Source organism: Trichosurus vulpecula, chromosome 6, assembly GCF_011100635.1.
Source record: "Trichosurus vulpecula isolate mTriVul1 chromosome 6, mTriVul1.pri, whole genome shotgun sequence".
Taxonomy (NCBI): Eukaryota; Metazoa; Chordata; class Mammalia; order Diprotodontia; family Phalangeridae; genus Trichosurus; species Trichosurus vulpecula.
In genome coordinates, this window is record NC_050578.1 from 231489743 (window position 1) to 231604867 (window position 115125).

General features: G+C 38.8%; 2 protein-coding genes across 2 annotated transcripts; one reads left to right on the forward strand and one right to left on the reverse strand.

Annotated features, from left to right (window-relative positions):
• The first annotated feature begins 11268 nt into the window (after positions 1 to 11268).
• ZDHHC13 (zinc finger DHHC-type palmitoyltransferase 13) lies at positions 11269 to 73253 on the forward strand. The gene is made up of 17 exons (XM_036762244.1): positions 11269 to 11351; positions 28953 to 29101; positions 31305 to 31427; positions 33893 to 33970; positions 37981 to 38125; positions 44204 to 44268; positions 47318 to 47480; positions 47689 to 47814; positions 51024 to 51157; positions 53004 to 53104; positions 58481 to 58605; positions 59541 to 59603; positions 60598 to 60691; positions 62166 to 62249; positions 67597 to 67754; positions 69802 to 69899; positions 72641 to 73253. Exons 1-17 carry the CDS (start codon positions 11325 to 11327, stop codon positions 72777 to 72779), a joined length of 1872 nt encoding a protein of 623 aa, XP_036618139.1. The 5' UTR covers positions 11269 to 11324; the 3' UTR covers positions 72780 to 73253.
• Positions 73254 to 81473: 8220 nt separating this feature from the next.
• Positions 81474 to 104553, reverse strand: CSRP3 (cysteine and glycine rich protein 3). Its single transcript, XM_036764911.1, has 6 exons — positions 104388 to 104553; positions 95662 to 95805; positions 89485 to 89653; positions 86605 to 86737; positions 84157 to 84250; positions 81474 to 82292 (listed from the first exon to the last, which is right to left on the reverse strand). Exons 2-6 carry the CDS (start codon positions 95771 to 95773, stop codon positions 82216 to 82218), a joined length of 585 nt encoding a protein of 194 aa, XP_036620806.1. The 5' UTR covers positions 95774 to 95805; positions 104388 to 104553; the 3' UTR covers positions 81474 to 82215.
• Positions 104554 to 115125: the final 10572 nt, after the last annotated feature.

Consider the following 115125-nt stretch of genomic DNA (forward strand, 5'->3'; position numbering starts at 1 on the left):
CTGTGGGACCATAAGCAAGTTACTTCCTTTCTCTGGGACACTTTCCATATCTATAAAAATAGAGAGTTTATATGAGGTGATTTTCAAGATCCCTTAAAGCTCTAACAGACTATTATTCCGCTTAAACAATTACGCTAATTTCTCCAACAGGCAGGGATTATGGAATTATGAAACAAAAGTTACAAAACTGTTCATACCCAGCTGTCTCACTACTAAGACTGTAGGACAAGGAGGTTATTGACAAGGGGGAAAGACCTATCTATAAAAAAACAAACAAATATTTGGATAAAAAGAGATTCTAATTGGGAGAGTTTGCAAAAGCAAAGAAAGCTAAAGATGAGCTAAGTCTCCAATGATTGAAGAATGTCTAAAAGAATATGGATACATGAATATTTTCTTCATTCTTTTATTTGTTCATGTAAGTTTTCTGTTTTGTCTTTGAATTCTTCATATTCATCTTTTTTATGCCACAATAACATTCATACTTGACCTCAATATTAACTAAGAGAATAGAATCATAGGGTAATAGCTTTAGAACTAGAAGGGACCTCAAAAGTCCTCTAGTCCAAACTTCTCATTTACAGATAAGGAAACTGAGGCCCAGGGAGCTTAAGTAAAATGCTATGGGTAATATCATCGTGCCATAAGAAATTAGAAATCTGGAGAATGCAAAGCAAAATGGGAAGACCTACATGAAGTGATGAAAGTGATGAAGAGTTAAGGAAAGAAAGCAGAAAGGGATAGCTGGTGGCACAATGTGTGGAGTGCTACACCTGGAGAGAGGAAGTCCTGACTTCAAATCCAGCCTCAGACACTTGCTAGTTGTGTGATGACCCTGAGCATGTTGCTTATCCTCTGCCTGCCTCAGTTTCCTCATCTGTAAAACAGGAATACTGATAGCCCCTACCTCCCAAAGGTGTTATGAGAATAAAATAATATTCATAAAGTGTTCTGTAAATCTCAAAGTACTATATAAATGTTAGATTAAAAATACATATGCACTGACTACCACTATATAGTTAAAGACAGCAATTGAGGGAACAAAGTCACATTCATGCATGGTAAAAAATATCAAAAGGTATCACAAAATCCGGGAGGCTTTGGAGACAACTATTTGTAAGTCAATATGCACATATTTTTAAGTCAATATGCACATGTATAGTTATTTATAATTTCTTAGTTTTCAATCTTTTTTGTTCTTTTTCTGATCTTTTTCCTATATTCTTATTTTCATAGTCCAGTAGTTGAACTTGTTAGTGAAAGTTAAAATAAAATTTAGAGGAGAGGGGGAGAAAAAGGAGGAGGAGGGGGAGGAGGAGGAAGAAGAAGAAGAAGAAGAGGAAGAGGAAGAAGAAGAAGAAGAAGAAGAAGAAGAAGAAGAAGAAGAAGAAGAAGAAGAAGAAGAAGAAGAAGAAGAAGAAGAAGAAGAAGAAGAAGAAGAAAAAGAAGAAGGAGGAGGAGGAGGAGAAGAAGAAGGAGAAGAAGGAGAGGAAGGAGAAGAAGAAGGAGAAGAAGGAGAGGAAGGAGAAGAAGAGAAGAGAAGGAAGGAAGGAATGAAAGAAGGAAGGAAAAAGGAAGATATGGAGATAGACGTTGGGCCAAAAATATTTTTTAAAATGACCCAGTTCCTATAATCAAGGAACATATAGTTTAGCCGAAGAAATATAGAGCAAAATATGATCCACTCATAGGATCCACTCATAAGTCTAAAAGAGGCTTCAGGTAGGGAAGGATCTCTTCTACTTGTACAACTGGAGAAAACTTTAGAGGGGAGAGCTCACGATAGAGCTCAGCCATGAAGAGAAAGATTTCAGCAGATAGAGGTATCCATAAAAAGAACCCTTGGTAGAACGGATGTATACCCATGGTATAGTGGAAAAGAATATGAGCTCTGTATTCAGAGCACCTGGCTTCAAATCCTACCTCTGATGCTTACTAGCTGGGTGACTGTGGACAAGTCACTTAGCTTCAGTTTCCTCTTCTGTAAAAATGAAAGAGTTGGATTAGATAACCTCTGAAATCTTTTCTAGCTCTAGAGTTATGGTCCTACTATCCTAAGACAGAAAGTGACCCAGTCATTGTAGAATGAAAGCAAGGGGCAATTGTTTGTTTAAAAAGAGCCTGGAAAAATAGGTTGTATTTAACTTGTGGTGGGCCTAGAATGCCAGAATTAGGAACTTATATTTTATTGCTCAGGCACTGGTGATCCACTAATGTTTTTTGAGTGACCCAATCAGTTCTGGGTATTAGGAAGATAACTTTGGCAGCTGTGTCAAGGATAAACTGAGGAGGCTGATGGCTGTTCCAATAGCCCAGGAAAGGAATAGATGATCTGGGCCTGAACAAAAGTGACAAGATGGATATTGCAGAGGGAAGGTGGGGTGTGAGATTGGCAGGAAACTGGACATAGCAGATGAGAGAGGGAAAAGTCAAAGATGGCAGATTTAGGTACTGGATGAATAAAAAATGATGGTGCCATCAAAAGAACAGGAGATAGGAGAAGAGACAGGTTTTAGTGGGGAAGGTAACAATTGAGTTAGTGGCAAAGGCAGCCTTTGAGCCCAGGCCATTCTGCTGAGTCCAGAGCTCTTTCCAGGATACCTCCCTCATCAGTTACCCTTTTACTTCCTATTGTCTACTTCCACACACATTCATATAGGCAAAAAAAAACCAAATAAAACCATTCATTCCACAAGGTTTAATGGGAAGAACTTTGGATTTGGAGCCAAAGGACCTGAATTTGAATCCTGAATCTACTCCTTACCTGTATAAGGTAGGAAAATTATTACCTATCTGTTGAAGTCTTTCCCTTCCAGTCTGAGTTCTATTGTGACCTCTTCCTGCCCCTATATTTCCTGATTGCCCAGTTAGAAGAGATCTCTCCTTGCTCAAATTCTTTAGGTAATGTGTGATGTGACTTAACCGCTTTAGGTTGATGAATTCTCACTCCTAAAATAAAAATGTTTGGCTGAATAATCCTTAAGGCTCCTTTCAGCTTTAAATTCTCTGATCCCATGATCATAACAGAAAAAAAAATCTTAGAAAAAAATAACAAAACAGCGCTTTTACTTAAGGCTTGGGAGTAGGAAAAGGCTAGTGCCTAAATCTTGCTTATTGGAATACTGTGATTGGAACAAGCATTTATTTTAACTTTCTTAACTGTAAAGAGTTCTAATATCTGAGAAATCCTAGTTGGAAGGGACACAAGATAGAGATACGTGGTGAATACAACTACTCTGTAGTCTATGGTATGTATTCAATAAAGACAAACATCCAAGAAGTAGCCGAAAGAGTCTTATTGAGGAGATCCATGATCCAATAAGGAGATGGGGTGGTGAGAGCACAGGACAGCCCAGTGTTCCACTCTTACCCACAAAAGGGTAAATACACCTAGCTAAAGGCCTCTATAACTTTGGATGGATTGTCTTTGGAGGATCTAAAGAAGCACAGAAATTATACAAGGTAAGGAGGCATGAACTGGTTACAAACTACGTCAAAGAAAGGGATATCATCCATCCATGATGGATAGCATTTATACGGCACTTTTAAAATTTGCAGAGCAGTTTACAAATGTCATCTCACTTCATCCTCACAAGACCCCTAGGAGGTAAATGCTATTGTTATTCCCATTTTACAGATGGGGAAATTGAGGCATAAAGGAGTTAAGTGACTTGCCCATGGTCACATAGCTGGTATGTATTTGAGGCAAGATTTGAATTTTGGTCTTCCTGACTTCAAGTCTAACACTCTATCCACTGTGCCATTAACTAAGATAGCATAGCCATTGAAATATTAACATATTACAGTGAAACAGTAGGTTGGACCATGCTTTGATTTGCTCAAAGTATTATCTTTCCCATTAGAATGTAAGCTCCTTGAAAGGAGGGACTTACTTTTCTCATTGTATTCCCTAGAATGAATAAATTCTTTTTAATTGATTCATTAATTCATCTCAGATTGACTTGAACTCTTCAGTCAAATCAAGCCAACAAGCATTTATTAAGTGCTTCTTGAATGCAGTTCTGATGCAAAGGCAAAAGACAGTTTTCAATCTCAAGGATGCAAACAACTCTGTATGAACAAGTTAATTCAGGATAAATTGGAGCTATTTTGAGAGGAAGTCACTAAGATTAAGGAAGGATGAGGAAAGGCTTCCTGCAGAAGGTAGGACATTAGCTGAGACTTGGAGAAAACCAGAGAAGCCATGAGATTGAGTTAAGAGAGAGTATTCTAGGCATGGGGGACAGCCAATGCAAAGTCCTGAAGGTGGGAGATGGAATTCAAATCTGCCTTGTTTGAGGAACATCAGACCCAGAGGTATCAAACACTCAGCCTGCAGGCCCCCTGCTGCCATAGAAACTCTTCAATGCAGAACCAGATTAAAATATAATTGGGGAATATTTAAGAAAATAAATAAAAATACAGTAAAACAAATAACATTACATTTTAGAAAAGTCATTATGCTGCCCCCAAGGATCCTTATATGCAGATTAGTGACCCCCATTTCTATTTGAGTTTGACGCCAGTGATTAAGGCCATTTTTGTTTGGGTTCAGAAATGTGGCTTATTAGAAAGAACACTCCAGTCAGGAGTCATGCTATCTAAATCCTAGCTCTGAATCTCATTAGTTTTATCACTCTGTGAAAGATATATAACCTGTCAAAATCTCAGTTTCTTCATCAGTAAAATGGATGTAAGCATTCTTGAACCTCATAGGGTTGTCAGGAGAAAAGAACTTTCTAAACCTTATTGGACTACATAAATATAAGCCATTTGTATGATGATTGTTCTGACAGGTCCTAGATTTTCTTTTTTTTTTAATTTATTTATTTATTTATTTTTAGTTTACCACACAAGGTTCTACATAGTTTTGAGTTCCAGATTTTCTCCCCTCCCTCCCCCCTCCATCCCCAAGACGGCATGGAATCTCATATAACTGTCATGTATAACTTCACATTGAATTAATTTATGCACTAGTCAAGTTGTGGAGAAGAATTTTGACCAATGGAATGAATCATGAGAAGGAAGAAACAGTACCAAAAAAAAAAAACCAACCCAAAAACAAAAACAAAAGAGAAGCAAAAAAGGTAAGCATGTAGTGCGCCTCAATCTGTATTCAAACCTCACAGTTCTTTCTCTGGATGAAGATAGCATTCTCCATCGTGAGTCCCCTGGAGTTGTCCTTGTCCCTTAGGTTGCTGAGAAGAGCGCAGTATGTCAGGGTTGGTCCTCACGGAATCCATATATCTGTGGCTGTGCACAACGTTCTCCTGGCTCTGCTCCGCTCACTCAGCATTATGTCGTGTAGGTTTTTCCAGGTTGTTATGAAGTCTGCATCATCCCCATTTCTTATGGCACAATAGTATTCCATCACCTTCATATACCACAGCTTGTTCAGCCATTCCCCAATTGATGGGCATCCCTTTGATTTCCATTTCTTGGCTACCACAAAAAGAGCTGCTATAAATATCCTTGTACATATGGGTCCTTTTCCCGCTTGTGTGATTTCTTTGGGATACAATCCTAGAAGTGGTATTGCAGGGTCAAAGGGTATGAACATATCTATAGCCCTTTGGGCATAGTTCCAAACTGCTCTCCAAAATGGCTGGATCAGCTTACAATTCCACCAGCAATGCAACAATGTTCCAATTTCCCCACATCCTTTCCAGCATTTATCATTCTCCTGATTTGTTGTTTTAGCCAATCTGACAGGAGAGATGTGGTATCTAAGAGTTGTTTTGATTTGCATTTCTCTAATCAGTAGTGATCCAAAGCATTTTTTCATATGCCTATAGATAGCTTTAATTACTTCCTCTGAAAACTGCCTGTTCATATCCTTTGACCATTTCTCAATTGGGGAATGGCTTGTATTCCCATATATTTGGCTCAGTTCCCTGTATATTTTAGAAATGAGGCCTTTATCAGAGATACTAGTTGCAAAGATTTTCTCCCAATTTTCTGCTTCCCTCCTAATTCTTGTTGCATTGGCTTTTTTTGTACAAAAACATTTCAATTTGACATAATCAAAATTATCCATTTTGCATTTTGTAATGCTCTCTATCTCTTGTTGGGTCATGAATTCTTTACTTTTCCATAAATCTGATAAGTAAACTATTCCTTGCTTTCCCAAATTACTTATAGTATCAGCTTTTACTCCTAAATCATGAACCCATTTTGACTTTATTTTGGTATATGGTGTAAGATATTGGTCTATGCCCAGTTTCTGTCCTACCATTTTCCAATTTTCCCAACAGTTTTTGTGAAATAGTGAATTATTAGCCCAGAAGCTGGCCTCTTTGGGTTTATCAAAGAGTAGATTGCTAAACTTGTTGATTTCTCCTACTTGTGTACCTATCCTATTCCACTGATCCACACCCCTGTTTCTTAACCAGTACCAGGCGGTTTTGATGACTGCTGCTGTGTAGTACAGTTTAATATCTGGTGTGGCTAAGCCACCTTCTCTAGCATGTCTTTTCATTAATACCCTAGATACTCTAGACCTCTTGTTTTTCCAAATGAATTTTGTTATTATTTTGTCTAGCTTAGTAAAATAATTTTTTGGTAGTTCGATTGGTATGGCACTGAATAGATAGATTAATTTAGGTAAAATTGTCATTTTTATTATATTAGCTCGGCCTAACCATGAGCAACTGATATTTTTCCATTTATTTAGATCTGATTTTATTCACATGAAAAGTGTTTCATAGTTATGTTCATATAGGCCCTGGGTTTGTCTTGGCAAATAGACTCCCAAATATTTTATAGTGCCTTCAGTAACTTTGAATGGAATTTCTCTTTCTATCTCTTGCTGTTGGGCTTTGTCAGTAATGTATAGGAATGCTGAGGATTTATGTGGGTTTATTTTATATCCTGCAACTTTGCTAAAGTTGTTTACTATTTCAAGTAGTTTTTTACTTGATTCTCTAGGATTCTCTAGATAAATCATCATATCATCTGCAAAAAGTGATAATTTAGTTTCTTCTTTTCCTATTCTAATTCCTTCGATTTCTTTTTCTTCTCTTATTGCTACAGCTAATGTTTCTAGTACCAAATTGAATAATAGGGGTGATAATGGACATCCTTGTTTCACCCCTGATCTTATTGGGAATGCATCTAGTTTATCCCCATTACAAATAACGCTTGTCGATGGTTTTAGGTAGATGCTATTTATAATTTTGAGGAAGGTTCCACTTATTCCTATGCTTTCTAGTGTTTTTAATAGGAATGGGTGTTGTACTTTGTCAAAGGCTTTTTCTGCGTCTATGGAGATGATCATATGGTTTCTGCTAGTTTTGTTGTTGATATGGTCAATTATGCTAATAGTTTTCCTAATATTGAACCAGCCTTGCATTCCTGGAATAAATCCTACCTGGTCATAGCGTATTATTCTCGTAATGAGTTGCTGCAATCTTTTTGCTAATATTTTATTTAAAATTTTTGCATCAATATTCATTAGAGAAATTGGTCTATAATTTTCTTTCTCTGTTTTGACTCTACCTGGTTTGGGTATTAGTACCATATTTGTGTCGTAAAAAGAATTTGGTAGGACTCCTTCTTCACCTATTTTCCCAAATAGTCTACAAAGTATTGGAATTAGTTGTTCTTTAAATGTTTGATAGAATTCACATGTAAAACCATCTGGCCCTGGAGATTTTTTCCTAGGGAGTTCATTGATGGCATGCTCAATTTCTTTTTCTGATATGGGGTTATTAAGAAATTTCACTTCCTTTTCTGTTAGCCTGGGCAGTTTATGTTTTTGTAGATATTCATCCATATCTCTAAGGTTGTCAAATTTATGGGCATACAGTTGGGCAAAATAATTCCTAATTGTTGTTTTGATTTCCTCTTCATTAGAGGTGACCTCACCCTTTTCATTTTTGATACTGGTAATTTGATTTTCTTCTTTCTTTTTTTTAATCAAATTGGCCAAAGGTTTATCAATTTTATTGGTTTTTTCATAAAACCAGCTCTTTGTTTTATTTATTAATTCAATAGTTTTCTTGGTTTCAATTTTATTAATCTCTCCTTTGATTTTCAGTATTTCTAATTTGGTATTTAATTGGGGGTTTTCAATTTGCTCTTTTTCTAGCTTTTTCAGCTGTATGCCCAGATCATTGATCTCCTCTTTCCCTATTTTACTCATGTAGGCATTTAGGGATATAAAACTTCCCCTAAGAACTGCTTTTGCTGCATCCCATAAGTTTTGGTATGTTGTTTCATTATTGTCATTCTCTTGAATAAAATTATTAATTGTTTCTCTGATTTGTTCTTTGGCCCACTCATTCTTTAGAATTAAATTATTTAGTTTCCAATTAGTTTTTAGCTTATTTTTCCATGGTACTTTATTAAAAATGATTCTTATTGCATCATGATCTGAAAAAGATGCATTGACTACTTCTGCTTTTCTGCACTGGATTGTGAGGTTTTTATGCCCTAGTACATGGTCAATTTTTGAGTATGTGCCATGTATTTTTGAGAAGAATTCCTTTTTATCCCCATTCAGTTTTCTCCAGAGGTCTATCATATGTGCATTTTCTAAAATTCTGTTTACCTCCTTAACTTTTTTCTTATTTATTTTGAGGTTAGATTTATCAAGTTCAGAAAGGGGGAGGTTGAGGTCTCCCAATATTATAGTTTTGCTGTCAATTTCTTCCTGTAACTCCCTTAATCTCTCCTCTAAGAATTTGTATGCCTTACCACTTGGTGCATATATGTTAAGCAATGATATTGCTTCATTGTTTATGGTGCCTTTTAGCAGGATATAATGTCCTTCCTTATCTCTTTTAATTAAATCTATCTTTACTTTTGCTTTGTCTGAGATTAGGATTGCTACACCTGCTTTTTTTACTTTAGCTGAGGCACAATATATTTTACTCCAGCCTTTTACCTTTACCCTATGTGTATCCCCCTGTTTCAAATGCGTTTCTTGTAAACAGCATATTGTAGGATTATGGTTTTTAATCCATTCTGCTATCTGCTTCTGTTTTGTGAGAATGTTCATCCCCTGCACGTTCAGGGTTGGTCCTAGATTTTCTAGCATTCCAGAAGGTAACACAGGTGATGACTGTTCTAATTTCAACAGGAAGTATTTTGGAATCACTCATCCTGTGAATGCAATTCATCAGATCCTGGATCTTCCAGTACATTCAGTTCAGGAAACACTCAATTTTCAGATGTCCCCAAAAATGAGGAAGGAACTAGTTGAAGTCAATTCAACTCAAGTGACATTTCTTATTACTGAAGGTATGACTGACAAGTTTACTAACTGCCTACTCCCACAGCAGGTATTAGTCAAGTGTGAATGAAATTGCTTTCAAAAGCAGGCAAGACCCTGGTGCCTGAGTCATTGTCAGGGAAGGATGTGATGCGATACACTTTAAATCCCCATTCTTCATCGGTCTTCTTAGTGTAATCCTTGAAATTGAAATATTGTTTTTCTCCATGAAGCATTACAGAAACTGTGTAACTCGCAGTTTAGGTGTGTATGTGTGTGATCTTTTTTTTTCCTCCTCTGAGCAGAAGTCACTGTCTTATTTATTTATTCATTGATGTATAAAAAGCAACAAACATTTCCAAAGCCTGGAATTCCCCAGTTCTTCTTATCTGATCCTGGAAGCCCTCAATGAACATTAAGTCACTATCACCAAGAACATTAAATAAATGTCACTGTTCTTCTTAAGTAGCTTACTGAGGGTCACCAAGTGAAAGACTCTAGAGAAAAGCAGCAAGGAATCAGTCACACATCAGTGGGAATTGCAGCTTTTTCATATGGGGATTAGGATATATTGACTTCTGTATTTTGCTTACTCTCTAGGGCATGAGACTTACTGTGAGGGAATTCCTAAAAAGAAAATAAAACTGAAAAGTCTATCATGCTTGGGATATATTGGAAATGCAAGATGTTAACTCTTCAGGAAACCTGGAAGGGGTGGTTTGTTATGGTTTACGGAGCCCTGAAGTGGGACATTTGGGGGGGGGGGCGGGGAGGTAAGAATTGCCTCCAGTTAGTCTATCATCTCTTTCCCCTCCATATCCCCCCCATACTCTTTCCTTTTCTCATGATTCTGAGTCTGAGCCCCAGTCCCTTCAAATAAGCCCCTTTGATATGCCTGCTATATGTCACATGCAGAGCTTGGTGCTGGGAACAGACACAAAGGAAAAAACTATTCCTATCCTCAATCTACCAACAAGGACTTGTATAGAATAGACATAGAAACCAAGCCAGTGACTTCATTGGTATAGGGAACTTCCAGGTGAGGAAATTCCCTTATACCAAAGCAACTGGATAGTCTTTGAGAGTTGTCTAGATCACAGAGAGTTTAAGTGACTTGCTCTGGGTTACACAGCCAATGTGTATTGAATGCAGGATTTGAACTCAGGCTCAAGGTTCTAAGGGCCACTCTCTATCCACTGGACCAACATTTATTAGTTGTGTGACCCGGCAAATCACTTCACTTGTCTGTCTCAGTTTCCTCATATGCAAAATGAGGATAATAATAGCACCTACTTCCCAGGGTTGGTGTGGCAATAAAATGAGATAATATACCTGTAAAGTGCTGTTCAAATCTTAAAGCGTTCGATGTTAGTTGTAGTTACATGCTAGCTATTATATACCATCGAGGTGGTGGTTTAGTCTGTAGATTCTTAAAACCATAGTGGTGTTGGCAAGGGAAGAAACCTCACCCCCTTAGATGAATTTGGGGCTGGGTATTCCCACCCTAGCGAATAGAAGACCCTTAATAAATGCCTGTCTATTGATTGACGCGTCAATGAGTCAATAAACATTTATTAAGCAGCTACTATATGCCAGGTACTGGGCTGGATCCTACAACCTCACTAGAGCAAAGATCCTCCCGGGGGCAGAGATGGAGATTGCAACCCGGCGCAGTGGATTTGGGTTCAATCCAAATTGACTGCTGTGACCTTAGGCAGGCCTCAGTTCACCACCCCCCATCCCCGACACCCCGACAGGTAAAGTAAGGGAGTTGGACTAGACTAACACACTGCTGTCAAATTTCCGAAGCTGCGAGGCTGAAGGAGGCAGGATGACAAGGCACAGGAGACGCCCCGCCCCCCGCCAGCGGGCTACACCAACCAGGGCGGCCCTGGCAGGGCGAGGCCCCGCCCCTAGAAGCGGATTGGCCGGACTGCGCCGTGATTGGCGGGCGGCTCGGGGAGCAGGAAGCGGCCGGGGCGCTGACAAGGGCAGGAAGTGGGCGGTGGCGGCTCGCGGGGTGCAGGAGTAGGCGGAGGCGGCAGGGGGTCCGGGACTGAGCCGGGGCCGGGCTCGGAGTTTCCCGGTCGGGGCCGGCGTAGAGGAGGAGATGGACTGGTCCGGGCTGAGCTCCCAGGTGAGAGCGGCGGCCGCGCCCGGGTCGGGCGGGGAGCCGGGCGGGGGTTCGTGTCCGAGGTGGCTAGGGGAGCCCCGGGGTCGGAGCCGCGATGCCCGGCGGGCGCTGGGGACCTCTCGCCCCCCACCCTTTGCCTCTCTCCCTCCCCCCAAAGGTTGAGGGTCGTGGGGTCGAGGGCAGCGCGAGAGCTCACGCTACGGGACCCGAGTTCGAATCCCACCCCATCTCGCTACCAAGTTCCTTCTCCCAAGGTCTGAGTTTCCTCACCTGTAAAATGAGGCGGGGGAGGGGAGGGGAATGGATTCGATGACCCCCCGAGGCCCCTTCCAGCTCTGGACCTCCGTCCCTGTGATCTTCTGTGTGAAAATTAGGAAAAATCGTTTAACCTTCCTGGGCCTCAGTTTCCCCACCTGTAAAATGCGGTGATCGGACCATATGAACGCCGAGGTCCCTTCCTACTCTAGATCCCTGATCCTCTCTGTGGGTTCTTCGGAAAGCCACTTCTTGGGGCCTCAGTTTTCTCATCTGTAAAATGAGCTGTTTGGAGGCGCCCCTTCAAGATCTAGATCTGGGATTTTTTTTTTTACAAAGAAGAAAAATGGGAGAGGTAGGGGGACTTGTTCTGGGTCACATGGTAACTGTCTCGTCGTGGGGGGAGGGGGAATGAAGAGGTAAGGGTGGAGGTCTGGGAAGGGGATGCTGAAGATACTTGGGGTCAGTAAGTGAGGAAGGGGCTGCAGAGGAAGGGAATGTGGGTCTGTGGAAGGACAGGAGGAAGGGAGTGGGGGCGGGGAGTAAGACTTAAACGAGTTTCAGGGCAATAGGAATGAGGTTTCCAGGGCTGCATTAATAGAGGCATAATGTTCCGACCCAGAGAGGTGGATGATTATAGGGTCATAGACACGTGGATCTCCGACTGTGGTCATTCAATCCACTTTGCCCCATTTTGTATTTGAGGAAGCAGAGAAGTGAAATTAACTTACCCAGAGTCACACAGTAAAAGTGGTGCATCTCGGGAGAAGGGAGTGGGGTGGGGAAGTGGGGGTGTGAGGAAAGGAGAAAGAAAGGGAAGGGGCGTGTAGATGGGAGGGAAAGGTAGAGGAGAAGGGGATATAGGAAAGAATGAAGAAAAAAAAAGGATAAGAGATATGTAGAGTAATAGAGATAGGCTGTATTAATAGGGGGTATCCATAGCCTTGGAGGTGTTGTTAAAATGACTTGGCCCAAGTCACAGAGGTAAAAACCAGCGGAGCTGGACTTTGACCCAAGTTCTCTGACTTCACGTGTAGTATTCTTCCACTGCACTTGTTCTCTGCCTTGGTCAGACCACATCAGAAATATCTGACCAAGGGCTAGTTTTCATCTTTTTGGTGGGGGGGGGGCGGCATTTACCAACTGGAACATTGCAGAGTAATGCCACCACAGGACTGGCCACCATGCCTTACAATGATCTATTCCAAAAACTGAGGATGTTTTAGTCTTCAGAAGACTTGAGGGGATGGAAAAGCCTTTTTCAAGTATTGAAAGAGCTGTCAGATAGAAAAGGCACTAGATTTCTTACCTGGCCCCAGCAAGACCTAGATGAGATTAAAGTTGTAGAAAGGCAGATTTAGGCTCAGTATAAAGAGTTTTTTTTTTCCTTATCACTTTGATGCTGCCCAAAAATGTAATGGGCTGTCTTGGGAAATTAGTGAGTTCCCCATTGCTGAAGATAATCAAGCAGAGGATGGATGACCTTTTTCAAGGTTGCTATAAAAGGAATTTCTCTTCAAGGAGAGGTCTGGCTAACTGGTCTCTGATGTCTCTTCCAACTCTGAGTTTCTGTTGATTATGGTTGACTAAAAGAATGATATTAAATGATATTAAAGAATGACTAAAAGCTTGATATTACTAGATTGAAGGGGCTTAGAAGAGCCTGGAGAGAGGGGGCAGTTAGAGAGCTTAGGTAAGTAATTTAGTTGGGGAGGACAAAAAAAAATTGGGGGAATGAGAGCAGGTGAATGGGGGAATAAGTAAAAGTGATGGGAATGAGGGAGGGTATTGGGGAAAAACTGAAGCGATGGGTAAACTATGGTTGAGAAAATCTGGAGGGCCAGGAAAATCTGAGGGCCAGGGTATCCCTCTCACTTCTGCCCCCATGTACCTAGGTGCCACTAATGGTTATTTTTTTCTTTAGACCAGGTAGAAATGGAAGAAATGGTGGCTTTTCCATGAGGGCTGGGCTGAGTAGGAGGGAAAGATTAAAGGAGAGAAGGCTTCTTCAGAGGAGGTGTTAGGTTACATCCTCTTAGTGGACCATTCACCTTGACCTTGAATCTTTTGAAACAGCTCTAATTGATTCCACTCCCCTGGGAGAGGCTATTTTTTCCCCCTGCTCTGCTTTGGTTTGTTTTTTTCCCAGTGCTGGTTTAGAGGCCTTTTACCTTTGCTTGTTTATTTGTCCCGTGTCTCGTGTTTTATTTTTCCCCTTCTCAGGCCGTTATTTTGTTTTTGTTTTTGTTTAATTTATCCATCTATCTATTTTTAGTTTTCAACATTCGCTTTTGTAAGATTTTGAGTTCTAAATTTTCTCCCCTTCTCTTTCTCCTCTCCAAGATGGCATGCAATCTAATATAGGCTGTATATGTACAATCATGTTAAACATATTTCCATATTAATCATGTTGTAAAGAAGAATTGGAATCAAAGGGGAAAACCACAAGAAAAAAACAAAACAAAAACCAGAGAAAATAGTATGCTTTGATCTGCATTCAGACTCCATAATTATTTCTCATGTAGTTATTTTGAAGGTGGGTTCAGGTGAGGAGAAAACATATGTGGGTAAATGTGAAGGTGTGAATATATCTACTGATTTGGTCAGAGGAAAGCAACCAACCAACCAAGATTTATAGGCAGAGAAAGGGTTCTGCAAAGGAGCTGTTCCACCTTCATTTGGAAATTTGATGCTAATGGTGGTAACCCTCTTCCTTTAGCTCTCTGGAATGCTGAGGGAATGTCGTTCCTAACTCTCATTTATTCAGAAAAGGTGTGAAAGAATTTTTTTCCATTTGTAATTACTTGGGAACTGGGAAGGGAGGCATTGGAAGGGCATGTAACTGTAGTTGTTTTGGCTGAAAGGGTGTGGAATCTTTTAATGGCCACTTGTTAGGGCCTTTGGGAGTCTAGTTTCCTCAATCGAAGCTAGTGGAGAGATGATGGTTCTGTGTTGAATTAATGCCCAGCATAACATTACCATATTTATCTTTCCCTCAGAAGAATTCCTTTAGTGTTTTGACCAGGTCGTATTTACTTAGTGAGAGATAAGTTGGATATCCTTGACAACTCCAAGGATAGCTCCATTTAATTCTAAGTAATTTTGTTCTTGTAGTATGTTGTACTCTCTCCTTTGATAGGCTTATTCACTCATTTCAATTTATTAAGCACCAGGTACACATCCTATTTGCTGGAACTACTATGACAAAAATAAAATAGCTTTTATCCTCAAGCACCTACATTCTTTTGAGAGAAATATGTACATAGACAATTAAATATGAAATACCTACCAAATAATTTCTGGGGGAAATACTTGTGAAGAGCAAGAAAGGTTTCCTGAAGGAGAAGCCACCTGAGCTGAGCTTTGTATGATGTTAAGGATTCTGAGAGGCAGAAGTAAGGAAGAAGTATATTCCAAACAGCAGGCATAGCCTGTCAAAGGCACAAAGATGGAAAAGGGATGGAATGCCATGTGTAGCAAACAAGATGGCTTGGCTGGAATGTAGTGGGCATGAAGGCGGGGATTGGGTCATGAGAAAAGTGGGCTAGAATCAGATGGTGAAGGGCTTTAAGGTTATAACTTATCCTAGAGGCAAGTGGGAGTTACTAGAGCTGCTTGAGCTGGGGAGTGACAGAGCTACACTAAGGGAATACCACTTTGGCAGCTGGGTAGTTTCTTTCCTGAGCTCCAGTACCGAATCACCAGCTACCTACTGGACATTTCAAGCTAGGTGTCTTATGGACATCTCTACAAAATAGTCCAAAACAGAGTGCATAGTCTCTCCCCCAAAACCTAACCCTCTTCCAAACTTCTGTATTTCTGTCAAGGGTATCCCCACCCTGTTCCAGTTACCCAGATTCACAACTTTGGCATTATCTTTGATGTCTCACTCTCACCTCAAATATCCATTCAGTTAAGAAATCTTAACTTTTCTATCTCGACATCTCTTGATCTGACCTCTCCTCTCTAGTCATCCAGTGGCCACCACCCTAGTTCAGGTCCAGATCACCTCTCTTCTGGGCTTCTATAGTAGCCCAGTTGCTTTACTGCCTCAAATATCTCCAACCCTCCTTCTCCAATCATCCTCCACACATTTGCTCTAAACACAGATATGACCATGTCTTTCCCCTGCTCAGTAAATTCCAGGTGCTACCTATCACCTCTAAAATAAAATATAAAAATACAAACTCTTCTGTTTGGCATTTAAAGCCTTTTAAAAACTTGGATCCAAGCTACCTTTCCAGTTTTATCATTTCCTTTCCTGCACTGTAGAAAACAGCCAAACTGCCTTTCTTTCTCTTTATCACATAAAATACTTTATCAGCTATCACTGTCACTTTTTGCTGTCTCTCCCCCATGCTTGGAATGAATCCCTTGTTACCACCACCTCTCGGAAAGTTTGTTTCCTTTGAGAATCAGCTGAAGCACCACCATCGATGTGAAGGCTTTTTGGATTCCTTAGCTCCTGGTGTCAACCTCTGAAAATTACTTTGTATTTGTTTTGTATGCATTCTACATATGCTTATTTATGTACATGCTGTCTGCCATCTCCCCAATAAAAATGTGTAGTCCGTGAGGTCAGGGACTGTTTGATTTTTATTTTTGAATCTGCAGCACCTGGCATTTGGTTGGTGATTGATTGATACACTGAAAAGAAGAGAAATTTGAATCAGAGAGTCCAGTTGAGGTTTTATTTTTATTTTTGAAATCATCTTTATTTATTTAAATATTTCCCAATTTCATATAAAAAATTTTAACAATAATTTTTAAAAATTTCGAGTTCCAAATTCTTTCCTTCTCTCCTGCCCCTCACCCTTTTTGAGAAGACAAGTGATTTGGTATTAATTATATGTGTGAGATCATGCAAAACGTTTCTATATTAGCCATCTTGCAAAAGAAAAGACAAAACAACAAAAATAAAGAACGTTTAAAAGAATTAGGCACCAGTCTGCATTCAGAATTTATCAGCTTTCTCTCTCGAGGTAACATTTTTCATCATGGGTCCTTTGGAATTATCTTGGATCATTGTCTTGATCAGTGTAGCCAAGTCTTTCCCAGTTGATAATTGTTACAGTATTGCTGTTACTGTGTACAATGCTCTCCTGATTCTGCTCACTTCACTTTGTATCAGTTTGTGTAAGTCTTCCCAGGTTTTTTCGAAAATCATTGTGCACATCATTTCTTACAGCACAGTGGCAGTATATCGCAATCATATACTACAACCTGTTCAGCCACTCCCCAATTGATGGGCATCCCCTCAATTTCCAGTTCTTTGCCATCACAAAAGAGCTCCTTTAAAAATTTTTGTACAAATAGGCCCTTTTTACTTTTCTTTGATTTCTCTTTGGATTGCAGACCTAGCTGTGGTATTGTTAGGTTAAAGGGTATGTACTTTATAGCCCTTTGGGTGTAGTTGCATTACAGAATGGTTGGACTAGTTTACAATTCTACCAACAGTGTATTAGCATCCCTATTTTTTCCATAACCCCTCTAGCATCTGTTATTTTCCTTTTTTGTCCTGTTCGCCAAACTGATAGGTGTGAGGTAGTATCTCAGAGTTGTTTTAATTTGCAGTTCTCTAATCAGTAGTGATTTAGAGTATTTTTTCATGTGATTATTGATAGCTTTGAATTCTTCTGAAAACTGCCTGTTCATATCCTGTTGTCATTTACCATTAGGGGAAAGGCTCTTATTTTTATAAAGTTGGTCTAGTTCCCTAAATATTTGAGAAATGAGACCTTTATCAGAAACATTTGCTGCAAAAAAATTTTCCCCTAGTTTCCTGTTTTCCTTATAATTTTGATACATTGGTTTTGTTTGTGCAAAAGCTCTTTAAAGTTATGTAATGAAAATTGTTTATTTTGCTTCCTATAATCCCCTTTATCTCCTGTTTAGACGTAAAGTCTCACCTTATTTGTAAATCTGACAGGTATATTTTTTCCATGTCCCCCTAATTTACTTATGATATCACTCTGTATGTTGAAATCATTTATCCATTTTGACCTTACCTTGGCATACTGTGTAAGATGTTAGTCTATACCTAGTTTCTGCCAAACTGCTTTCCAGTTTTCCCAGAAATTTTTGTCAAATGGTGAGTTCTTATCCCCAAAGCTTGGATATTCAAACACTAGATTACTATGGTCATTTATTACTGCGTAGTACCTTAGCTTAAAAAGGCCAAGGTCTCCCACTGCATCCAGGGTCATCTCCAGTTATCCTGATCTATATCTCACCACTGGACCCAGATAGCTTTGGAGGAAAAAGTGAGGCTGGTGACTTTGTACAGCCCTCCCTCATTCAAATCCAATTCACTTGCATGTCATGGAATCACCTCTCTGATGTCATGGTCCTCTTCAAGAATGAAGGACACACAACACCACAACAATTGTGTACCTAATCTATTCCACTGATCTACTACTCAGTTTCTTAGCCAGTACCAGATTGTTTTGATGTTTACCCCTTTGTAATATAGTTTGAAATATGGAACTGCTAGGCCATGTTCTTTCACATTTTTTCCCATTGATTCTCTTGATTAATTTTGTTACCATTTTTTCTAGCTCTATAAAATTATTATTTGGTAGTTTGATTGGTATGGCACTGAATAAGTCAATTAACTTAGGTAGAATTGTCATTTTTATAATATTGGCCCAGACTATCCATGAACAATTAAAATTTCTCCATTTGTTTTGATCTGCCATTATTTGTGTGAAAAGTGTTTTATGCTTGTGTTCATATAATTCCTGGGTTGGTCTTGGCAAGGTAGACTCTCAAATAGTTTATGTAGTCTGCGTTTATTTTAAGTGGAATTTCTCTCTCTCTTCCTGCTGGGTTTTATTGGTATTATATAGAAATGCTGAAGATTTTTGTGAGGTTATTTTATATCCCACTACTTTGCTGAAGCTCTTAATTGTTTCAACTAGTTTTATAGTTTATTCTCTAGGATTCTCTAAGTATACCATCATATCATCCTCACAGTGATAATTTTGTCTCCTTGTTGCCTATTTTTATTCCTTCTATTTCTTTTTCTTTTCTTATTGCTATAGATAGCATTTTTAGTATAATACTGAATAACAGTGGTGATAATGTACATTCTTGCTTCATTCTTAATCTATTGAGAAGGCTTCAAGTTTGTCATTTTAAGAAAGCCTTCACTGACTCCTATGCTTTATTATGTTTTTAGTAGGAATGGGTGTTGTGTTTTATTAAAGGCTTTTTCTGCATCTATTGATATAATCCTGATTTATGTAGTTTTTGTTATTGATATGGTCAGTTATGCTGAGGATTTTCCTAATATTGAACCAGCCCTGTGTTCCTGATATAAATCACACCTGATCATAGTATGTGATCTTTGCTGTTATCTCCTTTCTAGTATTTTATTTAAAATGTGTGTGTTAATATTCATTAGGGAAGTTGGTTTATAGTTTTCTTTCTCTATATTGCTCTCTCTGGTTTAGATGTCAAAACTGTATTTGTCATAAAAAATTAATAGGTCTCCTTTACCTATTTTTTCAAATAATTTGTACAGTATTGGAATTAATTGTTCCTTAAAGGTTTGGTATAATTCACTTGTGAATTCATTTTCTGGTCCTGGAGATTTTTGCTTAGAGTGTTCATTGATGGCTTATTCAATTTCTTTTTCTAAGATAGGGTTATTTAAGTATTCCATTTCCTCTTCTGCTAATCTGGGCAGTTTATATTTTGGTAAATATTCATCCATTTCACTTAGACTGTTAGTTTTGTTGGCATATAATTGGGCAAAATAACTCCTAATAATTGCTTCATCAGTGGTGCATTCATCCTTTTCATTTTTGATATTAGGAATTTGGTTTTCTTCTTTCATTTTTTAAAATCAAGTTAAGTAATGGTTTATCTTTTAATGTGGGTTTTCCCCCATAAAAACCAGATTCTGGTTTTATTAGTTCACTGGGTTTTTTTACTTTAAATTTTATTAATTTTTCCTTTGATTTTTCAAGTTTTCTATTTTGGTTTTTAATTGGGGATTTAAAATTTGTTCTTTTCTAGTCTTTTTTTAGTTGCATGCCCAATTCGTTGATCTTCTCTTTCTTTCTTCTATTGATATCTGCATTTAGAGATATAAATTTTCCCCTAAGTACTACTTTGGCTGCATTTCACAAATTTTAGAAGGTTGTTTCATTGTTGTCATTCTCTTTAATGAAATTATTGATTGTTTCTATGATTTGTTTCTTTACTCATTCTTTAGGATTACATTATTTAGTTTCCAATTAGCTTTTAATCTATGCTTCCACAGCCTTTTATTAAATGTAATTTTTAATGCATTATAGTCTAAGAAGGATGCATCTAATATTTCTGCTTTTCTGTATTTGGTTGTGAGGTTCTTATGCCCTAAGGACATGGTCAATTTTTGTGACAGTGCCATGTATAGCTAAGAAAAGATATACTCTTTTCTGTTCCCATTCAGTTTTCTCCAGAGGTCTATCGCATCTAACTTTTCTATGTTTCTATTCATCTCCTTGATGTCTTTCTTATTTATTTTATATTTAGATTTATCTAGTTATGAGGGAAAGTTGAGGTTCTCTACGAACATAATTTTGCTATTTCCTCCTATAATTCATTTAACTTTTCCTTTAAGAATTTAGATGCATTGCCATTTGGTACACATGTTTAGTATTGATATTACTTCATTGTCAATGGGTCAACATCCCCTCCCATATTTGTCATTTTCCTTTTTTCTCATATTAGTTAATCTGATAGGGATGAGGTGGTTTCCCAGAGTTGTTTTAATTAATTTGCATTTCTCAGTAGGTGATTTAGAGCATTTTTTTACATGTAACCATAGTTAGCTTTGATTTCTTTTTCTGAAAACTGCCTGTTCGTATATATCCTTTGCCCATTTATGAACTAGGGAATGGTTCTCAGTTTTATAAATTTGGCTTAGTTACCTATGTATTTGAGAAATGAGGCCTTTATCAGAGATACTTGCTGCAAAAAAAAAATTTTTCCCGAGTTTCTTGTTTTCTTTCTAATTTTGGCTACTTTGGTTTTGTTTGTGCAAAAGCTTTTTAAATTCATGTAACCAAAATGTCTATTTTACTTCCTGTAATCTCCTTTATTTTCTGTTTCGACATAAACTCTTTTCTTATCTATAGAATCTGACAGGTACATTTTCTCATCTTTCCCTAATTTACTTGTGATATCACCCCATATGTCTAAATCACTTATCCATTTTCACCTTACCTTGGTATACTGTGTGAGATATTGGTCTAGGCTTAGTTTCTCCCAAACTACTTTCCAGTTTTGCAAGCAATCTTTGTCAGATAGTGGTTTCCTGTCCCAAAATCTTGGATCTTTGTCTTTGGCAAACACTAGATTACTATGATCGTTCACTATTGTGTATTGTGTACCTAATCTATTCCACTGATCCACCACTCTGTTTCTTAGCCAGTACTGGATTGGTTTAATGATTCCCGCTTTGCAATACAGTTTGAGATACGGTACTGCTAATCCACCTTCCTCACATTTTTTTTTTCATTGATCCCCTTGATATTCTTGACCTTTTGTTCTTCCAGATTGCTTATCCTTTTTAATTAGGCCTATTTTTGCTTTTCCACTGTCTGAGATCATGATTGCTACCCCTGCCTTTTTAACTTCAGCTGAAGCATAATAGGTTCTGGTCCAGTTCCCCTCCCCCCCCACCACCCCCGCCACTTTTTTAAACTCTGTGTATGTCTCTGTTTTAAGTTTGTTTCTTGAAAACAACATATTGGATTCTCATTTCTAATTCATTCTGCAATTCACTTCTTTGTATGAATGAGTTCACCACATTCACATTCATAGTTATGATTACTAACTGTGCATTTCCCTCCATTGTATTTCCTTCTGTTTATCCTTTTTTCTTTTTATCCTGCCCTTCCTCTAAAGTTTGCGTTGCTTTTGACCACTGCCTTCTTTTATCTGCCCACCTTCTTATCACCACCTCCACCACCCCTTTCTCTTTACCCCCTTCCCCTTCTACCTTCCTATTGGGTAAAATAGATGTCTATTGCTAATATATACATATTTATACACACACACACACACACACACATATATTCTCTTTTTTGAACCAATTTAGATGTGAGGTTCAAGCATTGCTTCTTCCCCACACCCCATTTTCCATTCCACTATAAAAACTCTTCCTTTTGTACCTCTTTTATGTGAGATAATTTTCCCCATTCTTCCCTTCCTTTCCCCAGGGCATCCCTTTTTCTCATTTCTCCAATTTTTTACATCATCCTAACCTAATTGACTCACTTCTGGACCCACTTTCTATGTGGAATCCTTTTATCTGCCCCAATACTGCTAAAATTCTTAGAAGATACATGTATCATTTTCCCATTTAGGAAGGTAAACAGTTTAATCTTATTGAGTCCCTTTTGATTTCTTTTTCATGCTTACCTTTTAATTAGATTTTTTATTCAGCTCTGGTTTTCTCATCAGGGATGCTTGAAAGTCCTCTATTTCGTTACATGTCCATTTTTTTCCTTGAAGGATTTTACTCAGTTTTGCTGGGTAAGTTATTTTTGGATTGTAATCCCAACTCTTTTGCCTTCTGGAATATCATATTCTAACACATCTGCTCCTTTAATGTGATAACTGCCAAGTCTTGTGTGATCCTGACTGTGGTTCCACTGTATTTGAATAGTTTCTTTCTTGCTGCTTGAAGTATTTTTTCTTTAACCCAGGCGCTCTGGATTTTGGCCATAATATTTCTGGGAGTTTTCATTTTGGGATCTCTTTCAGGTGGTGGTTGGGGGATTCTTTCTGTTTCTATTTTACACTCTGGTTCTAGGATATCAGGGCAGTTTTTCTTGATACTTTCTTGAAATACAATGTCTAAGCTCTTTCTTTGATCATGGCTTTCAGGTAATCCAATAATTCTTCAATTATTTTTCTTCAATATATTTTCCAGGGGGCCAGGAATTTGTTTTCTTTGTTTTTACTATTTTGATAACTGTATATTAATAGAATTGGTTTCCTTTGCAATGTGCTGTATCTTATTTTATCCATTTAAAAAAATTCTTCTGTGGGGAAAGGATCCATAGGCTTCACCAGACTGCACAAGGAGACCATGACACAAAAAAGGTTAAGAACCCCTGCTCCAACTCAGTCTCTCCAGCTCATTTCATAGTATTCTCTCCACATGATCCAGACAAACTGCTCAGACTTTTATTCCTTTCATACATTGTGTACTTTCTTTCCTCTCCCTTTTCTATACTGTCCCCCAGTATTGGAATGCACTCTTCTCTGTCTTTACCTGTTAAATTTCTACTAGCCCTGTAAAGTTGCCTTCTTTGGAAACTTCTTTGGTTCTTCTTTGTCAATAAAAATGTCTCTATCCCCATCCCTTGATCTAATATAGAACTTTCTTTTGTACCTCTTTAAATATATTTATCATTCAGTGTAGAATTGTTGAGTCATAGGATCTGAGAATTGGAAAAGACCTCAAAGTTTAGCCCAGTTTCTACCTGTACAACATTCTGACCAGTATTCATCCCCTCTGCTTGAAGAGCTTCAGTAACGGGACAATTGCTGGCCCATTGCGTGCTTGTCCTGAAGTTCTGCCTAATGTTTTGTTATTACACTGCCCAATTTGTGGAAGTCATTCTGCTTTGCCCATTCCCAACCATAGCGTGTGTTCTTAAAGTTTTAAGGATTCTGGTGTGAAAGAGTTTTGCAAATCTCTGTCAGATTTTAGTTAGCCTACAAACATTTAATTGTGTTAAAGGTACTCAAGAATAGAAAATGATAGAAGGCATTGTGCTTGTCCTTAAGTAGCCTACCAGTCTAGGGGAGGCAAGACATGAATATATGAAGAAATTAGAGCATAATTCTAAAGCATTCCTTAATAGGAGAGTGATTTGCAGGCTTTAATCTGAACTTAGGCTAAATTTTTTTCTCTCATGGGAGTGAAAGAGCAGTTGTTTTCACCAAAGGCTTTTATGTGACCATCCTCAGTCAAATGTTAACCTCACCGGAAGTTGTCTGACTAGCTCCTTCCATACCTGTAATTAGGAATGAGCTTTTTGTGGCAAAAGTACTTCTTGCAAAGCCCACTAGAAAGTTATCTTTACTAGGTTTCGTATTCTCTATGTTGAAATGAGGATATGCCATGCGCAAAGATAGTATACATATTAACTAAGCAATAATTATAATGCAGCATAAATTTTGATAAGAGCACAAGAAGGATACAAAGTTCTGTTTGAGGTCCGTGGAAGGAAAGATCATTTTCTGTTTTATCCTTTTTAATTAGGCCTATTTTTGCTTTTGCATTGTCTGAGATCATGATTGCTACCCCTATCTTTTTAACTTCACCTGAAGCATAATAGAATCTGGTCCAGTCCCCTCACCCCTGCCAAAGATCATGTGAAGCTTTGAGCTAGACCTTGGAAGATGAGAATAACAGCAGAGAACAGTTCTGTAGTATTGTAAAGTTTACAAAGCACTCTTCATACAGTATTTCATTTGATCCTCATGCCAGTCCTATGAGGTAGGTGCTACAGTTATTATTATCTCATTTTACAGATGAGGTTCAAGTAAGTTCAATGACTTGCCTATTGTCACGTAGCTTTTGATCTTCAGAGGCAAGGTTTATACCCAGGTCTCTCATGACTCCACAAGTCCAGCCCTCATTCCACTGTACCACAGTGTAAAATTTCATCTGGTAGAGGTTGGGGAATGCTGGGGGAGTGCCATTCTGGGTATGTTTGATCAAAGAATAGACTAGTAGTCTAATGTAATATATTTGGAAGAGTAGAGGGAGAGGAAGATGAAAAGAAAGGTAGACAATAAACTCCAGTGGCACTTGAATACTAAGCTAAGGAATTTTAACTTAACTCAGTATATAGTAGGGAGCCATTGAAGGATTTTGAGCAGTGACGTGATGACATCAGATCTGTGCATGGAAAAAGTCATCCCGACTGTGTGAAGGATGAATTGCAGTAGAGATAAATAGGAGCTGGGAAGGTCAGTTATGTTCTATAATAGCTCAGACACAGGCCTGTACTAGAATGACAACAATGGTTTAAAAAAGATTCAGATTTCAAAGGTAGAATTGATAAGACTTGATATCTAATTGATTATGGGAGGTGATGGAAAGAGAAAATGCAAAGATGACATTGAAACTTCAAGCATGAGTGAATAGAGATACCATTGACCCAACCCTCTGAAGTTTGTTCTATTCAGATATATCATCATATCTGTACCTCTTGGCGGTTATCTGCCAGTTCATAGATCAATCTTCCTTTCTCAAAGTGGTTGGTTTTTGACTCTCAGTATTTCTCCCTGGACTTGTTCACTTATACTTTGGTATACACATTGATGTTCCCCCAAACAGCTTGGACTCCCAAGTTCTCACTTTCCTCAGTTCTCATTTCCTATATCTTCACTCATCTCAACCACACCCACGGATGGTCACACCCTTGATCTCACTTACAAGTTCCACTTTCATAATCAAGAATTCTGAAAACCCTTTATCTGACCACAACTTCTTATCCTTCCATCACTCGCTGTTCTTCATTCTGACTCCATTCTTTGTCCTTCTTATGATCTGTACTCTCTCCATACCTCAGTGCTCTTCCAGGCCATCACCTCTGCTCTAACTTTGTTTAGTTAAAATTGTCCAACTTCACACTAACATTACTCTTGCATTTCTTGCTCCGTTTTCTTTTTGCTTCTCATGCTTTGACAAACTTCCCTTGACTGAATACTCTTACCATCTGCTTCCTCCATTTTAACTCAAGTAAGTGCTGGTTATTGGGTCCACTATGTGAGAAATAGAGGAAAGAGTTTTATTTCCACAGAAGTGACATGTACACATACTCCCAGCCTCATAAGAAACATAACAGGATTCAAGTCTGACGTAACTAGTTCCAACCAGAGCTATGGCTTGGTAGAACCAGGCTTCTGATAGGGTAAAAGGTAAGAAGCTTGTACACATGCTTAGTGATCTGTTTAATATTCATCAACACACCCCCAGGGTGGAGCAAGCTAATTTGAATGCACATATAATGCATGACAAGGAAGGGGGAACACATCTAGGAGAAAAACATGGTTCACAAAGTTGTATCCAGCCAATGAGTGACAGGGGGAGGGAACTCGCAGTTGAGAATGGGAATTAAAAGCTGGCTGTGTCCAGCTCTCTGCATGCCCTATGTGTAGGGCACCCACTCTTGCAAAAGTGTAATAAACTGCTTTCCTGGCCTCATCAGTTAAGGCCTTATCCCTTTGTGAGCATGTTTCTCACAACTATGAATTTATTTTATCTAATCTCTACTGGGCTCTCACAGTCATAAGGTAATCCTTTTACTCTTCCTTAGTTGATTCAGTATAGCACTAACCACAAAGGCTATTCTAAATCTCTTCTCAAGCCTTCAATTCTTCTAACCTTAACTTCTTAGCAGAAGACTGTGCCTCATACTTTACTGGGAAAATAGAGACCATTTGCCATAGCCTCACATTTCTCCTTTTTTCTACATCTCAGAACTCTTTGACCTTATCTCCCACTGTCTCTTCTTTTACTACAGTCTCTGATGAAGATAGAGTTCTTCTCCCCAAGACCAGCACCGGTACTTATACTCTTGATGCCATTCCCTCCCTGTCTCATCTGGTAGCTTGGTCTAATACCTTTCCCACCAATCTACAGTCTCTCCACATTTACTTTTTCCATGTTATCTACAAACATACCTAGATCTTCCCTATTCTTAAAAAACAACCCAAACTTCACTTGACCCTACTGTTGTTTCAAGTTGTTATTCTGTATCTCCCCCATCCCCTTTTATAGCCAAAATCCTAGAAAAGGCCATTTTGCTTTTTGCTTCTATTTTCTCTCCTTTCACTGCTCACTCCTTTGAAGTTTTGTTTCTAACCTCCATCACTGACCTCCAACTGCTTTCATCTAAGTTACTGTTAAACTCTTAATTATGAAATTCTATGTCCTTTTCTTATTCCTCATCTTCTTAACATCTGTTCACCATTTGACATAGTTTGTCACCTTATGCTCCTGGATGTTCTTTCCTAGCTTTTCATGACACTGCTATCTGCTGCTTCTCCATCTGCCTGTCTAGCCACTTCTCAAGTCTGCTTTGCTGAGTCATCATCCATGCCTTATGCCTAACCGTAGATGTCCTCAAAGGCTCTTTCCTCCCCTCTGCTCTCCTCTCTTCTACTTTCCACATCCTCCTTCAATGGAGGGATCAATTCCTATGGATTCAGTTACTGTTTCTATGCAGATGATTCCTAGATCTATGGATCTAGCCTCTAATCTTTCCCTGCACTCTTATCCTTACCTATTCCTGTCTCATCCCTGAGCTGTCTCTTCTTGAACATTTAAAAGCAGATGACCTATAGGCATCTTCACATGTATAAAACAGAACTCATTATCTTTTCTCCCTCTTCCTAACTTTCCTACTTAGAGAAAACCACCGTCCTTCCATTCGCCCGGGTTCATAACCATGGAACCATCCATGACTCTCACTCTGCCTCCATCTCTCATATCAAATTAGTTGCCATGTCTTTGTCATTCTACCTCCACAACTTGTCTTGGCATCCATTCACTTCTCTCCTGTGACACAGCTGCTGTCCAAGGTCATCATGCCTAGCTTCTTGCCTGGACAAAAACAACAGAAATAACAGCAATAGTTCACATTTTTATAATGCTTTAAGATTTGCAAAATGCTTTACATTATCCCCATTTTACTGATGAGGAACAGACTAAGAAATTAAAGGATTTGCTTACTGGAAATGAATACTAAATATCTGATACGGAATTTAAAACCAAACCTTTATAAATCTAAGTCCGGTGTTCTCTATCATATACTGTACTGCCTCTTAATTGTAATTCTCTCCTTCAAATCTCTCACTTCAATACTTCTACCATGAAGCTGCCTTTATTCTGTGGGTTGGGGGCAGGACAGGAAGAAGTGATGGTATGTACACTGATAAGCCTAGTGCAAGGGAGAGGGAGTAGTAGATTCAAAGAAGAGAACTCAGCAAAGTGATCAAGGTGGGATGAGGAGGGAAGGCCAAGTGGAAGTGGAGGCACCTGTTATGAGGATGGGAAATATCTGAAAGACAGAGATGAAGGGGGGAGAGTATTCTGGGGATGGAAAATAGCTTGTACAAATGCATAGAAATAGGAGGATTTAAGGTAATGGGTCTGAGACTCTCAAGGTCTACATTAGAATGATGTCCAGCTTTCTTAAAGATATTCAGATTGACTTTAAGGAGATCTTAAAGTCGAAGACTCATTATTAAAAAGAAATTCCAGTTGGGTGTTCAGACTTGAGAACCTAAGCCTGGTAACCATCAGATTTTAAATGCACCTAGTGGAAATATCTCTGAATAGTTTATTGGTTATGCTATTGAGAATTCCTTTGATGTAAATGAAAGGTCCAGAGAATCAATATCATGAATAGAATAACATTTTTTAGATTCCATGTAACCCTTTCTTCTCCTCCCACCTCTCAGCACCACCTCCTTTTTAGGATCTTAGGATGGTATCTGTAAGGTAACACCTACTTTTTATTTACATGTACAGATTTAGATGCCCTACTTGGCAGCAGGAAGCACCAAGGCATGCTAAGGCTTCTTTACCTAACCCATAAAGGAGGGCTCATTTTCAACATAATTTTTACCCTCTTCAGGAAATTGGTCAACTCTAGTTTGAGATAATTGCACATTCAGACAGTGTGGCTTAAAAAGCCACATTTAAGTCCATAGTCCCAATTTTCTGTCCCACCAACTATTCTAATAGAACTGTTGACTAGTATCAAAAATTAACAAGCTTGTTTCTTTATTCATTTTCTTTCCCCTGTGCTGTTCTCTCAATGAACCTAAAAGTCATGCAGCAGGAAAGAAAAAGGACAACAAAGGACATGGTTAATCTGTAAATTGGTTTGGGAAAAATTGGCTTGAATTATCTTTTTCTTAATGACCAAACTAGCCATTCTATATCATTAGAAGTCTCTGTAGTGTTTTTGCCAAAGGCATTCAAGTCAGAAACTTGCTTTTAGGTTAAATTTAATAAATCTAAGATAAGACTACCTCTAAAGATTTTTTTAATTCAGACCATTAGCATCCTTTTGTAGTGATTTATATCATTTGTAACTTTATATTAATGAATGAGAAAGTATTTATTAAGCACAATTATTGTGTGCCAGGCACTGGGAATTATTGGCAGAATTAAGAAATATGAAAGATACATTCCCCAGGACCCATTTCCAAGACTTCAAAATGTTAATTAGTTAATTAACATAGATATAATGTTTGTTTGCTCAATTGGTTATATATACTATTGATGATTTTATAACCCTTTGCATTGTGAATCTTCAGTGCAGGAATCACAGTCATGGCTCCCATTGGTCTCCAGGGCTTGGTCATCGAAACATCTCTGCACAGGAAAACAGAGAACCAACAAAGGAAAAAGAAGCTTTGCCTCTTATAGAGGACTCTAGTAACTGTGACATTGTAAAAGCTACCCAGTAAGTCCACTACAATCATATATCCTCAGGCTAAATTTCATTGGTATACTACTGTATATGCTGTGCTATCCAGTGCAGTTCATAACATTGTTTTGCTGCTTTCACCTTAATGAAGGATGATAATAGTAACATTCAAGAAAAAATAAAAGAAGGCTGCATTTGAAACAACAAAGAACATTTGCTATTTGGGAATTCATTTATTTGGATATGCAGCCAACCTTTGTAAAGGTGACCCTAACTATACTAACAAAAACCTTTGCACATAGTATAAGCATTCAATAAATACTTGTTGATTGATCTAAAAAATTGAAGGTACATTTAATATTCATTTATGGGACAAATCAACATATTGGAAATGACAGTATTTCGTAAGTTAATTTGTAGATAGAATGCACTGTCAAAGTATTGATACATTTCTTTATATGAATGAATTAAAATGCTAAAGGAAATTTATAAGGATAAACAAGTAGGTAACTTGATGAAGGTGGTTATCGTAAAAATTCTTCTGGTACTGACTAAAAATAAGTGAAGTGAATATAGATCCTAGACATAGAACCAAATAGATCTGGGAAAACTGGAGAATAGGCTCAACTATAGAGGTCTGTCAGAGTATTGTGGAAACATTATCCAACTGGATGTCAACCTTAGAGGATTATAGATTAATTCAGTGCCAGGAGTCTCAGATAACAGGCAGCAGGGTCTGGGAAGAGGGGCTTAACAACATTGGGCCTTCAGAAGGAAAGAAGCACTCTTCAAATAAGGACACCATAGAAGAATTGGCAAAGTGATTTGTAAAGACAGGTGAAGATTGATTGAAGAAGAGAAATAAACATTTAAAGAGGAGAATTCCCTCAGTGTACTTAGTTACAAAGAAAATTATGTAAAAATCCCCTGAAAAAGGTATTGGGAAAAGGTTTTCCAACAAATTTGGAAAAGATACCAGGATGACAAGAGCATAACTACTGAGAACTTTCAGAATGGCTCAAAAGAGCAATCAAAGACTTAAACAAAAATATCACAGAATTATAGAACTTGAGAATTAGGAGGGATTTCAGTGCTCATCTAGTCCAGCCCATATGTGAAAAGAATACTATTACATAAACAAAATTGGTTTTCTGGTCTCTACTGGAAGACTTCTAAGGCAGAAGAACCCATCATCTCTTCAGGCAGCCCATTATAATTTTGGCCAGCTCTAATTGTTGAAAAGTTTTTCTTGGTAGTGAGTCAAAATTTCCTTCTTAGCAAATCTCTCGTTTCTTCTCTGTGGATATTCTGTCTATGGTTGTAAATCATAAACCCTGTACAACTTGGTAGGTAGTCTTCATATATTGCTGTGGCCAAAAAATTGATTGCCTGATGGCCAACCTTTTGGTAATGATCTTCCAGGGCTTGCATTCCACTAGCATAGCTTTTGATCACAGAATCGCAGAACTGGAAGGGACCCAAAGCCATCTAGTTCAACCAGCACCTGGACAAGAATGTCCTCCACTATATTCCTGACAAGGTGATCATCCAGCTCTTTCCCAAAGATCTCCATCCCATTCCACCCAGGAAAGCTCTATAGTTGTTAGATAATTTCTTCTTCCTTCAAGCTCAAACTTGCAAGCCCCACCTACAGCTCCTAAGTCTGCCCTCTGTGATTTGGAAGTGCTATCTTATTCCTGTTCTTCATGACATCCTCCCAAACACTCCTTTAGCTACCTACTTCATGTCCCTGATAAGTCCTGTCTTCTCCAGACTCACATCTGTAATGAGGAGGCATTAGAGTAGAACTTTAATAGAAGACATAAAGCTAACTAATTATAGGGAAAAAACCAGAAGTATTACTTTTTCAGCAAAATCTTAAAGTTGTTTCTATGATGGAGAATTGAGTCCTGTTTTATATCACTATCCATTATCAGTACTTCATCCTTGTTACATAAAATCATAGACCATTTCTGGTTAGTCCTGACCTAGAGGACTTGCTAACCAGGCATTATTTGTTCTGAATCAGGAAATGGAGTAAATCAGCATAAGCTTTAGTATTAGAACTCATCATCTTGGATGATGCTATTCAATCTTGTCATCTTACCTTGATTTGTAGTCGCCATATTATTCACCTGTAAGATAGACTACTGAGAACCTTTTGAAAGGAGACATTTTAGTGTTTGAATGTTTTTAAGTAATGCTCTGTGGCATGGATTTGAATGTTTTCTTTTTTTAGATATGGGATTTTTGAGCGATGCAAAGAGTTGATAGAAGCTGGATATGATGTCAGACAACCAGACAAAGAAAATGTGTCTCTTTTACACTGGGCTGCTATAAACAACAGACTGGATCTTGTAAAGTAAGACTGGGCAACTGCTCCATAAATGTCTCTGTTTCTTTGTTGATGATTATTTTCCTTTTCCATTTCTTTTTTTGTGTGTGAATTTTCTCTCTTTTTTGAAGCATAAGTTAGAGTGATGACCCATTTTTAATATTTCTCTGTGAAGGACTTTGGTTCTCAGAAATTCTATTTCATTATCATCACTTCCCTGAGAATGTGAATTTCAACAAGCTGCGAATCAAATCAATGTGAACATAAAGACAAAATTTGAGTACCAAAAATGTGAAGTCTTTAAAGAAGGGTGTAAAAATGCCTTTCATGGCAAATCAGAAACTTGAATCTAGTTTAGTTGAAATCTTACAATGTTTTACGTTTGAGAGGTATGATCAGAAGAGGGTTGGGAGAATTTTGAAGTACCCTTTAAGTAAAATTTTAAAATATTATTATACTGCTGCTTACCCATGATCCTTTTTATTTCTTTAATGTATATATTTTACTGTTTTGTCATTTACTATCTTAAGTTTAGGATAAGTTATCACTGGCGCCATAATCTTTTTCAAAAAGTTAAGTAACTATTTAAAACAATTTGTTATTTCCATCACATACACAACCCAGTCTTGGATAAGTATCTGGAAATGACTCTGTGTGCTTTTTTTGATGATCTTTTAACCATTCAGTAACCTTTTCTCATTCTGCTTCCTTCTTGAAATTTTACAGCATGTGATGCTGTAAGCTAGTTTCTCCTCCCTGAGTTCTCCCGATGCCTGGTTTTCTTCTTACATGTCTGGCTTCTTCTTTTGAGTTGTTTTTGCTGGGTCATCATCCATGTCCCACTTGCTGTGCATCGTGTGCTCAAGGTCCCACTCCTGGGTCCTCTCTTCCTCTCCCCTTTCCTCCCCATATCATCAGCTACCTTTTGGACAACTTTGAATAGATATCACTTGGGCATCCCAAAAGCAACACTTCCATAACAGGATTCATTACCTTCACTGCCCAAACATCTCTTCATTCCTTTTTCTGTTGAAGTAGCGACCATCCTTCCAGTCACAAGAGTCCTTGTTGATGCATTACGTACCCTCAACTTTTAGGTCCGGTTAGTTTACAAGTGTTTTCAATTCTACCAACATAATACCTTTTCTAACCTTCTCTACACTCACACCACATCTATCCTACTTCAGTTCTTAATCACTTATCATTAGATTATTGCAATAGTAGGTTACTCTCTACGTTTCCAGTCTTTTCCCTTTCCACCTCATTCTTTACATGGTTTGTATTCTAAAGCACAGTTCTGACTGTCACTCCCATGCTCAAGAAAGTCCCATTTACCCTAGGGACTCTTTCTTGTCCCCAGGGGAAAAGACAATGACATTTCAAGCTCTTCACAATCTGATTCCAGCCATATTCCAGATTTACTGTACGGTACTCTCCTTCGCTCATTCTAATCACCACCAAACTCACCTGCTTCCTATTCTGTTTGCTACATTCCATCCATCTCCCACCTTTATGCTTCTACACAAACCCAAGTCTGGAATGCCCTCCCTCCTCACTTCTACTTCATGGATTCCTTTGCTTCTTCCTTCAGAGCTCTGCCTAACTACCAATTCTTTTATTTAAAAGAGGTCCATCCTGATGTATTTGCTAGTGCCTCACCCTCACCCTAATTACGTTTTATCTGTTTTATGTATAGTTTGTAATTACTTTTCTGTGTCTATTTTGTCTCCACTCAACAGAACGTGAACTCCTGAGGGCAGGGTTTTTTTTACTTTTGGGTTTCTGTCCCCAATACCTTCCAAAATGCATGGTGCATAATAGTTGCTTAATAAATCCTTGTTTCATGTTACCATAAATGCGAGGTGTAATAAAGTAATGTGACATATTTTTTGTGTCACGTTTAAAAAATCATTCTACTTACTTTAATAAACTACATAAAACATCACATATATTTCAGGAAGATTTATTTTATCTAATTTTAAGAGTTTTCAGAACTTTGCCTCAAATAAGATGAGAGCACTCTATTTAAACTTTTCTGAAAGACTTTCCAGCTTTGTCCTACTTTGAAAGTAGTACAAATGAGAAATTGAATTCACTATTAAAACTGATATGATCTCTTTTTGTTCTTTCACCACATTAAGATTGCTTCATATGTGACACTAATACATACAGTGTTACACACAGTGTTTTAGGCGTGAAGTTTTTGAAGGCTGATGTGGTTAGTGAGAATGTGCGGAGAACAATAAGCCAATGTAGAAGAGGAAAGTTATAACTGAAGATTGTAACTGAAGTCAGTAGTTACCAGCCAAGAATATTTGACTAGGAAAGGGCACAAGACTCTAGGAAGAATCTTTTTCCTAGTTCCATAGAGCTGAAAATGTGTTTTCTTTTGGCAAATAGTATCTTTGTTTGTTAGCATTTATTACAAATCTAACTAGTATGATGAATTATGAATTTTGGATTTTAATAAACTTGTGTGTTTTTCTGCATAGGTTTTATATTTCAAAAGGTGCTGTTGTAGATCAGTTGGGTGGGGACTTAAATTCAACCCCTCTTCACTGGGCCATCAGGTAAGTTTTCTAATGGTGAATTCACATTTATATTGTTTTTTAAGGTTTGAAAGTTCTTTGCTCACAACAAATCTGTGAGTTAAGAATTGCAAATATTATCACTATCTTGTAGTTGAGGTCACTTGGACTCAGATAGGTGAAACCCTTGCCCAGGGTCACCCAGTGAGTTGGTATTATTGAGATTTCAACCCAGGTTCCACAAAACCACACTGCCTTAGTAACAGAGCTGTTTAGGTTACTTAAGCCTATCTAAGCATTATAAGCAGTTTTAATAATTTTTTCATGTTATCCTTAAGTTTTTTTTTAGAGGCATTTGTTCCTTTGTTATAATGTAGTTGTTCAGTTATGATTGTAAGACTCAGATGTATGTCATTAAACATTGTTTCCGTAATTAGGGTAAATATTTTGAGTAATTAATCTTGAGGGATAGCATCACATAGTGCACAGAGAGCCAGCAAGACCTGGGCTTAGTTCTTGCCTCTGGTATATACTGTGTCACCCTGGGCAAGTCACTAAACATATTAGTGCCCTAAGCAATTTTCTTAGAGTGTAAGTTGGAGATGAGGCACTGACTGGCATGGGGGAAGGGAGTTTTCTCATCAAAGAGTTCCCTATACCAGTGAGATCCTTGGTCTAGTTCCTGTCCCTATAATTAATCACATAGATGAACTCCTATTTCTATAAACTGAGGATCTCACTCAGAGTAGTCATAGAATGTATGTCCACTTGAAAACTTTAATCAGTGGATTCAAAAGCACAGCTTGATTCACAAATCAGAGGTATGTGAGGCATATCCTGATAGCATTAGCAGTAGACTGAATTTGTCCCAAATGGACATTTGTCAAAGAACAGACAGGCCAATATGAAATACCAGGCAGTTAAAGTAGAGCCCACCGGTGCCCGCTCAGTGCTATACTGTAATTTAAAAGTCCCTCTTCTGCCCTTCTTAGTTCCCTTTTACCTCGTCATTGCCCATTAAAGATAACCTTTAAATGCAAATTCATTTGAAGCCAAAGTAGTGTAAGAAAAATGTATTTTTTCCCCTGTATCAAAGAACTTGAAAATACAGAGTTAGATAAATGTAGCAATCCACATATATTTGCAAGGAATGGCTATCATTGGCAAATCTTAGCTCCATATCTTTCTGCAGCGCTGTTAGGCCATTTGGTTCATCAACTATGAGGGCCATAGTTTAGCAGTGTTAGTTTTCAACTCTGTTATGTTAATAGGTCTTCTCCTGAAGTCCTGCTGTTTGCCTCATTGTGCCATGCTAATGATCCCAGGTTCAGCAAGGCCACATGGGCACAGCATAAGTTCTGACAGGTCTCTTGCCGTATTTAAAAGGCTGTGAGTGTGAATGTGAGCTGGAGAGACAATACATCTACCACTCATGAATTTGTTGTTGTTGCTGTTCACTTGTTTTTTGGTCATACCTGACTCTTTGTGACCCCTTTTGGAGTTTTCTTGGCAAAGACAGTGGAGTGGTTTGCCTTTTCCTCCTCCAAATCATTTTGTGAGGAAATAGAAGCAGACAGGGTTGTGACTTGCCCAGGGTCACACAGCTAATAAGTGTCTGAGGCTAGATTTGAATTTAGGAAGATGAGTCTTCCTCACTTCAGGCCCAGCGCTGTATCCCCTGTGCCACCTAGCTTCCCTGCTCATGAATTAATCAGGGCTAAGTTCAGAGACCTCACTGGATTGTTACAGGGTAGTGAATTTTTTGTCAGTGGCAATTCCTGAAGAAAAAGATGCTATCAGGATATGCCTCCTTTGCCACTGATTTTTGGATCAAGCTGTGTTTTTTAATCCACTGATTAAAGTTTTCAAGTGGACATACATTCTATGACTACTCTGAGTCAGAGAGCAGTTGCAATTTACATCATTTGAGGGTGTATTGACATAGGCCATTGAACCATTGAAGTACATCAAAAGTTACATCTACCTTCTTTTTAAAATCTTTCCATTTCTTACAAAAGGGCCCACTTTAATCTTATGAAGCTCCAACCTTAAAATAGAAAGAAGTTGGCAGAGAGACTGAGCCAGAAAACAAATGGAGTTGGTAGGTGGGTTCCCAGTCAAATATTTAGAAAGATAACCTAGGCTGATATAATATATGTATATATTCTTGAAAAATAACATGACTTACAATGTTGCTGTCTGTTAAATTGAAACATCTATCTGGCTGGTGCTTAAATAACATTTTTCATTTTGTAAATAGTCATAATATTGTATAAGAAGTAATTTCAAAGTTATAGTTGTTGGCATAAATTGTTTTCCTGTAGAATCAGGCTCCATGCTCCTGTAGGAGGTAGAGGCCAGCATGTTAACTGTATTAAATCATAGAATCATAGATTTTCCTAGTTAGAAGGGAACTCATGTCATTTAGTATAACCCATATCCAAAATGGAATCCCTCTTCCCTCATCCTCCATTTAAAGATAATCACTAATGGGGGAGCTCACTGTCTTCTAAGATATAATACTCTTGGACAGCTCCAAAATTTTTCTGAATATCAAATCAAGTTCTCTCTGAAGCTTCTACCTGTTGGTCCTGCTTCTGCCCTCAGGGGCCAGAAAAGGCAAGTTTAATTAAACTTTCACGTGACTGCCATCTAAATACTTAAAGGCAGCTCCCATTTTGCTTCCTCAGTCCTCTCATCTTCAGCTTAAATATGCTTATTTCTTTCAACTCATCCTCATAGGGCACAATTTCCAGTTCCCTTGCAGTCCTGATTGCTCTCCTGAAGGTGCCTAACTTGTTTATGCTTTTCTCAAAATGTGGTGCCCTGAGCTGAACACAGTACTATGGAAGGAACAGAACCATAATTACCCATGAACCCTAAACTTCTAATAATGTTGCGTAATATCACTTTAGCCTTTTAGGCTGCTTTGCTACAGTCTTGACTCTATTGACCTAGCTGACCATTCAAACTCCCAGGTATTCTTTACATGAACTATTCTCCACCCTTGATTTCTTTATCCTGAACTTACATAGTTGATTTTTTTTTGAAACCACATGTGTGTTGGATAAAGCATTTGACTTGCAGTCAGGAAGACCTAACTTCAGATTCTGCCCCAGACGCTTATTAGCTGCATGAATCTGGGCAAGTCACATAAGCGCTCTTGTCCTCAGTTTCTTCATCCATAAAATGGGGGTAATAATAGCAACGACCTCGTAGGGTTGTTTTGAGGATCAAATGGGACGTTGTATGTAAAATGCTTTGTCAACCTTATATTATAAATGTTAGCTATTATAATTTCATTTATCAGATCTAGTTAAAAAATTTTGGACCCCAATTCTAACATCCAATGTGTTAGCTTTTCTTTCTAGTTCCATATAGTTCACAGATTTGATCTGCATACCATATTTATCTTAGTTATTAATTAAAATTTTGGACAGCAGAGGACCAAAAACAAGTCCCTGGAGTACTCAACTAAAGATCTCCTTCATGGTTCATAGGATTGTAGATCTGGAAGGGACCCAAGATATTAGTCCAACCTTTGCATTTTACCCATGAGGAAGCTAAGGCCCACAAGGATTAAATAATTTCTCCAAGGTCACACAGGTAGCAAATAACAGTACTGGGGTTTGAAGCCAAGTCATCTGACTCCAAATCCGGTGTTCTTGGAGCATTGATCACTTCCCAAAATGAATCAACTTCAAGCTCACATATCTTTCATATGCCATGACCAAGAACACATATTGACAGTCTGCATATATTCATAAGGAATGGCTGGCATAGGCAAACTTCACCTCCATGTCTTTTTCTAGCACTATGAAATCACCAATTCATCTCCTGCTTATAAAACATCCCATGTATATGACATTCATTCCTAACTTAAAGGCATCCACAGGTTTGAAAGCAACTTTTCATGTGTATCTAATCTACTAGTTTATCTATTTCTAAACTAAATCTATCATGGCTCAGATAAGGTGATACGAGTTAATATCTATTTTTTCCCTCTGTACTATAAAATTCAACAGTATTTTTTTTTCTGTTTTCTTTTACAGACAAGGACATTTACCTATGGTAATATTGTTACTCCAGTGTGGCGCAGATCCCACGCTCATTGATGGAGAAGGATTTAGTGGTATCCATCTGGCTGTGTTATTTCAGCATATGCCTGTCATAGCATATCTCATCTCAAAGGGTCAGGTATGTTTTTGAAATGTTCTTTATGTTTCGTCTGTTATAAATTGGAAAGATTCTAATTATTAATCAATTTTAAGTAGGATTTAAGGCTCTATCACAAAAGGCCTTGTGCCTCACCTAGATGTTGAGGTGACCCAGAGTTCTCAAAGCCATGAGAACAATTGAAAACTCTGGCAGTTTCTTCTAAGTGAGACAGGCTTTGAAAATGATCCCGGTGACAGACTATATGTGTTCCCTGAGGACCAGTTTAGCCTAATGTGGAAAGGCTCATTACTAGAAGGTCAGTTATTAGATGATGAACTTTATGGGCATGATGATGCATAAAACATAAAAATTCCAATTGGTCCTCCTTCTGATTCCATAAAATGAAGGAAAATAGGTACTAAGCATCACACATATCAGATCTTTGTTTAATGGGTAATGTGTTGGTAGAATGCTAGAGAAATGAACCATATCTGCTTTGTTATTCTTGCTATAAATGTAATTGATAGGTGTAAAGTAATATGGTATATGAAAGGACCGTTCACAGTTTCTCATCAGAGAAGTAAGTAATAGGCTTGTCAGGATTGGTTTTCATCATATCCCTGGAGGCAATGGAAGCCACTTTGTGAGCTCTTTGGTCATGCTCCCAAGGAGGATAAGCAGGTGGGCCACCATGAAAATACTTAGAGCTTATGGGCCCGTCCCTGCTGCAGAAGATAAAATAGAAAAGATTTATGAAGAGTTTGATCAAATCCTCCAAATGGAGTCTGATACATACAGTGATTTTTGATGACATCAGAATGAAGGTGGGCACAGGAGGGGAAAGATAAGAAGCCTGTGGTAAAATGAAAAAGTCAAAAGGCTTGTTTATATGCTGCTTAAAAGTTTCTTGCCTGTTTAATGGGGATACTTTCTTCAAGGTGATCATTGGGAGGTGCTGGCTATAGTGGGCACTGAACAACATCACAACAATGGAAAAAGGTTATATCTTAATGGACAGGAAATAACTAGTTACCGTTATGAGAGAACTGCCTATTTGCGAGCAGTCAGGCCACTGACAAAGAAGAAAAGTTAAAATCGAGACAGAAATTAAAAATAAAGGGTGAAAATGAGGAAGTAACAAGGCATGCAATTACATCAGCACTAATCTGACCTTTTAAATAATTTTTTCACTTTGAAAAATGGGAAGACAAAAGGAGATATAAAAGTCTATGAGATTCCTTAGATGAGTTTAAGTGAGTACCAAATAGTTGCCATCGCAAGAAGACCAAAAGACCCTGGTAATCACATTTAAAAAAATGTGAACACCTAGCCAAGGAAAATATATAGTAGCCAAGATCAACACTAGATTAGTGTAAAAGCTCATCTGCCACAATGGAGGAATATAACACAATGAGGAATAGTATCAACTCACAAAATAGAGAAAAGAAGTTGACAGGAAATAGCTTGGTATGAGACTGCAAAGCCAGACTATCCTGAGATTTTTGATAGATGAAACCGGAAGGAGGACAAGAAATAGACATGATGTGGAGAAGATCATTGAAGACAGGAGGAGCACCACATTTGGACCATACCACTCCAGTAGCCAATTGAAAAAGTGGTAATGACACAAGATAAAGTCAGAAAAACAGATGAACTTGACCTTGACATAGAGAAGAAATCTGTGCTGGACATGGCACAAGTTTAAAAACATTTTTAATTTGATTTTTTAAATATCTCAAAGTTGATAATATTCCAAAAGAAAGGAACACAGTATGGATGATACTGTCACTTTGATTTATTGGTTTCTCTATCGATGGTGAAGTCCTCCAGGTGTTCTTGTTTGCAAAATTGTGCTGATTTCATCAAATTCTAGAACATCGCAGAACCTCAGGAAGAGATTTGTAATGAAGGCTGTCTATTGCCCTGGCTTGAACATACATTTGAATGGGCATCGTATAGAGCTTTTCCATCATTATGTATATCTAGGACAGGTAATCCTAATTGACAACAAGTTTGGCCCAGGAGAAAGAGAGTGGATTAGATTGATTTTGGTAAGTTTCAAAGCTCCTTTACTGACCCCAAGCTTCCCATGAAAGTAAAAATCCATGTTTTTAATATTAACACTCTCCCATGGAATACAATTGTCTCTGAAGAATTAAAAATAAATTTCACACAGAGGGCAATGGAAATATTCATGGTAGGTGTGCAAAAGCAAAAACATGTAACTAATGAGGAACTCCAAAGGAGTAGAAGATGTCATCAAGGAATCATGTAATTAAACGAGAAGATAGGCTGGTTATGTGGCAAGAACAAAAGATGACAGGTGAACAGCCAGAGTGCTTCACTGGTACCCTCACAATATCAAGAGAAAGTAAGGAGGGTCTCTAGCACATGGGGTGATACCCCTCTGGTAAACTGAAGGGATGACTTGGATAATAGTCACATAATATATGGTAGGCATGGATGGGTTGCAATCTGCATCATTGAAAGGAGCTCAAGAATTGATGAGGACATAGATCCATTGAATATCGTTACTAAAAATAACAGACCAATAAAACATCTGCAACTTTGTGCTTATAGACCTACTTTCTCATCTTTATAAAATCCTTGTGAGAATGGTCAGTTTATACATCAAGTTTATACCTGATAAAAACACAAGAGGGCAACAGGCAGGCTTTTACAGACAATTTTCTACAGCAGCCTCCATCTTTACAATCACACTACGACCTAGGAGGTGTAAAAGATGTGAGATCCTGCTATAGCATTTCACTTGATAGAACACAATGCAACCTGAAAGGCTTTACTCAGACAAGATGTTTAAACATGTATGTTAAAATCATACGTGTCTCTATAGCAGATACAATCTCAATGATCACTTGTTCTGTATCTGCTGAGTATCATCAACAAGCAAGGCATAAAACGGGGACTTGGTATAGACCAAGACAGTCTAAATAGTACAAAGATTTCCTTTCAATGGTGATATTTTCCAAGTGTTCCTGTTTGTAGAACACAGTACTCTGCATCAAGCCCTCCAGGGTCATCTTTATGAGCTGCACTATCGCTCTAAAGATATAGGCCTGGTCATTCATACTGGAAAACTAAAGGGCATGAAAAACACATAATGAACAGATTATCACATGCAGTTTCAGGGCAGCCCATTTAGTTAATCTATTTTATATATGTATATGTATATATATATATATATATATATATCATCATCATTGTTAGATAGATTGATATAAAATCTTAGACTAGGGCTGCTAGTGAACAGTGAGCTGCTCCCACAGTTATTAAGTAAGAGGTTGGGCTTATGTTTGAGAAATTCTCATGGTTGAGAAATTTTACAGCCTTTCCAAAACTACTTCCTCCTGCAAAAGCCTATCTTTGTTATGATATGAATGTTTTCTCATTGATACCCTATGGCCATGAATCATAGAGTACCAAACTCAGAAGAAACAGAATTGTGGGTGACCCACAGGGCAGTGGACATGATGTAAGATGCATGTAAGAAGTCTGCCTTATGTTACCAGTGATTACTTATATTGTGAGAATTAGTGTTTAAAAGATCATCAAGAACATATAAATAGAGAAGGTATGAGATTGTGGATCTATTGTGTAAGGAATAAGGGATAACCAGTGGATAGTCTGTGTGCCTCAGTAGTATCTCTGAAATGTTTAAACACACACACACACACACACTCATAGATACTTCAGTATGTTGAGTGGCCACCTCAGAGAGGATTTACCAGGAATCATGAACAAGAATCTCTCAAGCTTATATACCATTGATGGATTGTGATCTAAGTGACAGAAAAAGTACATGCTTTGGTGAGGCAAAGAATCCATTGAAGTATGGAAGTTTTCATTGAACCTTAAAATAGCTACACTTAGCATAGGTATTGAGCACCATATTTCCATCTACTCTATTCAGGCATAAAGTAAATTCCATTTGGCTCTGTAGCACTTAACTAGATGTAAGCCTATGATAGTTTTCCATTTGAACCCAACAATTTCCATTGTATCTTTAAAACATATCTTCAAAGCCTGGGTTTTTCTTTCACTGACATGTTAAAAATGTTAGTACAGCCCTTAATTAACCCATCACCTGTGTAGTAGATAAAAGATGAATTGGAATTCACATTTCTCACGTGTATTCAGAAATTATTCTGTAAAAAATGACTTGCCCAATGAGGCATCCATTTGTAGCTCAACATGATAGTTTAAATTATAGGATACTAGAAGTGAGGGGCTTCACTGTCAACTTTATCTGCCCAAGATATGCTTTCTGATGGGAAAACAGTTTACATACCAGTAGACTTAGATTGAAAACATATTTACACAAATGCTATCAAAATGATTGCAGTTGGTTTAAACAAGTACTTTCCATCAGTCTTAGCTAATTGAAGTAGAATAATTATAACCTCTTGAGTCATAAATTAGAAAGGAGCAGGAGAAATAAATTCTTCTACTTCCTTCCCTTTGGTTGTCTTCATATAAGGCATCTCAGAAGTCTTACTGCAGTTTTAAACTATTGAAGTTCAAGATTTTGGGGACACCCTGTATGTCACAGTACTTTAAGGCACATATAGCCTTTATTAGTTCAAGGCACTTTTGCTGTTTCTGTTGTATATGATTGTATACAGCATATTTCAGAATTGCAGAACCTCAGATTTGGAAAGAACCATTAGAGGCCATCATCCATCTTTGAAGTATTGAAGTTTATTTGAAAAATTCCCTTCTTTAACACCCTCCATAAGTGGTCCTTCAGCCTCTGTCTGAAGACCTCATATGAGGGAGAACACAGTACATCTCAAGGACCTTTTAATAGATTTGGGCACATTACTGATGAAACTACCATTTGCAAAAGTATAATCCAGAGCAGGGGTGGGGAACCTGAGACCTTGAGTCCACATGTGGCCCTCTAGGTCCTCAAGTGCAGCCCTTTGACTGAATCTAAACTTCACAGAAGAAATCCTTTTATTAAGGGGCTTCATGTGGCCTTGAGGCTGCAGATTCCCCATCTCTGATCTAGAGTATGGAAAGAGAGTTTTGATGACTGCAGTTTCTAGTTCTAATTTATTATAAACATTACTTGCTGATTGCAAAGAGTGATATAATTTTCCTCTTTTCCAACTTTCTTCCTGTCTCATTTTCACAAAGAATTGAATCATACATGATTTCCTTTGAAAATATTAGTATAAAAGCCATTTCCAGCCTATGGAATATAAAGCATAAGATTAATTGAAATGCTGTTTGAATTGTCTTTACAACCATGTTGCTGAGTAGTGTGACAAAGTATTTATATTGACAAAAGAAAAGAAATTCTAACTCCATATTTGCATGTCATATTTGTAAAGTTTCTCCACTAAAATCCTCCTCTGATGCCTCATCATGTCATCAAAGGGACCCTGGGTTCTTGAAAACTGGACCAACAGAATACCAGCTCTGCCCATTTGTGAAGCCTCTAAAGGCTGTGTGTGTATGTGTGTTTGACTGTAGTGCTAGACTGGCTATTTGTTATCTAAGGATGTCCCAGGGATCCCTGGAATGACTCTCTAATCTTACAGAGGGGAATGAAGGAATGAAAGAATGAATGAAAAAGTGTTTACTATGTGCCAGCCATTGTGCTAAGTGCTGAAGATAAAATACAAAAATAAGGACAATCCCTGTCCTCAAGGAGCATATATTCTAATAGAGTAAAATAACACATATAAAGGAGTGCTAGCCAGGGAGGGATATTTTGGCTTGAAAAATTATGGGGCAGGTGATTAGGGAAATGAAGTGAAGTGTAGCCATAACCCAAGCCTAGATATAGTAGGTGATCGAGGCAACCACCAGTTAGGACACTGGAGCCTCAGAGTGGGAATTCTAGGCATTAAAGGGTTAAGTCCTCCAGTACTTGATTTCTGGTACAGGCTTTTTGGAGTCTAGTGAAGAGATGGCCTGGGTATGAAGTTGGCTAGGTGATGCCTCATCCATTTACAGAGATTGTTTGTTAAAGCTTAAAGGAGGTAGGTAGGCTTTGTATTCATAGTTGAGGAGATCTATGCAACCTTGAAATATTTAAGTATATTTGAAAAGTGACGTTGAACAGCTCTTCTCTTCTTTTTGAAATAGAGTATAGACATGACAGATTTAAATGGGCAAACACCACTCATGCTGTCAGCTTACAAAGTACTTGGGTAAGTATTGAGCTTTATTGAGTTATACTCAGTCTAATTCTCTATCCCTTTGCATACATGTATTTCATTAGGTCTGTGTAACTTTGGGATTTGAAGATGTCCCCCTAATAAAAGAATGACAGTAGAACTATGACTAGACCTCTTGATATATTTGCATTTTGGAACACCACTGAAATGTTTTCTGAAAACATTAGCTTGTTATGATGAAAAGTCTAGTTTAATGATGATTAAAACATTCAGATAGGTTACATATTCGGTGGTGCAGGCTCATTAACTTGACTTGTGTTTCCTAGCTTTGTTTGTGTTTTTAATGGTTGCAGCCTGAAATCTAAATGATAAAACGCAGCTTTGCAAAAGAAATGTATAAACGCCATAAATATTTTCTTTGAAACCTCTCCGAATGTATTGCGGATACTGCATTAACATTAAGTACCATTGATTTCAGAAAAAATCTCTTTTTATATACAGTTCCATGAGCTACTTAAAACTTAAACTTTTTTATATTTGTCATCACAAATATGTGGGATTAATAACCATGTGATTGCTGGTGTTTTGTCTGTGCAAAAGCTCCATTTCTTACTGTTAATGTTTTCCAACAGTCTCTGCTTCCATGGATCAACTGTCAGCGGTGACTGATATTTTAGAAACCGAATTAGAGACAAGAAAAGCCCAACTTTTCTTGTAATGCTACTCATTTTATTTTTAAAAATTTTATTGATACCTTTTTAAAAATACCACCATAATATTGACGCTTCACTGCCCCTTATTTGAGCCCTCCCTTGTATCAAAGAAAATCAGTTAAGCCAAACGAGAGTCCTTGGCCTGACAACCATATCCCATACCCATGATGTGTCACCTGGCTCCCATGAAGGGGGCAACGTTTCCTCATCTGTTCTCTAAGGCCAAGATTTGGTCACCACATGTTAATGCCATCTGCTTTACTTTTTACATTTTTATTGATTTTTTACATCACCTTTCATTTCCCAAAATATTCCTCCCCTCTTCTCAGAGAGACATTTCTTATGAGAAAGGATAGAAATGAAAAACAGCCCGTATGTTAGCCAAGTACAGCATTGTATATAGTGCTCTACAGCCACAGTCTCTAAGCTTTATGAATGAAAGAGGGAAGTAATGCCGTTAATTTTAAATACCAAACATTTATTGTTTTTGTCTTCTCTTTCTTTGTTTTATCAGTTTCCATGAGCATAGTATCAATGCCATTATTCCCCTAAAAACTAAAAAAGACTCTGCTGTTTCAATATTAGGCTCTCTGGGACGTCCATAATACTGTAGAAAGGAAAAAAAAATTGATGATAATTGTGTAAAAATACTTGATTTTCTAATCTATAAAATGAGGGCATTGAATTAGATGACTTATAAAGTTCTCTCCAGTTTTGTATTTATTCCATTCAATTGTGGTCCATCGCTTTAATATAGATTAAGATTAAGAGCTTCTCTTCATTTGTCTGTTCTATTTAAAGTAGGTTAAGTGTGAGCTATTATCATTAGCTTTAAGGGTAGCCATAGGAATTTCACTTTCTTTACCACAAAAATTTTTTTTTAACATTTAGGGCAAGCTGTAGATTCTGGGAAAGCAATAGAGATATGATATTTACCCTTCATAGTTTAAAATAGTGTTTAAGCTCTGCCAAGTGACTTTCTACAAAGATGAAATTTGAAATCATATCTTATACAACTCTACTTTCCCACAATCTCTAGAAAAATTCCTTGCCCATAATAGGTATTTAATAAATATTTCTTGATTTGTTTTGCAAATCATTAGATGAATTCATAAATTTGCATTAATGCACAACTCTTCCTTTTTATTCTTTCTTATATTGTTCACTCTTATTTGGTATATCTTTTCTCCCATTTATCTCCTATCTTTTCTCATTTTCCCAGATAAACAGTAAACTCCTTGATGGCAAAGACTGTCCCATTCATGCATTAATTAATTTAACAATTAATATATTTTATTTTAAAATAAATTGTTTATAAGTAACTGTAAGTATTAAGAAGAAGCAACATGGAATAAAAGATACAGGAGGCAGCTAGGTGGTGCCATGGTTCAGAAAATGCTGGGCCTGGAGTAGAGTCAGGAAGATCTGAATTCACACATAGCCTCAGACATTTACTAAGAAAAAGTCCATTCTCTGCCTTATTTCTTACCTAGCTGTAATCACTGAATTGGTGCTGCCTCAGTCAAACTGAAACCTGGGAAAGACCATAGTTTAAAAAGGCCAAGGTCTCCCACTGCATCCAGGCCCATTTCCAGTCATCCTAATCCATATCCTGCCACTGGACCCAGATGGTTCTGAAAGAGATAATGAGGCTGGTGACTCAGCACAGCTCAGCCTCACTTATATCAAAGTCAAATGCAGGTCATGGTATCACCTCCCTGATGTCATGGTCCTCTACAGAGGACAAACAACAACAGCAACGACAGACATTTACTAGCCACATAACCCTGGACAAGTCACTTAAGTTCTCTCTGCCTCAATTTCCACAACTGTAAAATGGGGATAGTAATAGTGCCTACATCCCAGGATTGTTGTAAAGACCAAATGAGATGATGATAGTAAAGAGCTAAGCATAGTATCCAGGCACATGGCAGGTGCTATTGCTATCTAATTGCTAGCTATGATGATGGTGATGATGATGATGACGATGCCGACGACGACAACGACGATGATGATTGGGTTGAGTTAGGAATACCGGGGGTCAGATCCCTCGCCCCGTGACGCTATGACTGTGAGCGAATCACTTAGTGTCTCTGTGCCTTAGGCAGCTCCCTAGGACTTTCCCTATGAATAGAATTAGATTGGTAGAGAGAATTCCCTCTACAGATGAAATCACATGTACTCTGTATGTATGTGTATTTATAAATAGATACCATTGGAATATAAATTCCACACCACCTAGCACAGGATGTTGTAGGGGCCTGATAAATACTTCCTTGTGTATTAGTGGGGAAAGATGTAAGTAATTCCCCAATATAAGTTATCTTCTGCTAAATACATTGTGGTACTTACCTTTTTTTCATATGCAGACCAGAACCCACTGGATTTCTTTTAAAGTTTAATCCTTCTATCAATGTAGTAGATAAAGTTCACCAAAACACTCCCCTCCACTGGGCAATTGCAGCAGGAAACGTTAGTGCCATTGACAAACTTTTGCAAGCTGGTTCAAGTCTGGATATCAGAAATATTAAGGTATGAATAAGCATTTGTCTCCCATTAATTGTATCTTTGCCTAGAAAAGACTTTTGTCTCCACTTATCGCAGAATAAATGAGAATGATGGACAAACATCACATGGTTCCTCCTTTAAAAAAAGAGTTTATGATTGTGATGATTCAGAGAAATGCACAGTATGCATGATGTTTAAAAATATAATTAGTTTTCCTATCTCTTTTTTTCAGGGAGAAACACCACTTGATTTGGCTCAGAAAAACAGACATCAGCTGATTATCCACATGCTAAGAGTAGAAGCTAAAATGAGAGCAAACAAAAACTTAAGACTTTGCAGGTGGCTACAGAAATGTGAGGTATTTCAGAGTCCATTTGTTGAACATAGTCATTGAAGTTTAAGGCTATTAGGGAAAAAATCCAAGGAGAAATAGTGGCAAGTCATACTTTTCTTGGGAATTGTTAAATGTTTATGGTTTTCCTTGGGAGAATTACTGAGGACTAGCAATTGACATAAAAAACTCGAAGATTCAACTTCTGTTTTTTGTGTTCTTATAAATTTTTAAATGAACTTCTGAACCCTGAAAAAGCTAAGATTTGGCTCATTGATTTAAGAGCTACAGTTTCCCATTATCCCAAATGGTTGACAAAATCTAAATTAGAGCAGTCAGATTCAAATTATGCTTTCTGTTGAGAAAAGGTAAAGCAGAGTATCCAGATGCCTCTTTTAAACTAATATTTCAAATGAGAGATTTCCCCATCCAACTGTAGCCATCTAGGATATAGATAATAGTAGTAATTGGTACTTTCCATTTTTGAGTGGTTCAGAATTAGCAAACATGGCATCCTTCTGCATTGGGCCATTAAGAATATTATAGTTGTGTTGTATTTGGGTAAACTGAGACAAAGGAAGAAGTGGCCTTTACTGTGTGAATGATAGATTTAGAATTAGAGTTTGGAAACCTCAATTTTACCATTATTCCCATGTTCAGACTACACTGATTATGAACTCTGAAGTACCCGAAAGAACCTTTCTTTTCATCCAGCTCTCACTCGATTTGTATCATAACCCATATTTCAGTTGAAAGAGAAGCATCAAGGTGAAGTGAGTGGAGCTGGCCTCCAGGTCAGGAGGGCCAGGGTTTGTCTCTGACTTTTACCAGCTGTGGGACTCTGGTGCAGTCACTTCATCTGTCAGGTGGTGCTCAAGGAGCTGTCCAAGACTCTTAAGGCACAGAGCAGGTGTTGATCTACTTTAGAAGAGGGACTTTCCTCTTGAAGTGTTCTTTATACCAATGAAATCACAAGTTTGGGCCAAACAAAAAACTTAGACTTGGAAAGTACGTCAAAGAGAGAGACACTGTGTCAACCCCAGGGCCTGACTTGACTGACGGCCAACGTGGAACAAAATGGGTTTCTCCTTTTTGGGGTTATAGAGGTTACATCTGCCTCATAGGTATAAGGTATATTTTCAAAGGAGGCATGATGCCTAGATTTGGCTCAGCCCTGCTGCAGATGCTGCTACAGAATCCACAGAAGGGGCATCTCTCTGGCTCTGACTGAATTCAGTGGGCCTGGTGGCCAAGAAACGTTGAACAGGACCCTAGGATTGTCAGGCCATGGGCGTGATCAATTGAATTTTTATTGGGACATTTTCTTGGGCTGAGTTTAATTTCTTGGAGAATCAGAACAGAATGATTTTCCCACCCAATTTTATGTTTTGGGAAATGTCCTTATGTCTATAATTATATGTGTATTATATGTTTTTATATATACCCACTCACATATATGTGAGTGGGTGTGTGTGTGTGTGTGTGTGTATATATATGTATGTATGTATGTATATGCTTATCTTCCTCATATGGAAAATTACACCTAAATGAAGTGTTAGGTTCTCTTTGGATTTACAGGCTCATTCCTTGAAGTCACTACCCCTCTTTGACCTTCAATTAGACTACATTGCTGCCAGATGAACGAATGGTAGCACTGTGTGGTCTGAACAATCAGGCTTAGATGTAGGTGGAGCTAATGGAGAAAGGTTAGCATGCTTTTCTTGACAACCCTTTAAAAATCAGTTTTATATTAAAACATCTGAACATAGCTATGTTACTAAATATTTTTAAAAGATGTTTGTACTGCAGAGCAAGTCTCAAAGAAAACAATACTTAAGTACAATCAGATATCTTGCTAATCCTTAACTGTTGGGAAATTATTCCAACAATAATTTTATAAATAAGCCTTGGGTAAAAAAAAAGTCCCATTGTAACTCACCTTTAATAATTACAAGTCTTTCCAGGGTAAAATACATGCCACTAGTTTCCAACTACTTTTATATCACAAGTCTGGGTGCTTTTCAAAGTCATGACTATAGGAACATCCAGATTGACCTGCTTGTTTTTCCATCTTCTCTCACAATGCCTTTGCGTGGGCACACCCTCTACTTGGAATGCATCCCTCCTCAATTCCACTTCTTAGAACCCTTATTCTAGGTTCTGCTCATGTGCCATTTTTATTTCCTAGTTTAGTGTTTTTGTTTTCTTTTCTTCAGATTACTATGTATGTGCTTTTCTGTTTACAAGTTGTTTACCACTAGGAGAATGAAGTTCCTTGAGGGCAGGGACTGTTTTTCATCTTGTTTTTGTGTCTCCAGGATCAAACATACAATCTTGTCCCTTTCTTGTTTTTCTGGACCTGTGATTTCAGAAAAATAAGGAACTCTCTGCAGCTCTTCTATAACTTCTGGCTTGGAAAGTTCTCCAGGACACTGTGAAATTGAGTGACAATCACATTTCTCATTTCTTTCAGAGCCAAGGCCAACTCCATGTTTTCCTAGCTCTCTGTTCAGTGCACCGTGGGGCCTCTTTGTCTTGCACAAAGTAAGCACTTAGTAAATGCTTACTGGATTGAATTTGAATTATCCCTACCACTGCTATCTTTAATAACTAGTGCCTAAGTAATTCCCAGGTTTTACATCACTTGTCCTTATAATTTTTTCCCTTTCATGTATGCAGAACAGAGAAATTAGAATTACGTGGTAGATCTCTTTGTGAAACCCATAAATGAAAACTAACATTGCATACAGCATGACAGACCCTGGGACTATTTTTTTTTCTTCAAATAAAGGCATTTTTGCTTAGTAATGTATTTGGGAAGAATTGTGAAACTGTTTTCCTCCATCTTTTGACTTCCGTAGCTAGGTCTGGAGTTGATTGTGCTCCTGTTAGCAACCATCAGCCTTGTATTATTCTTTCTATTATAGACAATTATGTGAAAGAGTTTATAGTCACACAAAACCAACTTATGCTTGAAGTGACTTTCTAAAACAGGTAATATTTCTTACAGAAAAAATACACATCTTGAGCAACTAAACATTTTAAGCATCTAAACACAAAACTCAACAGGATTTTCACCATAACTCATAGGAATTTTTCAGGTATATTTCTCTAAGTTTATGACTTAGCAATCCAACTACAGGAAGTTTCCTGTATCACTGCTATTGTTAAAATAATTATTATTGACGTGGATCCTATAAGGAGTCTAACATATTTTACCTATTGTATTTTAATAGCTTTTCCTGCTGTTGGCACTTTCCACAATTACGATGTGGGCAATAGGATACATAATGGACCTCAATTCAGATTCTTGGCTTTTAAAAGGAAGTCTTCTTGTTGCAGTATTTTTTGTTGTGTCTTTATTTCCAAGGTATGTACACTTTTTCCTGAGTTGCTATCACAGTGGCTGTGCATTCATTACTTAGTTTGGATGGAGACTAGCAGAGCTAGGGTGGGGCAGTAACAGCTTGGTTCCAGAGTGGTGATTGTCAGAGGACCCTGACAACACTTGTACTCCTTTGGCAGATAGAAACAACTAATTATACTTAGCAAGAATGGTATGCTTCCTCCTCCAGTGACCACCCTCCACTTGAGCTGTTTCCCTCCTCACTTTGCTCCTTCCCTCAGTGTTTGCCTGCCCAGTAGTGTCCTGGAGTTTCTTTCCTCCTGGGGGCCTTGTGTCCTGATGATTTTCCTCAGGACTTCCCTTTTCCCCTTCCTTCAACGGAAGTTATCTTAAGGAATACTGTTTTTTAAATTTTTAATTCAATTTTATTTTACTTTATTTTCACATCTGCCTTTTCTCCTTCCCAGAGCCCTTTCCCTCCTTCCCTCGTTGAGAAAGCAAAAACAAATTCCTGCACTGGCCATGTCCAAAAAAAAAGAAAGAAAGAAAGAAAAAGAGTGTCATTCTGTACTCTGAAGTTAAGGGATCACTTTGAGGGCACCTTTCATGCTGATTGCGTGTGTGTGTGTGTGTGTGTGTGTGTGTGTGTGTGTGTGTGTGTGTTGCTTGCCCCAGGTCCCAGAATCAGCAGTTATAGCTCTACTGCTTCTCTGGGTTTGTGCCTTTTCCTAGAAATGTGAATGTTAATAATCAACATAATTAAATCCTGAGGGCCAGTGGGATGGGTGACCTTCCTGCTGTATTTGGCAGTGAGGAAGCAAGTCTGGCAAGATCGACTTGCCTGGAACCTGCTGTTTCTCCAGGCAGTAAGCCGCCCTTACCATTGTTTAAGAGAAATAATCCTGTTGCATCCATCTTTCTCTGCCTTCTTCCCCTTTACCAAAGCACGGCTGCTTTGTTGTTTTAGAGAAATCAAAGGCTATGTACAAAAGGCTTAAAGCTTTTTCTTTCAGTATGCGTGTGACTAATCCACTTGACAAAAATGAGTGAGAATCTTCGTGTCACTTGGGAAGTTTTGAACATATTAGGTTCATAGCTTCTTATGGAGGTGACTACAGCCTGGAAATGCTTAAGGTCTATTTCATGTGTGATTGGGGAAGTAAGAGAAATACAGAACATTTGCTATGTGCTAGAATATATATTTATGTAAATATACTCTTTTTACATAGTATATGTACTATGGCTCTTAAATACTAGAACAGTATTGTAAAAACTTGGCATCGTACATAAAATATGTGAAAGCATTTGGGCGTTTAGGTATATAAGCAATCATAGAACTGGAACAAACCCTGAAGACCATCAAGGCTGATTCCCTCATTTTACAGATAAAAAAACTAAGGCCTAAATAGATGAATTGACTTATATAAGTCAGTGGACTTGGAACAGTGAAAGAGACTCAGTGGTTTATTGGTTTGTTAGTAAAATAGGAGGACAAGCCACTGGTTACGTGCTTTGACAGCAATTTAGAAATATATGATTATACCTAAACCATTCCATATATTTTATCTTTATAATTCTTTAAAACAAAACAAGTCTAGATGACTTGGTAAAAAATGTGTAAAAATTTTAGGTTACAGGCTAAAAAATGTTTTCTCTAAGAATGAAAAAAAAATTTCTTTGTGGGAATGGAAGGGGGGTGCAGAAATAGAACTAAATATTGACTGTGCATGGAATTTGCCATAACCGTTTTCGTCTTGTATCCTTACTACCTAGAACAATGTCTGGCACATGGGGGCACTTAATAAATATTTGTTGATTGGTTGATCATGCTCTCTAGAAATAGGTTTTCCTTTTTTTTTTTTTAACACAGGTTCCTCGTGGGGCACAAGAACCTCAAGTATTTGCCAGCCCTTATTTTGCTGAGCTCCATTTTTTGGATATCCCTGACGTGGTTCATCTTATTTTTGCCTGATATCCTTTGTGTGAACTAAGTCACATTTCTTATTTATATCCAATGCCAGGTTAATTTCTCTGCTCTCAAAAAGAAGTATCCTTATTCTGAATTGAGTATCGGATAATATTCAGGGAAGGAAGTTGAAATTCATATCCCCTTAAAGATCTGGATACTTTAAAAAAAATTGATAAATCTATTTCAACAGAACTGGTTTCCTTTGTAATCTCAGGGATTTAATTTTATTTGTTTAAAAACATTATTCAGAGAAGGGGTCTAGGGCCAAAGTGGCTCGCAACACAAAAAAGGTTAAGGATACCTGATACCTGCTTTAAAGATTCAAAATGAAGGGCTTTCATGGATGAAAAATTAATTTTTTACCTTCTGAAAGAGGGCTTATAGAATGCTGTGGGAACAGAAGGTGCCCAAGTTTTTTTTATTATTATTTAGAACAGTAACATGCGATGTTGTGTTTTAACTGTTGCACATAAATATGGTTGATTTCTTGAATCTGTCCCTTGAGCAGTTTGATCACTTAACTTGGCCAGGAATTTTATAGAACAAGAATTCTTCAATGGAGAAATCCTTTGAGAACAAAACCCCCATTAACAAAACCAATGTAGGCATGGGAGAGTTTGGGAGAAGGTCTTGTCTCCTCATTATTTCATTTGTGACAAAAAGCAGCTAAGAAAGGAGACAATAAGTCTTTCCTAGATACAAATTTCTTGTGGAGCTGAATTTACCTGCCTGAATACAGATGTCAGTTATAGAGGGAAAAGAGGAAAGGAAAAAGCATTTATTAAGCACCCGTGTGCCAGGTTCTATGCTAAGTGATTTACAATTATTATCTCATCTGACCTTCACAATAGCCCAAGATTATAGGTAGATAATTAGGTGCTGTGATCACCATTTTTGCAATTGAGGAAACTGAGGCAAACAGGTTAAGTGATTTGCCTCGGATCACATAGCTAGTAAGTGCCTGAAGCTAGATTTGAATTCAAGTCTTCCTGACTCAAGGCTCAGTGCTCTATCCATTGTAACACGTAGCTGCCTCTGTTGTTTGAAAGAGAAGGAAAGGCCCCACTCAGGTGACAGCTAGTTGCAGCAGTCACCTGACAGGCAACTGCTGGAAGAGAAATGAGAGTGTATTTCCATGTAGGCCCCAGACTTGAGGAATCACAGCCTCCATTGCCAAAAAGGAAGGGAGGAAAGACAGACCTTTCTGGAACTCAGAGGGGAAGAGATTAGGGTCTTGAAATACATGTTTATGTTATTTCCAATTATGGTCATGAAATTTCTGACAGTGTCCCCGGGGGGAATCTTCTTTGTTAACAGAGACATAACATTGTGATTGGAAATAAGTTGAGCTTACTTACACTAAAGATACTTAGACATTTTTAACTCTGAATATAATACAAAATTGAGAGAACCTACTGGTGGACAGGCAAACCTGGGGAGGGGATTACAGCTGACAAGAGGGAATACTTCATTCCTTTGTCCAGAGTCCCCCTTGGTACGCAGTTGTTCCTAAACATTAAATGTAAAGCTTGCTGTTCATGAAAGGCTCTGGGTGAATCACTAGGTGGCACACTTCTTCTTCAGATAAATGGGATTTTTTTTTTAAAGCAATGAAACTGACCTGCATATGCCCTTTGGATGTTTCCTTCTTGGGCTGTGTACTCCATAGTCTCATTTTCCTGTTAGAAATGTCCAGTATTTGTTCAAATTCAGATTCTTCATGTGGATGTTATTTTTTTAAAATTTATATATTTTCAATTACATATGAAAACAATTTTTAACATTTGTTATTTAAAATTTTGAGTTCCAAATTCTCTCCCTGCCTCTCTCACATCCCCCTTCCTTGAGAAGGCAAGCAATTTGATACAGATTAGACATGTGCAATCATGAAAAACTTATTTCCATATTAGTCATGTTGCAAAAGAAAACACAGACAAAAAAAGCCGAGAAAAATAAAGTTAAAAAAGTATCCTTTGATCTCCATTCAGACTCTCTATCAGTTCTTTTTCTGGAGGTAGATAGCATTTCTCATCATAAGTCCTTTGGAATTGGTTTAAATCATTGTATTGCTGAGAATAACTAAGTCAATCACAGTTGATCCATCATAGAACATTGCTGTTACTATGCACGCTGTTCTCCTGGGTCTGCTTACTTCACTTTGCATGAGTTCATATATGTCTTCCCCAGTTTTTCTGAAACCAGTGGATGTTATTTTTAATGCACATGCAGACTCTGTGTAGACATCACTTGTTAGAAGACCACTTTGTGGTGTAGTATGTCTAAGTAGTATCTTTTTTCCCACTAATTCAACAAGCATTCATTAAGCTCCTACGACACACAGGGTATTGTGCTATCTGGGGTATGTCTCAAAGAAGGTTAAGCATTTTTGCCCTTGAGCAGTTTATAATATGGGTAATAAAATAGAGCTGACATATGCAAAATTATTAGGGAACAATTAAGTGAAAGATGGAGTGGTATTAGTGATAAGTGCAGTGGGAATATCAGCATAGAAACCTTCATGACAGAGATTAGATCCTGATTGACAGTAACAGGATGTAAAGAAAGGTTTGTCATCATATGCTTCATCTCCCAAGCTGTATTGCTTTAGTTTACCTGCAGTGATTCTTTTGTTGGGCTTTTGGGATTGTGACAGGAAAATTAAGTTGATCTTGTTTGCACAGGGTCATCTTAAAGTTACGCAAGCAGTAGAACGGGTACTTCCAGGGAAGCTGCTTGTGAATGTAGCTTATTTTAAGTTACGCCACATCGATGTAAATCTGGTTTTAAAGGAAAAAAAATTAAGAGGTGACTGCTTTTCACAGTGACTCACCTTAGAGTTCCCTTGAGTGCTTTTATTTTATTTAAAATGTGATTTATTTTGCAAAGAAAAAAATTAGTCTATACATAGTCTTTATCTTTTTTCCCTACACCTCAACCAGATCTTGTGCAAAGAGGGGAACAAGATGAGTATTTGAAAGTCAGAAGCTATTACTACTAATACCTTTTCTGCCATGAGCTGCCTGCTGCTAATTTATAAAAACTGAAGTGTCTAAGCCTCCTGGGAAGTGTTTCTAAATTGGCCTTTATTTTGCAGCAGCAAATGCATTGTAATGAAGGAGAGCAGAGAAGCCAGAGACCTCATATGTCCTTCCTTTCAATACGCTCATCTCCACAATAACAATATGAAAATTCCGTACCCCGCAAGGGTCCTGACAGAGGTCATACATGGGTTCCATGAAGAACCACAGACACTATAGGGAGTGTTTGATTGTTTATGGACATATCAGGAATTGTTCCCCCCCTATACCTCTGGCCTCAATGGCTTTGCTACTGCCCTCACCTGGCATCATTTCCACACCCACATACCAGGGGCAGCGGGAGTAGACACATTAGCTTTTGTAAGACAGTATGAGTTAGTCTTTAAAACACAACCCCATCCTTTCCTGAAAGACCTGGCATGGAAGGCCTTTATTTTCAGAAAACTCCAAGAAAAATGCCAAGATGCTAGATGGGACACTTCTTCTGAGAGAGGAAAGGAGACTGCTGATGGGGAACTATCCACAGTTCAAGACAAGGTTCCATGTTTGGGGATATCCTCATTGCAAATAGGATAAGACAACAGCCATTCCTGGATAGCCACAGGAAGATGTTTGTTGTTAGGCTATACCAACTAATTGGGCTAAGAGGAAGCAGTGATTCCAGATGGCAATTTTTAATTGTTTTCTTGAGTCTGTGTATGTTTTGTTACATTTTGTCAATGTAACACTTGAAGCCAGGATTAAACAGGGAGTGGAGAGCAGACTACAATGCCTTTAAGAAACTGAGAAGTTATTTTAATGACCCCCAAATTCTCATTGAAGCAACAGCCCATCGTAATACCAATATGCCTCTGTGATGTATGGTTATGAGTCATGGAACAATATATATCTTCTGAAGAAATAAAAGGAATGTCACTCAGAGGGCAACGGAGAGGCACCTTATGGGTGTGTGCCGGCTATAACATATTACAAATATGGAACAACAGTACAGAAATGAACTGGAGAGTCCAACCCATATAATCCTTTAAAAACAGGACTTAGACAAGCCACAGTGAAGGGTGCTAACCATTTCCTATGCTTATTGGGTTCAACCACAATTGTGGCCATGTGGCTTCTGGATTTTAGGGTGTGTTTTTCATAACCCAGTTTCTACCCCCAGGCCCCTAGGATGACATTTTCTGTGCTATGCAAGAGTCCTAACAGCAGAAACTCTAGAAAGATTATGGCAGTCACTGGATGTCAGGAGATGGATCCTTTTTTGATCATAGCCAAAATTATTGTTATAATCACTGTCATCATCTTGTCACAATGACAAAGCGATTTTTGCCTTTGCTATTTTGTTTTTGCATTTCAAAAGGGAGATATATCTACTTCAGAATATGTTCTGTATTAAGCCATCTGATCTGTGTGGGCTGTTTCTAGTAGTTTTGTTTGTTTGTTTTTCCCTCCAAATACGCTTACCATAATATTATTACTTATACTACAGTGATTAAATGGAACTTTCACTTAAACAATGTGTATCCCTGCCCCCAACAACCCCATCATACCCCATCCACACTTTACCTGGCCCTTTGTGCTGCTTGCCCACTTCCTGTAAATCCTCCCCAATTGGTCTCTCCAGCTAGTTGAGGGCCTTCTCTCGGCATTAGGAAGATACCAATGTAGTGGTAAGGCCTTTCTAGCTGTTATCCCTCCCTAACATGTTGCAAGGCAATTCATTCTCCTTAATGTACTAAAGCCTATTTACACCCATCCATTCAGCTCTCCATTGTAATATTATTACACACAAGGATTAGTAAATATGAATTGTACCAACATCTAACATAAGTAAAATTTTCAAGCCTATCTAACATACATAGAAGCTGATCATATTTGAAGTATTTTTGCAAAGAATGTGTTTGTTAAGATTAACTACAGAAGCTGCTTTTAAATGGTTTTAGTGTAATTAACAATAAAAGTAGATTTCCCTTCCTTCCTCTTCCCTCTCTCTCTAACTCCTTCCCCTGCAGGGTCCAAATTAGAGATTTGTTTCTTCTGTTCTTTTAGAGGCTTTAGAGTCTCTTGGAGGTCCCATAGTAAAATGCAGATATTTCTAGGTGAAATAACATCTTAAGCTTTTGTTAGATAGACTTTGTGTGAGTGTGGGGGTGGGGGGAGAATTAAGTAACTACTAGCCATTCAGTTACTGAATCTGAACAGCTAGGTGATGGGATAGACCCTGGTGGGAGGAATATGGTATCAAAAGGAGAAAGGAAAGGGTGATACATGCAAGCTCACCCCCATCACTCCCATTTGTTTGGCTAGAATATTGAATCCTATGTTCCTTGACCTGGCTTTTACATTTAACAGGCACCCCTCTTCAGATTTCTTTCTTTCTTAGTGTGATTGGCTTCCTCTACTTTTTCTACAAAACCTGGGTCACCGATCCTGGCTATTCCAAGACTTCAGAAGAAGAAAGGAAAACGGTAAATTCTTTAAGTAGCTCCATTGATATCTCCTTTGGTTTGAAATATAGTTGTCGAATTTCTCCACTTTGTTTCATTATGTGTTCTTTTATTATCAACAGCCAAACTTTTATTAGTGGATTGTACCCGAGTTTCCCATTAATCTTTATGATATATTTGGTGTTCTAAATCTTTTTTTTTTTCGTGTTTATAAATACATGCAGTTCTACTAGGAAACAGTTGTTCCTTAACTGAGGCTGAGGCAGCTTGGTGGCATAGTTAATAGAGTATGGCACTTCAAGTCAGGGAGATCTGAGTTTGAATCCTGCCTCGGACACTTACTAATTAACTGTGGGACACTTAATCCCTATGGGCTGAAGTTTACTCAACTGTAAAAAGAGGGGGTTGGACTCAATAAGTTCCCTTCCAACTCAAAATCAGTGATCAATGATTTCTGAATATTTTAAGGCCTTTACTGTGGTGGTCCCTTTCTCTTCTCTCAAGCCAGATTATAGCAAGAGTAAATACACCTGCTTACCAGTAGGATCTCTCTCATCGCTTGTGAGAGAGTAACGAGTGTGAAGTTTCCAGTGAAGTGCCCTTTTAGCAGGTTGGCGAAAGTACTTCTGACCTTTGCTGAGACGTCTGTTGCTTCCATAAAATCAAGAGCACATATGACTTATGGTGCCACCGTCTCTCTTAAAGGCTGACTTTGTCCAGTGGTCAGAAGAGGGAGGGAATTGTCACAGAGTTGATAGTGCAACTCTATATGCATCGAGATTTATGGACTACAATAGAAAATGTAGCCTCAAAAAGTTACAATATTTCCAATGTGTAATGATTTGGTAGTAACTCTTTCAAATTGTTTTCTTTCTACCTGTGGTCTGTGCAATGGTACTTAGCCATACATGATTAGATAAGAAACACAATTATCATGTCATTTTTAATCCTTTCAGAATATCATTGCCCTTGCAGAAGCTGGTTGCCTGGATTTCAGAACGTTTTGCACAACCTGTCTTGTAAGTGAACCTCTTCCGTGTATTCTTTTTCTCAGTAAAAGCAAACTACTGAGATGGCATTACCGGGGTTGGGGGGTTCACTATTCACTATTTGGAACATTTTGTGATATTCCTATGTTCCTTTATCTTTACCAATATTTAAATTTTAAGTAATGTCAAAAAGATCATCTGCCATGGGAAGGTTTTATAAATATTACATAATTATATGTACCACTTACCTGTCCTAGGAAGAACAGTGGGTTTGAAATCAGAAGGCCTGTGTTTGAGTCTTGCTTCTGCTGTTTTAATACCTGAGTGACTTTGGTCATTTAACCTCTCTAGCCCTCAGCTTTTTCATCTTCAAGATAAGTGGGTTTGACTTAATTGGTATTTAAAATCCCTTCCAACTTTAAATCCTATGAACTCTCAATTATACACTTCGAAAATTATCAGCGTCTTTTGTTTGTCCCTGCCCACCAGCATGTATCCTACTGTTCACTATGGCTGGCCCAAGAAATAAAAACTAAACTTTATATATCCTAATCAAAACAGAATCATGATAGTAAATCTACTGTCCCAAATTCTAGATGACATTCTAGAGTCAAATTGAAATGATTTATTGATTGTCTCCTATTTTGTATTATCTATACCACTATATCCCTTCATTAAATAATAATTGAGATTAACATTCAGCCTATAATTTGAAAAGCATACTACTTCCTTTGGAATCACTCAGAATCATAGAATATTAGAGCTGGAAAACAACATAGAAATCATCTAATCCAATTCCTCTGTTTTCAGGTGAGGAAATTAAACTCCATATAGGAGAAGGAACTTGTCTCATGGCAATCAGAAAGTCAGTGGCAAATAAATATTTACAAAACCTACAGACTCTTTGTCTAGGGCTTTTTTCCACTGCAAGAAGAAGTTGAAGCATTAGCTATCCTTCAATTAATGCACAGCTTGAGTGCTTAAGTGTCAGTTTTTCACTAAGGATTCTTGCCCTTCCAATTAGGTAAAGAAACCATTAAGGTCCCTCCACTGTCAGCTCTGTAATTCCTGTGTGGCTCGATATGATCAGCACTGTCTATGGACTGGACGCTGTATAGGTGAGATTGCATGTCCATGTCTGTTCGGGTTCATGGGCACTCATGTATTTATTTATTTTTTTTTTGCTTTTTTTTGGCAGGGCAATTGGGGTTAAGTGACTTGCCCAAGGTCACACAGCTAGTACATGTGTCAAGTGTCTGAGGCCGGATTTGAACCCAGGTCCTCCTGACTCTAGGGCCAGTGCTCTACTGACTGCGCCACCTAGCTGCCCTCATGTATTTATTTTAAAACAGCAAACAAATCCTCTGTAATTGGCATGTTGGCATAAAGGTCCACCTATAGTCATGATGCCATAGGTTCTCCAATTACTTTTGTACCAATGAGGTACAAGAAGAAGAGTCAATACAAAGGAATTAGATGGGGGAGGAGGGCTGGTAGAGTTCTGGTGACCTCTTCATTGGGAATGGGTTTAAGAGGGAACAATACATATATATATATATATACATATATATATATATATATATATAGATAGATAGATAGATAGATATAGATATAGATATAGATATAGATATAGATATAGATATAGATAGATAGATATAGATATATAGATATATATCTGGAAGAGTATAAGTTTTCTAAATTCAAAGAAATAAAATGGTAAGGAGATGGGGAGGGGGAAGAGGACAAGGGGGGGATTTCTAGAGGGGAGGGTGAGGGAATAGGTTTTAGGGGGCTGCAAAAGGGTGTTTAGATTTATGGAAATGGGAGAGTAAGGGAGTGATCTTTAGATGGGAGGGTGAGGGAGTAGGTTAAAGGGGGGTATAGAAGGGTGCTTAGATCAATGGGAATGGGAGGATAAGGGAGGGAACTTTAGAGGGGAGGGAATAGGTTATAGGGGGCTACAAAAGGGTGTTTAGATTTATGGAAATGGGAGGGTAAGGGAGGGAGCCTTGGAGGAGGGTAGGTTAAGTAATAAGAAGGCAAGATAGTGGGTAGAAGTAAAGCAGAGGAGTCAGGAAACAAAGAGATATGCACAAACATAAAGACAAAGATCAGGAGTAGAATTTGTTAGGGAAAGCATATGTCTATATATGTATGTATATATGTGTATGTATATATCTATATTTATGTAGTAATATATCTGCACTTAATTGTAGCCTTCTTGGGGGAGGGGTGAAGAAGGGTGAGAAAAAGAACCAAGTAAAAAGTACACAGCAGAGAACAAAAGAAAACTTAGAAGGAAGCAAAGAAAAGAAGGACAGCTCTCCAAACAACATGTATTTATCATACAGGCTTTCTTGAAATGAAAATTTATTGTTATGTATTCTGAATCCTCTCTTATGTTCTGCTATGCACGACATGCTTTTTTTTTTCTTTTCTTAAACTTTGTATTTAAGTTCCAATATTTAAGTTTATGGTTTTTTTCCTTTTCTCTACTCTCTATCTGTGTTCTGGTGTTTGAGTCTAAAATATTTTTTTAAATGGGAAAAAATTTAAGAGGAGTTATTCAGTATTTCTTTTTTTTGAATTCAGGTTTTGGAAATCATCACTATTATATATTCTTCTTAATTTTCCTTGCCATAGTCTGTGACTGGATGTTATATGCAACTCTTCTCTGTAAGTATGGTTGGCTGGTTTGTTTTTTTTGCCACATTGGTCCATCCACCTATAGTCATGATGCCATAGCTTCTCCAGTTACTTTTGTACCATTCTGCCAAGGTGCTGGTAAACCATACAACTTCCCTTAAAGGCTTTTCTAGTGATTAAATAGGACAAAATGAATATAAAGTGATTTGAGCCCAATTTAAGGTGCTGCATAACTATGAGCTGTTATTGTTGTTGTCATTCAAAAATGGCTGTCTATGGAACGTCATCAGTTGTAGAAGTCATATGAAGTAAGGGTATTGTTTATCAATTTTCATTTGTAACCTAATGATTGAATGAAGAATGTGCTCTTTGGATTGGCTGACAACACCAAGCTACAAGATATTTCCCAACAAACTTAAAAGAGGTGAGAATTTAAAGTGTTCTTGTCAAATTGGAAAAAAAATGATTGGAAATATAAGTTCAGGGAAGGCAGCCCACCTGGGGAAAATGACTAACTACCAGAATTCCAGATGAGAAAGAACCTGGTTGGTACAAGTGTATTGGCAAAGAATGATTGAAAATCAGCTAAGCCTCAACTGGCTGATAGTTTAAGAAAAACAAGTATGATCCACAGATGGGAATATAGATGTAGGAACTTAGAGAGAATTGGAAGGGTCAGGAACTAGTAGCCTGTGAGGAAAAAAATGAACCATGTTACCTGGCACGAAGAAAGCTGTGAGAATTTAATAACATTTTGAAAGAACAGTGATCTTTTACAAAGGATGCTAAGCAGTTCTCCATTTCTCTTATAGACTGATCAAAAGGAAATTGATTTAAATTAAATCAAGATGGATTTAGTTTATATGTTTCAAACAATTTCTTGACTATTTCTCATGGATAGAAATTTCAGCCTTTGGAAATTTTGAAATAGTGTACATTGTGATTCGTGTGAGTTGAGTTAGTCTCATAAGAGATATGGTGGTGGACACAGGTCTCAAACCAGTTCCATATGGCACTTGTAGTTCTGAAACCAATTCTTGGGATTAATTCTTCTTGTGGCAACCTCTGTAACTAAAAGCAATTGCCAACATAGTTGGCTACCAAACTTCCAGAGTCTTATCCTTTTAAAAGCTTCTGGGTCATGCCTGGCCATGCAAGAAAGCACATTCTTTTTCTAGTGCCCTGGCTCATTTGGAAAGTTTTCCTTTTTAGGCCTGATTGCAAAGCATATTCCTGGAAAGACCTTTCTGTATTGGCCTCAGAGAAGTGACTTCTACTTGTCACTTGGCCTTAGTTTGATGGAGAGGAACCAAGTTTTCCATCACACCCGTGTCTCTCCTCATTCTCTTTACTAAAAATAATCATCATTATCTGAAATCTGTGTCCAGTATAAGGATGTATTAATAGGTATTAATAGGGTTGTAAGCAACTTCCAGTTACTGTCACTTACTGTCTTGCCAAGAGTACTGGAATTGCAATGAGAGGACCTGGGTTTGAAATCTGACAGCTAATTTAAAACCCAGGTGACTGTAGGGAAGTCACTTATCCCTTCTGGAGCTACACAGTAAGTCTTTTCTACCTCTAAATTTCAGTGAGCCAATGGTTTTTATACTCACTGTTTTTTCTTTTTTCTTTATCCCTCCACCAGTAGTTTTTTTTTTCTTGACTCCTGTTTTCTCAACGTTTTTGGACTTTGTATTTTACGTTGGGCATATACTTGAAAAGTTACCACATTATTTCCTGTTTCTTCTCCTAAAGTACCTGTACAGTAATCAAGAGACTGCTTTTTAAAAAATTTGTTTGATAGCCTGGTAAATAAAAATTCATATTATTCAATTTTTATGAGGTAGGTCTTTTTTTCCTCCTATGCTTAACATTCATCCATTCAGCATTTACTTAGTGCCACTGCAATATATGCATATGAATGGCTTAGTGAGTAGAGGTTAAGATAAGAAAAATCAGAACAAACTGGGAGAATAAGAAGGTGTTTAAATACTGGAGACCGCTATGAGGACCTCTAGAAGAGGCAAGGGAGAAGTGAAGGTATAGGAGAAGAGGGGGTGAGAGAAGGGAATTGCAGGTTCAGATCTTAATGGCATAGCAATATCAGGTCATAGCAAGGTCTGAGGTAGTCTCCATCGTGCCCATGTGTGTATATGCCAGAGATGGAGAAGTTCTTGGACTTGGAGAAGTATAGGCTCTGGGAGATTAGGATTCAGAATAGCTATTGATGTCAATGATAAAGTCGCTGAAGGTGATAGAGACAAGGTGTAAAAAAAAGACCAAGCAGATGCAGGAATCATTGGAGAAGGAGGAAGAATGTCTTGGAAGTTGGCATCTGACTTTGGAGAGGTTACTTGTTCTATTTTGCTTTTGTGAATCTCAGAGGAGAAGAAATTGCTGAATGAGGATGGCTGAGGATAGTGTGGAAATGCCAGTAGGGAAAGGAGTTATCCAGTGGCTTGAGCTAAGATTCAGGGTGAGTGGAGGGGCAGATTTTTTTTCACAGGTGAGGCAGGGATGGGATATGAAAGCCTTGAGGGATGATGAAGTTTCACTTCATGCCAGGAGGTGAGGGGACCATAGAATTAGAGGGAGGGGACCACAGGCGCAGCTAATCCAACCCCCCTCCCATTTTATGGACGAGAAAACTGAGGCCCAGAAGACTAAGTCATCTGCCTAAGGTCGCACATGGAATAAGCATAAAAAGCAAGATTTGAACCCAGGTTCTGAGTCCAGAACGAGGGCTTTATTGCTGACTTGTTACTGTGCCACACTACCAAAAGAAGCAGTTGATGAAAGGCCAGCGGTGCTTTGGGAAGAGCATTGGTTTAGAATCAGAATGTGGCCTAGGACACTGGCAGCCTCTGTGACTTTAGGCAGATCACTAAGCTTCTCCGGGTCTCAGTTTACTCCTATATAAAATGAGAGTTTGGATTAGATGACCTCTGGGTTCCCTTCCTGCTCTAGATCCACACCCTGTGATCCTGTGATTGAACTGATGATTTCCTCTCTTAGCTGAGAGGCCTGGCCAGCCCAGAAAAAGCAGAAAGGAGGAGCCATTTGGGCTCAAAGGACCCTGAAAAAGGCCTTCCATCTTTCTGCCTCTGACAGTAAACCTCATAAGCTTGTCAAGGCCCAACTGCCCAGGCCGAATGTCGCAGCAAAGGCCCAACATTAAGACCTAGTGAGGGGGCAGTGATTTCCTCCCAATCATGTAAGGGCATAAGCATCTGACACACTTCAGGTGAGAACAGTTAAGACAGGCCCAAGACCCTTAATGAATCACCTGCTGTCACGCTCCGCCCCCTTCACTGCTGTGTAGCCCAGACAAACCACTGGTCACCCCGTGCTCTCTCCTCTCCTCATGGTGGTCTGTCTAGTGACTCTAGTTCATCGTCTGGCTAGCAGGTGACTCATAATTCATTTCCTGTAGGTTAAATAAAAGCTCAGCTTAAATCATCGCTACTCCCAGAACCCACCTGTTGGGAATTATGTAAAAGGTGGGGATTTAAAAACAAGTGGATGCCCATTCTTGCTTGCTCCATGTCAGCTGTTGCCTCCACCTGCTGTTGGAAATTGTAGTAATTACTTTGTGACATCAGGTGCTTACCAGGTATCTTCCTTCGCCATCCTAATGAGGTGCTTTAGAGAGAGTATAAATTACTTTAACTTGTTACCTTGATTGTCACTCCACGATGATTGCTCTCAGAATGTTGCTGGCATGTATTCAGCAGAGGTGGGTGGGAGTCTAAGAGATTTTTTTAAAAGGCTGGATTTAGGAAATTTACTTCAGGACTAAATTGAACAGATGGTTGATAGTAAAGACAGCACACATTTTCTCTGCATCTTAGGAATTTATAAATGCTCCTTTGGGGAAAAAAGTCTAAAACTATCAAATTGTCAGAGGCATTTATGGAAGCCCATGTGCAGCTCTGCAGAATTCTAATTTTGAAAACCATTCACCCTTTCTACATGGTCATGGTGATTATAATGGGTATTCAATTTCTCTTTAAGAAACCTTCCCCTTCATTACTTCTCTTTCATCATCAAAGGCCACCTCATTTCTTTCTCCATCCCCAGGGTTTCTCTGAGGGAACCCTAGGTCTGGGTCAAGAGCCAGGAGAGACTATAGATAGATGAAACCTCTCATTAACTTGACAGAGGGGTTCCAGAGAGAGCCACTAAGTTGGGAGAGCATAGATCCAGCTCCGCATTGTTTTCCTGACTCTCAGTGTCTCTAAGTTTTTCTCCAGCAAGTGTGGTAAGGATGGACAGGCACCGCCCTCTTTCATCTTTTATGTTTCCCTGTTTGATTATCATAAGGAGATAAGGCACAGATGTCAGATGAGTAATAGTCTAGACCTGTTTGTGTTCACCACATTGTTGCTGCAGGTACTTTATAGGGCAGTACAATAAGATGGAAAAGATAATCTAATTGGATTCAGAGGATGTGCGTTCAAATCCTGGCTCTTCAACTTAAATTCTCAGTGACTGCGGCAAGTTCCTTTAACTCCCATACCTGTAAGTTTCCTTACCTGTGAAATGAGGTGGAGTGGACTAGACCAGGACTCCCAAACCTGGGATACACATAGCCCCTACAAGAACCTTATCAAGGGTTCATTGTTTTCTGTGAAATAATAATGAATGCCATTTTCTTTTGTACACATACATGGTAAACTCTAGAATTTATTTAATATTTTTATTTTGATAAGTGCAAAAGGCTTATTGAAAGCCAAAGTGTTGGGAGCCTTTGGAGTAGATGACCTCTAAAATCTCTTCTAGCTCTAAATGTATGGTCCTGAGTTGAGTCCTGCACAAAGAACCTCTTAACCCATATCTTAAGAGAGTATGGACTATTTGCAACTTTTAGGTTAACTGGAGCATTTTGTAGAAAAGGGATGGTTTTCCCCCACAGTGGAGGGAGGGAGGGAGGGAGGGAAGGAGAGAAAGAGAGAGAAAAAGAGAGAGAGAGAGAGAGAGAGAGAGAGCGCGCAAAAACAACACAGACTAGATGTTTTTTAGCTTTAATCATTTTCAGCTGGCAAGTCCTCAAGTGAGTAACTTTCTCCCAGTGCATTTTATGCTGAATCTGCTAGTTTTTCAAATTTGATGGTACATTTTTTTCTGTCATTTCCTTTCTCTCTTCATTTGTTGTTAACCCACAGACCATGGTGACCCTTAGAAAACATCTTCTCACTTTAATGCCAGGTCTGCTGCTCACACCACAAATTTCTGGAGTTCTCTGACATGTACACACATATGCTGCATCTTGTTCTCTCCCACTACATCTGTAAAGGTTTTATCCTTTTAGAGATGGATCACTCATCTGTTCTTTTGTTTCTTTTCTAATTAGTTCCTTTTTGTGAATCCACAGATTGGTCCAATCATTGCACTACAACGTACAGTCAAGATGGAGCATGGACCTACCTCAGTCAGATTGTGTCTTGTTCTCCTTGGGTTCTATACATCTTCATGCTGGTGTCTTTCCATGTATCATGGTCTACTTTTTTATTATTAAATCAGTTCTATCAGGTATTTTTTTACATCTTATAATGTCTCTGGGCACCATTTTCTAGCCACCCAAGTTTTTATTAACTCATTTCTCTTATCTACTTTCATAAAACATTACCAAACACATTTCATATTCTCCAACTGTGAAAACCATATTGCTTATGGTGGTGGTTGGGAAGAGGTGAAAGGGTGAAATGGTAGCTAATAGATATGGTGATAATACCTCCAAAGACGATGGTGGCCATTGTAGACCTCAGGTACCTGGGCACCAGCCAACCAGGCTCCACTGACTTTACTTCCTTCCTGTGAACCTGACATCCTGCTGCTGCTGCTCACTCTTCCTGCCCCTGGGAGCTCTTTGCTGAATGGGCAGACAAGGCCTACCTGAGCCAATTCAAAACCTTGATTATTTGGAACCTAATTCACTAGAACACTCAGTTAACCAACAGGGACTTTGTTTTTAAAATGCTTTTAAAATGAAGGCACAGATAATAAGAAAAGTTGATAGGAGACATTTAGTCCATGGAATAACTTCTGAGGACAGCATGAGGTGGTCATGGATCAGTCCAGTCTTCCACATTGCCAAGAGCAGGCAGTGAGAATGAGGCTTTGCATGACCCCTGGGGGTTCTGAGTTCAGTTCTGTGTTTATCTAGAACTTATACATAAGGCACCATGTAAATCATAAAGGATTTAGACTTCTCAGAAAAGTTGGCTCATAAATTGCAGGAATTACGCTACTGAGCACCTTGTTTCTAGAGCACTATGCTAGTGCCATGAAACAAGATAGGCCCTGCCCTCTGGGAATTCACAGCCTAATACAGATTTCCAAAGACACAAGATTTGTTTTGTAAGGGCTTTCTATTTAATGCTCAACTAACGAGGAAATCATATTATCTTCTGTTCCTGGATTATTTGGGGGTTTGTGTCCTAGTCCTGACTTGGTTACACTTTTAACCATATGACCTTGGGCAACTTACTCCCTCTGTAAACCTTGGTATCTATCAAACGAGGGTACTAACTTGTCTCCAAGGGACCTTCTACTTCTAATAGGTTAGGATTCTTACAATTCATACTGGGACGTGAGGTTTGACTACAGTAAATCCAAAGTAATAAGACTAATTCAAGTTATACCATTTTATTTTTACCTTCCTGGTGCGATAATTGTCAGTCTTTTAAGGTATCTACACTTTCCAGAAAGTTGGCATGCAAGCACCACCAAAAGAATAACTCTGATTTTATTCATAAAAGCAGACCCTAAAATTCAAAATAATTTAATCTGCAAATGAAATGCAGATTTTATTGATAGTTCTTATTCATTTTATTCAGATTTTATTCATAGTCAGAATTATTAACTTTAGGTTGGAACAGATGCCTATTAAGGTACCTTCCAACTCTAAATTTATGCTCTTCCCTATACGATAATAAAGCAGTTTAAAAGAGCCAAGTGTGTGCCTTTTCAAATTTGACTTTAAATTGAATTTTAAATGCCTGCTCATATCTTTTGTTTTTACCTTCACTTCAGAATATATTCCTCCTCTACCCAGCTGGCCATTCCTTGTATCAGAGAATTTGAAAAGAGAAGGAGAAAAAGAGAAGTTCAGTAAAGCTAACCAATATCTCAACCAAGTATGACAGTATATGTCACGTTATACACCCATAGCTCTCCACCTCTTCAAAGAGAGAAGACATCACACTTGTTTTATGGTGTGATGGTTTTTTTTTTTTTGCAAGGAGGAAGGCAGGGCAATTGGGGTTAAGTGACTTGCCCAAGGTCACACAGCTAGTAAGTGTATCAAGTGTCTGAGGTCGGATTTGAACTCAGGTCCTCCTGACTTGAGGACTGGTGCTCTACTCACTGCACCATTTAGCTGCCCCAAGTGTGATGGTTTCTTAAAGGAATTTAGTACTAGTTTCATAGATAATTGGTCAAAGAGTGGCTGCCATATGTGCGGGTTATAGGCTTCATTTTCTGGTTAGACAGCTAAGAGCCCTCTCCTTTGGAAAGGCTGCCCCTTAACATGTTGTCAGGAATCAATTGTTTTCTGTTACCTTTTCTATGCTTTCAGATTGCGGTCTTGGGCTTGACATCACATGAGAGAATCAGCCTGGTGAAGCAGAGCAAGCACATGAAACAGGCTTTTTCCCTCAGGAAGACTCCGTACAAGTAAGCAGCAATCTCCTTCCTCAGCACTGCCTCTGACCAGCTGCCCCAGTAGGCAGTGTCCCAGCCAGCTGCCCTGACTCCCACCCACCCACAGTGCCTCTCTCCAAAGGGCCTCCTTATCTGAGTTCATCAAGCTGCTTGCCAGGACTCTGTAGCCAGAGATAGGCCCCAGATTTCTGCTTTCCGTAGACAGCCAGTGGCCTGCTTGACCTCAGCTGTAAACCGCTTTGGAGATGATGCTCAGGCAGGCAGGGTCCTCCCACAAGCAGCACAGTCACAAGGTTGCATGGTGCTTGCGTGAAGACATCAGGAGGTAGATAAGTATTCTGTGAGGAAGCCAGGGCATGGGGCCCTCTATGGAAAGAGGGTACTTGTGAGGCTTGCCAGGACACCTAACCTGGCCAGTCACCTCTGTAGTCCTTTGTCTAGCCGCTTAATTTCTCCATCTTTGTCAAAAGGAAATTAGCACCTCAATTTTGGGTTACATTTTTTGTTCGTTTTTCAATCCAGAGCCATAAGAATATAAAACTTCTGTAGTTTATTTCCAGATGGAGATGGGGTATTTGCAGGAAAGCCTTAAGTCTTTGGTATGTGAAGCTTATCTGTGCCCCAACTTAACACGTCAGGTCTAGGAATGCTGCTGAGGTGACCCAGAGCCCCCTCAGCCGAATGTTCCCAGCATATCTCCACGAGAAGTCTATTTTAAAGCCCATCACAGTACAAGATAAAACTGTTAAGCCTTCTCACAAGAAAGTCAGGAGCTAGGACTTGGCTGCAACACGCACAGGGAGAAGGGAGAGTTCGGCTTCATTGGAGAAAGGGGGCTTTCAGAGGTGGTGGGGAAATAACAAAGGGCCAGGCTGGTGATGACAATTTCAACGATGCCTCAGATATTTGATCAGGAAAAGAGCAAATACACAGTGCCACAGTTTGGCACCAGAAGAAATAGATAGCAGGGAGGGAAAAGAAGAGGCTTCCTGCTGAGGATGGCTCGGCCAGGGCTCACCTAAGCAGCCTCTGAGGACTGCCAGGGCTGTGCTGGACACTTGCTGCCTGGCAGTATATTAGGGCTCTCTGAAGTACTTACGGTTTTCTCTTATCAGTATTAGTAATAATAATCATAATAAGTGCTAGTGCTTATATAGATCTTTAAGGTTTGTAAAATGCTGTATGCTTTACAAATTTGACCTATTTAGTTTTCACAATGACTCTGAGAGGTCGTGCCTTCTCAGGAGCTGTGCTATTATTATCATTACATAGGTGACGGAACTGAGGCAGACAGATTAAATGGCTTGCCCAGGGTTACACAACTATTGTCCCCGTTTTACAGATAAGGAAACTGAGGCAGACAGATTAAATGGCTAGCCCAGGGTTACACATTTTACGGATAAGGAAACTGAGGCAGAGAGAGGTTAAGTATTTTGCCTAAGGCCACATAGCTAGTAAGTATCTAAGGCAGTATTTCAACTCGGGTCTTCCTTACTCTAGGTCCAACCCTCTATCCACTGAGCTGCCTAGCTTTCTCTAGAAGGAAAAGATTTCTTAGTGATAACAGTTCCAAATATGTGCGGGACAGTTAGTATGTGCAGGGTACTATGCTAGGGACTTGGGAACCAAAGAGAGCGAACCAATGGTCCCTGCCCTCAGCAGGGTGACAGAGGTCACGGCAGGGCAACGTGGTTTTCTTAAAGGACAGGTAGCTTGTGCTAAGTGAAGGGTTGATTCCAATAACTGCTAGAGACGACCAGGGCTGCACGCATTTATCAAATGCCTGCCTAGTGCCAAGCATTGTGCTAAGTGCCAGGGATGCAAGGACAAATGTCCCCTAAGGGGCCCCATTCTAGAGGATACCACAGATGCCGAAGTTGGTACATACGAGATACATACAAGAGGAGATGGAAGGTAGACGTGGAGGGAAAGTGCCAGCAGCAGGGGGCTGGGGAAAGCCTCCTTCCAGAAGCAGTGCTTTAGCTAAGTCTTAAAGACTGCCATGAGGAAGCAGAGCCTTCCAGACAAAGAGGATGGCCATTGCAAAAGCACAGAGGTGGGCGAGTGTTTAAGGAGTAGCCAGTGATACAGGAGGAGTAATCCCCAGTGGCAGGAGCACTTGGGAAGGCTTTGTAGAGATGGTAGGACTTGAGCAGGGCATTGAAGGAGAGGGAGGCTTCAGACGGGCAAAGAAGAAGAAGGAGACTTTTGGGAAGTAGATGTGAATAAAGGGACAGTGATGGGAATGCTGATGATTTGCTTGGAAAATAATGAATAGTACAGTCTTTCTGAGGTCAGGCCCACATTAGAGAGGGTCTTAAACAGGTTGGGCTTAGCTTTCTGGGCAATGAGGAGCCATGTTGACTGGAGAAGTGATATATAAAATCCATTGTTTTAAAAAGGCTTATCTTATGGTAGCAGAGTACAGGATGAAATTGGGGGGAGGAGAGAGGCAAGGTGGCCAGAAAGGATACTACAATTGTAATAGTCCAAGTATGAGGTGGTTGCCTGGACCAGGCAGTGTCATTTTAAGTGGAAAAGAAGTGACATTTTGATGGTAGTGACAAACCCTTGGAAGGTGGAACCTAGAACCAGTGGAAAAGTCAGGGTAGAGAAAATAGGGAAAAACGAGGAAAAGAATTCCTTGTGATAGACTCAAACCAACAATGAACCTGGGCCATCTAGTTAGCAACCGCCAGAACTGGTCAGAGGCAGCCCACTCAGTCCTGTTTCTCTCTTCTTTTCTCAAACAGCCATGGATTCACTCAGAACCTTGCCGACTTCTTTCAGTGTGGATGCTTTGGCTTGTTCAAGCCTAGTGCTGTGGATTGGACCTCCCAATACACTGTGGTATTTCACCCAGCCAAAGAGAAAGTTTTGCGTTCTGTATGAAGAAAAGCAATGCTAAGTTCTGAATTATAAATCTGAGTTTTTGTTTGTTGGGCAGGGGCACAGAAACAAGGGAAGTTCAGAAGTTTATCAAAACTGAAGCTAACTCTCAAATGAAAGCACTGTTCTAGGTCTTCGTGTATTAGACAAAATGAGGGCCTTTCAGACAGCTCACCTCATTGCACTTTGTAGTTTCAACAAGATAAACTTTTCCTGGATTATCTCAGCAAGTTACTTAACCTCTTTTGATACTTTTTTCACCAGAGAAATGCTACTGTTTAATTTTTTTTAATTTTAAAGATTATATTCATTGATTGTGGATAAAATGTATTATATTTTCACATTGTATTGGCTATTTTGAAATAGTTTTATTCCTAAAACTAGTAATTTTGGTAAATTATTTTCTTTATATTGCTTCTATAAATCTGTATAAAAATGTTTGAATGGATGTATCTGTTTTGCTTTCACACTTAATAAACTGGGTCTTTTATACAGGTAGGTTCATTCTGTGATTCACCCAATATCTCTAGAATTTGACTGTTTGAAAAAGACATATATATGTATATCTTAAAGAAGCATGTTAGACTCACAACCCTGCAGGTAAACCGAGGATTTTATGATAGGCAGACTCACAGGGTTAGATTCAGTTGCCTGCATTAGCCAGAAAGTACAAATAGAGACAGATACAACCATCCAATACCATAACATGGAAACATAGATTTAGAGCTGAAAGGGACCTTTGAGATCAGCTCATTCTCCCTCTCATTTTACAGATGAGCAGTCAGAGGCCCGAGAAGTAATAAGGAACAGGGCTGGAATTTGAACCTAGGACCTTTGACCTCACGTCCACTCCTCTTTCCACACTGCTTTGCTGTCACAGCAGTCAGATCATAAGTCTCAGTTTCCCTTTTTGTGTAAGGAAACGTTTCAAGTCCAGCCAGCAAAATGCACCCTCATTTTAAAGGAGAATCTCCATATGGGATTATAGAAATGTGGCTGAAAATTAGTTCTGGTCATTCACATTACAAAGGGATGTTTCATAATAAGGTATGGCAGAGGGTGCCTTTCTAAACCAAATCTCTCAGTACATTTAAAATAGAATCTGATTCACACAAACCTTTAGGAATACATCTGTTGCAAAGAGCATGGCATGCTTATATATTGAGCTGAAATATTATCATGCATTCCTGTGCTTCTTATGGGTCTCTAGACTATGTTGAAAGTGCCTAGTGAAAGAATGAGGCTCTCATGAAATCTTGCTGTGATGATGCTTGTTTCCAACCTTGGAGGTCATCTAGTCCCCTCTGCTCATTTTACAGATGAAGAAACTGAGGCACAGACTAGTGCAATAACCTGCCTAACACCACACAGGTGCTAAGTGGCAATGTGTAGGATTCAAGCTCATATTCTAGGACCCCAAGCTGTGTGTTCTTTGGGCTGGGCCACGGTCTTTAAGAGCCAGCTAATAGCATCAGGCTAGTTATTATGCAGAATTCAGGCAAGAGTAGAGACATATAATCACCATAATCCTTTCTCTTTGGGTCAGGGGATTCTAATGCAATACAGAATGGGATACAACCAGCCAGCGTTTCAAAATGAGGTAGGTTTTTTTTTCTTTCAGAATTCCCAGTAGTATTTTAACTGTCTTTAAGAATAACTTTAAAATGTTAAAATTTAATTAAGGGAAGAGAACGCATGCATATAACACTCTAGATTGAGTTGGCTGATTTATTTTTATGGAAACAGTGTTTATGACCCATCTGTACTTGCCTTCATGCAAACGTGGTTGTGAGAGCAGCTGAATTTATGAAGTCCTCCCAGGTCCTTTTGTATTTCCTTTCCAAGAAACAATCACAAAACAACCATATTCCTAGTTTAGGATCAGCATACTGTGCTCTATTCTCCAGATCTGGATTCCAGAGAGACCCAGATTTCAGTCCTCTTCTGGCTTAGTAACTACTTGACTCCTGCAAGCCCCAGTTTCCTCATCTGTAAAACTGAGATTGTGATACCAAAGTACTAATTCCACAGAGTTGTTGTGAAGCTTAAATGAGATAATAAATATTTATTGAACTGAATTTAGATAATTATAATAACTGACATATAAAGCTTTAAAGTTTACAAAGTGTTTTACGTATGTTGTCATATTTATAAAACTCTTGGTCTGCCTTAATGCCCTATATAAATGTCAGCTGTCAATATTACTACTTCACCACTTTGAAAACTACCTTTTCAAGTCAAGTTGTTTAAGTAATAATAATAATGTAGCTAGCATTTATATAGTGATTTAAGACTTACAAAGTACTTTACAGTATGTCATTTTAATTTTCCCAACATCCTTGGGTGGTAGGTGCCATTATTTTTCCTGTTTTATAAGTGGGGAAACTGAGGCACTGAGCAGTTAATTGACTTGATCAGGGTCACATAGGTAGTAAGTGTCTGAAGCCAGATTTGAACTCAAGGCTTCCTGACTTTATGTCCAACAGTCTACTGTGTCACCTCATTGCTCTAAGGTTCTCTCAAGTGGTAAAGACTAATTTCCACACATGTGTATGGGAATGTAGCCACTGTTAAATCCATGTACTCAGGAAATACTGACCCAGATGACTTAGCCTCTAAACATTAGAAGAGTTCTGTTAATCCTTTATGGGGCCCATCCCAGTGCATTGCACATAGCATAGGTGCCCATTTAGTAGTTGTTGGGTTGATATAATGTGGGAAAGAGTAAAAGTAATGGAAAGATTTTACTTAAAAGTTTTTACTTAAATCCATGAAGTTTCACGTGGTCAGTGACAAGCGTATGGTTTTTCAAGGTGGCTACAATCTGTTCAGGATGGAAGGGTTGAGGAAGTTGAGATTATTGAAGAAAATCATGGTGAGTCTATCAGCAGGGTACACTGAAAGAGTTCTAGATTTGTGTCTGAGCCCAACTCTCCTTAGCTGCCTGTGTGATAGCAATTCACTTAATCTCTCTGGGCCTCAGTTTCCTCAGAAGTCACTCCCAGCTCTAAATCTGATACTAGGTCTATGATAGTATGTGATCCAGGATCATGCACTAACTAGATTACAGTAAAGACAACATTCTGCCAACAGGAAAGTGCTGGGAGCCAGGCCTGGGCTCTCTGTCCTCTTCAGGTGGATCCTCAGGCTACTGACCTGTGAACAACAGCATTTGCTGTTCTAGAGGCCAGAGCCGCCTGGCAACTGATGTGGAGGTCTGGGTGATAGCCTAAACATCAGACTTACACATGAAAACCATAAAGATCATCTAGTCCAAGTCCTGCCTGTTCTGGATGAGAAAACAGGCCCAGGGAGGCTAAGTGATCTCACAGGTAAGGAAGTAGCAAAGGTGGGATTGAACCCAGGCTCTTCAACGCTGCTCTTCCCTCTCTTCCCTGCTGATAGAGTTACCAGCCTTGCTGACTTAAGCTTTCCATCCCCAACAGAAGGCTTGTTCACACCACGTAGAAACTAGAACATCCTTAGCATCAAAAATGCCAGACTTGAACCTCTTTCTTGCACTAATACTTATCAAAATCCCTGTGGAAATGGTTAGGATGGGATATCTATCTTGTGCCTTGTTGTTTATATTCAGGTTTGGTTTTGCTGAGAGCCTACTGTGTGCTGAGGGGTCACAGTGAACAGTGAGAATAGATTCTAGTCCTTAAGCTTACCCTCTAAGTAAATGGGTAAGACAAGTCCGACGAACACTGGAGTCATAGATTGTCCGAGCTGAAGGGAACCTGCTAGGCCCTCTGTTCCAGCCATTTCATTTTGTAAATGAGGAGACCAAAGGACAGGGAGATGAAATGAGTTATAAGATAAATAGTTATTTAAAGACAAAACCTACATCTTGTGGTTTTTGTCATATTTAGCCCTCATCAGTCCTTTAACTGACATTCACACTAAAATGAACTTTGCCTAACAAGTCAGCCATCGAAAGAACAAAAAAGGCAGTTGTACATATAGAGCACTTGATAAATGCTTCTTCTTGTTTCAAATGAGATAGGAAATAGATCTAAATTATTGGTCCCTAACCTTAAGTTAATTAACTTCCTTAAAAATTTTTTGTTTTGATGACTAAATTTCAACATAATTGCTTTTCTTTCTAATCCTAGGTATTTTATTTTTATGCATTTAAAAATACTACTTGGGGAAGTGACCCATAGGCTTCACCGGACTGTCACACTTAGTCTCTCTGAGTCTGTTTCCTCATCCAGAAAGTGAAGAGCTTAGACTAGTTGCTCTCTGTATTTTCACAGAAAAAGGTCAAGAACCCCTAAAATTGTTCTTACAGAGACGAGAGTAGCTGGGCAAGCCAATGACAGGTTAAGAATTAGAACCATGGTATGTAGAGCTGAAAGGGACCTTGGATCCGCTATTCACTCCCTTCATTTTATATCTGAGGAAACAAGCCCAGTAAGGAAAAGTGACTTCTCCCATAAAAGTCACTGTTGTACCCAATCCGTGGAGCTTGTCTCACAATACAACCCCATTTAGGCCTGCCCCCTGGGGTCCTCACTGCAGCTCTGCTCTAGGCTGTTAAAGCACTCAACCTGAGCCAAGGGCTTCTAGGCACCTGCCCCTCAGGTCACCCCATGGATGCAGCAGTAACTCTTGGAGGGTGAGTTCTGTGCTCTGTGTCAGGGATTAGTGAGTAAGAGCCCTGATTTTCCCCATTTCGTTTTGAGTAGGACACAGAGGTGCATAGGATTAGCAGCTATACGTGTGTTATAATCTGGATTGCAGATAATATTAAATCATTATCCTGTTGTTCAGCTGCTTTCAGTCATGTCTGACTGTGAGACCATTTGGGGGGGTTTTCTTGGCAAAGATACTGGAGCGGTTTGCCATTTCCTTCTCCAGCTCATTTTGCAGATGAAGAAACTGAGGCAAAGTTAAGTGCCTTCCCCAGGGTCATACCACTAGTAAGTATTTGAGATTTGAACTTGGGTCTTTCTGACTCCAGGCCTGGAGTGCTATCCACTGCACCATCTCACTGCCACGACACTTGAGTTTTCACCACTTTGCTGCCACATTCAACTCTTCACTTTCCTTTGCTCCAAACATCTTGTTGGTTCTACCTTAACAATATTTCTCACATACGTCCAATTCTCTCCACTCACCCAGCCTCCCCCTAGTTCAGAGTGTGATTACTTCTCACTTGTATTATTGTAATAGCCTCCTAATTGGGCTCCCAGCCTTAAGTCACTCCCATCCAATCCAGCCTCCGTATAGCTGATTTTCCTAAAGCACAAGTCTGATCCTGTCACTTCCCTACTTAGTAAATTCCAGTAGCTCACTATTGACTCTAGGATCAAATATTCTATCAATTTTATCTTACAATTTTTAAATTTCTATTTTTCTGTAATTTTGTATATAAGTAAATCCATACAAGGAAGGAGTCATACTCAAGATTTTTTGACTGATTAGAATCATAGATCCCTATCAGAGTTGGAAGTGACTAAAAATCATAGAGTCCAACCCCCTCATTGTACAAAGAAACTGAGTCTGAGAGAGACTAAGTGATTTCCCAAGGTTGTATGACTAGTAAGTGTCCCAGGACTTGAATGCACAGATCTTCCTCTAAATCTAGCACTCTATCTATCTACTATTCTACCTCAGTGATGCAACTGCCTTGCAGAAGTATCCAGTCAAAAAAGTTCTGAGACCGCTACTCTATACCACTACTCCCAAAGGCTCTTTTCGCTTCCCCCTTAATTGGAGTTGGGCAGCTGCCTATATGACGTCATACAAAAAACCACTCTTCTCCCTGAAAATCTCCTTATCGGCCTGCCCTGGAAGCCAATATTCCTTATAATTCTTGTTAAGACAAGAATTATCTAGCAGGGTACCTTATTAATCTATCACTAGCCATTAACAGTTTGGCAACAGAAGAGTTTATCAGAATAGTATTAAAAGAGAGAAGGACTTAAGAAAGTGAGACACAGGATAGTGAAACTACGAGGGAGCTGTAGGGAGACGTGGAATCTGGGGTACTTCTTGGGTGGGCTAGACTGGCCAGGTAAGGCTTAATGGTGAATATAGGACCTGAGATGGGCCTCAAAGTATGGGTAGGATTCAGACAATTGAAAGAAGCAAGAAAGGCCCTTTAGGTAAAAGGGACAGCCTCAAGGACTTCGATAATTATTCTCAAAGCAGCCCCTCCCTCTCAAAATACTCAAGTTAGGCTCAGGGTTGGAAGTACAACCTCCTGAGAAAGTTGTGGCCTACTTCAGCCTGTGACTTCACCTATAGTATATCCAAGATACAAAATGTTAGCCATTTTTGTGGGGGTAAGTAACATCTGGCCTCTTTCCCAGAGGTTTACCTATAAACCATGCAGACCTGACCCACTGCATACAGGATTATGCCCTTCTGCTCTACAACTTGGCTCTGGCCTTTAGTCATTTTAGTATTTATCCTTCATCTGTCAATCAATTTTTATTATCCACTCCATCAGTCACTCCCCACAATACCTACACAGTGCTCCTTAGAATTTAGATCTCCTTAGATCTTTATTCTCTCCCTCTATCCATTTGGAGCTGATGATCTCACCTCCTACTTCACCCAGAAAATCAAAAATAATGATGGTAGTTCTATCTGCAACCCCTCTTACCTCAACAAATCCCTTTCCCTATATTCTTCAAGGTCTGGAAGAAATGGCCCACTCCCTTCTACCTGTGCCCTACATCCCATTCCTTCCCAATTCATAAGGAGGTTTTGATTTCATGTTCATCCCCCTCTCCAGCATGTTCAATGTTTTCTTCTACCTTCAAACAGAGTCCATTATCTCCTAGCTTGAAAAAATGAAAATTCCAAGACCTTTTGCCTTGGGCCAACTGCTATCCTACTGGAACATGAATCAGAGCTCCTGGTTTCTAGTCAGGATTCTGCCATCTTAACTCTATATATGTGGGCTTGGCTGTTATTTCACTTTTCTGTCTACTTCCTCATTTGTAAACTGAACAGGTTGTACTGAATGACTTCTCTAATATCCCTACCAGCTCCAGCATTTCATGATTTATTATCTATTTCTCTCCTTTTCACTGCCAACTATGCTAGTCTCTCAACAGTCACCAGCATGCCCGACTCCTGACAAAATCCAATAGCCTTTTGACCAGTTCTCATTCTCTTTGAGAATTGATTCTCTTCTTCAATTTCTCTCACTTGCCCTCTGTGACGCTACGCAAGTCTTTTTCTTGCCCTTCTAAGTGATCTTCCATTGCCTCTTCCTTAAATGTGAGCATACCCTGAAATTTAGCCCTTAATTTTCTGCTCCTCTCTCTGTGCTCTCATTTTAAATAACTTCCACAAACTATGAGGACTCAAGTTCACAGCTCCATTCCTTTAGTAGCTCCCTGGATTATATCCAGTTGTACACAGAATAATATCATTTAGGATTTAAAATTTTTATTTTATTTTAATTAATATTTTTGTTGTCTCAGTGTTACCGTGTCTATTTTAAACCATGACCTGCCTCTTCCTCAAATGGCTCCTCTTTTATGTCAACGTAACACTACCATTTCCCATCTCCCCCATTCTGGACTGGAAATCTTGGATTCTTGGAATCATCTTTGATGTTTACTTCTTACCCTCACATTTAGTTTACTGGAACAACCTCTTAAGTGGTTAATACTATTCCACTCCATTGATACACAAATGCTAGATTATTTCCTCTAACACATTCCTTTGTTCTGCCTAGAATTTCTAGTAGCTCCCTATTGCTCAGTAGATCATTTTGTAGCTCCTGAGCTTACACTCAATAGGCTTCCATCAGCTGGCTCCACCTCAGCACTGCTTCCTCACATTGCTTCACCATGCAGGGTATCCATTCCAGCAAGGTCATTCTCTACCCACAACAGGTGCCAGGCTTGCTCTTGCTTTTTCTACTCTTCCCACAAGGAATCAATAAAAAAATGTGAAGGAGGACAGCCTAGCAGTGCCAAATTTCAAACTATATTACAAAGCAATGATCATCAGAACAATCCAGTACTGACTAAGAAATAATGGTGGATCAGTGCAATAGATTAGGTACACAATACATAGTTGTAAATTACCATAGGAAGCTAGTGTTTGATAAACCCTCAAATCCAACCTTTTGGGGCAAGAACTCACCATTTGACAAGAATTTCTGAGAAAACTGGAAAGCAATTTGGCTACCTTCCTTCACATTTTTTTATTGTTCTTCCAGATGAATTTTGTTATTTTTTTCTAGCTCTATAAAGTGATTCTTTGGTAAGTTTGATTGGTATGATATCTATCTGGCATTTAAAGTCCTTCACTGCCTGTCTCTAATCTACCTTTCCAGCCTTTCTGTATACCACTCCTCTTACCAAATTCTTTCTGCTGAGAAGGGATGGGCTCAAGGTCATATAATGATGTAGTAGTTGAAGCAGAACTAAAATTCAGGTCTCCTAACTTCTATTTTCTATCATCTCTCTCTGTTTCTCTGTCTCTGTCTGTCTCTCTCTCTCTCTCTCTCTCTCTCTCTCTCACACACACACACACACACACACACACACACATGCACACGCACACGCACATGCACATACACATACACATACATCTCTGAGTAACGGAAGAGAGGAAAGAATTTCATAACCAGCTGCAGTTGGATCTCAGCTCTAATAATTTGAAATAAAAGACATTTAAATGAGAGAATAAATCCAAGAACAAAGGAACAGCCTTTTAAAATGGTTTGTGAAGTAAACAATATCTACCATTTATTATCATTTGAGTTTTCAAGAAACATGCAGGATTAAAAATCTGGTGGATGAGATAAATATTTCCTTTCCAACAACAGCATGCTTTTAACTTTCTGCTTAAAAATTGGAACCGTATTTTCTCTTTTCCCTCACCTCCTCATCTCTTCACCCTTATATGAATTTTTCTCCAAGCTGGTAGGCTGGGAAAGTGACTCGAATCTTCTACTGTTTTCCTTAGTCGACTGTTTTCCTCTTTTATTTTTTCTTTAATTCAGTTCAACAAACATTTCTTAAACACCTACCATATGCAAGGAAATCTTTACATTAGGCTCGCAACTTCCAAAGCTCCCATTCACTTCCCATGGTTGTGATTACCAGACACCTGACTGAGACTGACTGTAAAGGATATGTGTTTCCACATTCTCTTGAAAAATTATTCCCCATTAAAAACTCAATTTAAGAAATGTACCAGGACATCCTCTGGCACCAGTTAACATTTATCAATCCCAAAAGTAGCCCAAGAATTAAATTATTTGTAACATAATAGACTGACATTAATTTTCTTCCAAAGACTTTCCTAGCATCACTTAGTACATCGGCTGCTTCTGAAAAGAAATCTTCTCCAGCTTTCGAAGATGATTATTGGGAAAAGGTGTCATTCCGTGTGAGATTGCTTATCAAAACTTTGTACCAGGAAAAGTCATACTCAAATGCCCAGAATTCAGCATACTTCACTCTTTCCTCTCCACTTGTTTTGTGTGACCTCCAAACCCAATCCCTGTGGGGCCAAAATTTTTGGCATAGCAAACTGAAAGAAAAGAGATGAGAATGTGGAAAAAGAGAAAACAGCTTAGTCAATGATATTACTTCATCCTAATTCAGTAAGTTCATTTTATCCGTTAGTTCTAATACACTTTGCACAATAGGTACTTTCCTGAAAATATCTGTGAATGCTGGTTGGTATTCTATGGTTCTATTCCCAGTGAATGCTAGAATTCCAAGATTCTGTTCCTTATGAATGATGAGAGTCTTGGGATCTATAACTATATACTCCATAGTGCTGAGGACCCTCTCTTTTTACTTCTTTACACCTACTTGGGCAAACTAAAACCTCAGGGGGCTCCGGTAATGCAAATGATCTCCCCCAAAGCCATGGGTTTTTGGTGTTCTTTTTGTTTCTTTTGTGTAGATTGGGGTAAATTTTCTTAAAACTAAACCTATTTATATCTTGAAAATTTTTTTCTTAAATTTGGATCTACCCGTATCTAAAAAAATGTTTTTTCTTAAAATTGGACCTACCTGTATATCCATTTAAAAGGTTTAAACTGAATCTGTAACTGGCAAGCCCTTGCCTACTTTACAGCAAGAAATTTCAGTGTAGGAAGTTTGCCAAGAGGAAATCATGGCACCTAACCCCACCAGTAGCTATAACTTGTATTTAGTGGTGTGGACAAGAAGTGAAACTGCTGACTTAAAGGCCTAAACTCTGTGGGGCATTTCACTTTTGGGGTGAAACAAAATGGACAAACTTTAAGTTGTGTAAGAACCTTTGAGGTTAACTTGGAATTAGGTATGGGGGGACTCAAAGGGCAATACAGCCCATGTTGACTGTGACTAGAAGACAACATTGTCATTAATGATTTCTGTTGGGGAAATGATGTAGAATACATTAAAAGACCATCTATGAGCACAAAAGAGATGGGCTAGCCATGGAGTGAGAGTAACACATAAGAGTCAGCCCCAATGATTCATTGATATATAAGAAATAATCAAAGAACCAGAGGAAGGCTTCTCTGGAGAAAGCAACTTGGGTCAGTGGCTCTGGAAGTAGAGGACCTGGATTCATATTCTGCCTCTGATGCTTACTGACTTGTGTGACCTGTAGCATCACTTTACCTCCATAAGTCTTAGTTTCTTCCTCTGTAAAGTGAGAGGGGGGATGGGTCAAATGGTTTCTGAGATCTCCTCCATCTCTAACTCCTATGAGGGTTTAGGGAAAAAATATCTACACTGGTTGAGAAGGAGTGGATGTACTGGAATCAGATTCAGGAAGGGAGTTCCCACACTGACGATATCAAAGGAGCCCATGTCAATGTAGGTGAAATGAAGGGAAGATGTGACATTTGAGACAAGTTAGTCAATGATCACTTTTCTCCTCCATCTAGGAGAAGACTGGGTTTTCTTGAAGAGGGTGGTACTGTAGTGACAGTGATGAGGGCAAGAGATTGGAGCTGGCAGGGTGTATGAAAGGAGAAAGAGTGTTGTTGCCAAGGCACAGGTAGCCCGAAGGAAGGAGATGGAAATGTGGAGTTTCATCATAGTGACAGAGCTTCAGAGCATTTTTAGTGCTAATTGCTAGGGCCTGTGAATGTATCATCTGCTTCTCTTCAATGAGGCTTTGACCAACTCCAGTCATGGTAACAATTAATTTCCCCCTATTGACACACCCAAAGTATGATACTAGGCTGGATTCTGGGTAAGGGATTAAATGGATGGAATGACTAAAACTGTATTGAGTTTGACATGTCCTGTCCCCTGACGCAGCCTTAGCCCTCATCAGAGAACCCAAATTCTATGATTACTCAGAAAGCTTCCTTGACAGGAAGGCAAAGAAGGCCCTCTGGCACAGAGATGCCCATGATGTAACTTGACATTCCTCTCCTCTCACTCACCTTTGCAGTAAAGTTCTCCATCCTTGTCAGTGACATTTGTAGATTCTAAACTTTTCCCACAGATGGCGCAGCGGAAGCAAGTCTTGTGCCATGGCTGAGGAGTAGAAGGAAAGATGTCACAAATAACTAGGCAAATAATGCTTTTCATACTGCAGGACAGTGACTGAAGCCCTATGAAAAGATACAACCAGTCCTTAGAAAACATAGGTGTCTATTGACCAGTATGGGCTCAGAAGAAAAATCCAGCTGAATCCAATTAAATTTAGAAATAAGTGATGAGTAAAGGTGTTGTTTAGTTTTAGCAAGGAAGGTTAACTCGGTTCAAACATGTCCATTAGTTTTATCATCCAAGAAACAACCTGACAGTATTTGGCAAGCATATGACATTGAGTTGGAATTTCAAATTAAGCTTGTATCCATGATGAAAGGAAAAGTGCCAATCATCAACCAATTCAATCCAATGAAATATCTTTGCTTTAGTTATTTGGATATTTCAGACAAAATGATTTTGTTGGTTTATTCCAAGTCTTCACAGCAATTTGCACAACTCACTTAATAGAGCCTCCAAGTTCCATTCCTGACTCTCTATATTTTTCCATCTCATACCAGCAGCCTTCTCACTCTGAAGATGCCTTTATTTTGCAGCCCTCTTCTCTGATTGGTAAGTCCTGGCTTGGACCACCATTTTATAAGCTACCAAAGGGATGCTCGCTGCATCCCCAGATCCATTTCTCACTTTCAGAACTGTTATACCTCCTCACCAGCACCTTTACCAGAAAATTCCTAGCTCCATCCATCCTACTCCCTCTTTCTCGCTCCCTTTTATGTGTTTTCTTCCCCCATTAGAATATAATGAGAGTAGGGAATACAGTAAGTGCTAATTAAATGTTTTATCTATCTACCTGCTTTTGAGACTTATAAAGTGTTCTTCAAAGAAAAAAACCTGTGAGGTAACTATCAAGAATAATTAGTTAACTCAGGGTTGTGTTTGTCCTCCATTCTTGAAGAGGACCATGACATCAGGGAAATGATGGCATGACTTGCAGATGACTTTGATTTGAAGTTAAGGAGGAGGAGAATGAGGGAGTGAGAGAACTTATAACTCATTTTTTTAAAATGAATGTTAAAAATTGTTTTACATGTAATTGGGAAAAAATAAAATATTATTTAAATAGAAAGAAAAAAGTATTGAACAGCACCTCCCTCCCCCCAAAAAGAAAAATTAGTTAAAATAGGAAACTGGATGTCCCATGTCTCCCCATGTTCCCTTCTTCCTTTCCCCCAAGGTGGAGCAGATAGTTGGCTTTATACTGGATGTCCCATGTCTCCCCACGTTCCCTTCTTCCTTTCCCCCAAGGTGGAGCAGATAGTTGGCTTTATGGATAAAATGTTGGACTCCAAAGGAGGAAGACCCAAACTCAAAGCTTGCCGTAGATATTTATGTGCTGTGAAATAGTAAATAAATTATCCTTTCTGAGCCTCAGTTTCCTCATCCATAAATGCAAATAATAATAGCCCCTAACTCACATGACTATTGTGAAGATCAAATAAAAAACATGTATCTTTACACACACACACACACATACCATAAATATGTGCTATATATACCATATATATGTGCTATATATATAAAGTGTTTTGTAAACCTTAAAGTGCTATATAAATTCTAACTACTATTATTTGGTGCTTTCCCCCCTAAAAATTACCTTATCTACTTTGTATGTAATTTGTATATCTTCCATAGAAGATATATTATATTATATTATTATACTATACCATAGCAATTATACTAATCCATCCCCCTTAGAATGTAAACTTCTTGAGGACAGGGACAGTTTTGCTTCTTTCTTTGTATCCTCAATATATAGAACAGTACCTGGTATCCCATTAGCACTTAATAAATGCTTGTTGATTGATATGCTTCCTTCCCACTTTCCATAACTCAGGTGAGTTCTTCCCCACTTGCAGCTTTTGCAGCAATAGCCTCTCCTAATTCTCCACTTGGGGTAGGGTGTTGGGGGTTGGGGGAGAAAAGTTCCAGGGTCTCAGCCATCCCCATCACAGGGTGCTCTACTCACATCTGTCCCCCCCCACTACAGGGTTTTCTCTTGTGAGATCCTGTTGCCTTGGGCTGGTATATTTTGTGGTGTTTGCCCCAAATACCAGAATTACTAGTTATGGCCTTTCTTTTCTATTTTTGATGCCTAACTCTAAAATTATATTAGAGGTGAGAGTCAACAATCATACATTATAAAAGCCTTCCTTCTCCCCCCATCCCCAAACCAAAAAATGTTAACTCAATTCCATACTTCAGAATATGTTTCAGAATGATAGTCATAGACAATTGGTAATACGAATTTCTTTCAGTGTCCCCTGGTTTCTTGAATCCAAATTCAAGCAAAAAATATTTGCCACCAAAAATGAAGAGAGAAAGAAGGTCCTCCTTACTTTGCCACCGCCCATTATCTTTTCAGCAGCATAGACTGATTTGCCACAGCGAGGGCATTTCTCCACTTCACCAAACTTGGGGGTAAATTTGGAAGGGTTGCTGCTGGTAGTTGACCGAGCTGTCTTTGGGGACCTAATGGAAAAAAAGACAGGTTAGTGGTCCACGATATACCAATATGCATTTTACCAAAGATAGTTAATTTCCTGAGACAGACATTATAGTAGAAAGATCAGGTGGCCTGGATCTTGGGCCTGGTTCAGCCACCGACTCTCCCTTCTCCTCTCTGGGCCTTAGTGATCTCTTGTATAAAGTGATGGAGATGAGGGAGATGATTTTTAAGGTCCCTTCCAACTCTAATATTCTATGATTCTAGGTTCTAGTTTTTCTTATTTAGCTTGGGGCCCTATTTCTATGTGTATAGTGATTTGAAGCACTCTGTCTTCCTCTCTAAAGAGAAATTTGAAAACTTTATTATAGGATGAGGATGGATTGATGGTACATGTCCAAAAGCAACAGTGTAGAATTTCTCTTTGCAATCCAGTCTGCCATATTTTACTCAAAGGATGGATCCTGCATGGGAGACCAGAAACAAAGCAAATGGGTAATATAATAACACGGTTATAAGGTCAATCAACAAGCATTTATTATTAAACTCATCTGATCTAGCATACAGAACTTTACAGCTAAGCAGCATATTCACAAATGTTAAATATTTCATCCTCACTACAACCTTATCAAGCATGTAGAGGAAGGATTATTATTCCCATTTCACAGATGAGAAAACTGAGGCTCAGAGATTTAAAGTATCCAAGGACAAATGCCTGGTAAATCCCAAGGCTAAGACTAGAGACCAGGCTTTCTGACTCTTCCTATAATACCATCGCAATAACAAAACTAAGAACACAATAGGAACCTTCTCAATGCAATCCTTTTTTCTCCAAGTAGAGACCCCATTCTGGAACTGAACATCAGGTAATTAAAAGAGACTTCTCTTAAATTTCAGGATTTCATATCCTTTTTTGTACTTGTTACTACTTTTCCTTCCTAAATTTTTGGACTAGACTATTGAAGGGGTATGGATTTAGGCAGTGAGGTAGTTTAACGGTTAAAGCCTAGAGACAGGTAGACCTGAGTTAAAATCCTTCCTGGTTAGTCACTTAACCCCTGTTTGCCTCAGTTTCCTCATTTATAAAGCAGGGTCAATAATAACACCTACCTCAAAGAGTTTCTGCGAGGATCAAAAGGGATATATGTCTGTATATATGTTTATATATATGTATATACACATGTATGTATGTGTGTATAAATATATACATATGTGTGTGCATATGTATGTGTGCATAATGCTTTGCAAACCTCAAAAGGCCATATAAACATTATTGTTGTTGTTGTAATATATACAATCTTCAAATGGTCTGAGATTTCTTCATTTGGGCAAGTGTCATGCAAGTACTGAAGCCAGTGCAAAGATAAGTAGCCTGGATTGCTACCCCTCCTAGGAGCTTATAGCCTAGACATTCAATGCTAACAGAAAGAAAGTATTCCAGCAGCCAAGAAGAGGAGAGCTCAGTTCTGGTTGGAGGAATCAGCAAATTCTAGAAGGATAGTATGTCAAAGCTGGAAGGCACATCTGAAATCATCGATTCCAATTTCTTCATGTTGCAAACAAGACTTCCTTGAAGAGGCAGCCCAGCTCAAGAAACTTGGAAGCCAGCTGTCTAAAGGTGGATAAGATTTCAACAGGCAGAGAGAAATGGAATGATGAAGGAATTCTAAGCCAAGGACACAGAGGTACTGGATGTGTCTAGGGAATGAGAGTAATTAAGTAGTCCAAGTTGACTGGACTACAGGGTGCTTGAGTTGGGAATAGCTGAGAAAGGTAAATTGAACCCTTTTCATCATTTCCAAGTCACCTAGTATAGATGAATTAGGTCAGTTTCCCCACCTATGTTATTGTCCAGTGATGAGCCTTTCATTTTTCACTTATCTCTACATACATAGTTTCTCTCCAATAAGATTTATGTTCCTTATGAGCAGGGATTGTTTCATTTTTATCTTTGTATTCTTACTTCCTAGTACAGCACTTGGTACCTTCCCTCTGAGATTGTCTCCCATTCACACAGCATCTTGTGTGCACTTAGTTATCTACATGTTGTCTGTCTTCCCCCATTAAAACGTGAGCTTCATGACAGAAGGTACCAAGTTTTTGCCTTTCTATATATCTCCATTGTTTAACACAGTGCCAGATACACAATTAGTCCTTGATAAATGCTTGTTGACTGACTAATTGACATTGGTTACAAACTGCTGCAAAGATTTCCCAAAGCTATTATACTAATGTCACTAGGAAAGCAGCTGATTATTTATTTAGGATATGAAAAAATCCCTACAGAGCCACCCTTTTGAATGATTTGTAATTATTCATCTTATGACCCAGGGTTGAAAATCTGGGGAGCCAGAGAGGAGATTTTTGTATAAGATAAGAATACACAATACAGTAATGACTTTAGCTATATTAATGTGATTGACATTTAATCTCCCAAAGGTTAAAAAAGGAGAAGCTGTGAAGGTCTCTAAGCCTTCAAACCCCATAGAGTCCGGGCATTTCAGGTTCTCCATCGACATGCAAACCAAGAGCCCTTGTGTAAGAGTAATTGCCTTTTAGAATGGCAGATAATTTAGAGAGTCTTTAGAAAAATGAAACATTGTTTAAAAAAAAACTTGGTCAAATTGACTATTCCCATTATAGACCCGTCAACACTACAGTCCCTTCTTCCACTTCCAGAAAACGTCACTATGGAAACTAAATGAAGTGCCCTAATAATTGGGTAATACAGCATCAACAAAATAGAGAGAGAGGTGACAGAATTTTAACGTACTGTTGGAAGTGCAATCCAAGATGTTCACCGGTATCAGTACTAAGGCAGCCGGCACCTTGTCCAAATCCAATTCCTTTGGGGCCATATTTCCTCCCATAGCATGATTTGCAATAGATCTCAGATTCATGAGCTGCTACTGTTGTACTGTCCAGAGATTTCCTGCAAGCCACTGAAAGAGGAAACTTGGTATTAGGGGTCCTGCTTGTGCCAGAATATCATCCTCCTCCTAAGCAGTCACTTTCAAAATAAGTTCATTATCAAGTTTGCATTAGTGATTGGGAAGGTGGTGCAGTGGATAGAGCACTGGATCTGGGGTTAGATAGACCTGAGTTCAAATCTGGTCTCAGATATTTATTAGCTTGTGACCCTAAGCAAGTCACGTCACATTTGTCTGGCTCAGTTTCCTCATCTGTAAATGGGGATAATAACAGCCTCTGTCTCCCAAGGGAGTTGTGAGATATTTGTAAATTACTTTGCTTAAAGTTCTATTTAAATGACACCTATTATTTGTTTCCACAGATTAATAATGCATTTTAATTTGTATTGTTTTAATATTGCTATCATTTCCAGATATTCTCCTTTGTCCCCCCAAAATGGAATCTTTCTTTGTAACAAAGAAAAATGGTTTGGGGAAACCACTGTATTTGGCAGTGTACGCCATATTCTTCCCCCGTTGTCCCCTCCCTACCTCTCTGAAGAGAGGAGGTGATGCGTTTCATTAACCATTACCAATGACCAAGATTTGTCATTCCAATCACTCAGAGTTTGGCTTCCTTTTAGTGTCCTTTCTGTTTCCATTATTATAATCATTGCACAAAGTATTCTCCCAACCATGCCTCTCTTTGTGTAAGTTTATTCAAATCTTCTGATGTCTCTCAGTTCTCCATAGTAATTATTTCTCACAGCACAAACACATTCCATTCCATTCATATACCGCTTTGTTTGGCCAAGTAATGGGTAGGCACTTTGTTTCTAGGTCTTTGGTACCGCACAAGTGCACTACGGATATTTCATTAGATACAGAGTCTTTTATTCTGTCTTTGACTTCCTTGGGAATGCACCAGTTGGACGGTGGTATTGTGACTGCTTCATCAGAGTGAAGTTTAGTTAATTTTCTTGCATGATTCTAGATCATCGGTCAGAACAGTTAGATCAATTTACAACTCGAGCAATACAGTAAAGTGTGCCTGTCTTCCCATAGCCCATCCAACCAGAATTGCTGCTATTTTTTGTTGGATTAAATTGGGTCTTTAACCATTTACTGAGTTTGAAGTAAAATTTCAGATTTTCAAATTTGCTTTAATTTGTATTTTTCTTATTATTAGTAATTTAAGACTTTTTTCATATTTTCATGGATAATTCACAGTTGATTGAATGATCATCGTTAACATTAAAATAACACTGGTATACTTGCCACTTCAACCCACATTGAGTTATGTGAGGAAATAGAAATTTGACATTCAAAAAAATGAAATTAGTGACAGAACTTGGACCCAAACAAATCTATGATAGATATATGATAGAGGCAACACAAGTTTAGGCATTCAGTGATTGAGATTGAATATCTTTTAAAAAGGGACATTTCCAAAAGAGTAAATGAGTTCAACTTGACACTGCCCTCTGCATTTGACTTCTTTCCCCTCCTTATACTGTCACCAATCATGCCTTGCCAAACTGCAGTCTCGAATTACTACCACCATCCACTGCCCTCACTTCTATTCACACACTGCTGATTAGAGCTGTAAAAAGTCACGGAACTGTGCTGACTGTAATCACTATGAATTTATGTTACATAATCTTAATTGGGCCCTGACTGAATGATGGCAATCCTTTTAAATCTCCCTAAAATATGGATCAACTAAGTTAATATTTGTACAATGTGCTTAGCACAGTGCCTGGAACACAGTAGGGACTGTATAGATGGTTAGTCTCTTTTTCCCTCCTCCTTCTTCCAAGTCATTCACCTCTTCACCACTGCAACTTTTATAAATCTTTTCATTCCTTCACAATCCTTGCATAGCACCCCATCTCACCCCTATGCTGAGGACTTCCTCTCATATTTCACTGAAAAAAATTGAAGCCATCCACCAAGAGCTCTCTCTTCTTCCCTCATCTTCATCTCACTTCACTCATATCTCTTTGTCCCACTATATCCTCCTTGGGCGGCCTTTCTCCTTACTAAGGCAAACCCCTCTATATGCATCTTTGATCTCATCACTTCCTGTTTTCTCCAAAAGATAGCCCTGCTTTGTCATCCCTACTTTCTCTCCAACCTTCATTCTATTGAGTCCTTCCCATCTGCCTATAAACATGCCCATCTAAATCCTTCAAAAACCCTCACTTGATTGGTCCATCTTCACTAACTATCATCCTAAATCTCCCCTCCCCTTCATGGCTATTTATTTGAGGAAGCCGTCTATACTCAGTGCTTCCCTTTCTTCTCTTCTCACTAGATTGGGGAATCTGTGGCGTTGAGGCCACATGTGGCCCTCTAGGTCCCCAAGTGCAGCCCTTTGACTGAATCCACCCCTGTTTGCAATCTGGTTTCCAACATCATCATTCAACTGAAAGTGCTTTCAATAAAGTCACTAAGGATCTTTAAGTCGCCAAATCTGATGACCCTTTCTCAATCCTTACCATTCTTGACCTCTTTATAAGCTTTGTCACCATCACCCACTTCCCCTAGATACACTCTTCTCTCTAGGTCTCTGATCTCTGCTGGTTCTCCTGCTCAATCTCAGTCTCCTTTGATGGACTTTCCTTCAGGTCATGCCCACTAATGGTGGGTATCTCTTAGGTCTCTGTCCTGGGTCCTCCTTTCCTCTCTCTACATTATCTTATTTCGTGACCTTATCAGTTCCAATGAGATAAATTATTACTTATCCACTTCTTAGTCCCCACTACTGGTTTTTCATCTAGGTTAATGTCTACTCATCTTGGGGGTCCCCTAGTCCCTGTCCCAGACCTTCTCTTCTCCCTCTATACTAATTTGACTTCACAAGCCAGTTCTGTGGGCTCAATTATTATCTCTATGCAGATAATTCCCAGATCTTCATATCCAGTCCTAACCTTTCTCCTGAGTGTCTCATATAACCAGCTGTTTATTGGATGACTCCAACTGGTTGTCCAATAGGCATCTCAAATTCAGCATGTCCAAAACAATTCATTATCTTTCTTCTTAAACTTTCCCTCTACCCTACTTCCTAAATTATTAGGGAAGATGCCACCAATCTTTCTGTCACCCAGCTCACAACCTCAGTGTCATCCTCAACTACTGTCTCACATAGCCAGTTTATTGCCACATCTTGTTATTTCTACCTTTACAACCTCTGTCATATATGTCCCCTCCTCTCTATTCACATAGCCACCACCCTTATGTGGCCTCATCTTCTCATGACTGAACCTTTGCAGTAATCTTTGGGTTGGTCCCTCTGCCTCAGGTCTCTCTTCATTCTGAGTCATTTCCTCTGAGCTGCCAAAATGACTTTCCTACAATATAGGTTGGGCCATGTCACTTCTCTACTCAATAAACCCAGGGGCTCCCTATTACCTCTAGGATTAAACAGAAAACCCTTTCTGTGGCTTTTAAAGCCCTTTACTACTTGGTCCCTTCCTTTCTTTCCAGTCTTTTTGCACAAACTCCCTCCTTCACACATTCTGTTATCCAGTGACATTGGCCTAATTACTGTTCTATTGGGGGAGACAACATGTACAAAAGTTGTTGCTTATAAGAGACATATGGAGTAGATAGCTTTAGGGTAGATGGCCCTAGTAGCTGTGGGACCAGAGTAAGACCTCCTGGTGACATGTGAGCTGAGTCTTAAGGGTGGAGGTTAAGAAGGAGAATATGCCAAATATATGGAGTCTTTTATTCTGTATCATCAATTAATCAACAAACATTTATTAAGAGAGACAAAGCTCTCCTTAAAAGCCTTGTTTGTCACAGGCTAAAAATGAATTTTTGCCATCCTATAGTATTTCTTTTGGTTGAGAGAATTCTTGGGTGGGGTATGAATTGGATTAGATGACCCACAAGGCTCCTCCCACTTCTGAGATTCCAGGATTCTGTGAGTGGAATTTGCAAAATCCATCAAGGTCTCACTAGAGCTGTTGAAACCTGGATTATCATCATAGAAATGTTTCTGTATGACACCTGAGATGACTTTTAATAAACAATCTTTCATCACAAAACTAAAAACATTGGTAATCTGCCATCACCTGAGAATGACCATTTATTCCCCAGTTTTAAAATGATAATTGTATTTACTGAGGAAGGTAAAGGATAATGGAAGCCATGGGGGTAGATGCAGTGTTCCTATTTCTGTAATGGAGTATCTTTTTTCCTGTAACAAATGGTGCTAAAGCCTTTGAAGTGTTATTAAAATAGCTCCCAGATATGGCATAACTTATCAGCCTAGGAGGAGCACAGAGGAATTAGAGGTTTGCCAGGAGCTGGCCTGCTAAATTTGAAACTAGGCCTACCAAGGTGGGGGAGACTCAGTAGCTGAGGAGAAATTTGGAAAGGAGGGCCTCCTTCATTCCCTTAGGGGCTGGTTTATGACCAAATTTGCACTGATGGGACTGGTAAATGATAACATTTGCATAAGACATGTGCTGGCTTTCTCATCACTCTAAGCTTCTAGCCATAGTGACATATTTGGTACCTGTGAGAATAACCTGATAGGCTAATAATCCCAGGAGAATCCTAGGGACCAGTGCCCAAAGTGGAATCAGTTGCTGGATTAACAGATTACCCCACCACCTGCTCACACCAGGAGTTTCTTAAGTATCTAGCTGTTTTATTTTTAAAGATGAACATCCTCAGATGGGCAGAACTGATGAATGAGAATTTAAAACAGAACAAAATAAATAAAATAGAAAAAGACCCACTCTTGGGCAGGTGTAGATTTGCTAATGATTTGAGTTGTAGGATGGTTAAGTGTTTTCTAAAGTCATCTTACATGTCCCTTAGTTGTATTACTATCACAGAAATCCACAGCAGCTCTTCAGAGATTTTGAGGAGCTCGGAGAGTTGAAAAGGGCCTTAGAGAGAGAGCATCTTGAAGGACTTGGATGCAGAAAGCCTAGATGGGAATGCTGGCTCTGCCATTTACTATCTGGGCCACCTTGGGCAAGTCTTCATCTCTCCAAGCCCTGGTTTATTGATGGATAAAATGGGGACCAGCTGACATCTTCTACAAGACACAGGGCAGGTAGTCCCCCCTACTATCTACCCAATAAAGTTCATAAGATAGGGTGGGGGCTGGAACTGGAACTGTATATGTGTAGGATGTTCCATGTGAAAAACTTCTTTTGCTAATGCACATTAGCACCATCTTCCCAACTTACACTCTTAATGCATTGCCTGAAGTACTGAAAGGTTAAGGGAATTCCATCCAGGGTCATATATCCCAAAGAGGGACTTGAACCCAAGTCTACCAGTCTTGGATGCCAGCTCTCCGTTCACCAGGACAGGATGATAAAGTTCTCAAGAGCTGAAAAGGACATTGGAGACTGACTAGTCTAAATACCTCATCTGAAAGATGAGGAATCTGAGGCCAGCAAAAGTGATATATCTTGGTTCAAGGTCACATCATTAGGAAGTACATAGGACATCCAGAATTTGAACTCAAGTCTTTTGATTCCGAAGCCTGTGTTAATTCTTGGTCAGCTAGGTGATACAGTGGATAGAACAATGGACCTGGAGTTAGGTTCCAAATCCAGCCTCAAGATACTTATTGACTGTGTGACCCTGGGCAAGTCACTTAACCACTGTTTGCCTTGATTTCCTCAACTATAAAATGGGTGTCATAACAGCACCTACCTTGCAAGGTTGTTTTGACAATCAAATGAGACAATATTTGTAAAGCACTTAATACAGTGCCTAGTGCATAGTAGGCACTATACAAACGCTCATTTCCTTTTCCCCTCTTCCCCTCTGCTACATTTGAGCCATAGAGATTAAACTGTTTAGCCTGTTGTCCGAGGCCCTCCACAATCTAGTTAGGCAAAAAGAACTCGAACCACCTTCTACCATTTAATATGTCAGTGATAAGGACATACATAATAAGCACTTAATAAATGCTTTTTCACTGGCTCCATTAATTAATTAATTAATTGTATCCAACATAGATTTGGAAGCACCACCTGAACCTAGGAGTTTGTCACCCAACTTACTGCAGTGGAAGCAAGTCTTGTGGAAACTTCTCCCATTGCACTGGATTTCCTCCGCATGATAGACTGTTTTTCCACAGGCCCCACAGCTTGCTCCTCCACCCCAGTTTGGCATCTTTAAGGTTCTCAGTGGATTCAAGAAGCAACCTATAGGAACACACACACATACACACATACTTTCAGGCAACACTAGAAGTGGATCAATTCTTCTGTAAGATCACTTTTCTCCATATGAGTTTGTCTCAACGAGTAAATCTCAGCTCCAACCAAAGATTGAATTCATAGGATTATAGATTTAGGGACAGACAAGACCTTAGCAAGCATTTTATTCTTCAACAAGGAAATCAAGACCCAGAGAAATTAACTGATTTCCCAAGGTCATCTGGATAAGAAATATCAGAGAAGGAATGCAGCCCCGGGTCCTGTTATTCCAAAATCCAATAGTGTTTTTTCCACTACCTCATTCAATCCAAAAATTAAAGCGTTAGCATACAAAATGAGGATTATACCAGTTCGATTGACCCTAGAAAGTAGGATTAGATTAAGACCAAAGGGTGAAAATGATTAGAGAAGCATAATTCAACTCAAAACATCAAAGAATTGGACAATTGGAATAAATGGAACTGTCCAACAAGTCAATTTGCATAGTGTATAGAGCTTTGGGTCTGGAGTTAGAAAGACTCATCTTCCTGAGTTCAAATCTGGCATCAGACTCTAGTTGTATGACTGGGCAAATCACAACCTTGTTTGCCTCAGTTTTCTCATCTGTAAAATGTGCTGGAAAAGGAAATGGCAAACCACTTCAGTATCTTTGCCAAGAAAACACCAAATGGGGTCACAAAGTGTTGAACACAACTGAACAAAACTCAATAAGCTGCTTCCAAAGGTCTTCAAGCAGAAGCTAAAAGATTCCTTGTCACTGAAACTGTTCAGGCTCAAGATGACCTCTGACATCTTTTTCAAGATTCTATGATTTGAAATAAGCTACATCATAGCCATCTTTTCCCTCTAGTTTATCTAGCTAAGAAAATACTTTGATTTTTAAAATATCCGATGTGTTAAATCTGATATACAAAAATGCTTTCCTTTCTTCACAAGGCTAGAGTGACACAATGAATCCCCACTCACCTTGGGCAAATTATTCCAATCTCCTCACCTGTAAAATGGAAATGATCATCTCTGCTCTTTTTACATCACAGGGTTGTTATGAGGATCAAATGAGGCAATGGAGTGAAAGTACTTTGGAAAGGTATAAAACACTATACAGCTGTGAAGGCTTTTAAAATATAAGACACATGAGATCTGCTTATCTGTACAGATTACCAAACTGTTGTTGTAATCTATACTTGAGTACTAAGTTTGGCAGATGGCATTAGTTGAGGAGAGAACTATTTAAAATCATTTTCTCTCTTAAACAATATAATTACATTTTCCATTCTTTCAGGCTAGAATGGAACTAACAGATTCTTGATACAGATTCTGAAATATTCCTTGCTGTGAGGGAATAATTTTTTGTCTCGATTTCTTTGCTTTTCCCAATACTGATTCTTCTTATTTATCGTATGAAATAATATCATTCATAATAGTATTCTTGAAACAGGAACTGGATCTATGAGAGAGAGAGGGAGAGAGAGAGAGAGAGAGAGAGAGAGAGAGAGAGAGAGAGACAGACTTTGATGTGTGTGTGTGTGTGTGTGTGTGTGTGTGTGTGCGCGCGCGCGTAAAGGGTGAGAGAGATAGAGGGGTGGGGGGTGGGGATCTGAAGATACAAAGTAAGTTGTTCAAGGTTACACAGTTAGTCACAGAGCCAGGAGTCAAACCCAACCAAGTCTTTTGATCCCTTGACTACAGGGCTCTTTGCACTATACCAGAGTGCCTGGAATGTCAGCTTGTCATTTGCATGGCATATTATCAGACCACTCTGAGCTTTTGGCTCTGACCTTTCTCTTCTTGGAAGGAAATCATTTCCCTAGAATAGTTAATGAGTATCATTGACTACTCCTAGGTCAACTTGTCCAGATCATATTGCACAAAGTCAGTGCATTGCATATAACAGATGCTTAAATATTTATTAAAATTCACTTCAAAGCTTAAGTTTTTGTAGCTAAGTAATAAGTACAAGTCTCATCCACCCCTTCTCACTGACCCAAAGACGGGAAGGGAATGATCTTCTAAATATAACACCAAAGACAAACCACAAAGTGGCTTGAACACTTAGACATTATGAGAATTTATCATTCTCAGCCTCTTCAAAATCTTAGCACAGGCAGAGGCATGGCTTTTTTCCTTCATAAAACCGTAAAAAATAGTAACAAATGCCACCTTCAAAAAAGGAAGTAATTTTGTTTCTACTGAAAATTGCCTTGTCCATAGCCAACTATTTTTCTCTTATGTGTGTATTATTTATATATGTCTTGCCACTTGTTTATTTTGGATCTCGAGTAAATGATAAGTTTAGAGATGGAAGGGGATTTAGGGCTTATCTGACCCAATCTTCTCATTTGAGAGATGAGAAACTGAGTCTCAGAGGGGGTGAAATTGATTTTCCCAAGGTCGCAAAACTAGCTAGAGACAGAGTCAATCCCCAAACCAGACCCTGGTTTACCAAATCCTTTTAAAATGCTTGTTTTGTTATCTCACACTACCTTCTAATTCATTTTGGGGATACACCTGTCAGCTATCACCTCTATATCAAAGATTCAACCTTCTATCATGAAAGATGACAAACTACTCAGGAGAATAGGAAAACAATATATTTTTGTTCATGCTTATTTTACTCTCAACTTTCAAAGTAAGGTAAAATGAAGGAGAAATGAAATTGATTTCATCCAGAAATGACAGTGGAATTGATGAGATTAATGATGTGGAAATTTACAAACTGACCCTAGATAGAATTTCTCATTTCAGATCTACGGTATGAATTTCACTTCCACATTCTAAAAGATAATGGGCTATGGATCTGCCTCTTGGGGACTATGATTGGCAACATGCTTTTCAAAATGAGTAGAACATCCCCCATCACATAATGTATCACATCCAAGATTATTCCGAAATGATGCCAATTTCTGATGTCCATGCATGAGAAGCAGTAAAAATTGGGAATCTTCAAACATTGTACTGAACAGGTGTTAGTTTCCATGCATGCAGACAGGAATGTATCCACAGAGACTAAAAACAGTCAATAGCAATCATGTCATATTTTGAAGCCAGCAAGTCTGAAGCATGTTAGTTAGTGTAATGGGCAGAATGCTCAACTGGAAGTCAGGGGACCTGGGTTCTAGTCCTGTCTCCACCACTGAGTAGCTATGTGATATTAGGAAAGCCTTTTAACTGATTTGGACCCTTTCCCTTATATGTACCCCTCCCAAACAATACCATAATAAACTGTCCTGCCTACCTTACTCTGAATTATTATAAGGCTCCAAAAAGACAATATGTCCAAGCAATTTAAAAGGTATAATTGCTATATTAATGCAAGGGACTCATATAAATGTAATTTCAGGAGTGAATTAAGCAGCTGTGATTTATTTAGAAGGGCGTTTAGGGTCCTGGCATGCACACATGGACCTTTAAGCCTGTTGCATTTCTTTGGAATTCCTGCATCTCAACATTCCTCCAACTGGGCTCTGAATGTTGGAGTTTCCAGGCCAAGTTCTGATGGAAACACCATTTGTTTATCAGTGTGATATGGCTAGCGTAGGTCACCAAATATAGGTCAGTTTGTCGTTGAGTTCCATCTGTCACACTTATCACAAACACCCTTACACCCTCAGACCACTCTGTGTTGGTTTTAGACATGTCCACATTGTCATCAACAGGGTCTTGGGTCAAGATGAAAATAGGAATCTGAGCAGGGGAGTATGAGAATTGAAAAAAAAAGTGAGCTCTAATACCACATAGAGAGGGGACAGAATGTCCCTAGGCTTCCTAGTTGGATTTTCTTTGGCATCAATGTTCAATTCTAGTCCAAATGAGATTAAATCCTTTAACAGGACCAGTTTCTTAACTCACAGTTAAACTGCCATCAAAAATGTCATAGGCGGGGATGATTAGCTTTGGAATAATGCTACATGTAATTAATTTGGATTAGAATTAAAATTAGTAGGAAATATTTATACCTTAAATATTAAGATTCTCTGTTTCAGAAAATCAAAAAAAAGGTAAAATATTCAGAGGCTTCCTCTTGAAAATAATTAAATATTGCAAGTAAAACAGCTACTTATTTCTCCTGGGTCAGGATATAGTAGGCAATCATTTAAGCAATAGGTATAGTAGATTTAGAGAAGGTGTTTTGGGCACAAAAAGTTGTCCATGGCAGTTCAGTGCTTATTCTCCCCTTGGTCACCCTCCATCCTGTGTCATCTCTTCGGCATGAACTCAGGGGAAGATTTTAAGCCATAGCAAAAATACCAACGTCCCAAAGACATGTATCGGATTTAAGAAACACCATGTTTCCAACCAACAAACAATGAGAAGGACCCGAGAAACTCAGTTTTACGTGGAGTCCTGAATTAGAGGAAGAGGCGGTATAAGGTAATAGAAAGATGGCTGGATTGTTAGAGGACTGAGTTTGGATACTGGCTCAGATTCCAGAGGATCCGGAACCAAATCCCACGTTTGTTCCTCACAGCTTGTGTCACCTTGAACAAGTCACTTCCCTCTCTGAGCCTTGACTTCCTAATTTATAGATATAGTTTAGAAGATTTAGAATTTAGAAGATTTCTAAGAACTTTCCAAACTGAACTGGAAAAAAAAACAAAGCAAAACAAACTGTGATCAACCTTGGACCTCAGAGTCAAGGGACTGAGCTCTCATCCCCATTTCTATGACTATTTTGCTGTGTGACACTGGCCAAGTCATTTTCCTTCTTTAGGTCTAGTTCTAGGTTTGGAAAATGAGGTGTCAGACTAGACCAGGGGTGGAGAAGCTGCAGCCTCGAGGCCACATGTCTTCTAGGTCCTGAAGTGTGGCCCTTTGACTGAATCCAAACTTCACAGGACTAACGAAACTTCCCAAACCGTAGATTCATGGACTAGAAGGATGAATAAGGATAAGAGTCTCATAGAAATGTCACGCTGCTAACACTCACTTTTATCTCTAAGCACAAACAAATGTTGCCCTCCTGCCAAGTCTGACTGTTCTAGTTCAGGACATCGGAACTGGTACCGTGTCACACACATATATCCCAGTTACTGTAGGGATGAGCCTGACATCACCCCCTGTAAAAGACAGAGAATCAAGCAGTTGTAGACTTGCTCCTACCTCTGTCAAGCCCTTCTTGGGTTGGACAAAGGAAACTGTTATGCAGCCTCTACTAAATTAACTTATATTTATGTATAGGTGGTATGGTGGATATAGCACTGGGCCTGCAGTCAGGAAGATTCATCTTCCTGAGTCCAAATCCAGCCTCAGATACTTACTAGCTGTGTGACCATGGGGAAGTCACTTAACCCTGTTTGCCTCAGTTTCCTCATCTTGGCAAACTACTCTCATATCTTTGCCAAGAAAACCCTAAATGGGGTAACAAAGTTGGATGCAACTTCAAAATAACAGCTAAATATATTTTATGTATAAATAAAATAATGTTGAATACTGGTTATAGGACCAGCCTTAAAGTCAAGAAGACCTAGGTTCAAGTTCTATTGTTTACACAACTGTGACCCTAGGATAGTCATTTGACTTCTCAGTACACCAGACAACTCTTTAAGACTCTGAAGCTGCATAGAAGGTGCTGATTTGCACTGGTCGAAAGTTTTTTCAAGGAGTTTCCTTGACCATCCAAATAGGTATGTGTGCATCAAGTGTACTCATCTGAGAACATGTTGTTTTGCTGAGGATCACTGACACATCTTTGTGGGCAAGGACTCAAATGTATCGTTTGTTTTTGTCTTTATATCCTCAGTACCTAGCACATGGATGGTCCCTAATAAAGGTTTGTTGATTGGTTGACTGGAAATAAATTTCTCCTCTTTCATGAAAAGAACCTCTAAGTTCCAGCAATGTTATTACTGAAACTGAGCTTCCCTGTTCAGTAATATTTAATGTTTGAGGAAATTATCCCATATCTTCTACTTTGTCATGCCTTCTAATACCCAGATTTACTCCTTACTCCATAGATAAGTCCCAAGGATTTACTTGAACACAACAAGATTAGATGGCTTACTCAAGGTCAATAACCTAAAAAGTTACAAAGGTGAGAATTGATTCTAAGGCTTCTTGATTCTAAGCTAAGCACTCAATCCACTAAACTATTCTGATGTCTTCTCTCTCAGATTATCAGATAAGACATAGACCAGAGCAAGTATTATCCTCATTTTACACATGAAGTCATTGATGTTCAGTGAACTGAGAGTCAAGGGACGGAGACTCCAAACCATTTCTACCAATGGGTCATGTGACTTATGGGTAGCTAGTAAATGTCAAAAGTGAGACAAAAATCCCAGGGCTACTGATTCCTAATTTTCTTTCCCTCTTGAAAATCTCTCTCTCTCTCTGTCTCTGTCTCTGTCTCTCTCTCTCTCTCTCTCTCTCTCTCTCTCTTTCTCTCTCTCTTTCTCTCTCTCTGTCTCTCTCTGTGTCTCTGTCTCTGTCTCTCTCTCTCTCTCTGTCTCTCTCTCTCTCTGTCTCTCTCCCTCTCTCTGTCTCTGTCTCTCTGTCTCTCTCAGAAATCTTTTTTTTGTTTCTCCTAAAACCCAACAGAGGCAGCTAGATGGCACAGTTGATAAAGGGCTGGGCCTGGAGTGAGGAAGATCTGAAGTCAATTCCAGTTCCAGACACTTGCTAGCTATGTGTCATTGGGCAAGTCACTTAACCTCTGGTTGCTTCAGTTTCCTCAACTATAAAATGGGGATAACAGCAGGACCTACTTTACAAGGATGTTGTGAGGATCAAATGAAATATTTATTAAATCCTTAGCACAGTGCATGACTCATAGTGGGTACTTTATAAATGTTTATTCCCTTTCCCCTAGATATTCATAAACTGTCTGGTGAGACCTATAGACCCCCTCTTCTTAGAATAATGTTTTTAAATGCATAAATTTTTAAAGGATTACAAAGGAAATAAATTATTTTGAAATACAGCTATCAAACTAGTTTTAAAAAACAAGTTTATGGCCCCAGAAAGACCACTGGATTGAAACTTGGACCCATGTTCAAATTTTGGCTTTCCTACTAACCAACTGTGAGGTCTTGGGCAAATAAATCACTTATTGACTCAAGAATTTCTTCATATGAAAATGGCTTATAAGAAAGCATTTTATAAACAGTAATAAACTACATAAATGTAATGCCTGACATCACAAACAGTAATAAACTACACAAATGTGATGCTTTAAGATTCCCGGAGAACTTCCATTATAATAATCCTGCATGGTTGGGAAGGTAAGCACTATTTATTAACCTTATTTTAAAGATAAGCAAACGGAGGATCAGAGATGTGAAGTTATCTGCCCAGGTCACACAGCTAGCAAAACTTAGAGTTTAGATGGGGTCATTTTTCTGGATGATTTTTAACTTAAATCATGATGAGAATCTGCCAGCTGGCCCTTGGCTTCAAATTAGCCTCAAATTAAAGCTTTTCATTTGGCTCTCAGCTCATTATGATGCCTTGAGAGGTAGTTTTATCACTCAGATCCTCACGGTCCTCCTCAGTGAAGTGAAGAGATTGGAGGAGACAATCTCAAAAGCCTTTTCCAAACTAACATCCCATTTACATTTCAAAAGAGCAAAGGTTTTTGAATGCTATCCCTAGTTTCGTTTACTCTTCTTATTTTGAAAGGTCAGTTCATTGTTGATAAGCTCCTGGAAATCTGCATGTATGCAATGATGTGCCTAGTCCAGGCATACCCACCTTCACCACAACCCCAGTGCTCTTTGGGGTGCCTGAGGCTTTATTGAGCATGCTTTAGGAAGACTGGCTTCTATTACTTCTGTCATTCCCTTACCTGGCCCAGAACCTGCTTTTTAACAGGATAAGACTAGCCCCAAAATCGTAGGAGGGGCCTTAGAGATCATCTAGTCCATTTGGCAGTGAAGGAAACTAAGGCCCAATGAGGTGTCACCCAAAGTGACGAGAAAAGTAGGTTTGAATCCCGGATCCTTGGCTATTTGCATGTACTTCATTACATCTCTGTACTAGTACCGCCTTTGATACTCCGCCATAGAGAGTTTGGGCGGGGCTTACGTGAATTCCACAGATGAGGAAACTGACAAACTGAGATAGAAAGTAAAGACGACTCACTCAAGGTCAGCAGCTAATAAGTGGCAGGGCTAAGGTTCATGACTTCTGGTAATCTAATCCAGTGTTAGCCCCTCTACTGTACAACTACCCTCCGGTTTGTGACATTTCACTCTATGGAGGGGTGGCGAGGGGATAAGAATTCATTTCACTATGAAAACAAGCCATAGACACCAACCAGAGACCCTCCCTAACCCACCATCTCACCAAAGACAATAGGTTTTTAAGGGGCTTTTGCGGAGCCCACTGAAGCCTGCCAAGGCTTCTCTACCCCATTCGAGTACATCTAACCACACCCCCATCCCCCACTCCAAGACTTGGCTGTTTTGGAACTTGTGGCCTGAAACAGTCCCGTATTTCAGGAGCAGAACCATTTCTGTGTACCCCCTGCCGAACACCTAATCACATTCCAATAGCCAAAACTTTTCATTGCACACCCACCCTCCTCATTCATTACACAGGAATGTAAATTTCTCTGTGTATCCACTTACCTCCCTGGGTGGTCTCTGTGTGTTCAACTAAGGCAGAGAATCCCAGGGTCCTCTTTAAATACTCAAGGCACTCAATCACCAGCCTTGGCCCCCCATGGTGGGGAGGGGTGAGTGGGGAGGGAAAGCACAGGAGTGAGGGGATGAACAAGCGATGAGTAACCCAACTGCTATCAGCTTGCTGAAAATAACTTGTGAGCAAAGCCCTGAATTTTGCTCCCCCCGCCCCACACACCAGCTGTGGATCTAGGGAAGAACAATGTCATCCCTGAATTTTCAAACTACTCCTTGCCTTAGTATCTCAAATTCAAGTGAGGAGCTTGGCGGTACCAGGGGTGTGTATGTGGGGGGTGTTAAAATAAGAATGACAACGCAATATAATTTAATGATTAAATATATACATTTTTAAAAGTTTCCTACCTTCTCCCCAACCCCTCTGACCTTTCCAGAAAATCTACACAAACTACCTACAAATAAATCATGACCCATATCCAAGAGCACTCTGGAAATCTCAAGCCCAAGTCCTCATGCTAGGATTAAGGAGCAAGAGCTAAAAATAAGCACTATCGACACTGGAAAGGGTATTTTGATAATCTCAATGAAGTCTACAAAATGTGGGTCAGCTAATCAGGGTCCTGCAAGTCAGTGACTATACAGTTGTAGAATGTTATGCTGGAAAAGACCTTAAAGGTCATGTAGTCCAACTACCTCATTTTACACATGGAGAAATAGCAAGCAAGAGAGGGAAAGTCAAAGTCTCTAGGGACAGAGACTGGACTAGAACTCAGACGTGTTGACTTCCTCTAGTGCCCTTTCAACTACATCATATATTAGCTTCCCAGCATGTGTATGCACCTATGTGCTCACACACATGTATGTATATATTTTAATATATACACACACAAAAAGGGTCGTACATACTTTAAGATATTAGTTTTCCTTTAAAAATTAACATGACAGTATTGAAAATTCACAACAATGTATACATAGTAACACATGTTATACATCAAACACATGTACACACATCAAAAGAATGTAAATTCTTTGAGAGCAAAGAATGTTTTATTTTAGTCTTTGTATCACTAGCACTTAGGAGAGTGTCTGGCATGTAGTAGGCACTATACACACACATATATCCACACACACATATTCATATACATACCTTTTGGATAGAACTTAATTAGCTAGGAGCTAATCCTAGATCTCCTTTAGAAATTAACTAGAATAAGTACATTTTACTTTGTTCCTCTAGATGACAGAAATGGACATCTATGTTCCATTTAAGAGACTCCCAATTTTCTCCCCAGAGGTAGGGTGAACAGAATGATATAGTGGGTAAATTACTAGGGTTAGAACCAAGAAGCCCTGGGTTCAAATCCTAGCTTTCACATTTCCTAGATCTGTGATGATGAGCAAACCACTTAACCTGAAACTCAGTTATAAAATATGCATGATAATAATATCTGCAGAACTTACCTCACAGAGTTGTGTTGGGGGTAAAGTAAGATGGTGTATATAAAGTGCTTTGCAAATGTGAAGGTCACATAAATGCTACTTATTACCTACTGCACATTAAACAGACCCTGAAGAATTTTTTAACTGTATCTATTTAAATTACTGGGCTTAAGTTTGAAAAAATAAAAAGAAACCCATATTTTCAGCTTTATCTGGGCATCATAGACCCAGAAGAATCACAAAATCTTGGAGTTGGAAGAGATCTTTGAGATCATTTAGTCCAACTCCTTCAATTTTTAGAGGAGGAAACTGAGGAATAGAGAAAAGCAATGGGTTGTTCACAGGTCTCCCGACTCCCAGGAAGCTGGGGCTCTTTCATTGATTTATCCTTACAACAATTATAAATGACTTTCTTGCCAAAGCAAAATCCTTTATTTGTACCTATGATCCAATCCCCTCCCTATTTTCTGGGAGCTTATGCCATTTCTCCTTTCCTCTCCTCCCCTCTCCTCTTCTCCCCTCCCCTCTCCTCTCCTCTCCACCCCTCCCCTTCCCTCCTCTCCTATCTTCTCCTATCCTCTCCTCTCTCCTCTTATCTCCTCTCCTCTCTTCCCCTCCCCCTCTCATCTTTTCTCCCCTCTCCTCTCCTCTCCTCATCTCTTCTCTTCAAAAGGTACAGTAACTACAATGAAATATATTCTTAAACATTAGGGAAAAGCTTTGTGTTCATTTTCAGAATACATGGAGATCATAAATAGTCTCATAGAAATAATTTACTTATTCATTTTATTTTATGAATAAAGCAACTAAGGTGATAAATTTCCCTCCGACCTTTGGCAATATGAAATAATTTAAGTTTTATCTATTAGACCCCAACCAGAGCTATTAAGGATGAGCAGAATTCTAGTCCTTTAAGAATAAATGGGAGAAAAATGATGTCAAGTTCTAGTTAAATCCAGGTTTTTCTTTTTTCTTTCTTTCTTTCTTTCTTTCTTTCTTTCTTTCTTTCTTTCTTTCTTTCTTTCTTTCTTTCTTTCTTCCTTCCTTCCTTCCTTCCTTCCTTCCTTCCTTCCTTTCTGTCTTTCTTTCTTTCTTTCTTTCTTTCTTTCTTTCTTTCTTTCTTTCTTTCTTTCTCTCTTTCTTTCCTTCTTTCTTCTTCTTCTTCTTCTTCTTCTTCTTCTTCTTCTTCTTCTTCTTCTTCTTCTTCTTCTTCTTCTTCTTCTTTTCTCTCTCTCTCTCTCTCCTTCCTTCCTTCCTTTCTTTCTTTCTATCATGTATCCCTTTGACAGTCTAATGAAACCTCTTCTAAGAATAATGTTTTTTAGTAATTGAAGAAAATGCTGAATTTCAATTAGTAGAAACAAAGTTAGTAAAAATAAAGATCTAATTTGTTCCCATTCAAGTTCTTGGATTGTAGATGTATAAAAATGGAGTAAGTGATGAGTTTTGAATCACTAGAAGCCGTTACATGGTAACTGGAGGATCATTTGTTCAGGATATTTGTTTAGAATAAATACTCCTATTCAGGTACAAGCTGGTCTGTGTGAACCCTGAACTAACTTGTAACTCAATGCTGTGATTCAGGATAACAAGCTATCAGGTCCACGTCATCTCACTGAAAGGCATTATATTTTTCAAATCGCCATCAGTCTGTGATTAACTTCTGTCTTTTCCATTAATGGGGATCCCTCTAACTTCAAGGCAATTTTGGATAGCTCTAATAGTAACCAAGCTTTTCCTTACAAAAAATCAAAATCTCCCTCTCAGTACTCACCCTACTCACCCACCCAGATGTTTCCAATTCTATATTCTGGGCCCTAATAGAACAAATTGAATCCCTCTTTTACGTGACAACCCATAAAATGTTTCAAGGCATCAACAGTGTCCTTCCCAAATTTTCTTTGGAGAGCAAAGGCATCAATTTACTCTATCCTCCCATTCACACTTCCCAGTAAGAAAGCAGGATCCAAGATCTAATGACAGAATCTCAGGATCTAGGGAAAAATTAACATATTGGCATCCTCATAAAGGAAGGGTCTAAAGGAGCCCGCAGATTCTCACAATAAGGGCTTAAATTAAAGAAAAAAATTAGAAGACATAGAAGTCTTCTAAATCCACTGGCTGAAAACTGGGGTTCTCTATTCAGTCATCCGACTCTTGGGAGCACATTGTTATATTTCTATTCCGGTATCCCCTCTGTCTGAAGTGTGCAATATAATGGTCTCTGGCCCCAACTTCCTGCTTCCCTTCCTAGCAGGAATTAAAGTCTTCCATGGAGAAAAGTCAGGGGAAGAAGAGACTAGAATTGTCTATTCTGCCTCCTTTCAAGCTACACAATGACACCTTTATGCCACATGTGGGGGACAAACTCTTGCCCTACATAGGGCATCATAATATATCTCTCCTCTCCTCAGAGAGAGAAGGTACTAGACTAGAATTATACATCTGTTCCCTTAAATATTGTTAGTCTAGGAGATATGATTTCCAGGTTCAAATTAACTTGTGATCTGTTTCATTATCAAGGGGAGGGGAAAAAGAGGACCCCTATATCCAAGGCTTGACGACCCCATTTCCCATGAAATACCAGATCCACAATAAACACATATAGCACTTAGCCCCAAAAACCCACTTATCCAAATTGATAGTAAAACATAAGTCAGGGCAAGTATACAGAGGAGGATATATAACGGACAACATAGAGTGAAGGGGCTCTCCTATTGGGAATGAGGTATCTCAGCTTGGTTGAGAGAAACAGTTTTAGACCTCACCCAAGGGGAAGTTACCTGAAATTTCTGGTGTAGCAAGCTGGATATTGGGAATATGATGGAGATGGCAAGAAGTCTGGGTCTTACATACTCTTGGGGAGATCCTTCCAGAAAGTTCAGGGCATTATCTCACACCACGTGGTTTGCATTAAAGGTACAAAGTAAAACAAAATGCTTAGTGAATGGAAAGGGAAAACAAGTAAACTATCCAATTTGTGATGTTTGATCATGACACTATCATACAGCTTCAGGAACTTCTGAGATGAGATAAGAAACTACTCCAAATGACAAAAGTTCAAGCAATACTAAGTCCATGTGAACAGACTTAATTTTCTTCTGAGCATTACAAATATCAGCATCTTTTGATATAGTATATACTAGGAATTGCACATAGGCTATTTATTCTGAACACTAACTAGTAGCTTTTAAATGTAGAGGCCTCATGAATTTTAGCTATACCTTATGTATGGTTCAGCTCAATTATCTATGAAATCCCAATATTGTGTTTCTACAATACTATTTCTGCATACTACAGAAGCTCATCTGATACCATGAGGTTGGTATTTGAATGTTGGTGGCTACTTGATGGTGAATTAATCTGTTATAAACATCTTTGTTGCTAGGTGGCACAATGGATCCAGCACTGGATGTTAAGCCAGGAAGACCTGAGTTCAAATCTAGCCTCCAACACTAGCTGTGTGACTGTGGGTAAGTGTTATCTCTATTAGTTTCTTTATTTGTAAAATGAAATTTGTGAATTCGTAAAATTTGTAAAAAAAAAAAAAAAAACCTCTGCCAGGGTTGTTGTGAGGACAAAGTGAGATTATATTTGTAAAGCATTTTGCAAACCTTAAAGCACAATATAAATGCTAATTGTTATTATCATCACCTTTTCCATTTTTTCTTTTGTCCTCTTTATAATTTTCTCTTTAAATACTTTCCAAATGACTATGTGTAGGCGAGTCTCTTGCCAAGCTTTTTTAAAAGTCATTTTTTTCCTCTTTCACTGCTTTTCAGAGAGAGAGAAGAATATCCCACATGCCACACTGATTATCCTCATATGTAAAGAGAACAAGAGCATGACCCTCTGCCAGGTATGGATAAATTGTGATCTGAATCATTGGATGGAATGCCCTCATCAGTGAGATCAAGGACCCACTCACATTTTGGAGTATCAAAACACCTTAATATCATCTGGTCCTGATTATGTCATTTTGGGAGTAGTGGTGAGGGGACAAGGATGATGGGAAAATATGCCTTCTTGCCAATTTCTCTGCTGATGAAAAAAGAAAATGCAGAAGCCAAGAATGAAAGGGTTCTAATACCTGACAACTAAAGAGAAATACAACCTTGTAGAAGCAAAGAATAGGACTTTTTAAAAAAATCAGAGCCAATGTTGCCAGAATGATGGAATGAATCTGATAAACCAGGTGTGCCAAAAGATTGGATCAGACGCAGTGCAGAACAACACTCTATAGATACAAAATTGTAGACTTCAATCTCCATGAACCAAATGCAAGGCAGGAAACAGGCTACAAAGTAACATACACAAAGAGGAATTAAAAATCAAAGACATTTGTGCAACTAAATAACTGGTGTATATTAAAATGCTAAGAATTCAGAGGAAATGACAACTGCTTTCTTAAATGGAAGTTGTAAATATTCATACACCATGAAATACTCACTTAGTTGACTCATAAGAATAGCTACCACTTATAAAATGTTTTAGTAGATACTTGATTTATCTGGAAATTTTTTCCCAGACTCTAGAGAAGGGTGATTTCCACTTCCTTAGGCTTGGTAATTAGGGGAATCAGAACTCAATAATGTCACTGAAAATTGGTCTTTAACTTGAGTTTGAGTGGTACTCCTTTGTCTGTTCCCCTTCAGCCTCCAAAGACCTCCTGGAAATGAAAATGCTTTTAGAATACTAAACATCAGAAGTCTATCTTCAAAGAGTAAGCCTTAAAAATGTCATTTTATCCAAGCTTTTTTACCTTCTTCTCAATATTCCTTCTCACCATGAGTCCCAGTGGCTAGCTTTCTAGGCAGGATATAAGTTAACTTCTTTTTTTTAATGATTGCAACTCCCTGTAGTAGAGAGTAGCTTGTATACTGGATATAAGCAGCCTGGTCTCTTCAGGCCAACACTACACAGCTTTGGTTTATGGGCAGCAGACTTCTTTGTGAGCTGCAACTTAAGCAGCTGCTAATAGGCAGAGATCATTAGCTCTTTAGCAACTGCTTTAGTCATTAAGCAGCAGATGGATAAGGGGTGACCTGCATAGAGTGACCATATTTGAAACCAAAAACCAGAATGTGGCCTAACAAAAGATATACCTCCTTCACAGCCTTGTTAAAAGTAAATTTTCTTTTTATTGAAATCAGTACTGCTCCCAGAAATTTTAGTATGGTTTGCATCATACAGTTCAGAATTCTGGGACACTATCTTAATTGTTATGGATTTTAAAAATGAACCTCCCCCACCCTTTGATTTCATGGTATCATAGATGAGAATTGGAGGAAATGTTAGAGTCCATGTAGTCCCATTTTACAGATGAGAAAATCAAAGGCTAAGGAGGTTAAATGATTTCTTCCAGATCACTCAGCTTCTAACTATCAGCAGTTAGATTTGAACCAAGATACTCTGTTCCTGAGCCAGTGATCTTTCTACTATATCATGCCACTTATGTGTAAAAGTGATAGCAACAAGAACAGTAAATATACTCCTTGCTTCCAAGGGTCAAAGAAATTGCTTCATAAAATTTCAAGTGCTGTAAATCAAGAGTTATTGTGATGACTTCTTGGATATGACTGGACAGCTACCTTAAGAATCCATTTATATGGATCAGAACTTTCTTGATTCTTAGCTTAGAAAAGCAGGTGCCGATTCAGGAGGATTGAGCCTGGGTTAGCTGCTGAAGGAAGACAGAATAATCTTTGATTTAAAGTTGTTGTGGTCTATGAGTGACTACAGAGAAGTAGCAGGCCATGAAGAGTCTCAAAGCGACCAAAGCCTAAGACTGGATTTATTATGCGGTAAATATATTTAAACTGCAATCATTACTCACAGAGCATTGGTTAAAAATTGTTGTGATGCATAATGCAGGTTCATTGACTGTATAAATTTTTGAGAATTTATTTCTATATAAATAAATTCCTCCTCCAAGATTCTGTAATCTCACCAATGTAGGTACTCTTCCCCAAAATTAAGTAAAATGATGGAAAGTGACAGCTACATCTTAAAGATATCTATAAAATATTACTATTAAAATTATATTAAAATTTGGGCTTTTGTTTCAGGCAGAAGCCTAGAGTTACTAAAAGAGCTATGTGATTTCCTAACATACCCTCTGTTCCTTCTGTTTAATTCTAGGCCTGGCTCTTTGTCCCTTTGTCATATCCATCCCAGATACATTAATGAATTGATGGGCCTTATGAATTATCCATTCCTATAGCTCTGGACGTTCCCTCAGTGGCCCAGACACTGAGACCATCTGGGCTTGGAATATCCCTTCATCCATATAGCCTCCTTCTTTTAGTGGCTTGTTCCTTTCAGGGCTTCCATTTTTGGGAGGGGCCTGGGTCAGTCATGCTTCATTTGCCTTCTAGCTTACCACCTGACTCTCAGAACTTTTCCACCAAGCTTCAGCTACCCTCTCACCTTGATGTGTTCCCCTCTCCTCCCCCTGGCTTTTCAGGTTCCTTTTGTGTTCTACCCCCACATATAATCCTTCTTGAGGATAAGGACTGTCTTTTTTCTTTCTTGTTTTGATATTCTCATTTCTTAGCACAGCATCTGGCACATAGTAAGTGCTTAATAAATGCTTCCTGTCTTGCCTCTAATTTTATGCCATAGATTAGACAATAAGTCTTCTTCATCCACTTGATTTTTTCTGTTTATTTCCAGCATATAAACACATATGTATACACAGTGCATGTTTATGTATATTGTATATACATATATGTACCTATATAGACATACACATGTGTATTATGTATTTGCATACACGTATGTGTATATATAATATTACATACATTATACTAGATTATATAATACCATAGATATTTATGTGTATATATACATACACATATACACATACATACACATGCATGTGTGTGTATATATATACATATATACTCCTCTAAAGTCCTCTGATGTCTCATTGTAACATTGGGGTGACCTTGGAGTCTCAAAGTTCTCTAAGACTATGCCTTAAAGCAGTGTTGTTGAACTTAAATAGAAATGGAGGCTGTTAATTTATAATAAGGATCCCTGGGAACTGCATATTGACTTAATTTTAAATTTGCTTTGTTAAATATTTCCTAATTACACTTTGATCTGGTTTGGCCCATGGTTAGGGGTGGCTCCCATGTAGCCTACGGACCATTTGACATCTCTGCCTTCAAGGTCCTGCCAAGCCAGGAAGGTTTTAAGGATGGGCCCAACCACAATGTCCGTTGTCTATGGTTTAATATAGTACCTTGCACTTAATAGGTTCTTAATAAATGCTTGTTGAATGAAATTGACCACAGACTAGCCTGACTGAGGGCACAGAGTCTCCTTACCATAAGATAAGGTTCTTTACCATTTTGGTTAGAACTCTGGTGAAGCCTATAGACTCCTCCCCAGAATAATGTTTTTAAATGCATAAAATAAAATACCTGTAATCACAAGAAAATCAATTTTAATAAAATAAAGTTTTGAATTTTTTTAAGTTCACAGACTACCAAGTTAGGAACTGCAGCAAAAAGGTATCACTTTGGCAGCTACACACTATAGTAGATGGAGTGTTAGACTTGGTTTTAGGAAGATAAAGGTCAAATCCTGCCTCATATACTTATAGCCATCTGATCCTATCTGCCTCAGTTTCTTTGTCTACAAAATTGGAATAATAATAACATCTACTTCACAGGGTTGTTTTGAGAATCAAATGAGATAATATATGTAAAACACTTTGCCAACCTTAAATTGCCAAGTAAATGCTGTTATCATCATCATCATCATCGTCACCATCACCATCATCATCATCATGTTGGCCCCCAGGTGGTGATGGGTTTTGGCCTCAGTGCTCATAATAACCATACTGAAAAGTTGTTGGGATATCCGTTGGTAATGTTAGTACCCACGTTGAAGGAATAATTGATCCTTTAAGTGTTTTAGTAATAAATAGATATACAGATTGAAATAGAATCCATGGTTTCATCATTGTGGAACTTTCTTTGTCAGCGTAGGCTGCAACTCTCTCTTTCTTAGTCTTTAAGTGTGACCATGGCTGAAAATCCAACCAAAATGGAGTCAAATTCATGATGATCATCTCTGAACTTAGTCAGGCAATAGTCAGACAAGAGACCTACAGTATGCTTGAGGTCTATAGATAACACATACATATGTGTACATATCTGTTCATGTGTTTTTCTATGTATGTATATGTGTATCTGTATATGAGGTCTAGCACATACTAATTTATTTGTGGATTAGTTATTTCACTATTTCTAAACAAAATATTTATTAAGCACTTACAGTATACAAAGCCTCTTACTAAGTACTGGAGATACAAAGATTAAGAAACAATCAAATCATTGCCTTCAAGGAACATGAATGCTCTTGAAGAAGGGGGTGGGGAAGGAGTGGAATATGACATTTGTACAGATAATGGAATGCAAAGGAGAATGAAATTGGGGCGAGTGAGAGATCCAGATAAAGCACTCTAGAAAAATAGGGGGAGAAGAATTGGTTGTTGTCTTTCATTCTTGAAGAGGATCAAAATGACATCATTATGTTGGAGTCAAGGTACAGTGTATCCAGCTGTGGTCGATTAGACCAATACGATCTCAGAAGGCTCTACCACAGAGAGAGGAAAAAAATACTTTGAGCTGGGAAGGATGAGGGAAGGCTTTATGGAGGAAGTGACATTTGAGCTGAGTTTTGAAGAAAGATAAGGACTCTAAAAGGCAGATATAAGAAAGAAACCCATTCCAGGTCTGTGTGAATGTATGGAGGCAGAAGAGCATATGCGAAATTTGGGTAACACAATGTCGAGTGTGTGAAGTTTGAAATAAAGCCGGAAAGACAGAATGGTAACAGATGGTAAAGGGCACTGAATGCCAGGCCAAGTAAGGGATTTGCATTTCAGTCTGCAGGTGCTAGACAGCACCTGGTTATGTTAGCAGTTGTGTCAAGAATGGACTGAAGTCGGAGTGAATATTCATAAATTGCATATCTAGCATGTAAGTATACATATACATATACATATAAAATAGGTGTTATAGTGTGGTGAGGGAGAAAAAAAGCATTTATAGACTTCTGGCAGGGATGGCAATATGGAAAGTTTCAGCCTAAACCAGCTTCCTCTAAAATCACCTCATCAATAAGAAACTGTGCCAAAGTGAAGCAAAAGACCAACAAACAAAATAGATGCATTAAAAGAAAATAAAGTAAGTTAATCCCTATGGTGGGGGGTGGGGGGCATGATCCAAGGACCATGCTGACCTCAATCAGCCCTGCTCTGAGCCAGTGC

Coding starts and splice junctions, on each gene's coding strand:
- ZDHHC13 (XM_036762244.1), top strand. CDS start 11,325: ATGGACTGGTCCGGGCTGAGCTCCCAG. Junction 47,815..51,023: donor GGTGGCTACAGAAATGTGAG/GTATTTCAGAGT, acceptor GTATTTTAATAG/CTTTTCCTGCTGTTGGCACT. Junction 53,105..58,480: donor GTTCATCTTATTTTTGCCTG/ATATCCTTTGTG, acceptor CCTGGCTTTTAC/ATTTAACAGGCACCCCTCTT.
- CSRP3 (XM_036764911.1), bottom strand. CDS start 95,773: ATGCCAAACTGGGGTGGAGGAGCAAGCTGTGGGGCCTGTGGAAAAACA. Junction 86,738..89,484: donor CTTGGATTGCACTTCCAACA/GTACGTTAAAAT, acceptor TTTTTCCATTAG/GTCCCCAAAGACAGCTCGGT. Junction 82,293..84,156: donor TGGAGAACTTTACTGCAAAG/GTGAGTGAGAGG, acceptor CTTTTCTTTCAG/TTTGCTATGCCAAAAATTTT.